General features: G+C 43.7%; 6 protein-coding genes across 12 annotated transcripts in view; 4 read left to right on the top strand and 2 right to left on the bottom strand.

Moving 5' to 3' along the window:
• LOC117349772 (semaphorin-7A-like) overlaps positions 1 to 132 on the top strand; it is a 16,361-nt gene extending 16,229 nt beyond the window's left edge. Inside the window, exon 14 of the mRNA XM_033923366.1 lies at positions 1 to 132. This exon is cut by the window's left edge and continues 363 nt beyond it. The gene's annotated coding sequence lies outside the window, so the exon portion shown is untranslated.
• Positions 133 to 4,720: 4,588 nt separating this feature from the next.
• On the top strand, positions 4,721 to 32,025 carry TDRKH (tudor and KH domain containing). Of its 4 annotated transcripts, none has more exons than XM_033924733.1 (14): positions 4,721 to 4,918; positions 6,287 to 6,413; positions 13,655 to 13,761; positions 14,698 to 14,890; positions 16,604 to 16,743; positions 17,479 to 17,797; positions 18,326 to 18,492; positions 18,580 to 18,752; positions 20,634 to 20,698; positions 22,086 to 22,237; positions 26,261 to 26,395; positions 30,467 to 30,536; positions 31,371 to 31,439; positions 31,674 to 32,025. In XM_033924733.1, exons 2-13 carry the CDS (start codon positions 6,290 to 6,292, stop codon positions 31,424 to 31,426), a joined length of 1,701 nt encoding a protein of 566 aa, XP_033780624.1. In that variant the 5' UTR covers positions 4,721 to 4,918; positions 6,287 to 6,289; the 3' UTR covers positions 31,427 to 31,439; positions 31,674 to 32,025. The 4 variants fall into 4 exon arrangements, with proteins under 4 accessions (XP_033780624.1, XP_033780625.1, XP_033780627.1 ...); XM_033924734.1 differs by having other exon boundaries at positions 4,913 to 5,030; XM_033924736.1 differs by lacking the exon at positions 4,721 to 4,918 and adding an exon at positions 5,240 to 5,260.
• Positions 32,026 to 32,263: 238 nt separating this feature from the next.
• Positions 32,264 to 46,734, bottom strand: OAZ3 (ornithine decarboxylase antizyme 3). The gene is made up of 5 exons (XM_033923364.1): positions 46,566 to 46,734; positions 42,393 to 42,481; positions 40,559 to 40,731; positions 37,959 to 38,044; positions 32,264 to 32,548 (listed from the first exon to the last, which is right to left on the bottom strand). The coding sequence occupies exons 1-5, from the start codon at positions 46,732 to 46,734 to the stop codon at positions 32,358 to 32,360; spliced, it is 708 nt and encodes a 235-aa protein (XP_033779255.1). The 3' UTR covers positions 32,264 to 32,357.
• MRPL9 (mitochondrial ribosomal protein L9) lies at positions 46,723 to 50,431 on the top strand. Its single transcript, XM_033924738.1, has 7 exons — positions 46,723 to 46,874; positions 46,972 to 47,131; positions 47,557 to 47,681; positions 48,549 to 48,599; positions 48,947 to 49,048; positions 49,635 to 49,718; positions 50,066 to 50,431. The coding sequence occupies exons 1-7, from the start codon at positions 46,815 to 46,817 to the stop codon at positions 50,165 to 50,167; spliced, it is 684 nt and encodes a 227-aa protein (XP_033780629.1). The 5' UTR covers positions 46,723 to 46,814; the 3' UTR covers positions 50,168 to 50,431.
• A 1,085-nt stretch (positions 50,432 to 51,516) lies between these two features.
• Positions 51,517 to 53,032, bottom strand: RIIAD1 (regulatory subunit of type II PKA R-subunit domain containing 1). Its single transcript, XM_033924739.1, has 4 exons — positions 52,827 to 53,032; positions 52,219 to 52,295; positions 52,054 to 52,100; positions 51,517 to 51,689 (listed from the first exon to the last, which is right to left on the bottom strand). Exons 1-4 carry the CDS (start codon positions 52,887 to 52,889, stop codon positions 51,595 to 51,597), a joined length of 282 nt encoding a protein of 93 aa, XP_033780630.1. The 5' UTR covers positions 52,890 to 53,032; the 3' UTR covers positions 51,517 to 51,594.
• Positions 53,033 to 60,837: 7,805 nt separating this feature from the next.
• CELF3 (CUGBP Elav-like family member 3) lies at positions 60,838 to 138,163 on the top strand. Of its 4 annotated transcripts, none has more exons than XM_033925189.1 (13): positions 60,838 to 60,935; positions 74,586 to 74,668; positions 117,933 to 117,981; positions 118,291 to 118,419; positions 118,592 to 118,671; positions 123,747 to 123,890; positions 125,406 to 125,547; positions 126,462 to 126,608; positions 127,075 to 127,140; positions 127,903 to 128,004; positions 128,164 to 128,307; positions 129,087 to 129,222; positions 137,527 to 138,163. In XM_033925189.1, exons 3-12 carry the CDS (start codon positions 117,933 to 117,935, stop codon positions 129,212 to 129,214), a joined length of 1,131 nt encoding a protein of 376 aa, XP_033781080.1. In that variant the 5' UTR covers positions 60,838 to 60,935; positions 74,586 to 74,668; the 3' UTR covers positions 129,215 to 129,222; positions 137,527 to 138,163. The 4 variants fall into 4 exon arrangements, with proteins under 4 accessions (XP_033781080.1, XP_033781082.1, XP_033781079.1 ...); XM_033925188.1 differs by lacking the exon at positions 60,838 to 60,935 and adding an exon at positions 64,535 to 64,679; XM_033925190.1 differs by lacking the exon at positions 60,838 to 60,935 and adding an exon at positions 71,364 to 71,380.
• Positions 138,164 to 142,359: the final 4,196 nt, after the last annotated feature.

Genomic DNA, 142,359 nt, shown 5'->3' with positions numbered 1-142,359 from the left:
AGGGTTCCAGAAAACTGCCACTGCACTCGCCTTCAGCATCCATCCTTCCAGCACTGTTCCCGAGAACCCTTCCCCAAGATAACTCTGTACTATAGCACTCGCATAGGGTGATTATGTAACTATCCCACATAAGTATAAAGGTGTTTTTTGTGGGGTTTTTTTTTTTTTTTGTTAAATCACCTGCTGCTCATTAGAGCTTCTCTCAGCTTCTTCCTTGTGGTACCTTTAGGTCCCTCCAGCCCCTCTCAGGAGAAAGCTTCCTTATAAATTCCCAAGTAGCAATGGGGCTACAAATGCTTTTGCCAATCCCCCCTCCTCTCTTTCTAGCCATGAAATTAATGTGTATGGCAGGAGAGTTTCACTGGGGCACAGTTTTGGGTGAATAGCTTTCCTTTCAGCACCCTGGACAGGTATCACGAGCTCCAGCAGTCTTGAAATCAGAGGGGCGAAGGGTGTGTCCTGCAGGGTTCCAGCCTGCTCAGCAAAGTTTTCTGTAGAGCATGTGGTCTGTCTATCCCCTCATCCTGCCGCTGTATTTGCTGCCCTCCCCCAGTGATCCTGCTTTTGTGTAGAAAATGCAAAGAACGTTTACATACATACCATGCGCTTTGTACAGACAGGATCACGTTATCTTCTCAGTCCAGGAGATTAAAACTGACAAAACACCAAAAATTGTCTCTGCTTCTTTGCTGAGGGAGCAAGGGGAACTTCTTTGCTGAGGGAGCAAGGGGACATTAGCGCTTGTATCGCAGCAGGAAAAGATCCCTCCGGCACCAATGTAATCAGGGAATCAAGTGTGAAGATAGAGAGGCTACTAAGGCACCATCAGGTCTAGGGCCTCCCAGAGTTCAGGTAGAAGTATAGTAGTAATAATCTCTCATTTCTGTCTGCTGCCTGCCAACTCGTGAAAATATTTTGAATTTTCAGTCATCCAGATTTTAAGTGACAAACTCATTTTCGTACATTTTGTGCATGAATGGGGTTGGAGAAAGGGAGTGTTGGGGGGGAGGGGGAGGGCTACTGCCTCAGGATGTCAAGCTTTATTACACATAGCCTGGCTGACAATCTGCATAAACTTATATGAATAAATTATCCATTTGCTAAGCAACCAGCTGAGTATTTAACAGATGATCTCTAATTAAGTTTGCTTGGTTTTTTAACAAGATTGTTCTGAGATGAGTGATGCTGTGGTCACTGAAATTAACATTAGAACATGCAATATACCAGACTAGGTCAGATCAAAGGTTCATCAGCCCATGAATATCTAGTGGGATCTTAAAAATCTGATGTAGGAAAATATCGGGGGGGGGGGGGGGGGGGGGGAGAAAGAGAGGCACAGGTATAATAAGCCTGACTGATAGCAAGGGAGACACGAGGTTCAAGATTTATTGTGTTGTATTATTACAAAATGAAGCACAGATTAATACACATAATAAATTTTGAATGTATAAAATATGCAAATAACATTAATCAAACAGTAAAACACAAAGCATAAAAATGTTGTCATATACAGCAAGACCCAAGAACAGGCGCACTGCGCCAATCCATCACTGCACCTTCAACCATACTTCATTATGCAGAAAAAGATGACGCTTTAGCAATTTTTTGAATTTCGGGAGATCCCCTTGTATATACTGCAGAAGCTTGTTCCATGCCTCAGGACCAACACAGGAAAACACTCCTGCTCTCATCGTTTGCAATCTGATCTCTTTTCTTGGGGAATGCTCCCCAAACTTGATCTGGGGATTCTCCAGCCACCTATGTTTTCAGGATATCGGCAATGGATATGCATTGGAGAAAGCTGCACATTCCACGACCTTTCACACTGTGCTGGCACAAGCCTGTAGATCAGGGGTGTCAAAGTTCCTCCTCGAGGGCCGCAATCCAGTCGGGTTTTCAGGATTTTCCCAATGAATTTGCATGACATCTATTAGCATACAATGAAAGCAGTGCATGTAAATAGATTTCATGCATATTCATTGGGGAAATCCTGAAAACCTGACTGGATTGTGGCGAGGAGGGACTTTGAACCCCTACTATAGATACTGGAAGAAATGCCTCAAATCACATTTGTTTAGGTCCACGTAGCGATGTGCCTACAGAAGTTTTTAGGGAAAGGACTGCAGGAGGAGATGAAAAAGGGAGCTGTGCAGAGGGGAGGGAAAGGAAGATATGGTAGTGGAACTGCTACCAAAGAAGGGTGTACTGTGCTGAAGCCTTGGGATCTAACGCTGTGGGTACCAATGTGAGCTGAACACCCCCAGTACTGAGGAAGCTCCTTCACTGTGTCTGGGCAGGAGGTAATATGAATTGGCTTTGGTACTCCCAATCATTCTGAAATGGTGCCTATGGCTGAAGCAGTTGCAGGTCAGTCAAGGGGGAGAGGGGCATAATGAGTGGTTAGGCCTCCTTCCGGGTGTCCTTAAGACACTGGAATGGTCAGTTGGCCTGTTTCAACATAGGGGGGTCCCTCTTCACAATTCCATATTGTGGTGGGCTCAGACATGTCACTTCAGTGTTGAATAAACTACAATGTTATGTCAGCTGGATAACCTAGTGGCTTTAGCACTAGGTTTGACATCCAAGGGTGCCTGATCAAATCCTGCTACTGCTCCTTGTGACCTTGGTCAAGTCACTTAACCCTCTGTTGCCTCAGGTACAGAATTAGATTTTAAGCCTGACAGGGAGATACTCACCTTCAGCTACTACTGAAGAAAGTACAAACAAATCCAAAGTAAGGATGGGATTTACATGATTGCTAACTCTCCAAAATGGCTAGGGGATTTATTAAATGTCTTTATGAAAAGATTCTCCTAAAGGCAGGTATAGTTTATTAAATCACACACATAGGAGCCAATTTTTCAAAATGATTGGGGGTGCTAAGCCCATTGGATATTACCCCTCCCTAGACACACTGAAGCACCCACACAGCTGGCTCCTAAGCACTGCATTCTCAGTACAATTTTTATTCAGTATCGGGGAACACTTCTGATTGTGGGGTGGGTAGTTTCTAGACCAGTGTCTCATACTTTTTGAGCATGGGGAGCAGTGCGGAGCATTCAGTGCAGCTCTCTGTACTAATAATCACTATTGCAGTTTAGTAAGGGGTGGTTTAAAGTGGATAATATAGAATTGCTAATCAATGTGATGGATATGCTTGTTTTTGAGTGCAAATTAACTTAAAACATAGCTCAACAGTGACATGCAAACACACATTTCATCATCCACCAACTGCAGTCATTCTCTTTGTTTTATTTAATTTGTCAGAGATGAAAATCCAAGTTCGTAAAGATAAGAAGATTGGAATGGTAACAAAGCTTTAATTGCTTTGTTGCTCAAGTTAGAATAACTACTGCATAAAAAAAAATAAAATTACTTGCGGTTAGTTTTCAAGGACCAGTCACATCAAGGAATGATACTTGTCTGGGCGGTTGTATCCTTACACAGACGCTCATAATGACAGACTTTTTTTTTTCAAATTCTTTATTCATTTTATCATCTTACAACACAATATTACATCATAAAAAATAAACACATCACTTGAATTTCTTACTAATATCATCCTAAATATATAAATTAATCCCTCCCCACCCTTCCCTTAAATATTTCAATCAAAAATATCATATAAATATTATAAACTTATTTAATAATTAACACTGACAGACTTGCATATGTGACGTACATGTCATCTATTCTAGTGTATACTTATGAAGGGAATGAAAAAAAAAAAAAAAAGTAAGTCTGGAATCTCTCTCATAGCACACCCAGAATGTCTTTGGCTGTGCCATGGCCCACAGTTTAAGAGACATTGCCCTAGACCAGGGCTGACCAAGTCCGGTCCTCGAGATCTACTGGCAGGCCAGGTTTTCAGGATATCCATAATGAGCATGCATGAGAGAGATTTGCATACCAAGAAGGCAGTGCAGGCAAATCTCTCTCATGCATATTCATTGTGGATATCCTGAAAACCTGGCCTGCCAGTAGATCTCGAGGACCGGACTTGGGCAGCCCTGCCCTTAGACAGTCGACTACTCTGAGAAATCCACCCCAGGGCATAATTCTGAATATCTACTCCAGGGTGCAGAGAAATCTGGTCCTGGCAGAGTAATTAAAAATACATAATCATTATTACTAATGTTCAAGGAGTGCTAAACCTATGGCTGATAATATGGGGCGCCCCCTACCCTGATTCAAGTTCAGAAACATCATACTTTTTTATTATTATATATATATAGAGAGAGAGAGTAACAAAGATCTGCGTGGTTCATCCAGTCTGCCCCCAGCAGTCACATTCATTATCAAGACAATGTGAATTCAAAACAGGATAAATGGAGGAGAGCAGAGAAATGAAGCAGAAACAGTTGCAGTTGCAATCCATGAAACCAAGATGGCTAAGCGGACCCGGCAATGAGTGTTAGGCTCCATTGATCTGCTTCCTTTGCTATTTTAGTCTTTATTATTTCAAATGGCACAACGCCTGAGCATAATTAATGTCCCAGGCGTTTTGCAGTAGGCACGAAATAATCAACCGCAGACTTTCTAGCATCATAAATACGTGTGACCAGCATCAAATGAGCATTCACCCACGTGGCATGATGCCTTCCAGGAGTCACGTGACCTCCATCCCCTCCCCACCCACCCCCGAGGTGCGCTTCCGGTCTCCCACGCAGCACCAATCACCGCGCGTAGCCGTTTGCCATCACTTCCTCTGCGCGGCGATTGGCTTGCTCGCTCACGTGCCACTTCAGTCTCTTCGAACTGCTTCAGCCATTAGTCGGGGCCTGCAGCCCGCGAGCGTCGATTTTTTTTTCCTGCCGCTTAAATTAGCGATTGAATCAGAGGGCAATCCTGTCTTGGGATTGGCCGAATGATGACCCGCCCTGTGCAGTGATTGGATAGCGTTGTGCGGAGTTTGTTGGCAAGTGATTGGTCAAGGGAAGTTTCCGGTGTTTTGTTGGGTTGTTTTTTTTTTTTTTTTTCTGAACTGGTGCCGCGGGGGCGTCGGTTATCCGTTGGTGGCGAGAGACCGAGTGAGTGAAGAAGAGATGGGCAGAGAAGAGAGGCTGGGGGAGCGGGAAGGAGGTTGGGAGGAGGCTGTAGAGGAAGCAGGGAGTGTGGGGATGACAGACTGGGGGAGGGGAGGGGAGGGGAGGAGCCTGGTGATGAGCTGGGGGAAGGGGAGAAGAGGCGGAGCCTGTGCATATGAAGCTGGGGGAAGCGGGGAGTCTGTAGAGGGGAGTTTGGGGGTGAATTGGAAAGGGTGAGTATGAGACTCTGGGGTGAGGGGAAGGTAGTCACAGCTCTGATTCCCCTGCAATAATAATGTCCCTGTGAGAGAGATTGGTATGCATTGCCCCTGTTGTATGTAGATGTAGCTCTTGCATATTCATTAGAGAGATCCCGACAGCCAGCCTGCTTTATAGCCCTGTGGTTTGGTACTCCCTCTTTTGAGGTTGTTGTACCTTCTTTTACACGACAGAAAGCTGCACTCTTTAGACCAGTGTTTCTCAACTCGGTTCTGGAGGACCCCCTCCTTGCCAGTCAGGTTTCTGGGATCTCCACAATGAATATGCATAAACCTTTATTTGCATATACTGCCTCCATTACATGCAAATTTATTTGTGGGTCTCCTGAAAACCTAACTGGCAAGCCAGGGGTACTCCAGGACCTAGTTGAGACTAGAGAGTTGCGCGGGGACAAAAATCCCACCCATCCCCGCCAGGATCCTCTCTGTCCCCACCTGTCCCCGCCAGGATCCTCTCTGTCCCCGCCAGGATCCTCTCCGTCCTCACCCATCCCCGCAAGGAATTATTTCCATCCCCGCCTGTCCCCATAAAAAGCAGCAATTACTTCTAACAGGATCATCAATTCCACAGTTTCTTTTGTGTTTGTGCTGCTGTTTTCCTTGTGGAATCTCTTTGGTGGAACCCTTTTTTTGTTTTCTTTTCAGGTAATTAACCTATAAACCCCCTCTTTTACTAAGGCTGACGTGTCCATTATATGGACGAACCCTTCTTCCAAAGCCGTGGGAGTCCCGTGGGCCAGAGGGGGGTCCCTGTGGGAGTCCCGTGGGTTAGGGGGGATTCCCGCGATCCCCGTTCCCGTGCAGACCTCTAGTTGAGACACACTGCTTAGGTGGCTTCAGGCTAGTCCCAGCACACAAGAATATCTTAAAACCCTGACTGGGTTGAAAAGCACATGTCCAATGACCTGAGACTCTATAATGCTAGCTCTCTCTTCAGGATGCTGCTATCAGGCCTGCAACCAATGTTTCTGTTTCCTGCAGGACATGTCTGGCATAGAGAGTTACTGGACTAACTTGAGCACACTACAAAAAGTGGCTCTGAGCCTCGGCATTCCTGCTGCTATCACCATCACCTATATCATATACCGTCGATACCGGGAGAGTAAAGGTAGGCAGAGTGGGATACAACTTTTAAAATTGCATGGCTGAATACATGGCCTTCAAGTTTGTGTAAAATCACACATGCTCTTTGTACAGTCTACTCATCGGGATCCTCGAGGGTGGCATTTGGACAGAGAAGGGTTGTTGCAGATATACATGATGGAGTGTGTATGCGTTACTGAGGATAGTTGTGGGAACTTACTTTATAATACGTAAACGCATCCTTTTATGTATAGAATAGATCTGTTTGGAGATTTTTCTAGGTGCCTTCTTATAGAATAAATTTTATTGTACTTAGTGGTAATATTAATGTGTGTACCCCAGGAAACATGCACTGGACTCTTTATGAAGAGATTCCCTAAGGCAGTGTACAGCTTGACATAGAACTTAGTTTCGTTAACGACAAAATAAGCGTAATTCTAGTGCAAAAGGAATACGAGTCTTGAATCTGGGTTATTCACCTCCATTTGTGAGTTTGTATAGAAGTCCTCATCTACATTCTTCGGCTCCACTTCCCTTATATCTGCACTGTGCTCTGCTCCTCCATTTCTCCTTCTACATTGCAAGTTGAAGATGTCTTTCTGATCTGCTCTCAGTTTCTTTTCAGGCTGTTGGGTTTCATTTTTAGAGATTTCTCAGTGCTACAAAGGTTCCTGGGTTTCCTGGAGCAGCTCTGCCTAGGTGAATACACAGACTCTCACTGTCAGAGAGGTCTGTACTGTAGCTAGGAGGGCAACCCTTTTTTTTTTCAGGGCACCTACTTAGCCAGTCTGCACTAACACTTTTTTGGTGGTGCAGGGACTGTTCCCCTAGTAGCGAAACTTGTTCCTGGTTGTTACCAGAGCTTGAGCGCATGCTGTGTGGTATCCATGACTGTCCTGAGGACTTTACTGGTTGCTGGCTTTTCAACATTTTTTGAACATTTATCTGTCTCTCCCGGGCTGTTTTTTGTCACCAAAATGCTGCTGCTGCTGCAGTCATATTGGATTTTATCATCGTAATTTTAAAAACCTCTGTTTACCTCAAAAACACCTCAATTTTGATTAAAATCATTAGAGATTGACTCTTCAGGCTGTTTTACTCTTTGATTCATGCCAGATTTACGCAGGATGGCAGCTGAGGCACATCCTTGTTCCACATGTCACAGAGCACATGGGGGGGAGTCTTGAGCTTAACCTCCTCTGGTCCCTCTAGGGCGATGGAGTCGCAAGTGACTCATTTTTTGAGGAAAAAAATCCCCACTGGAGCCCTTGGACATCGATTTTGCATCTTTGGCGAAGCACATATGCCTCTGAGCCCACAAGGGGTGTCCTTGTAGGTATAGGGCATCCTGTAAAGGGATTTATCCTTATTTTGTCAGGATTATGTTTGAAGCCTATATGGCTGTTGGGGCTCTTCTGTGCCTGCCATCTGGGGTCAATGCTGGTTGTTGCGCAAGGTTGTTCCACTCAAAGCGTGGTTCCACGACCACCACCACCAGCCTCCCTATGAGGTGAGGGACATCCAGCAAAGGCCTGAGCCATCTAAGTTTAAACAAATGCAGGAGATACAGATACCTGGCTATGCTAGTCAGGCATTCTATAAAGAAATACCCAAGAACAATTGCAGTAAGATCTGAGCTATAACTGGGACAGAGAGACAAAGCTGACCTCTCCACATCCCTCCTTGGGTGATTCTGATGACATGCCAATCTTTATGGCTAGCGGTATAAGTCATTGTGAGGGTCATCCAGTTCAGGGCTTATGGTCACCCTCTCAGAAGAAATGGTCCATCAAGAGATGGGAGCTGTGAGCCAACACTGCAGTAATTTGAGATCACCCTAGAAGGCAAGGTGATCATGGTCTTCTCGGACAATGCCACAGCTATGGCGTGTATCAAAAGACAGGGGTACTAGGAGTGTCCCGCGGAGAATTGAGGCCCAGTTATTTTGATGGGCAGAAGTTCACCTTAAAGCACTATCAGCAGAACATATAGCAGTAGTGGACAATGTGCAGGCCGACTATCTCATCTGGCAGACCCTAGATTCAGGGAGTGGTCTCTTTCCTGGAAGGCCTTCTACAGCATTGTGCGTCGCTGGTGAGGTCCAACATTTGATCTGATGGCATCAACAGCCAACAAAAAAGTCTCTCACTTCAGCCAAAGCTTCGAGTCCATGGACGCTGTAGTACAGCCTTGGCCAGAGAAGGGCTATTGTATATGTTTCCCCCGTGGCCCAAGATAGGCCAGGTCATTCAAAGAATAATAATAATAATTTTTATTCTTATATACTGCCAAAGCCATGGAAGTTCGAGGCAGTTTACAGCAAGAAGCGCTGGACAATCAGCGAAGAGGTTACAATCAAAGTCAACAATACAATCTTACATAATGAAAGAATTGGAAACCTATATAGTTCTTAGGGTTACTGGTTGAATAAGCAGAGCTGTATAGATTCTTAGTTTACAAATCGATTGAACAAACTCGTTTTTACCAGTTTTCTAAAATTGAAGTAGGATGAGGAGAGCCTGATAACGTTACTAAGCCAATCGTTCCATTTGCCTGCCTGGAAGGTAAGAGTTCTGTCCAAGAATCTTTTGTAGTGGCAGGCTTTTATTGTCGGATAGGTGAACAGATATATTCTTCGTGTGGGCCTAAAAGAACTTGCCAGATTAAAATGGAAAACTAGGTAAGTGGGGGCCAGACCAAATATTGATTTATAACACAGACAAGAAAACTTAAACAGGATTTGCGCCTCTAGGGGCAGCCAATGGAGTTTTTGATAGTAGGGGCTTATGTGTTCCCATTTCTTTAGTCCAAAAATCAGTCGAACTGCCGAATTTTGAATGACTGAGTTTTAGAATGGATTTTTTTTAAGGATCCCAAGTAAATGATGTTGCAATAATCGAGCAAGCTTAGGATGGAAGATTGAACCAGTAAGCGGAAGGATGCTGCATCAAAGTATTTTCTGATGGTTCTGAGTTTTCATAATACCGAAAAGCATTTTTTAACCAATAAATCTGTGTGAGCATTTAGAGTGAGGTGGCGGTCCAGGGTGACTCCCAGGATTTTAATGGAGTGGTCAATAGGGAAGTCCTGATCATTCAAGGAGATCGATGAGTCTTTGTTGTTAGGGTTTGCAAGGAAAAATTTAGTTTTGTCAGTGTTGAGCTTCAGTTTGAATTTGGTCATCCATAGTTCAATTTGCTTTAGAATGGATGATAGATGAATCTTAGTCTTGGAGGTCAGAGTAGTAAGGGGAATAACAATGGGTGATATCATCAGCATAGATATAAAATTTAACTTTTAAGCTTTGTAGTAAGTTCCCCAATGAGGCAAGGTAGATGTTGAACAATGTAGGGGAAAGAGGAGAGTCTTGCGGGACTCCGCATGAGTTTACCCAATTAAAGGATTTTTAGACTTGATATGACCGTTTGCTCAAAAAATCCCAAAACCATTTTAACACGTTACCTGAAAGACCAATTGACTCCAGACAATCAATCAGAATAGCATGGTCAACCAGATCGAAGGCACTACTTAGGTCTAGTTGCAGAATAAGAGCACTGGTACCCTGACTGAATAAGGTATGGAGGAAGTCCAGTAGTGATGCCATGACAGTTTCAGTGCTGAATCCAGAACGAAAACCAGACTGATTGTCTTGCAGTATGCTAAATTTGTCAAGAACAGCAACTCACTCAGGGATGGTAATCCTGGTTGTCCCAAATTTGTTGCATCTAAGAAACCAGTGACTGTTGCAGCCTATGTTAAGGATGGAATACTTTTCAGCACTGGTGTGCTAAGCAGAATGTGGAGTCTTGTTAGGCTTCACTGTCAATGGTCCTGGCATTTCTTTAGCACGGAATAGAGATGGGCCTGGCGGTTGGTTCCCTCTCTTGCTTTAGGGCTCGAGCGGAAAAAGCTTTTGGTTTCACAACCTGTTGTAGCAAGATTTTTGAAGGGTTCCCAATTTGGAACTTTAATATTGTTTTGCATTCTCTCAACAAGGCAGCATATGAGCTCTTGCAAGAGGCTTTGCTGATGGACTTTACTGTTAAGACAATTTTTTTCCGGTAGCTATCACCTCAGCGAAAAGGGTCTCGAAGTTGCTGGCTTTGTCATGCAAAGAGCCTTTCCTCAGGTTTATGGAGACAGGGATCTCGTTACGCACGTTACCTTCCTGTCTGCCAAAAGCAGTCTCAGCCCACATAAATCAGGAAGTCCAGTGTTCCATGCCACAGGTTCTTAGAAAAAGAACAAAGTCTTGGCATTTCTAGATGTTAGGAGTGTTCTTCATTACCTCAATGTGATGAAGAATTTTTATTTCTCAGATAATCTTTTTGTACTAACAAGTCCTAGCTGCCTGGGGAATCTGCTTCTAAGGCTTCCATTTCAAGATGGATTCATATGGCTATTTTCTTCAGCATGTATCAGATGTGGTAAGCAACCACAGATTTCTTTAAGAGCACAGTCTACAACAGTGGTCTCAAACTCAAACCCTTTGCAGGGCCACATTTTGGATTTGTAGGTACTTGGAGGGCCTCTGAAAAAATAGTTAATGTCTTATTAAAGAAATGACAATTTTGCACGAGGTAAAACTCTTTATAGTTTATAAATCTTTCCTTTTGGCTAAGTCTTAATAATAATATTGTCATTTATAGCTAAAGAGACATATGATCAAGAAACTGTTTTATTTTACTTTTGTGATTATGATAGACATACTGAGAGCCTCAAAATAGTACCCAGCGGGCCGCGTGTTTGAGACCACTGGTCTACAAGGAGTGTGGCTTCTTCATGGATGGAATCCCAGGCAGTTCCGCCCAAGGAGATTTGTAGGGTGGCTACATGGTCCACTATGTTCATTTGCAGAGGAGAAACATGCCAAACAGATATTTTGTCCATCGAACTTAGTATTTTTTTCTACACTGAGGCCCTGAAGCAGTGACCTTTTGTCATGAAACGATCGTCGGCCGGTGGACTTTATTGTTGGAACTAAATATCCTTTTGGAATGATATCTGTCTTTGTTTGAATAATTCGTTTTTCACTAGTTTTTTTTCACCTTGCTATCTACACATTAACAAAAGTTTTTTCTGCATGTGATTCATGGGGGTAAAGTGTGGGTTCACTTCTCCAGTTATATGAGGCTTTTTCTTTTGTTTGTGAAACTGATTAGGTGCACAGCTGTTTGGTTGTACTATTAATGGAGTGAATCTTTTTGTTTTTTTTATTATTGTCTCTCATTCCCTCATTTTCATTTTTTTTGTTTACAAGGGCCATGTTTTCATAAATTTTACAGGGTGGAAGTGGTGGCAAGACTGGTGGATCCTTTAGTGCTAGCAGCGGGCTCATCTGCCCTGCCCTAGACTTAGGGAACTGTTTTGGTATGTCTCACTGATTTAAGACTTGAATGCTTTTTGCATTCTGCCAGATTTTAATTTAGCTTGCTTACTGTGTTAGACAAGTTTGTATTTTCTAAATGCTTGACCTTCCCCTGTCAAACTGGTCTAAGGAGTAATGAAGATCCAAAAGGTCTCCACAGTGTCCAGAGATATCTTACTCGAGAGGGGAGATTTGGGGTTTGTTTTTTTGTTTTTAATTCTTTATTCATTTTATAATTCACAACAAGTGTACAGTAAATATCAAACAATTAGAATACAATATCACTTGAAAATCTACCATATCATACATAGCTCTCTTTCATGTATTAAAAAAATGTTTTTTTATTTATAAATCTTTATTCATTTTCTTATGTTACAACAAGTGTTTCAATAAACTCATTAGAAACTTGAATATACACACTTGATTAACTCATATATTAACATCAAATTTAACATTTCATTAAAAATTAATATTGTATAAAGTTATAATATTATGTAAGAAATCTAAATTTATATAATTCTTATTGGATATAATAATCCCCTTTCCCTCCCTCCCTCCCAATCAATAATACATAAAATCAATTTTATTGTAAATTCATTCAAATATTAAATTAGTATGTAATAATCAGAATTAAAAACCCACCCCATTCTCTTCTATTCAAATATCTTATCTTGGGAAAAGTTAATCATTCATTAGAGAAATCTGTTAACGGTCCTCAGATTTTTCAAATTCTATTCATGGGAAAATTTATTATTCTTTACAAAAATCTTTTAATGGTCCCCATATTTTTTGAAATTTATTCATATATCCTTTATGTGTTGCAATAGCGAGTTCCATTTTGTATAAATGTTTTGACAAATGGGAGACTATGGGAACTGCATGTATAAGTGCTGGATGTTGGGTTCCACCTTGTGGGTTGGGTTGTTTTTTTTTTTTTGTTTTTTTTTTTTGGGGGGGGGGTGGTTTTATTTTTTATGTTCCTATTTGTATTGGTAGTTGATTAAGAACAGAACAGGCTTGGCTTTGTCAGGGAGTTCTTTGTGGCCCTCCTCTTTCTTTTTCCTGTTGTAGTGTCTGTCAAGTGTTTTGGTACAAACTGAGGAGCAGAGCACAGTGCAGAGGGAAGTGGAGCTGAAAATTGAGGATGATGCCTTCTACACAAACTCACGAATAGAGGTAAATAACCCACTGGTTTAAGACTCATATGCCTTTCTACTAGAAAAGATTGGGGTAAGAATCTAATCTTCCCGTACAATCAGTGAATCCTAGTAATAGGATGAACACAATAGAGTATTAGAAATATAAATATTGAACCATATAAGATCCCAAAACTTGGGGGCAGGCAGAATGTTTTGAAACATATAACAGTTCTTCAGAGCTTTCTGTCCTTAGGGCTCACTGGGTCTTGCTTTCTGAGGCAACAGAATCAGTTTGATTAATGCCCATTAGATACTGGGAAGGAGGAAGCTCCTGGCCACTGCAGTGTAAGAATGGCAGGGGCTACCAGCACAATGGGAGAGGTTGCTGTGTCAGAGAACTCAAGCCATTTGTTTTTCACACATACGCCCCCCCCCCAACCCCATTCCTGTCTGGAGCCTTCTGGTAGCAGAAATTCTAGATATGAAAACTGACAGAATTCAAGCATGTATAGCACACGGAGCAGAAGGAGCCCAGAGATTAAGGTCTGTGACAGATTGGATAGACTGGAGTTACATTTGCATTTCAATAAATATTTAGAACAGTAAATGCATCTGAAAACATGCACAGGCTGTGTGCTTGCATTTCTCTTTCCAGCCGTTGCTCAGATTGGTTCATGTGAACTGTTGCTGTGGCTTGATCTCACCTTGATTTATCATTTGGGGAGTTTGGTGCTTTAACTTCTTCTGGTCTGTGTTCAGATGAGAATATGGCATTTATTGGAGAGGAGGATATCGAAGTAGAGATGAAGGTCCCTCAGGAGGCTGTGAAATTGATAATTGGACGGCAGGGTGCAATTATAAAACAGGCAAGTATAAGGGTAGTCGCAAAAGCCATGCCAGCTGTTGTAGCATAGCTAGGTGTGGAGATGTTGTGTGCCGGCGACTCTTCCTACAGGATGAAGACCCTTCAGCATAGTCTGAAGGCCTTGCATAGAGAATAGATGACGTGAGATGACCTCCAGATCTTTTGGCGATTGCTTTCATGCTGTTCTCCACTGCTATGTGTAGGGTGCAGTCTGGCTGGTTCCCTCCCACGGCTCTCCGAGCTGCTGTTCTGCCTGGTCCCCACTGCCTCCTAAGTTGCTTTCATTTGCCTTCATGCTTCTCCTTTCCTGCTTTCACTTCACTTTTGCAGGATCCATGGTCGATTTGCTCATAACGTGAGCTGCATGTGCTTGAGTGAAGTAGTGGAGGGGCAAAAGCCCCTGGTTCATAGACAACCCCGCGAAAGACAAAGGCGCGCGCCGACACCTGAGCGCAAGACGGAGGCACGCGCCGAAGAAAATTACAGTTTTTAGGGGCTCCGACGGGGGGTTTTGTTGGGGAGCCCCCCCAGTTTACTTAATAGAGATCGCGCCGGCGTTGTGGGGGGTTTGGGGGGTTGTAACCCTCCACATTTTACTGTAAACTTAATTTTTTCCCTAAAAACAGGGAAAAAGTGAAGTTTTCAGTAAAATGTGGGGGGTTACAACCCCCCACAACGCCCCCACAACGCGGCGCGATCTCTATTAAGTAAAGTGGGGGGATTCCCCCCCACGCCCCCCCCCTGTCAGAGCCGTAAAAACTGTAATTTTCTGCGGCGCGCGCCTTTGTCCCGGCGCGCTTTTGACCTGACACCAAAGCCCCTTGTTAAGAATTGATGGCAAATGACTGGTAGTGTTCTAAATAAAGCCAGTGTGAAATGTCAGACAGTGTTAGTGTCTTATCTGGCCAGCAATGACTGTCCGTTCTTCTTCTTTCAGCTAAGAAAAGAGACGGGAGTTCGTATTGATGTTGAAGATTCAGACAACGCACAGGGTGACTGCATGCTGCTAATCGGCGGGATGCCAGTGCAGGTTTGCAGAGCTAAGGAAACCATCCATCGTATCCTGAGTGAAAACATGCCTGTGTCTGAGGAGATCCTTGTTCCCCACCGGGCTGTGGGACGCATTATCGGTAAACATACCAGAGTCTGAGGAAATCCTCATCTCCCAGTGGGCTGTGGGAAGTATTATAGGTTACTCCTGAGGGAAGTCTGTGCAGAATTCTTTGTTTTTTGTTTTATGCAGAATTCCCCCATCATAAAGCTTGGCTCCTTCCCCAAGCATGAAATCCCTCTCCTCCCCCATCTTTTTGCCTTATCAGGTTCCACTTTCCCCCGCTGTCTCTTAGCTTGAACCCCTGCCCTACTCCCTCCTACTTCACCTGCTCTCTGTCTTCTAGTAGCTCTCAATCTTCCACAGTTCTTTCCCTAATTCCAAGAAAGGCTTCCAATTCTGTTTATCCCTAAGGATTCTCACCCAGGGGAAATGCCTCTCCTTTTTCACCCCTCCCACACCACCAAATCTCCTTACTCTTACCCAATTTCCATGCCATACATCGAGCATGCTTTTGGTTCCCCAACCCCCTCTGGTGTCTGCACACACACAAACACACCCCCTTAAGCCCCCATTTCTTCCTCCTCATCCTTCCATTCCTGCTTCGGAACTATCTTTAAATGTTTAGCAAACAATATATCCACTTAAGCCTTCTTCCTTTCCCTCTTATTAGAAGCCTACACTCTAATCGGGTAATCCCAGTATTGTATCAATTTCTCTCCAGATTTAAAAAAGTGTCTCTTGCACAAAACTGATAACAGTTCGTAATCTCTTCAGCTCCTTCAATAATAACTGACATTTACGTGGCATATTAAGGCCTTTAACATTGAAACTTCCCAATCTGTTTATCCCCCCCTATGGCTCCCTAGAACAAACCCATTACAATTGTCCCTCTCCTACCTACCCCATAACCTCCCATGTATATCCTTACTGTTACCTGCCCCACACCCCTGCTCCCCTCCCCCACAACAAAAGCCCAACCCCCCTCCCCTCCAAACCCTCTCCTCCAATCTCCCTACTCCCTCCATGATTTTGTGTGATCCCACCAATTCCCATTTCCCCATCCACCATCCCCCTCCCCTAGACCTTCAGTTGCATCTGTACACAGTATTCGTTCCCCCCCTACACAGAGTCCCCCTCTCAGCCATCCACAATCATATACATAAAGTCCCATATTACTGCAGTCTCCAGTTAGGACCCAGAGCAAAGAGATGTAGAAACTACTCTCCACTCCTCAAGTATCAGGACAGTCCCCACTGCCAACAGTAGTCTCCTTGGCTCCATGAATCTCATTCCCCTGGTAATCTCCAATCTTCTTGTAATACTCCTGGAAATGTCCAGCTGTTTCTTTTGTAATCCGCCCAAAACTGCAAAGTACGGGCGGAATAGAAGTCATTAATGTAATGTAAATGTGATTTCCCGATTATTGTATTAATTGGTTTACTAATGAATATGTACGAGACATATTTGCATACAAGTGTAACAGGTGGCAGGCATGCAAATCCGTCCCCTACATATTTAGGGGGTTGCCCAGAGTGGGGTTTAGAGAGACTGGTAAAATGTTACCTGAAGTACCTATTTCTGGGTCCTTCAACTCTTTCTCCAAACCTCCATCCTGAGTGCCGACTTGAGCTGTCATACAGGATGTGCTGTCATGGTGAAGCAGACTGATGGGAGTCCGCTGGGGCTGCTGGAAAAAAAAAGTGTGTACATACCTCAAGTTAGAGGCAACTCTTGTGTCATTCAGTTTGACTTCTGCTTGAGCGCTGTCCTTTTTTTTTCCCTGGCGAAGGCAGGAGAGGAGAGACGATCAGGGTGATTTCCAAGTGCTCTGGAGCCAAAGTGTTCTGTGCACGGGAGCCAGACGACGACCTGGTGCTGACGAGGACCATCACTGTGACCGGCACCCAGAAGGAGGTGGAAGTGGCAAAGGTAGGAGGGACAAATGGGAAGGAAAACATTTCCTTAGTGCTGGCTGGCCGCTGCTGCTGTAGCAGGGCACTGGACGCTGTAAAATTGGTTGCATCCTTAAAGCTGCCATGGAGATGGGAAGGATGAGAGGCTGCTCTCTGCTTGGGGTGTGCTTGATACTGGCAGTACCAAGTTTATTAGTGGCGAACAGTTGAGAGAGAGAGAACGCTGAACAGATAGCTAATTCCAGTAGGTGGCGCTTTTGCCACAAAATGATCGTCGGCCCTTATCACTGCTATCTTTGTTTAAACATTGTGTGTCTACTTGGTACTTTTCTTTTGCTTACCTCAAGGCTTATTTAACTTCTATGCAAAAGTTTCTTAGTCGATGATGTAAGGGAGGGTGAGTGTGGGTTCACACCTCCAACGCTCTGAAGCTTTTTCTTTCGCTGGTTAATCATTGTTTTGACGCACTAATAGTGTTTATGGAGTGTACTTGATTTTAGTTTTGGATTATTTTCCCTCCATCCCCTGTCATTTCGATTATTTGTACTTTCCAAGTTTATTAGACCAATGTATGTAGAGTTCCATTTGTGCCTCGCATGCTGCTCTGGGTGGGGTGTGGGGGGGAGCTTTCCAGGTGCAGGGAGTGGGGAGAGGCTGCAGTCTGACCTCCGTTCTGTTTGTTGGGATTTTACACTCCTTGAGAAATGCAGGTATAACCTCCACCCCCCACATTCCTGATCCTTTCTCCTAGCAACTCATCCAGGAGAAGGTGCTGGAGGAGGAAGCTTTGAAAAAGAAGGTGCTGCAGTCTGTTTCCTCCCGCTGCCAGCGTAAGCAGCCCATTGGTGTGCGGAGGGTGGATGTGGGCACTGGAGCCAAGGATGGGCAAGCTTTATCCCATCAGAGTGGCGATTTCAGCAAGAGCCTGCAAGATGTTCCAGACCACTGTAAAAGAGCAGAGGAACCCATCTCTCCCTCGGGACTGCATAAGAGGACAGCATCGGACCTGGAAGATGACCTTCAGGCATCTGTGACCAGAGAGTCTGCAGAAGATGTGTCTAAATTTGAAAGTAAGTGTATGAACCAATTAGCAAATATCATATATCCCAATCCCACCCTACCTATATCTTATATAATAACAAGGTGTTTAAGGTGTCTGATCATTAGATATGTAATCAATGGCCCCCAAATCTTTTTAAAATTATGATAATTTCCTTGCTGTATATTATTAATGGATGGGGTGGGTGGTGAGGTATTCTTTTATACTTTAATGATTATAAGTAAGAATGTCAAGTGATTTGTAAAAAATTTTTTGATTGAATATTATACACTTGTTGTAAGATATGAAAATGAATAAAGATTTTTTAAAAAAAAGAAAGTAAGTGTATGAAACGGACCGAGTGCATATGAATATACTGGGTGCACGCTGCATGGCTATTCTTATGTTCTTAAGGGTACCCTTGGAAGGAGCTTGGACAAAAGTTGGCTGCTGTCCTTTTCAGTGCCAAAGGTCACAGTCGACTTGGTCTCTGGGTTTTTTGTTTGTTTTTTTTAGCACGAGTCTTCTCTTTCACACTGTGGATGTTCTTGCCTTCTAGTCCCCAGTCCAGATTTCAGTTTTAAGGCTGATGAACATCTGGATGTTTACGTGAGCGCCAGCGAGAACCCCAATCACTTCTGGATCCAAATCCTAGGATCACGCTCATTACATCTGGATAAACTGACCATGGAGATGTCTCAGTTCTACGAGTCCTACAGCCAGTCCGTGAGTATGGGGGGCAAGGGGAAAGGCAGTTATCAGCTGGAAATGGAGAAGCGGCTGTTGACGCCTTTCTTTTCTCTCTTTCTCTAGTCGGAGCTGCTGTCCGTTGGTGTGGGCGATATAGTGGCTGCCCCATACATCCATGATCGACTTTGGTACCGTGCGAAAGTTCTGGGCATCTTGGACAATGGGAATTTGGACCTTTATTATGTGGATTTTGGGGACAATGGGGAAGCTTCACTGGAAGAACTGCGTGTGCTCAGGTAAAGCTCTTGTCTATGACCTGCTGTAGTCTCTTCATTCTAGTAACATGTGTGAAACTTGGGACGACTGAAATCTGAGATGCCCTCCACACCCTTTCCTTTTCTGCCACTGGGAGACCAGAGTGCTTGTAAATCTTTATTTTTTTTTCTTACCCATTTTTCAGGACTCTTTTGGAGAGAGATTTCTAATCTAATCTATTTGTGCACTGCGCATACCTTTGCAGGCTCAAGGCGACTTACAGAAAGAAGAGGGCAGGGATAGGAAGGAGGGGAAAGGGTAGGAGTATGGGAAAATGACTAACTAGCCATAAGGATATAGATCAATGGTCTCAAACTCGTGACCCGGGGACCACATGTGGCCCGCCAGGTACTATTTTGAGGCCCTCGGTATGTTTATCATAATCACAAAAATAAAATAAGAGTTTCTGGATCATATGTCTTTTTAGCTATAAATTGCAATATTATTATTAAGACTTAGCCAAAAGGAAAGATTTAAAATCTATAAAGAATTTTACCTCCTGCAAAATTGTCATTTCTTTAATAAGAAGAAGTTACCTATTTTTTTCTGAGGCCCTCCAAGTACCTACAAATCCAAAATGTGGCCCTGCAAAGGGTTGGAGTTTGAGGCCACTGATATAGTTGGAGATTCATTCATTTCCTCTTCTACCAGCAGATGGGCGGAGATTGAGAACTACTGGATGTGTGAAGTCAACCCTTTAAGGCTCCTGTGCAGCTCTGTATCTAGACAGTAGGTTGAGATGTACCAGATTTGGCCCCTGTTTAAAAAAAAAAGTACAAAATAAAAGCATTAATCCAAAGGGGAGATGATTATTTTAAAAAAAGTAAACTAAAAAGCTTTCTTTTCAATGACGCATTTAATAATTAGATAGCCTGACAAGTCTGTCTTCTCTCTGAGGTTCATCGCTATTTCCCTTCCTATTGTTCTTTGCCATAAATGTCTTCCTTTCTATCATTCAAATTGTATTTCTTTTCCCATCCTTTCCTCGTCTTTTATTAGTTTTGTTAAGTCAGTCTCCAATATGTTTGGAGGGTTCATTTCTTTGTCTGTTTTGTTATCCCCTCAATTTTTGTAATTTTACTGATATGTCCATTGCTTAGAACTTGGAATAAGCGATTAATCAAAAATTATAATAAATTTGAATCAGAAGCAAAGCCCTTATTCTACAGATTTGGCTTAAATATCTCTGTGCCCTTTTCTCTGGATTACATATGATTTACTATGTTCCATTGTTTATGGATGTTGTGTTACATTTCTTTACTGTATAAAAAAAGATTTAAAGATAATTTGCAATGAGCTTTGGTGTTTTATTTTAATTTCCCTGGATTTGGGGGGATTTGTTTCAAGTTCTACTGTACTGGCTGGATCAGGACTGCACAGGAGCTTTAAAGAGGTGATATCATATATCCAGAAGATCAGTCTCTACCCATCTTGGTGGAGAGCATATACCCATGCTACTCGGTTCCAGTCCTCAAGGTTCTCAAGCAGATCAGACTTTCAGGATATCCATAATGAATGTGCATGAGAGAGATTTGAATGCGCCGTCTCCTTGATATGGAAATCTCTTACGCATATTTTTATAGCGGCTATCCTGAAAACCTCACCTGCTTGGGGACCTCAAGAACCGGAATTGAGTAACCCTGGCATATACCAACTTGGAGAGTGTCTAGACTCAAAGAAAATTAGCAGGTGAGACTTAATTTCTCCTTCTCTGTTTATTGACCTAAGGGCCGCCGCGTGAGCGGACTGCTGGGCACGATGAACCACTGGTCTGACCCAGCAGCAGCAATTCTTATGTTCACTGGCAAACTTTGCATGCAGTTTTTAAAGGCTGCTGACTTGGGACTTTCTCTTTCTTGTAGGAGTGACTTCTTGAGCCTGCCATTCCAGGCCATCGAATGCAGCCTTTCAGGGATCGGCCCAGCTGGTGAGTCTCTTCTGAAGATGGAACTTACTGATGTTGTGACAAAGCTGAACATGAGCTGGAAGTTGAACCAAAGTATTCCTATTTATATGTACCTTTTGCTTTAACAGTGATAAGATCACCCCATGAATGTTGAGGGTAGCCATGAAGGGGTGAATTATAAAGTCCGACCAAATGAAGGTGCAGTTGGTATGGCTGCTTCAGCTCAGACCTCGCTGCTAAGTCAGATGCCAGATTTTCCCATAATGGTGATGGACACTAGAGAAGTGCTTCTCAGTCCTTGCCTGTCAGGGTTTCAGGATTATCACCATGAATGCATGAGTGTGTGTTGCATACAGTGGGTCTCCAATTTATGCAAATGATTTCACATATTCATAGTGATAATCCTGAAATCATGACTGGTTAGAGTTCAAGTTCAAGTTTATTTAAATTTGATAAATCGCTTATTACATACTAAGCGAGTAACATTGAAAGTATATGGTATACAACATTAAAATATATGGTATACAACATTAAAAGGGGGGTAAACAACAGACTGACAATATGGACGAACTAGAATACTTTAGGGGAAGGACAAAGGAGGGCAAAAGTTACAAAATACTGTTTTCTTAAAGAAAAGAGAGAGAGAGTGTCTAGTAAGGGGAAAAACATTAGGATAGGGATAAGAAGGGTAAAAAGAGTTATTTTAGAGATTAAAAGAAGCTTTAAAAAGAAAAGTTTTTAAATTGGTTTTATTTTATTTTATTTATTTTTATTTATAAATTTTTGCATACTTACAATATTTGAATTATACATATTATATTCAATTAATACATGAAAATTGGGATTGCAAATAATTCATCTTATCATATAAAATATAACCCTTCCCTTTTTTTTAAAATTGGTTTTAAATAAATTAAGATCTTTAACTTCTCTGATGTATAAGGGAAGAGTATTCCAGGGAAGGGGGGCCATAACTGAAAAAATGTCATGGCGTCTGGTTCCTATCATTTTTAAAGAAGGAACCATAAGCAGCCCTTGTGTAGCAGACCGCAGGGAACGGGTCGAGTTATGTGGTACTAGTAACCGGTCTATGAATTGTGGTTCATTAGTGGATAATGTTTTAAATGCTAATAGTGCTATTTTGTAAGTTATTCGTTGGTTAATGGGAAGCCAGTGTGAATCTACTAAAAAAGTATTTTTTTCCATTGTGGATAATTTTAATTGCAGTGTTTTGGATTATTTGTAAGCTTTTTTTTCCTTTTGGGTGATATTTAACAGAAGTGAATTACAGTAATCTAATTTAGATATGACAAGGAAGGCAGGACGATGAGAGGGAGCTTAGAGGGAAGACTTTCACGATCTGAAGGATCTGTCGCAGAATTTAATCCTTTTCCCTTACCTGTGGCAGGTGAGCAGTGGTCAGAAGAAGCCCTGAATGAATTTGATCAGCTGACGTACTGTGCAGAGTGGAAACCTTTACTGGCAAAGCTTTCAAGCTACTCGCAGACCGGGGTGTGTACCTGGCCGCAGGTCCAGCTGTATGACTTCTCTGATGGAAAGGTACCCACTGCTTTTCAAACTATGGCTAAAACAGAAGCAGCAACACCAGATAAGGATCTAAAAGTGTAATATAGAAAGAATACTTTAAAGGTTGGAAGCTTGGAATTGGATATTGGATTTATGCTACATGGTGATAATTCCAGAAATAAGACTTTAAATAGTGCCTTATAAGGTTGTTTCTCATACTAATGAGACATATGGATAATATTTTAACAGAGCTGATAAGTGCGTCCTCTTCCTTACAATCCTTTCCTAGAGACAACCGAGGAAGAATGGTCTTCATCTGATCCAAAAACACATTTTGAGGCAAGCTTTAGTCCCAGTACTGTTTTGGTTGTAAATAGGTTGGGTTTTCAGGATATCCTTTAATATGTGAGAGATTTTAGAGCATGACACAGGGATGGGTACCTTTTTAATATGATGCCAACAGAATAACTAGTTCTGGTCATAAATGGATGATATTCATGGCAGTCTCTAACAACAAAAGGTCTGGCCTGCAGAGATTTGCAACTATATTTCCACAGTGCACAGAGATGGAATATCGGGAAAAGAAAAAATCCCCCCCCCCCCTTCTAAAAATACTAGTGCATAGTTTAGTTAGTTCTGCTCTGCCCAGGTGGGGAATGATCTGGCCAGGATGACCAATCGGATTCGTACACATGAGCAGAGTCTGGACAGGTAACTGGCACATCTACAGAAAAAAAGCAATGTTTCCTACATTTCTAACTGATAAGGAAGAGTGGAGATCTCTAGCTGTGGCAAGAGGATGAGCATGTTGAATAAGAAAAACAGATGCAAGGCCAAAAGGTAAGGCCTTGGATGCCTAGGGAGACCTTTAGAAAGCCCGATTCATAGCTAGGTGGGCCCAATTTCCACTGCCAGAAGCTTATACTGTACCATTCTGCATCATACATATTTATAAGTGTATCCTGGCCCTCAAACTGAATACTGTTGGTCCATAAGGTGCTACCAGGACCATCGCTTTTGGAGCAACATAGTTTAAAATCACTCATCATAATACCTCATCTGTCCCTGGCAATGTTTGCATTCTTGCAGATGTTTGCACTGTGGTTTTTTCAAAATATTCATGCTACTACATTTTAAAATACCGTACACTGCTTTCAAAGCGGTGCACATGTGAATTCCATAGCGTCCTTCCCACTATTCCAGACCAGTGGGATAACTATGTCCATTGACCAGCAGATGGAGACAGAAAATACTGAGAAACTGAGAGGAGGGTTAGGATCTATATCTCACAGCTCTTTCATACGTGTTCTATCTCCAAGCAGGTGGATGGACATAGCTTTCAGTTCTTTGACTGGATAGGCTGCTCCTATTCCAGTTGGTGACTGGCTCCCAGTTAGCTCCCTAAGGTGGCCCTGTGAGTGCTTGGTGGTGCCAGCCTCTGCCTCCTTCCCAGTACCTCCTTACCTTCGATTCCTTTCCTGAGTTTCTCAACCTCTTCAGCCTGCTTCTGAAAAAAAAAAAAAAAAATCAAATGCAAAGGAGAGCAGTGTATTATTTGTGCTGCATTTTCACTTCCCCCCCTCCCCATTCGCGGTTTCTGCACTCGCGATTTCACATAATCGCAATTTTTTTTCTGGGGAGGGGGAAAATAAAAAAAACCATATTTTTTTTACCTCCCTGCCGCCTTCCCGGCCTTACCGGGTGGTCTAGAGGGCTTTCGGGGCAGGAGCGATCTTCCTACGCTCCTGCCCCGTGCAGATCGCCATGAGGAAACGGCTGCTCGAGACTACGAGGGGAACTCCCAGCAGCCGTTTCCTCATGGCGATCTGCACGAGGCAGGAGCGTAGGAAGATCGCTCCTGCCCCGAAAGCCCTCTAGACCACCCGGTAAGGCCGGGAAGGCGGCAGGGAGTTGGGGGTGGGTCAAAGCCGGATAATTGCGGTTTTTCGCCATTCGCGGTCCGGCTCTGCCCGTATCCCCCGCGAATAACGAAGGAGAAGTGTACAAAAGAGGAAAGGAAGACAGGGGAAACAGTCTGGCTTTAGTTTACAGCTAGGCAGAGGTGGGAATCGGCAGTGGAGTGCCCTTTTAACCCAGACCACAAGGGCCAGCAGGGATTTTCTGAGCCGGTGATGCAGGCCTTGAGCGCCCTTTTAGCGGTGGGTAACGGTTGTTTTCCCGACTCTGGTAATCCCTTTCCAGCAGTCAGGGGGACTTCCTAAGTTTGAGGGCGGAAGGATTCCTCGATTTAGCTGCTCCTCTTCGGCAGCATCGTTCCTGCCTGATCTTGGGAATTCCCTTGCCAGCGGTTAAGAAAGTCCCCGATACAACAGAAGGATTGTTCAGTTGGCTTGCCAGCTGGTTTAGCCCTCGGTATGTCTGCTCCTGCTGCAGAGCTCGTCAGGATGCCTCAGGGAGGCTTATTTGTTTTTTATGAAAATCATTTTAATCTTGCCACAGTTAGTTATACTCGGGTGTCTGTTACACTAACCAGGGAGTTTTGGATTCTTCAGAACTCTGTAGCCACATTGATATTTAAGTCAGAGGTTCGACAGGGCCGCCACTCTTTTAATGAAATGCCATTGGCTCCCAGTTAAGAACTGCATTTATATTACCGTGTTTTGTCTTTAAAATTACCGTTGTTTCATCTGACTGGATTGATTATGGTAGCTGGTGGTAGGTTACATTCCCATATGATTTAGTTTTCCTGATTCTAATAGTGTATGCTTTAAAAAAGGTTTAGAGGGTTTCTTCCTTTTTGAAAGTGTTTCAGTATAGAATAATTTTCTGTTAATTATAAAGCAGCAGCCATCTTATTTGCTGTTCTGTGAAACTTTTAACAACTCATGGCTGGGAGGGTGTAGATGGGCTGGGGTAGGTTTTAACTGAGATTTTGGCAGTTGGAACCCAAGCACAGTACCGGGTAGAGCTTTGGATTCTTGCCCAGAAATAGCTAAGAAGAAAAAAATTTAAACTGAATCAGGTTGGGCAGACTGGATGGACCATTCGGGTCTTTATCTGCCGTCATCTACTATGTTACTATAATCATTTGTTTCACCAGACGTTTGGTGTACCAGTGACTTAAAGGCACTTGTAATTAATATTGGGTTTATAATTGCACTATTACAACAGAAACCCAGTGAAATCCAATAAAATCAGACCAATACTCTTTCACTCAATTCACCCACATTATAAAAAAAAAATGAAGCTAAGTATTAGAACGTAGAGTAATTGAATACAGCATAAAATAATTCTACTTTAGGGGGGAAAAGCCTCAGGGCACAGCTCGAAACAGCTGTCCTCACAAGCCTCAAATGTGCCATCTCTCTTCAGCATTAAAAAAAACGTATTATATGTAAAAAGCTGTGGAATAAGTGAATATAAATATTAAATATCATTCAATGCACTTCATTTTACTTAGAATTGTTCCAGCATAGAATCAAATTGATGTTTAAGATTACAGAAACTACAGTGTGTATTTGAATCATCTGGGGTGACGGGATAATCGTGCGCCAGACGCCAGCGCGCCGACAATCTAGCGCAGACAATTCGGCGGAAGACAGAAGCGCGCGGGAGAAAAAATAATTTTTAAAGAGCTCCGACTGGGGGTTTGGGATGGCAACCCCCCTACTTTATTGGTTAGTGTTCGCGCTGCCGTTGTGGGGGAGTGTGGAGGGTGAAACCCCCCCCCCTCCCATTATAGAGAAAACAGAACTTTTCCAGAAAAAAATCAGAAAAAGTTCAGTTTTCGCTATAATGGAGGTTTCCAACCCCCCGAATCCCCCTCCAACAGCAGCGCAAACACTAACCAATAAAGTGGGGGGGTTGACACCCCAAACCCCCCGTCGGAGCTCTTTAAAAATTACTTTTTCCCCCACGCGCTTCTGTCTTGCACCGAATTGTCGGCGCTGGATTGTCAGCACGCTGACGTCTTGCGCTCCACCGTCTATGAACCATTATCTGGTCTAGCATCAGAGCCCTGACTTAGGTCTACCCGTCATGCCCTCCAGCTTCTTGTATGAAGTGGCTCACGGTTGCCCTTTTCTTTCACATCAGAGCCTTGAGGTTGGGCAGGAGCTTGTTCGCCTCGGTCATGCTGTGCAGCGTCCACAGGTCAAGAAGGTGGGGCTAGGGGATCGAGGTGACCACAGTGTAACAAAGGACAGCACGGATCCGTTACAGCAGCTACTGGTAAGGGTGAAGCTCTGGCTGGGAATCTGCTTAACAGTGCTGGCAGATTGCTGTGTTCTCCATATTTCTCCAGGGACAAGCAGGATAAACGACAGCCGCACACACAGTTATTTAGGATGACGTCACAGCTGATGGCGCCAAGCGGCCCTTGTCAAACAGCTCAGATTGACCTTTAGAAGGGTTTCTGAGCATGTGCAGTAGGTTCCCACCTGAATGTAACCATTTGAGTGAGCCATTCTCTTCAGTTATTTTTCAACCGCCACATCAGTCGGAAGCCTAAAGTTCTTGTCGCGTCGTTTTTTTTCACACAACTTCTTGTCAAATGGAGAAAAAAAACAGTTTCTCTTTTTTTTTTTTTTTTAATTCTTTATTCATTTTTCCATCTTACAACAAGTGCACAATACTACATCATATTAACTTTTACATATCACTTGATAGTCATACAATTATGATTTTTTTTTTTTTTAATCTTTATTCATTTTAACATATACATCAAGTGTACATTAAAATATGAACACAACATATTACATTATCACTTGATAATTCCATAACAATATATAACTAAAAGATTTATATCCCACCCCCATCTCATATCTATACATGAATAATATAATTCCTATGTATATTAATCAATTAAATTATGCACATATATATGATTCCAAATTTGCTCGAATTGATTGAAAAATTTGGAAAATTTTCAGGATATAAGACTCATTTTCTTTTATTTGGAAAGAAGAAGGATTAAAATACTTAGGAATTTGGATTACAAAAACTGTGGATGAGACTATGAAAATTAATGAAAAAAATTTATTACAAAAAGTGTCAGAAATGTGTGAGCAATGGAATCCTTTGTGCATATCTTGGTGGGGGAGAGTGCAAACTGTAAAAATGATGATCTTACCAGTAGTTTGTTACCAAATGGGAATGATACCAATTTTTTTTCAGGGGTCTTTTTATAAAAAATTGGATAATATGTTAACAAAATTTATTTGGCTTGGAAAAACCCCCAGAATTGCTCTAGTATCTTTACAAAGACCAATTGCGGAGGGAGGGGTAAATTTTCCAAATTTTTATAGGTACCATCAAGCCTATATTATGCGTCAGGGTATGTATTGGATCCTCCCAGAGCCCATTGAACATATACCAGATTGGTTCTGGTTAGAATGGAGATTAATGTTTCCTTTACGTCTGAATCATGTTATTAGTATTCAAATGCCAAGGTTAAATAAGGATCACAAAATATTTGTTGATACTTGGAAAACTATAAGATATATAAGTAATCTAACTCCTATTCCAATAACTAAATCAACGACTCAAACAATATGGCTCAATCCAAAGATCAAAGTTGGCGGTTTTAAAATTATCTGGAAACATTGGATGATCGCTGGAATTCGTATTTTAGAAGATGTAATGAATAAAGGTAAACTGCTTGAATTTGCACAATTGCAAAATAAATTTGGTTTGAATAAATCACAATATTTCAGATGGATGCAATTGAAGCAGGCCATTCAGACAGGGTTCTCTGAATGGAAAAACCTTAATAACTATCATAGTATGGAATTCTTATGTTTTCAGATAGATTCCATTGGTCACCAGGCCGCAATGTGGTATAAATTAATATCTGGATTTGTACATAAAAAGAAAAAAAGTGGTCTTAGAGACATTTGGAGCATTGAGATTAAGCATCAGATTAATGCATCTCAGTGGCCACGACTTTGGTCTTGGAGGTTAAGATGTACATTGTCAGCCTCTATGAGACAAACTTGGTTTTTTATTTTACATAGAGCTTTATGGACCCCCACACGTTTACATAGAATAGATAGCTCTAAGTCTAATAGATGCTGGCATTGTCATCTTGAAGCAGGGACATTAGATCATCTTTTATTCTATTGTCCATTCATATTAATATTTTGGAAATCAATTTGGCCTCAAATTAATAGGATGTTAGAAAATCCGGTAGCCTTGACGTATGATACGATTTTGTTTGGTACTGCAATGAGAGCTCGAAGTCAAATTTCATCAAATAACAATAAACTTTTATTTATACTGACTGGAGTAGCAGTACAGCAAATTACACATAATTGGAAAAATTATGACAGATTGAACTATAATTTTTGATGGAACTCAGTTTGCCATATATATAAGATGGAGCGTACATTTGCAACACAAAAAGGATATATGGATAAGTTCAAGAGGATTTGGGGACCATTAGCAGATTTTTGCAATGACTGATTTTAATTTTTTCCCATAATAAGATAATGGTTAAAGGGAGGGAGGGAAGGGGTAAGGAATTTATTTTCTTTATTATACATTATAAAAAAATATATCATAATGAATGATAGTATTATGTGAAATTAACGTGATAAAGGGAGGGAAAAGGGTTCATAATTAAATAATATTTGACTAAATCATTACAATATATGTTATATAAATTCATAAGAAAAATAATATAAAATATGGTTTATATAAAGTACATTATAGAGATATCAAGTGTATTGTTAAGATAATTGTATGGATAATTTATAACACTTGTTGATATATGAAAAAATCAATAAAAAACTTAAAACAAAAAAAAAAAGGTCTATTGCATTTAAAGCCGCCCTTCTTTAAGTCACCTCCACAATGGGACCTTAATCTGGTTTTGGACGCTTTATCAAGTCCTCCTTTTGACGATGTTGAAAACTCAGACTTGAAATTCCTCACCTGGAAAACTATATTTTTAGTAGCAATCACTTTGGCTCATCAGATCAGTGAATTGCAAGCATTAGTACATTATCATCTCTACCTCCAGTTTCACCCAGGAAGAGTACTTTTGCAGACACACCCTAAATTCCTTTCTAAGGTTGTATTCACCTTTCATATAAATCGGCCAATTATCCTACCTATTCTACCATGAAAACCTGTTCGGATTCCTCAGACTGTGGAAGGGCTCTCTAGGCTTATCTCTACAAAATAAATAGACCTAATTGCTCATCTCAGCTGTTCCTCTCATTTAATCCAGCTACCCTGGGACACCCAGTATCCAACAGACAGACAGGAAAACAGTTCGCCTTCAAGTATAGACAGGCAAACAGAATAGGCAATAGTCTTTATTAAAAAAAAGTGGTGGTCCCAACAAGGATCCCTGTTTGGTTTTAAGTAGTTTCTACCTCACGACATCAGTCGATTGATTTGGTTATATGTCTATGTTTTATGTTAATATAGTTTTATTTAGATTGCTATATGTTTTAAATGCTGTCTTTTATCAATGTATATGTTTCATGATATATGCCTCATGATTTTAAATGTTTTTCTGTGTGTTCATATCTCTCTCAATAGTGTACCCTGAGGAAGGCGTTTCCTATATGCCGAAACAGGGATCCTTGTTGGAACCACCACTTTTTTAATAAAGACTTTTATCATTGGTTGAAAAGACACCTCCCTTGTCTTTTCTGTATGACACCAATATCCAAACAGACAATTTCTAACTGGTTGGTTGATTGCATTGCTTAGTGTTATTCTGTTTGTTCTCCTCAGATTGCTCCTAGAGGAATACCTCATAAGCTTAGAGCTCAATCTGTTTCTTTTGCATAATGTGCCAGTTAGGAGAACTCCAGGTAGCTGCTCAACAGAGATCTAACTCGTTTATTCAAAATTACTCTATTGATCAGTCATTTGATGTTTATTATTTGCCTACTGTGTGCTTCTGGTTAAAATTCAACCAGCTTCTTCCTCCTTTTGTATCTGGTTGTACTCTAATCTTCACCTTTTAACAGCTGTTCTCTGTGGACAGCAGGATACAACAGCTGCACAAACACACCCTTCTCATCCCTTGCTAGAATTTTCATGAGTGTATATCTTTCAGCTTTGTTATATTAACTGAAGAAGATGGCTCACTCGAATGGTTACATTCAGGCGGGAACCTACTACGCATGCTCAGAAGCCTTTCTAAAGGTCAATCTGAGCTATTTGACAAGGGCTGCTTGGCGCCGTCAGCTGTGATGTCATCCATATGTCTGGCTATTGTTATCCTGCTGTCCATGGAGAACATCTGTTACAGGTGTGCAACATTCCTTTGCCCTTCTCTTGCAGGATGATGCAGATGCCTCCCAACACAGAAGTTCAGAAGAGCTGTGCACCCTGTCCTGCCTTAGCCTCTCTGGTAAGTGTGGGAGAAGACTCACGGAGGATGTGTGGATTAAGCAGTCAAAGAGCAGTATGCATGTTATGGTAAAGGGATGCAGAAAACAGGGGAGGGGTGGAGAATGTATTGTGTGTAACTCCTGGCTTGGCCTTGGTAGATCAATCCATTGAAGTACTGCAAGCTGACCAAAAAACACAAGCCAGTCCCCTGCGATTAGTACCCCCCACTCCTACCACATTCCTTGTCTTCTCCACTCCCTTTTGTGGTGCTGGGAATCCTGGCTCTTTCACCACAAGCCTGCACTGCAAGAAAACAGAGCATGTGCAGGAACACAAGGAAGTCAAACAAACTACATTGGAGACCTGTCAGCATAGCATGGAAAGCAGTGCTGAAGTTGCAGCTCTGCTAAATAAGGACCCTGCGGAAGACACGAGTTCGTGCTCCATAAATGCTGGCATATCCCAGGTAACTCTTCCACTACCCTGGCAGAGTTCTGGTGACTCGCTAGACCTGGGCAGTACCTCCTATTCTCTCCGAGGCTGTAACTATTTGCCCGTCATCTGACGAACCCTGCAGGTTTGACAGTTGCTCAGGAGCTGAGCAGGAGTTTGATCCAAGTATCGGTTCCTGCACGGGGGATGGTAGTAAAGGAATGATGGGCACTGAGGAGTGATACTGGTGTGGTGGAGGAGGGAGGCTGTGTCAAATGGATTAATCCTTTCCTGACTAGGGCAATGGGAAGGCAGCAAACAGCTCTTTGGGCAAGGGACTTTCTAGAAGGGAAAAATGTTTCTCTTTGCTCGGCTGAAAACTGAACTAGTATGGAAAAGCATTGTTCTCTCTTTTACACAGAGACCGCCTCCATGTCTGCAAGCAGAGAGGATCTCCTGGAGGAAGAGCTGCTCTGAGTGCAGGCAGTAGGTATGAAAAAGGAGACTTCCCTCACAGTCCCTACCCTCATTTACCTCCTGGGCTGACTTGCATGCAGCTGTATTATAAGATTCCTAGTTTGACCCTCAGACAACCAGCCCTAGCTGTTTCAGTGTGGCCAGGAAGAAGGGTAAAACTGTTGTGATAAACTCTGCAGGCTGGGCCCACCTGCTCCCCTTTCACTTGTCCTGTTAACAGCTTTGTATCACCTTGTCTTCTCCATAGGGCTGGGCAGTGCAGTGCAGTTGCCTCGGATGTGCCCCTCCTCGAGTGGCTTCTGTGCTAACAAAACTGTAGAAGACTGGAGTCCTGCACAACTTTAGCTTGGCTTCTAGTAAAGGGCCAAAGTGACAAGACCTAAAAGTGGGCTTTTGCCACCAGTAGAACATCTCATGCTCATTCAACCAGCAACCTAAGGGCGTTACTTCAGACTCTCCCTCCTTTCTACAGATTCAACGAGGCCCCTTTGCCGACAGGATCATGTAGCACTTTCCCAACCCTGGAATGTACATTAAAGGACTAGACAAAGCAACTTGTGTATAATTCTGCTTTTCTTAATAAAGTTGGTTGCACAATTCTGGCTTTTATTCCCTGTTTGTTTTGATTCTAAAGGACAGTACGTGGCCTTTAGGGTGTCAGTTAGCTCTGCTGCTGCATGTGGCTCACATGCCTTATGGGGGCCAGTTTTCCCTGTGGGCTGTGTGTAGTTTGACTGCTTTTTCTCTACTAGTATAAGGAACTAGTTCTGGTCATTGGGTTTTAGTGAGGCTCTTGGCCCTGGAAGCAGCTTTAACATAAGCCAGACAAAGTCTTGATTCAGTGGGTAGCAAAGGTTTAATCTGAGCACTAAGTCGTCAGCTCAAAATTACTATAACCAGCAGAATGTGGCCAGCTGTAGCTCACTGGTGCTCAGGGAAGTGACTGCTGCCCATTTGCTTGCCCGCTCTCTGCTTGGCTGACGTTTTCTGCTGCCTTGGAGGATGGCGAGTCTCTCTCCAGTGTATAAGCCATGAAGATGGTGTCGGCCCAGGATGGCACGGAGGGGTGGCCAGCTCGAACTACCTCAAACCCCATATAAGCAAATGCTCTCAGCAGCTCTCCTGTGAAATATAACATAGCCACACAGGTTAAAGTGTAACGTGCTCATATGATAATACTTGTATCTCTCAGCCAGTGGGAGCCCTGCCAGAGTTCATGGAGCATTCAGCCAAAGCTGGGAGCGAAGCTAGCTCAAGTGGGAGAAAACGAGTTACGTGCAATGCTTTTTACTCAAAGCTTAAGTAAATGCCGTGGAGATTGAGTGCCAGCCTCAAGTGGGCTGCACTCTCTCTTGTCTGGCTCATTCTTGTGAATTTCTATTATTTATTTGTTTTTTTTTGTTTTGTTTTTTTATTCTTTATTCATTTTTAAACTTTTATCAAGTGTACAAAATTCATAATAAACACTATTAATTAGACCACTTGAACATCTTATCATTATATCTTATAAATATAAATGCAACCCTCCCCCACCCTCCTTCTAATCACATTATTCATTATAAGATCTTAAACCCTCCCATTGAACCCTTCCCCTCTTTGCTTTAATAACAGCGATTTTATTTTTTTAATCTTCATTCATTTTACAACTTACAAGTGTAACACAAAGTAACATTTGAACTTAACATCACTTAATTTTCTATCATAATGCACATAAAGTAATTAAATTTAACCCCACCCTCCCCCACCTTATCATATCCAATCATAATATATCACATAAAATATTATTTTCGATTAATTTAACCATTACTAAAAAACAAATCAGAATTCCCCCACCCCCACATTCTCCTTTAAAATATCAGATAATCACATATATCAAACAACAAAATCTTCCATTCTTTTCATAATCAAATAGTGAAAAGACAAAAACTATCCCCCCTCCCCCTATTTTCATTTGTACTATTTAGGGAAAATGATTCCTATTCATTAAGTTGTCAATGGCCCCCACACATCTTGAAATTTATTAAAATTTCCTTTCTGAATCGATATTGCTCTTTCCATTTTATAAATATGACACACTGAATTCCACCAAAAGCTGTAATTCAGTCTATTCCAATGTTTCCAGTTACATGTAATTTGTTGTATGGCAACTCCTGTCAGGATAAGTAAAAGCTTATTATTATTGGAAGAAATTTGGCTCTTCGCCCTCAGACATGCCAAATACAACTGTATCATACGATAAAGCCATGTGATTTTCTAACAGACAATTTATTTGGCTCCATATTAATTTCCAAAAAGCCAAAATATAAGGGCAATAGAACAACACGTGATCTAAAGTTCCAGCATCAAGTTTACAATGCCAACATCTATTAGACCTAGAGCAATCCAATTTTTGTAAACGAACAGGGGTCCAGAGTGCTCTATGCAACAGGAAAAACCATGTTGGTCTCATAGATGCAGACATTGTACACCTCATCCTCCAAGACCAAATTCGTGGCCATTGAGACGCAGTAATTTGATGCTTAATCTCAATGCTCCAAATGTCTCTAAGCCCAGTCTTGGTTCACCCAGTGTCGCTTGCTATAAATCCTATTGTCTCTGGCTTCAAGAGGGGCCTTGTAAACATAAATCCAACATGGGATCTCTAACTTGGCTCTTGTGTCACAACAGTTTGAACCTCGTACTGTCACTTCCATTCAACACTTAACTTGGAAGATAATTTTTCTAAGAGTTGGTGAACTCAAGCTCTTGTTCCCTGTCTTTCCTATACTCAATTCTGCAACAGCATACTCAACCCATCCATTGTTTTGCCTATATTTTTTCCACCACTCATCCTACAGAAGCTGAGTTGCGTCTTCATGCTCTGGCCTGTAGAAGAGCGCTGCTTTACGACCCGCATCAAATGAAAGACTTAAGGAAATCATCCCAGCTATTTGCTGCATTTACTCTTTAAAAATCTAGTTTTTGGTGGAATTCTTTGCCGTCTATATAAAATGGAAAGAACATTAGCCACACAGAAAGGATATTTTAGTAAATTTTGAGATGTTTGGGAACCATAACATTTTTCCTTAATAATACAATTGAAATGATGGGATAGGGATGGGGGGTTTCTGATTCTTTATTAAATGTTTGGATTAATAGGAAAGATTATATGTGAATGCATATGATATGGGAGGGATAGGAGGGAGGGGGTTATAATTTCATTAATTTAAGTTGATTGTAATAGAATATCAAGTGATGTTTTTAAGTTCAAATGTTGTTTATTTATTTATTTTTTAATTCTTTATTCATTTTTGCATGTTACAACAAGTGTAGCAGTTAAACTCATATGAACTTAAAGATACACACTTGATTAACTCATATATGCATTAAGTATAAATGTTATTTCTTGATACACTTGTAAGATGAAAAAAATGAATAAAAATTTTTTTTATTATAATTCTTTATTCATTTTTGACTCTTGCAGCAAGTGTACAATATTCAATCAGATAATTTGTACAAATCACTTGACATTCTTAACAATTATTATCCATTACATAATAAAAATTTAAAAAAACCTAGGATCTCCAGCTTTCAAGTGCTTGCTGGCAAACTGGATAGCAGATTGCATTTTCCTGTGCTACAGTGTAGCCGGTTTTCCTTCCGCAGGATCTATAGGCTTACGTGAACCTCTGGGTAAAGGTAGCATCTAACACAGACATTTGCAAGGCATCAATACACACCTTCACAAAGCATTTATTGGCTGGACCTGTCCTCGGCCCAGATTACAGCTTTTGGTCAATTGGTTCGCCAACATCTTTGCTTCCTGACAGCTGTTACTCTGCTCCACCAATTCTAACTCCTCAGGCAATCAGTATAATTATAATTAATTGGCCCTCAGAGACTTACCTTTGAGTGAGCCTGCATTCCCTTGCACAATCTCCAGAGAAAGCAAAGTTGCTTACTGGTAACGGGTTCACTGCAGACAGCAGGGAAATGTAGCCACACTCAACTCATCCACCCACCATCCCTACAAATATAAATACCTTTGTCATTCTAGTTAGCCACAGCTCATTAGCTTTGGCATAGAGGAGAATGAGGCAGCGCAGGAACGCCCGTGCAAGCTCGGAGACATCAAAGTTTCAAATGTCTGAACTAGGAGAGCTTTTCTGTACATTGGGCTCTGTCTGCTGCTGTCACCTTTTGAGTGTGGCTGCATTCCCCTGCTGTCTACGGAAACCCCTGTTGCAAATCAAGAACTTTGCTTTATGTGCTACATCAGTGTCTCTCAAACTGTGTACCCCAATGAGATTCCAGAATTTTACTTTATTTTTGTTTTTAAATTCTTTATTCATTTTTGCATATTACAAGTGTATTAGATAAAATCATATGAACTTATAAATACACTTGATTAACTCTCACATAACACATTAAATATAACATTTCATTACATATTTATATTCTAATATCTTGAGGGAGTCCAGAGACGAGCAACTAAGCTGATAAAGGGTATGGAAAATCTCTTATATACTGACAGACTAAAAAAGTTGGGGCTGTTCTCCCTGGAGAAGCGGAGACTTAGAGGAGACATGATAGAAACCTTCAAGATCCTGAAGGGTATAGAAAAGGTAGACAGGGACAGATTTTTCAGATTATGGGGAACCACAAGTACAAGGGGGCACTCGGCGAAATTGAAAGGGGACAGGTTTAGAACAAACGCTAGGAAGTTCTTTTTCACCCAGAGGGTGGTGGGTACATGGAATGCGCTTACGGAGGCTGTGATAGGCCAGAGCACGTTACAGGGCTTCAAAGAAGGTTTGGATAGGTTCCTAGAGGACAAAGGGATTGAGGGGTACAGATAGGAGTAGAGGTAGGTTATAGAAATAGTCAGGGACCACTGCTCAGGCAATAGGTCTGATGGGCCGCCGCGGGAGCGGACCGCTGGGCGAGATGGACCTCTAGTCTGCCTCAGCGGAGGCAACTTCTTATGTTCTTATGAATATTATGTATTACACCTGATATCTGAACAATTATTATTAAATAGAAACCCTCCCATCCCATCCCCTCCCGTAACAGTATTTCATACAATACAGTGAGACTTAACATATTCATATGCGTTATGACATAAATAAAAATAATACCCACCCTTTTCCCTTCTATCAAATATCTTACCATGGGAAAATGTTATCATTCATTACAAAAGTCTCTTAATGGTCTCCATATTTTCTGAAATTTACCAAAATATCCTTTTTGGGTTGCTATTGTACGTTCCATTTTATATATATATGGCATACAGAATTCCACCAAAAGTTATAATTTAATCTGTCGTAATTTTTCCAATTGTATGTTATTTGTTGAATTGCTACTCCAGTCAAAATAAATAAAAGTTTGTTGTTATTTGATGAAATTTGACTCTTTGCTCTCATTGCTGTGCCAAATAAAATAGTATCATATGTCAAAATTCCCTTTATAAGTATACACTAGAATAGATGACATATACATCACGTACACAAGAGTCCTTCAGTGTTATGAGCATCGGTGTGTGAGGATATAACTGCTCAGACAAGTGCATTCAAAACCAAGCACATCTATTGCATTGATTAGCAATTCTATCTACTTCTGTTACAATTACCCAAACATGGTTTAAAGAACTTTAAATAAATAACTCTCAAATTTAATTCTTTGTTGGTTTTGTAATTTTATAATTTCAATTATAATGTGCCTCGAAAAACATTTGCTCTGTTTAGTGTGCCAAAGCTAAAAAAGTTTGAGAGACACTGTGCTAAAGTATAGTATACAGTGTTACCTTGGATTACGAGCATAATCCGTTCCAGGAGCATGCTCGTAATCCAAAACGCTCGTTTATCAAAGCGAGTTTCCCCATAGGAAATAATGGAAACTCGCTTTGATGCGTTCCCCCCCCCCGAGAACCGGCATTGCTCCCCTCGAAGGCCCCCCCCTGCGATCAGGCACCCCCCCCCGCCACGATTGGGCACCCCCCCGCCACTTCTTACCCTCATCTGGGCACTCTAGAAGATCGGACTCCTCGTTTGCTGGGCCTTGAGCATCTGAGCATGCTCAAGGCCTGCGAGTTCACGTTCACGTTCAGAACCTGAACTCGCAGGCCTTGAGCATGCTCAGATGCTCAAGGCCCAGCAGACGAGGGCCGATCTTCAAGAGTGCCCAGATGAGGGTAAGAAGCGGCGGGGGGGTGCCCAATTGTGTCGGGGGGGGGGGGGTCGGATCGTGGCGGGGGGGGGTCAGATCGTGGCGGGGGGGGGTGCCGGTTCGAGGCAGGGGGGAGTGCCGGATTGCGGGGGGGGGGGGGTGCTCATAAATCGAGCCATGCTCAGTTTCCGAGGCACTGATTTTGCAAATGTTTTGCTCGTCTTGCAAAACACTCGCAAACCGGTGCACTCGTAAACCGAGGTACCACTGTATTACAAAAGTCAGTTGGCAATCTCGCCGTATCATGCCACCAAGAGCTGCTGCTGCCACTCAGCAAGATGCGACTTCACCCCATACTGGACTGAGAGAAAAAAAATCAAATCTTTACCTCTGTCAGTGCGTGTCTTCTCAAAATTCAGAAACACATACTTCACATCTGTCTGCTGTTCTACAAACTCCAGTACTGCAGTCAAGCTAGAGAACAGAAAAAGCCCCCATCCCCCAAAATGTTAGTCCCTGAAGTTCAGATGCCTGCCTTCCTCCAGGCAGCTTGCAGAAAAGTGACTTGACATCTCTCTGTCCCCTTAGAGCAGGGGTCTCAAAGTCCCTCCTTGAGGGCCGCAATCCAGTCGGGTTTTCGGGATTTCCTTAATGAATATGCATGAGATCTGTGTGCCTGCACTGCTTTCAGTGCATATTCATTGTGGAAATCCTGAAAACCCAACTGGATTGCGGCCTTCAAGGAGGGACTTTGAGACCCCTGCCTTAGAGCGCCTGGCCTGATCCCAAGGAAGATGAAAACTTTTAAAGTGTGCGGAGCAGGGCTTCTCGACCTAGGCCTCAGGAACCCCAGAATGTATACAACAGAGCAGGGTTTCTTGACAGGGCTAGGGGGCCTGTATATAATAGAGCAGGGGTTGTCAACTCAAGCCTTGGGATCCTCAGAATGTACACTTCCCCCCTCCCCATTCGCGGTTCCTGCACTTGCGGTTTCATATAATCGCAATTTTTTTCTGGGGAGGGGGAAAATAAAAAATATAACAGAAATCATCTTTTTTTCCTCCCTGCTGCCTTCCCAGCCTTACTTGATGGTCTAGAGGGCTTTCGGGACAGAAACGATCTTCCTACGCTCCTGCCCCGTGCAGATCGCCATGAGAAAATGGCTGCTGGGAGTTCCCATATCCCCCGCGAATGACAAGGGAGAAGTGTATATAACAAATTATATTGCAATGATAAAATAGATCAAATTGGAGGGGTTGAGAGGGAATTGAATCAAACAAAAACATTCTGCCTGTTTTCAGGCTGGCCCTAATGAATATGCATGGAGCTGATTTGCATGCCTGTCACTTCCATTATATGCAAATCTCTCTCATGCATATTCTTTAGGGCTAGCCTGAAAACCCGATTGGCCTGGTGGTCCTTCAGGACAGGGTTCGGAACCACTGCTCTAGAGCAGGGGTAGGGAACTCCGGTCCTCGAGAGCCGTATTCCAGTCGGGTTTTCAGGATTTCCCCAATGAATATGCATGAGATCTGTTTTCATGCACTGCTTTCAATGCATATTCATTGGGGAAATCCTGAAAATCCAACTGGAGTACGGCTCTCGAGGACCGGAGTTCCCTACCCCTGCTCTAGAGGCTAACTGACTGTGTGTGGCTTGTTCTAAGAAAGGGTTTCCTCTTGGTCCTTACTCCCAATCCTCCAAGGCTGCCCACAGGTCAGCTTTTCAGGATATCCCTAATGAACATTTTGTAGTGGCCCTCCTGCCTTCTCCCTTACCTTTTCCCTAGCCGTAGCTAATGCAGACACCTAGTCTGTTTCAAAACCAAGGTTTAGAAAGGTGTTTTAATTCACAAAGCATTAGAGATTGGTTTTATAGCTTGACACAAGCTGAAAAGCCCTAACCTCTTTTGTCTTTCCCTATACAAGAAGAGTTTTATCCCCTTTATCATTTTAGTTGTTCTTTGAACCTTTTCTGGTTCTGCTATATCCTTTTTGAGACACAGCGACCAGAAATGAACGCAATACTCAAGGTGAGGTTGCTCCATGGAGCAATACATAGGCATTACAATAATCTTGCATCCTGTTTGCTTTGTTAGCAGCCAGTGCACCTTGGGTGGAAGGTTTAAGTGTATTGTCTATGATGACACCTAGATCTTTTCCTTGGGTACTAACCCCTAAGGTGGACCCTAGCAACTGGTAACTGATTTGGATTATTCTTTGCATCTGTCCACATTAAATTTCATCTGCCATTTGGATGCCCAGTCTTTCTGCAATTTTTAAACTGCTTGTGTGTTTTGATGACTTTATAAAGTTTTGTGTCATCTGCAAATTTAATCGGCTTACTTGTCTTTCCAGTTTCCTGATCACTTATAAATATGTTACATTACACTGGTCCCAGTACCAATCCCTATGGCGCTCTACTATTCACCCTCCTTCATTGAGAAAAATGGCCATTTCACCATACCCTAGTCCTTGGGCAAAGCCAGTCAGGTTTTTAGGGTATTCATAATGCATATGTGTGAGAAATTTGCATTTAAAAAAGGCAATGCATGCAAATCTCTCTCCTGTCTTTTTACTGGAGATATCAAAAAAAACAAACTGGAAAGCTGTATCCTGAGAATTAGATTGAGAATCCCTCGTCTGTAAGTTAGTTCATAAATAAATAGGAACAATGAATATATATGAGACAAATTTGTGTAAACTGACTCTCCAATGTATGCAAATCCTCTCATCCATATTCATTTAGTCATGAAACGGGGATCTCCTGCATCCCTAATTGGCTGTGGCATGTCCAGGCTTAGTTTGGGAAAGTCTGAAGTAAGAACACTGAATCTTCAGCTTCCTTCAAGAACTTTCCAAAATGCAGCCAAGCGGCTCCCTTCCCCCACTGCCCTCTGGCACACAAGTCTTGTGCCCACAAATGTGCAAATGCACCAGTTGGTGTGCTGAGCTTTCCCAGTGAACTTCCTACCACAGAGGCTCTCACCTTTCTTTGGTACCTTGATTAAGGACCCAGTTAGGGGTGTCCAAGAAGAGTTTCTGACTGCTGAGTGTCCCGTGCCAATGAACTAGTTTGCGTTTTCCTAATCTGAAATGAAAGTCCAGCTGTATAGGATGACTGGAGAGGAGGGTGTGTCCCAGAACAGTCAAATTTCCATCCTACAATCCAACATTCAAAGCAGAAGTAGTTACGTGGCTTAGCAAATATTAAATGTTAACCCCCCCCCCTCCTCACATTATTTGCCCCTGGCGATGTGCTGGAACTAAGCAAGAATACCATTCTAACACACACTTCAATGTGGACCTCATTACCAAGATTTACACATCCAGATTTGTTCTTCAGTAAGAAAGGAACTTATGAACCCTGTATTGGAGGGACATAGGGAAATTCTAGCAGCTATGATAGCTCACCATTTCAATGCTGCCCTAGGACTCTTAATGGGGACTGGTTAAGAAACCCTGGTTTACATAATAAATGATGGGTAACAGAAATTAGAACAAAGCAGAGGTTTCACAATTACCACAATGACAACGCAGAAAATTTCCGTGCAATTGATCTGTGATATTTGCACAGAAATAAATTTATTTCCTACATGGTCATTGTGCATTGTAGGATCCAAGGCCTAGAAGAAACTCATTAACTTATTTGATCAAAGAGGAAAACACTGGTTGTGTGTGCTTAGATTTCTGCAAAGCCTTTGGCCCGGCTTTCCATAGGTAAATATACTGAGCACGCTCTGTAGAGGCCCTAAAGTGACTGATTGGATTGGAAATGACAAAGGGCAGTGGTAAATGTTCATTCTGAGAATAAGAGATACTGCCAGCGATGAGGCACAGGAATCAGTTCTTGGTCTAGTTCTTTTTAATGTCTTTGTAAATCTGGAGAGATTTGCCTCTTTATGGATGATACCCTAGAACAGGGGTAGGTAACCTCGGTCCCCCATTATATGCAAATAAATCTCATGCATTTTCATGGGAGATAGCCCTTGAGCACTGAGCTTGCCCACCCCTGCCCTATAAGGTGTGCAGAATATAAGGAATGACCTAGAGTTTGACAGCTTGGATTTAATACAAAACGATACAGGGTCATTCATTTGTGCTGAAAAAAAAAACAAAAAACAAAGAAGAGAGTGAAATTCTCCTGTCTGCAAAAGAAGAGTGGGATTTGGATAAAGCAATGAGAAAAACAGGAAAAGGAGATGAAAGAGAGTCCACACCCGATGGACTTGGTCCAGAGGGCGGTTAATGAAAATGTCAGTGGTCTTCATTATAAAGTGTATGGTCACAGATTTAAAGACCTCAATATGTCTACCCTGGAGGAAAGACGCGGGGAGAGGGGGATATAATAATGACATTTAAATTCCTCAGAGAGACTTTGGAACACAGGTTGAGGGTGACACATAGACGCCTATAGTATTAGAAGCAAGGTGTGTGTGCTCTGAAAAGTATGAAAGCTTGGTGCTTATACTCCTATACTCACTACTTAACAGAAGGTTTATCTTCTTATTTAACCAGATGACTTTGGAAGTTAGCATGTTAAATCTAAGCAATTCAGTCCACCCTCCTAAAATCACAAGATCTCAAATGAGTTGACCAGTGTTAAGTCTAAGTGGCCTGACTCTAGTTACACACTATGCAATAATTTCATCCACTCAGCAGAATGCAATGCCCTTGAGCAAACCACAACCTCCCTGTGCTTAAACTTGGTCCCTAAGTGTTCTACAGAAGGCCGCTGTTGCTGCCTTGTTTTTCCTACAGGAAGCTATATAAAGTAAAATCCTGCATCTGCATGAATGCTATTCTTTAAGTAGACCACTTACTGAATGAAGTTCTTTTACTGCTGACTGCTCTTCCTGGCCACTCCCGGCAGCCCACGGCCTCCACTCAGGAACAGCAGTGAGGCCAACGCCTCAAGTGGTCACAAGTGTGATCCATGCTGTAAAGCCAACAAAGTAAAAAATTAGACAGTTTTCCCCCCTCCTCCCCCTAACAGACAAGAGCAGCTATTCATGATCGGGGAAGTCCACAGGTAACAGTGAGAATGTTTTCAATATGTCAGAATACCAATGTTTTGTTTCTATTTATTGCCATTTAATCATTATTCACAAGAAACTTACCAAAATACCAGATAAGATCCTCTCCCCATCCATCTCCTACAAACAATGAGAACTGCTTTAAGAAGCGACTCCCCCTGACTAAAGATACCCAAAACCGTAGGCGACAATTCTTGCTCCTCAAACAAGGGGTAACAATGATGGGAGGTGTTTTTCTATTGCGATATCCCTGTAAATATATTGTCAAATATAGATCTAATACATATGTATTCTTCGATCATTCTCAGTTAACAGGGTTCCTCTCTACGAAACGCCTTGAAGAGGTAAATGAAACAACAACAACAATAATTCAAAGGAATTAGAAAGATTCCTACTACCGTAGTTATATGATTGCTTCTCTTTCTAAATTGATGCGACTTATTTTTATTTTCACTCACTAGAATTCTTGGGACTAATAGTATTGATTAAGAATTGTATTTCCTATTTTATATTAGTATTTTGTTTAAAATTATTATTCCTGTTTCTTTTTCAATATTCTGTACAAGAGGTCTTCTTGGAAAAATTTTAAAAGCAATAAATAAATTTAAAAAAGAAGTGACTCCCCCTCTGTTTTTCCCTCCCCCTTTCCACCCTTTCATTTTTATTTTTTATGTAATTTCAAATATTCCCCTCCCCCAGCACCTCTCATATCTACCTTGTCTATGTCTCCTTCCTTGTACGGAGTACACTTTGCCCTATCTAATATTTTATTTTATAATTTAAATTTTAGTATTGTAAACCGATCAGATACTTGTCGATGGTCGGTATATCAAATTATAAATAAACTTGGAAGCATACTTGTTAAAGAAATACAGAAGGAAATCATTATATTAAAGAATAAAAATGAGGAAATTATCTAAATCTTCCTTAGGCCCCCATTACTGAGGATGGCCCAGGTAACAATTAAAGAAGAGATTACTATTACAAGAATCAGTTAAATAGGCATGACTTAATAGCTATCCCAAAATTATATATTAACTGCTCACTAATACTAAAACATTACCAGTTACCAATTTCTTCATATCTATAAATGCTTTTAGCTATTCCGGGGGTGGGGACATATTTTAACCCCAAATATTTAATCATACATTTACACGGGTAAGACAAAATGAACGAGGCTCCCAGAGAAACTACTTTGCAGAGTAACAAAGTTTATTTTTGCAACCAAGAGATTGCATTCATTTCTAGAGTAACTGCTCCTAGGATCTGAATGGAAAGTGTTTATTGAAAGCTTCTATACTGCTGCTAATGACTGGGGGAGTCAATTCAGAGTAGTTTAGATGAGCTTCTGTAAAGGCATTACAATACAGAGCGTGAAGCTCTGCTGAGGCTGGAAAACCACAGTAAGCCATGAGACACATTGCAGAGATTTTACATCTAAGAAGACTTCAGTTTTCACCCCTAAATCAATCTCTCGAAACAAGACAGCACAAATAAAGCTAGAAAAGAAATAATCAACACTGCATGGACATGGACTGCACTGAAACCATATCAAAAGTACCAGATCCTTGCAGTTGGCACTCTGGGACTGTCAAGGGTTAGGCAGCCCTCTGGGAGTGTCAGTGGCTAGAGCAGTGATTCTTAACCTGGGTTCGACTGAACCCCAGGGGTTCGGTGAGTCAGTCTCGCGGTTTCGGCGGAGGTCAAAACACACCTACGACTCATATAGCGCTTCGGTCACGTTCAATCATCTATCAGTTATTCAGTGATTTTGATCAAGACTAATCGTGTACTCAGTTTCTTGATCTATCAATCTATAACTAACACCTTATATACATCCATCAATTCCTGATCAAAATTTGTGATTTAACTGATAGATGATTGAACGTGACCGAAGCGCTTATGATTCGTGATGATACGCCCCGCTTGTCCATAATTGGCTGCAGGTGATCACGCAACATCGCTTGGCCTATCTGTGCTGCAGGGGATTTGATGCGCACAGTAGTCGAATTGTAACTGTTGTGATGGTACGTCGTGTGATACCTTATCTTAATATTTGAATCCTTTACTAACTATGTCGAGCAAAATACGAAAGTGGTCGGACGAATATGTACAATATGGATTCACTTGTATAACGGCACGTGATGGGAGTCAGCGTCCTAATTGCATGATTTGCAGTGCCAAGTTGAGTAATTCTAGTCTAGCTCCGGCAAAACTAAGGGAATAAAGAAGGGTTCGGTGAACACGCATATGAAACTGGTGGGGTTCAGTACCTCCAACAAGGTTAAGAACCACTGGGCTAGAGGGAAGGAAAATGGGACTTGTGATTCTGCTTTTTTGTGCCTACACGTTTAAAGCAGTTTACATATGTACAGATAGTTAGTTATGTTGTACCTGGGGCAACAGAGGATTCAGTGACTTGCCCGGGATCTGATCCCACGACCTCAGGGTGCTGAGGCAGAAGCTCTGCCACCGTTTGCATGATGCACAGTGGGGGATAGGGAATGGGCCTGCGATGCCGCTTTTTTTTGGGTGGTCACACATTCATAGCGGTTTACTTTATATACAGATAGTTATTTTGTACCTGGGGCAACAGAGGATTCAGTGACTTGCCCGGGATCCGATCCCACGACCTCAGGGTGCTGAGGCAGCAGCTCTGCCACCGTTTGCATGATGCACAGTGGGGGATAGGGAATGGGCCTGCGATGCCGCTTTTTTTTGGGTGGTCACACATTCATAGCGGTTTACTTTATATACAGATAGTTATTTTGTACCTGGGGCAACAGAGGATTCAGTGACTTGCCCGGGATCCGATCCCACGACCTCAGGGTGCTGAGGCAGCAGCTCTGCCACCGTTTGCATGATGCACAGTGGGGGATAGGGAATGGGCCTGCGATGCCGCTTTTTTTTGGGTGGTCACACATTCATAGCGGTTTACTTTATATACAGATAGTTATTTTGCACCTGGGGCAACAGAGGATTCAGTGACTTGCCCGGGATCCGATCCCACGACCTCAGGGTGCTGCCACCGTTTGCATGATGCACAGTGGGGGATAGGGAATGGGCCTGCGATGCCGCTTTTTTTTGGGTGGTCACACATTCATAGCGGTTTACTTTATATACAGATAGTTATTTTGCACCTGGGGCAACAGAGGATTCAGTGACTTGCCCGGGATCCGATCCCACGACCTCAGGGTGCTGAGGCAGCAGCTCTGCCACCGTTTGCATGATGCACAGTGGGGGATAGGGAATGGGCCTGCGATGCCGCTTTTTTTTTGGGTGGTCACACATTCATAGCGGTTTACTTTATATACAGATAGTTATTTTGCACCTGGGGCAACAGAGGATTCAGTGACTTGCCCGGGATCCGATCCCACGACCTCAGGGTGCTGCCACCGTTTGCATGATGCACAGTGGGGGATAGGGAATGGGCCTGCGATGCCGCTTTTTTTTGGGTGGTCACACATTCATAGCGGTTTACTTTATATACAGATAGTTATTTTGCACCTGGGGCAACAGAGGATTCAGTGACTTGCCCGGGATCCGATCCCACGACCTCAGGGTGCTGAGGCAGCAGCTCTGCCACCGTTTGCATGATGCACAGTGGGGGATAGGGAATGGGCCTGCGATGCCGCTTTTTTTTTGGGTGGTCACACATTCATAGCGGTTTACTTTATATACAGATAGTTATTTTGCACCTGGGGCAACAGAGGATTCAGTGACTTGCCCGGGATCCGATCCCACGACCTCAGGGTGCTGAGGCAGCAGCTCTGCCACCGTTTGCATGATGCACAGTGGGGGATAGGGAATGGGCCTGCGATGCCGCTTTTTTTTTGGGTGGTCACACATTCATAGCGGTTTACTTTATATACAGATAGTTATTTTGCACCTGGGGCAACAGAGGATTCAGTGACTTGCCCGGGATCCGATCCCACGACCTCAGGGTGCTGCACCACTTACCTTGGCAGCCTGGCATACAGCAGTCTCGGAGGGTAAGGCCGGGGAGTCGCTGGGACCGGGCACCATGTAAAACGAGGAAGCGCCCGTCTCCCGGGCAGGGGCCAGAGGGCGGCGAGAGGAAGAAGCGCCTGGAGCCGCCCGGGGCTGTCAGCTGGCTGCCGGGGCGCATTGTGACAGGTGCGTGGGCGGGGCTAGGCGGCGTGGCGTGGCGTGAGCGCGTCATCGGCCGGCGCCGGAAGTGGAGGCGCCATGCTGGGCTGCGGAGGCGTCCTGCGGGCTCTGCGGAGCGTCAACCTGACCCAGACCAGGGTGGGTGGGGTGGGGAGGGGATCGATCGATCCTGGGCCCTCCCGTCACCATACTAATAGTTCTTCTCTCGCTTTTCTTTCCTTCCCCCCCCCCCCAGGGCACGGTGGTGGTCGAACGCTGGTGGCAGGTCTCGTTGGCTGCGGAAGGGAAGAAGCCCTATCTGCACCCCAGGAGACACCGCATCTACCGCCTGCTGGAGGACACCAAGCACAGGCCCAAGGAAAAGATGGAGCTCATCCTCACACAGACCGTCGAAAGTCGGTGCCTGCTGCTCTCTCTTCCGCCTGAGCAACTCAGGCTCCCGGTTGACTGCTTTATAGGAAATAATGTCCCCCCTCCTCAGTTCAAGAGTTTGGGGGTGGGGTGGGGTTGAGGAGGGACTCAATCCTGCAAACTATAGGGATTCTGAAGAAATTGTGTGTGGGGGAGGTGGGATACACGGTGCCCTAACTCCCCAGCTCGTACTCGGGTGGTGTTGGTAGGTAAGGGAAGGGGGACTCCATCCTGATATGTGCAAGTAGCAGGGCCCATCCCTAAAGACCAAAAAGAATGAGCTTCCTTTGATTCAGCAGTGGTCTTTCACTGCTCTGGATATCATTCTAAGCTTAGAAATGTGCCACTGTTAACATGACCCAGCCTTATCAATGTGGAGCTTATAGTTGGGTTCTCCTCTCCGTTACAGGGCTTGGTGTCCGAGGTGACACTGTATTTGTGAAGAAGGCACGGGGGCGCAATAAACTGCTGCCGCAGGGACTTGCGGTGTATGCATCTCCAGAGAACAAGAAATTATTTGAAGAAGAAAAACAAGTGAGTGACCCCCCCCCCCCCCCCCAGAGGGACATAGCATTTGGATCTTTCTTTAATCCTTGGTATGGCTACCACAGAGTGCAGGAATGTTAACATCCGGGGAATTCTCAGAACTTTAAGCCTCAATCTTCCAGTCCTCTTCCCTAATCTAATCCAATCTCTCCTCTGACATTGCTGGTCAGAGCAGTGTATGGGCACTAGTTAATTTATTTCATTTTTTATTCCATCTTCCCCAAAGAGCTCAGGATGGGTTACAGGTAAGCAGGGCAGGATTAACCAATAGGCCAAGTAGGCACATGCCTAGGGTCTGAAATGGTCAGGGGGGGCCCGATGAAGGAGGGCATCAACATTGTTGTTTTTCAAACGGCGATGGGCCCCTCCAGCATCGATTGGCAACCCCCCCCCATCGATGGAAAGTAAGACAAGCAAACAACGCGGGTAAGAAAAGCAACGGGAACTGTAATTGTGCAAGCGGTGCTACTTGCCCAAAGCTTCCCTCTGACGCAGCTTCCTGTTTCCACCTGGGCACATGGTGGGGTGGGGCGAGGCAGGGGGCCCAGTGTACTTGTGTGCCTAGGGGCCCTCAACAAATTAATCCTGCCCTGGGTAACAGGTTAATATATCTGCTTTTCATGCTGTGGTATTTTTATATTTCACCCATATACTGACTTTCCCGTGGGTCTGTGGGGTAGATTCTTTACTTGAATAAAGTGTGTTTTTGCTGCAGTGGATTATCAGAAGTGCAAAGATTAAGACAGTTTAATTATCAATGATGTTCTGCAGCTCACTCTGCCTTTTGTATCATGTAGAAAAGAGAAAGACATCTAGCAGAGTTGGGCAACTCATTGTCGTCTTTTCTTCTACCAGCTGTATAGTGGAAAATTGGAGGAACGGATTCAGACCAGAACTGGGGAACTGGTAAGTGGAGGCATTCTGGGCAGGAGAATTTCTTCTAATGTAGTGCAAATGGTTATCAGAGAAACATTCCCTTTTTTTGTTAGTCAGTCCAGTTGTGAGGGAGGGATCTGGGCTTCATTCTCTTTGGGGTAGGGGGGTCCTGCTGAAGTGGTGTCTACAAACCTCAGGGCAGGCACACCTGACCAGTCAACTTTACAGGATACCACAATGTAAACACATAAGATAAATCTGCATTCCAAGAAAACCACTGCCCTAGGGAGAGCAGCACGTAGAAAATACTGATTGCTGCTTGTATGCATGGAACTGTTCATGTGTGGCTGACTTGGTGTCATTTCTTCCTATTTCAGACTCTAAAATATCTGCAGAACTGCCATCTGGAAGTGGGAATAAGTAGTACTGAGCCATGGGAGCTGACCAAGGAGATTGTGTGCCGACATTTCCTTAAAAATGTTGGTATTTTGAGTAAAAAGATCTTTGTGGATGGTGGGGGGGGGGGGGGTAGTATAAAGATTACTGCCTATGGAGGTGCCAGAAACAGATTTATCCTGAAGAAATGTGATTGGAGGTACTGGGAAGTCGAGGAGAATTTGTGCAACTTAGCAGAGGCAAAAATTGAAGAACCCTGTGCACAGGGCTGGGAAAACCTTTGGCTCGTATACCAAGCTTAGGGATTACTGGTATTAGGGCCAAAGGCACTAGTGATAAGAGCAGAAGCTTGGTGTGAGTGTAAATACCGCTGCTGACAGAAATAAAATGGAGGTGGTGGGGAGAGGAGGAGAAAGAGAATAGCAAAATAAGACATCCAACTAAATTTAATTTTCTTTGCATTAAAGCATTTGTAAGTATTCTCCTTCCCTCTTAGTACATTTCCACCTCTGCTGATTTGAGACATTTTCTCTGGGCGGTCTGTGGCCCCTTTCCCGCAACTGGATACGGTGTAGTGCTTTCTCCAGGAGAGCTCACTGTGGAGGTTGAATATGTGCCTTGGCTATAGAAAGTTACTCATCATTTCTCATTTCACATCCTTATTTCCAGTTGGGTGTGTTTGTGCCACCTCATGCCCTGACACTACCGGATGAGCGGATTATACAGTTGGGGGAGTACTGGTGTGAAGTGACAGTAAGTACTCTTTGTTTTGGGGGGAGGTTTGTATCTTGTTCTGCTGTACCTAGCTGCTTCTTCAGAGAGCAGGACTTCTGATCGCAATAGGTCAATGAGTAGCTTTAGGCCCTCCTGACATGCAGAGCTGTTTCTCTGCTATAAAAAAAGCACTTTGGCCTTTTTGCGTATGCTGTGTGGTCCTGTAACATGGCTGACACTGTCTACTTCCCTGTTAAGTCATTCTTAGGGCTAAATGTTTTGCTTTTAGCCAGTTTGTTTGGAAAGCTCTAGTCTACAGCAAGTTCTTTGTATTGTGCTCTAGATTTTACGGAACTTTCTCTGAAGTCTCTGTATTTTTTTTTCAGGTGAACGGTATTGATTCTGTTAAAATCCCAATGTCTGTTGTGACGTCAGCCAAGCCACAGATAAAAACACTTAAACAAATGGTAACAGCAACACAAACTTAACAAATTCTTGAGGATTTCTGTTCAGAAAACTGCCAGAATTTAATTTGGCATTCACTCCTCTGCACCTGTGGACTGGAAGGTCAGTTGGGCCAGAAGAGGTCAAACTTGGCCATTGCTGTGATTTTGCATATACTCATTGTGGCTTAGCATACAATTCTGTTCTGCACTGGGATGAATCTCTTTTTTTATTATTATTATTCAGTGTGTTGGATAGCCCTGAAGGGCACATGATTTATAAACATAATAAAAGTCATTTGTCTGGAATCTCTCTGTTATTTTAAGGAAAGTCACTATGAAGCCGGCAAACCTAGGGACATTTTGGCTACTTAAGAATTGTCCAGGTTTTCTGATAAATATATCTTGAAAAGAGTGGATCTGGGTTGTGCTTGTCAAAATATGATGTTGACAGACATGATGCAGAGCCCTGGAAGCCACTAGCAGTATTTTCACCCCTGCTGTTCATGCACAAGCTGGACTGTTATATAATAGGTTGGTAACATAACTGCTTTTTCAGATGTAGTGTGGATTGCTCTGCTCTTTAGCCAAGTCTCATTTGGTAATGTGTAACAGAGTTGTGGGAGAGGATGCCTTTCCCTAAAACAGGGGTGGGTGGGATCTTTTGGGGTACAGAGATGCCATTTCAACCAGTCTGCTGATTCTAACGAGAGATTATATGGGTGGGGATATTTAGATAACTAGTGTGATGCCAACTGTCTTCTAAACAGGAAAAGTTTGTTCAGAAATGTAGGAATAATTCTAGGCTTGACTACTCAGAAGTAATAAAATTGCCTGCAGGTTTATGATACCAGTATTTAATCATGAAGAAGTGGAACCTATGCAAAGTGTCAGATCTATACAACTCTAGCCAGCTTGTTAAGACCACCATGCAGGGAAGATACAATGAAGGACTTTAAAATACTGAGGGATTGGAACGGATAAATATAAATTGTTTGTTTACTCTTTCCAAAAACACTAGCCCCCCAGTCAGTTTGGATCCATTTCCCGGTTGATTCTTTTATCACCAATGGATTTCCAAGGCACACCTCAACTTGAAACTCAACGACTGCAGTTATTTTAGAGTTCTTGGAATATGGTGTTCCCTTGTCAGCATATTTAGGGTAAGGAAGAGAAGGGGTTCTTCCTTTGTTTCCTGTGAAAGACTTTAGGGATAAAGGAGGCAAAACTGAAGATCTTCCTTAGGAAACAATGGAAACAGCACAACAGTATCCCTGAAAAGAAAGCCACTGCAACTGCTCCCTGTCCTATTCACAACTGAAGATAACTTTGCCCTGGATCTTACTCTGCCTGCTAAGAGACAGCAATACAAAAAAAACCCCAAAACAGGCAGCTTTAGAGTAATTTGATCATTTTTCAGGTAAGGGGAATGCAGACACAATCAGCATAATATTCTCAGCAATCTCGCCGCATTATCTCAGTCCACCCCACTGCTTCCTGCTTTGCTGCTCTTTGTCTATCAACTTCTCTTGAATCTTCTCTGAGAGGTCGGGGTCTGTGAAATGGTCTGAAACAAACAAAACCAGCAGTTTCTTAGTAAAGACCAGTTTTCCTCTGTCACTTTTGGAACATGCTGTCGGCTGCCCAAAGTGGATTCTAAAACCCATACTAGAACCATTCACTCTCTGGTGAGAGACAGATTTTGTTACAAAACATTTTATTCAATTTCAATGTAGTCTACAACTTCATGATGGTTCACTAAAACTCTGTAGACTGACCACTGAAACTTAACAAGAGGAGAGAAAGGGATAGGATAAGCTAGTCCCACTCCCTCCATGCAGAGAAGAGCAGACTGGCTGAGCTTCTACAAGGGAATTGGAGCATGCACTAAGAGGACAGGGACAGAATGAAGCGGGGGATGAACATCTCACCTGCAGCAAACTCACAAATGTTATGTGGTCTGTTCAGCAGTACTTCTCTAGGAATGAGAGAAACAAAGGTAACAGCAGTAAGTGAACAACAGTTGCTGGGCTTTGCTTTGGTACAAGGGATGAGGGGGGAGGGGGTTCAGGGGCAAAAGCACATGGTAGGGCTACCTGATGAAGCCGGTCAGCAGAAGCTCCACCTCTGGATGAGACCTGAGATATTTTTCATTCTCTATACGACCCTTAATCTGGAAGAAAAAAAACTTGGTGAGAAAAAGAGGTGCTAGCGCCAGCGGTGATGTGACCCCTCCTTCCCCCCCAACCTTAATCTGGAAGAAGGAAGACAGATTTGGTGAGAAAAAGAGGTGCTAGGGCCAGCAGTGATGTGACCCCCCTTCCCCCTCCCCAACCTTAATCTGGAAGAAGGAAGACAGACTTGGTGAGAAAAAGAGGTGCTAGCGCCAGCAGTGATGTGACCCCCCCTTCCCCTTCCCCTCACCCCAACCTTAATATGGAAGGAAGACCGACTTGGTGAGAAAAAGAGGTGCTAGCGCCAGCAGTGATGTGACCCCCCTTCCCTCCTTCCCTCACCCCAACCTTAATCTGGAAGAAGGAAGACAGACTTGGTGAGAAAAAGAGGTGCTAGAGCCAGTGGTGATGTGACCCCCCCAAAGACCTGCACCCCAAACCATTTCTGTTCTCCATTCAGCCACATACTGTATGAATAACTCCAATACCCGCTCCTTGCCCCCAGCCCCTGCCCTGCTCGCCTCTCCCACCTGCTGCTCCCTCAGTTTCTCCCCCTGATCCTGGTTCAGCGCTTCTCGGTCCGGTTTCTCCATGCTAGGGCCGCTGTCTGTTGCCAGGGCCACCGAGACCCCGCCCCTCGCTGGAGAACGTGCGCTCGGAGAGGACGCGAGGTTGGTGCGCGTGACACCTAGCGTGCGTCGGGGGCGGGGTCTCTGAGGGAGCTCCGGCGCACTCGCGGCCACTGTGTCTGCGCTCAGCGCCGAGCCTTTCGCTCGGCTCGCGCGCCGCGCCGCGCGGTCGGCGCCACCTTTCCTCCCCCGTCGAGCCTCCAGCTCGCGCACGTCGCTCCTGCACAGGCGCCCTCGGGCAGGCCTTGCACAGGGAGCCTGGAGACTGTTGGTGCTGCTCGCGCTGCGCAGGTCACTGCGACTGCGTCACAAAGGCCCCCGGCTTCCTCCCTGAAAACCCTACAAAGGCTGGCACGAGCTAGCTTGCTTTGGCTGCAGCTAGTGCTGCCCTAGGCGACTGCCTAGTGTTTAGGCTTTATTGCTCCCATCAACAAAACATACACAGGCCCAGTCTAAACATTTGGGCAGGACTAGGCAATCGCTTAGGGTGCTCCAAAAGGCAGTTGCAGTCAAAGCAGAACCATAGATCCTGACAGCCATAATTCACACTTCATTTTATTTACTGCTACTAATCATTTCTATAGCTGTACACTAAAACATTCAAGAGACAGTCCCTGCTCACTAGAGCTTACCATTTGATCAGACAGACAAATGGGACAAGTAGAGAATTAGGGAGTTTCTTAAGAATGTAAGAATTGCCGCTGCTGGATCAGACCAGTGGTCCATCGTGCCCAGGAGTCCACTCGCCTGGCGGCCCTTAGGTCAAAGACCAGTGCCCTGACTGAGTCTTTCTTGCCTTACCTCCATAGATTCTGGTTCAGCAGGAACTTGTCTAACTTTGTCTTGAATGCCTGGATGGTGTTTTCCTCTAAAACAGCCTCCAGAAGAGCGTTCCAGTTTTCTACCACTCTGGGTGAAGAAGAACTTCCTTACGTTTGTATGGAATCTATCCCCTTTTAACTTTATAGATTGCCCTCTCGTTCTCTCTGCCTTGGAGAGGGTGAATAACCTATCTTTATCTACTGTCTATTCCCTTCATTATCTTGAATGTTTCGATCATGTCCCCTCTCAGTCTCCTCTTTTCAAGGGAGAAGAGGCCCAGTTTCTTTAATCTCTCACTGTACGGCAACTCCTCCAGCCCCTTAACCATTTTAGTCGCTCTTCTCTGGACCCTTTCGAGCAGTATTGTGTCACTTCTTCGTGTACAGCGATCAGTGCTGGATGAAGTATTCCAGGTGAGGGCGTACCATGGCCTGGTACAAGGGCATGATAACCTCCGATCTGTTCGTGATTCCCTTCTTAATCATTCCTAGCATTCTTTTCGCCGCTGCCACGCATTGCACAGATGGCTTCATTGACTTGTCGACCAGTACTCACAAGTCTCTTTCCTGGGGGGGGGTCTCCAAGTACTGCACCGGACATCCTGTATTCGTTTATAAGATTTTTGTTACCTTACACTTATTCATGTTAAACCTCATTTGCCATGTCGCGACCCATTTCTCGAGTGTGGTTATGTCTGGTTGCAGATCTTCTCAATCCTCCTGTGTCTTCACTACTCTGAATAACTTCGTATCGTCTGAAAATTTAATCACCTCACTCGTCATACCAATTTCTAGGTCGTTTATAAATATGTTGAAGAGCACGGGTCCAAGCACTGAATCCTGTGGCACTCCACTTGTGACGCTTTTCCAAGCAAATGGGGGTTAGGAGTTAAAAGCAACAACCTTAGTTGAAAAAGCACAAGCAGTTTGCATTAATTTTAAGCTCACATCTTTTTTTTTTTTTTATTGTTTTTATCAGTAAGTTACAGTTGGGTACAGTAGGTATGTCCCTGTCCCCCAAAGAGCTCACAATCTAAGTTTCTACTTGAAGCTACAGAGGGTTAACTGACTTGTCCAAGATCACAAGACGCCACAATGTGATGGGAACTGGGTTTCTCTGGTACTGTACTTATCCCCCTACTCTAATCATTAAATCCTTCACCAAATTTAATAACCTCCCCTTATCCACTGTACCCTATAAATAATGGGAAGACTGTGCTGAAGAGACGCCAGCACCCCCCTCCCCACAGGCTCAAAAGGAGGTGGTAGCGGCTAGTACACGTGGCAATTTAGCGTGGCTTTGTAAAAGGAGCTCCAAGTATAACAATTACACAGGCCACCAAAAATAAATATTCTCAGTGCTTTGGGTTTCTGACCTGTTCCTGGGGTTATTTGGGGCGCTGATTCAGAAAATTGCATTGGATACACTGCATCAGCTCTAGTTTCTTAGATATGATTATGGGATAGTAAGTATGCTTTTGGGATAGTAGAGCCAAACATGAACATTGGGAAAAAAAGATTGGCCTCCGAGGGAATATATGGTGGTTGGAGGACAAAATGTAATCAATGAACCTTTGGCAGCACGAGATAGAATCATACTGCCACCACTACATATAAAGCTAGGCCTGATGAAACAATTCGTAAAGGTTTTGAATAAAGACGGTTCATGCATTGAATTATAGCGCATATGTTACCTGGACTTACCATGGAAAAACTGAAGGCAGGAATTTTCGATGGTCCACAGATCAGACAACTTATAAATGACCCACATTTCATAGCATCAATGAATGAAATCGAATCATGTGCCTGGTCTTCATTTGTTCTTGTGAAAAACTTTCATGGCAACAAGATGGCAAACAAGTAGAGGATATGCTCTTTCATTTCAACAGGCTTGGCTATAACATGTGTTAAAGTCCATTATCTGCACAGTCACTTAGATAATTTTCCAGAGAACCTTGGTGAATTAAGCAAAGAGCAAGGTGAAAGATTTCACCAAGACATTTAAAAAAATGGAATCCAGACACCAAGGAAGAGGGGATGCACACATGATGGCAGACTATTGTTAGACTCTTATGCGGGATTGTCCTGGCAGATCCCACTCTCGGAAGTCTTAAAAGGAGCTTCTTGTGTGTCGAATGACTGGAAAGTTTGTACCATAAACTTGTGCTGTTGGTATGAAATGAATAGATTTTCATGTTGTACACTTTTATTTGAATTTTTAATATGTTTTCTTCATGCTTAAAATATATTAATTTAAACACTACATTAAAATATCCTGATTTTTTTTAAATGGGCGAGCAGAGTGAAGAGTGGTATATGGCACACGTCCTATATCTCAAAAACTAGAGCTGATAGGAGAAAACTGGTTCTCTATTTGGAATCAGCAGGTCAGATATACCCAGAAACGGGTCTAACATTGGAGGTACCAACATGAGTGTTGGCTAGTGTTATAAAAGGAAAATAAATCCCCAAAGTCCACCAGTGGGAGAAGCAGACTGACAACAGCTAGAAATGACATCTGGATGAAAAAAGACCTGATTTTTCTTTTCTTACCCAAATACAGCCTGGAGGTGAGAGTAGCTGATATATGAAATTTCTTCCCCTATAGTCCCCAGGAATCCTTACAACTGATGGACCGATGCTGTGGCTAGAGCTGATTAGCACTGGACTAGCACTGGTGTTAATCCGCACAGAATGTTCAGAGGGCTGCAGCCGTGCCAAATAGCGCAAAATGTCATCCAAGTGGATGTAAATGAGGTCATCTGCTATCAAGTTTTATTTAGAATTTGATTGATCGCCTATCCTGGATTTCAAGGTGATATACAATAATAAAAAGGGAGAGTACAAAAGTTAAAACAAAGACATATACCATGTTTCACCAAAAATAAGAACTACTCCGAAAATAAGCCCTAGCATGATTTTCGGGGTAGGTCTTAATATAAGCCCTACCCCCCTGACCCTTCCATCTCTCCCTCCCAACCGTGAGACTGAAATATCTTGTAACAAACGCAGTGTCGGCAGCAATCTAGACAGGCTGCTTCGCGGCCTTCTCTCGCCCGGGCGTTCCTCTGCCGCATCACGACGCACGAATACCCGGACAAAAGAAGGCCACAAAGCAGCCTGTCCAGCTTGCTGCCGACGTTGCATTTGTTACAAGGTATTTCGGTCTCACGGAGGGGAGATGGAAGGGTCAGCAGGGGGGGGTTGCATGGCGGTGGGGGATGGGAGGGAGGAATAGAAGCTGCAAGGGTTAGATTGTGAGCCTTCGGGACAGTAAGGGAATTTTTCAAGTACCTTTCTTATTTCTAATCTTAATGTATATTTTCTGTAAACCGCTTAGAACCTAACGGATGTAGCGGTATATAAGAAATAAATTACATTACATTACATTACATTACAAGAGATGGGAGGGAGGGATAGAAGCTGCAAGGATTCTTCTGCACAAGTGATGGGAGGGAAGGGAGGAAAGATGCTGCACATGTGGGGGAGAGAAAGGAAAGAAGAAGAATTGAGGTGGAGGAAAGGAAGGGAGAGATGATCATTGTACATGGAAAAAATAAGACCTACCCCGAAAATAAGACCTAGTGCAAGTTCATGCTGTTGCTCTCGCCTGGAAAATTAAAAAGGATTGGGGGAAGGGAAGGGGGCACGTGTGACAGGGGAGGTCGGGAAGGAGCTGGGGTGGAGAAGAAATCGGGGGAGGGGCAAGACCGCCTACCCCAAAACTCTTCTGTGCACGTGTGCCAGGCATGTTCCTCCCACGTGCTATTTGAATACCATTAAAGGATCAAAAACTGCCGAAATACTGTGGAGTGCGGTTGCAATCCCGCGAAAGAAAGAAATGTGAAGCAGACAAAACCAAATGCTGGGGGAGCCTCGAGCCTGAAGAAGCACAAATGAAACATGATCATGTCGGGAGAGGCGCTTCATGGGACGATATAAAAAAGAGAAGTGATTGGCCAAATTATAAGAATAAAAAATAGAAAATGAATACAGTGAGAAGTAGACACGGAGAAGGATCCAATGGCGAAGGCGGCTCATGTGGTGAACGCATGAAAATAGAGCCAACTGAGGATCTATTAAATATATAGAAATCATTAGGAGAGAGGTGATATTGTTTGAATGCAATTTGAATACCATTAGCACTGACCATCGGAGAGCTAAGTTTTGGCGTTATACCTGTGATGGGGAGCTGTTCCGGATGTCACGGGAGATCTGAGCAGGTACAAATAAGACTAATGTAAGAGCTACACTGATCTGTAATTATACACTTTTAAGGGGATTTCAAGAAAAACTCCACATTATGGGTTAATACCTTTGATAGGGAAAAATCCAGCTGCTGATGACAGAGGGGGTTGTGGATTCAAACCCTGGGCAAGTCACTCAATCCTCTATTGCCTCAGGTATGTTAGACAGATTGTGAGCCCACCGGGACAGATAAGAAAACTGCTTGAAGTACCTGGAAGTATACCACTTTGAGTGTGGTTGGAAAACTGCAAAAGTCCCAATCCCTTTCCCTGATGTCATAATGCCTCATTCCACCAATGCTTAAGAACCAACCTCATCAGTGATGTCACAATGGCTTCACTGTTCTATACTTGGCTCACTTCTGATATTGTATTGGAGGAGGGTGTGGCGCAGTGGTTAGAGCTACAGCCTCAACACCCCGAGGTTGTGGGTTCAGATCCCGTGTTGCTCCTTGTGACCTTGGGCAAATCACTCAGTCCTTCATTGCACGAAAGATAGATTGTGAGCCCACCGGGACAGATAGGGAGAATGCTCGAGTATCTGATTGCAAACCACTTAGATAATCTTGATAGGCAGTATATAAATACCTAATAAATAAAAATAAATTCCCTTCATTCCATTGACCAGTTACTTTCAGATAATCATTCAGGAGGGACAGATTAGGGAGAGCAGTGTAGAATGTTAGTTGCACATCATTCAGAGAGTCTAATTCATTAGCCCCGCACAATCATACTCTCTCTCCCTCCTCCCTACAAAGACAGCAGAAATAGCTCAGAATGACTCCCTCCCAAGTTGTATAAAAGTCTCTCGTTCAGACCCCATAAAGGCCCTATGCTATGTTTAAAGCAAATGGGACTATATAATGAAACATGGAACACCTTGAGCCACATTACATGGCAAGTCTGGGACTCAAGATGTTTCACATGTGTCTTGTTTCAGGGTTGTCCTGCAGAGAGGTGGTGGAGAGGAAAACGGTGACTGAGTTCAAAGAAGCGTGGGATGAACACAGAGGATCTATAATCAGAAAATAATACTAAATATTGAACTAAGGCCAGTACTGGGCAGACTTGCACGGTCTGTATATGGCCGTTTGGGGGAGGATGGGCTGGAGAGGGCTTCAATGGCTGGGAGGGTGTAGATGGGCTGGAGTGAGTTTTGATGGAGATTTCATCAGTTGGAACCCAAGCACAGTACTGGGTAGCGCTTTGGATTTTTGCCCAGAAATAGCTAAGAAGAAAAAATTTAAAAAATTTAAATTGAATGAGGTTGGGCAGACTGGATGGACCATTCGGGTCTTTATCTGCCGTCATCTACTATGTTATGTTACCTGCCCTCTCCCCTTCTGTACCCAGCAAATCTGATTTACATGCATGGCAGCCGCATTCCTCAGTTGCCTGGTTAAAAGAAAAAAAAATCCTCATTCCGAACACTGAAATGAATCTCCTCCACCTTATGAACATTTGCATTAGGACAGGCCTTCAAAGGCCCATGAGAAATGCAAGAAAACATCCCCACATTCAACTAACTGTATAATTAGAATTGGTCAATGAAACAAAAAATTAATTTTTTTTACATTTGACAGAAAGTGGAGCTAAGAGCGTCCTTGAGCTCAATCTCTGAGCTATGATTAATTTTAGAATGAAAGTGACCTGTGTGAATCTCACTCTGTATCACTGTAGACAACCCTCTCTTCATGGGACCCATATCAGATAGTCTCAGGCGTCACTGTCCTCGTGAGTTCAGCCCTCCTTAGTATTATAGCCTCATGGGTCCAAGACTCACTCTCTTAGATTAGCCCTCCCCAGTATTACAGCCTCATACCCCCCCCCCCAAAAAAAAAAAAAGCAGAACTTCTTGGTAATGTCACTCTAAACCTTTGAACGCTTGACTAAGAATTCTCTGATAATTTATTTTTTATTTATTTTTATTTTATTTCTTATATACCGCTATACCGTGAGGTTCAAAGCGGTTTACAATGAAGATAGATTAAAGATACAATAAAATAAATAAAAATGGTACTTTGGATTTCCCTAGCTGTCTAGTTAAAGTACCTGAGAAAACAATAAATAAAAATAAATGAAATGAAATAAAATAAATTCCAATCAGACAATAGGATCTGATGTTAGAAGTTCATAAAAAGACGATATGCCAAGGAGAGAAAGCTGGTATGCTCCTTAAGCCCTGACGTATGCAGCCAAGCCAACACACAATATTTCAGCCATGAGGTTTCCCAGGAAGTAGTAATGAGTGCCAAAATAATCTCAACTCCGCCACTAAGGTGAGCAGGTTCCCCCTTTCTTTTGACCTTGTACACGATGCAGGCAGGCTTTATTATGACAAGTAAATTTTAGGTTAAAAACCTTTTACCAGGTGAGGTGTCATAATAAAGCCTGCCTGCATCGTGTACAAGGTCTGCAGTTTTTTGCTTTGTTTGTTCTGGATTGTTTTTCACTGCAGACAGTTGAACCTTGTTTTCCTCCTTGGATTTGGTTTTTTGCTCCCCCTTTCTTTTACCATCTGAGTGGAAACATTTCACTATTACTTCACTTTAATAACACAAAGTCCCAAATACAAATCAATTTACATGGTTTACAAGCATTTTCCCTATCTGTCCCAGTGGGCTCACAATCTATCGAACATGGAGGTGAAACCTGGACGTCTCAATCCATCCTCCTTTTTCTGGAGCCATGTGGTAACCCTACTACAAACACACAGTTACCAAGTCACCCGGCTCCAGGAGGGACATTTCTGGCCAGACCTGGAATTCTGACAACCCCATGCTGAGGGGGGGGGGCCTGCAGTGTTGGTTTCCATGGGTATCGTCAGGCACTACAAATCCCACACTGCCTTGAGAAGTCCAGCATCAGAAGTGGCCCAAATGTCTCCTTCCTGGAACTGAGTAACTTGGTGGCTCGGCAGATGTAGCTTTGCTGGCGGGCGTGTAAGTAAGCGCCTGGTGGCCACAGGGTTAATTCTAAGTGCATTTCTCTGTGTTTTCTGTCGGGAGTTGAAAGGAGAGTTTGTCACTGTGATTTAGGGAAGAATCTTATGTCTCTTCATTTCCAGCAGGCATGTCAGGGCCTGGACTGCCCCGGTTACCACGGGCCTCTTCCTGGGGTTTGCACAAGGCAGTTATTATTGTTTTGGGGGGGGGGGGTGCTAGGGGCTAAAACAGATAAGATCCTGTTCTCCGAAAGGCTGTTATGGGGACTTCATTGGAGCTGCCTTTTACAAGTAACTGGTTGGAATGAATTACAGCTGATTTTACATAGCAGTTTTCTAAATAGCATTTTAAGAGATCTCTCACTGCATTAAAAAGGTCAGTGCAAAGCCAGGACTGGCTGAATGGTCTCCCTCCTAGAACTGGATATCTTGTTTGTGTTTATTGGAAGCTTCTATACCGCTACTAATAACTGGGGGAGTCAACTCAGAGCTTCAGTAATGGTGTTACAATACATGAGATTCCCATTTCTGAAATAATGGGGCTTACTGGGTTAAGAGAGGGTTATTTTTTGTCTTTGCTCTTCTCATTTCCTCCCCCTCCCCATTCACTCACTGGTTTTCTCCTTTATCCCCCCCTTTCCCTCCCCTCCTTTTCTCCCTTTTTCCACTGTATTTGGCTAGTTTCTTTTTCCCTTCCTGCTTTTTCTTTGTCTCCTTTGCATCCCCAGTCGGCTAGCTTCTTATTCTTTTTCTTGTCCTCTTCTTTCCTCCCTTTGCTTTCTTTTTCTAAGTCCCTTCCTTTTTCCTCCTCGTCTTGCCTTGGTCATAAGAGCTGTTTGATAATAGGACATGAGCCCCCTCTTTGCAGAATACTGAGCTTCCCAGTTCCAGGCTGGAGAATTGTAAACAGGCTTGGTTTTGAATTTATAATCCCAGAGCACTGTGGGATTTGTAATGCCTGATCTTGCCCATTGGAATTCACTACTGCGAGTCCCATAATGCACCAGATTTGGGTGGTCAGAAATCCAGAACCATCCCAACATCTCCAGCTTGGAATTGGGTAACTTGACATCTCTGAGAATAGTAAAGCAAGCTGGATTTAGGGGGTTTATTTATAGACTGGTTTAGGGATGCCTATGGAAGCAATTCTCTAATGCTTCTCTATATCTAGATAGTAGTGGGCTGGCAAGTTTGTAATGAGGATAACAGGAAAAATTGTATAATCAGAGAAGTATTAGTATTTAAGGTCTCATCCCAACAGCATACCTCTCCCAAATGAAAAAAATCAAGATCCTTTTATTTGGGGGGGAGGAGGGGGGGAGAGGAAGGGGTGTATCTGGTAAGGGCAATTGTTCAGGCCAGAACTCTGGATGTAGGGGTGGTGGTGATCTCGTGCTCCTGGGACACTCAGACTCTGTGTTGTTGGTCCCTGTCCTTATGTATGGATGGTGGTGGGGTGTCAGAGTTCTGGATCTCTGCTTTTAGGATCCAGAATCATGAGCCAGACTCTGATTTCCTGCCTTTAGGGGTTGGGGGTCAATAGTTTTTGTTTTCAGGATCTGGAACCATGGATGTCCTGCTAATGGGCTCAGATCTTCTAAATAAGGCTCTGATTGTCTATGTTAGGGGTCTCCAGTTTTGGACATAGGGAGAGGGATCAGGGTTCCAGATATTTATTTTTAGGATCCAGAACTGTGGATCTGCATTTCTGGGTCTCTGGTTGCCTGTGTTAGGGATCAGGGTTTTGAATTTCTGTTTTGGGGATCTGGAACCACAGATCTGTTTCTGGGGCCTGGATTGTCCATGTTAGGGGTCCCTGGCTCTAGGTGGGTAGGGGTCAGGGATCCAGATTTCTACTTTTAGGATCCAGAACTGTGGATCTCCTGCTTCTGGGGTTCTGATTGATATGTTAGGGGGAAGAGGGGGAAGTTGGGGTTCTGAATTTCTTTTGGTATCTGGAGCTGCCCTGGGGCTTTGATTGGCCATGTTAGGGACCACCAGTTATGGGAGGTAGGGGTCGGGGTTCCAGATTTCTATATTTAGGATCCAGAACTGTGGATCTCCTGCTTCTGGGACTCTGTTAGGGAACATCGTGTGGGGATCAGGGTTCTGAATTTCTGTTTATGGGATCTCCTGCTTCTGGGGCCCTGATTGTCTGTGTTAGGTATCCCTGGTTCTGAGAGGATGGGGGTCGGGGTTCTTGATTTCTACATTTAGTATCCAACATTGTGGATCTCCTACTTCTAGGAGTCTAATTGCCTGTGTTAGGGAATGGGGTGTGGAGGATAGGGTTCTGAATTTCTGTTTTTGGGATCCAGAACCACAGATCTGTATCTGGTGCCCTGATTGTCCATATAAGGGATCCTTGGCTCTGGGAGGGTGGGGTGGGTCAGGGTACAGATTTCTACTTTAGGATCCAGAACTGTGCATTTCCTGCTTCTGGGACTCTGATTGTCTGTGTTTGGGGGGGGGGGGGGTCAGGGTTCTGAATTTCTTCTTTTGAAATCTGGAACTGCAGATCTCCTGCTTCTGGGACTCTGTCTGTGTTGGGGGGGGGGGGTCAGGGTACAGATTTATACTTTAAGATCCAGAACTGTGCATCTCCTGCTTCTAGGACTCTGATTGTCTGTGTTGGGGGGGGGGGGGGTTCAGGGTACAGGTTTCTACTTTAGGATCCAGAACTGTGCATCTCCTGCTTCTGGGACTCTGATTGTCTGTGTTGGGGGGGGGGTGTCAGGGTACAGATTTATACTTTAAGATCCAGAACTGTGCATCTCCTGCTTCTGGGACTCTGATTGTCTGTGTTGGGGGGGGGGGTCAGGGTACAGGTTTCTACTTTAGGATCCAGAACTGTGCATCTCCTGCTTCTGGGACTCTGATTACCTGTGTTAGGGACCCCCCCCCCCCACCGGTTCTGGGAGGGTGGGGGTCAGGGTTCCGGATTCCCAAGGATCTCTCGCTCCGTTTCAGCACCTCAGTTTTGCTTCAGCACCAGGGACAGTTCCGATAAGCGAACAATGGGGCGTCCAGGGAGCGTCTGCAAACTCCTCGCCTGCAAGAAGGCTCATCGCTGCCTGGCAGTGGGCGCCTTTCAAGGGCTGTCTGCCGGGAGGGGCTTGATCCTGCCAGGATCCCCCACCCTCCCATCACCCTCTTCTCAGCAAGCTGGGGGGGGGGGGAGAATCCCAGGGGCGGGTCCCAGACCGGCCCGCTGTGCTCTTTCCTCCGGGGGGGGACGGGGCCCGGAGTTTGTCTCCGACCCCTAGCGCTGACATCACGGGCTGGCAGGACGGGGCGGGCGCTCGGTAGCTTTGTGCAGCCGAAGAAAAGCTTGCGAGCATAGGTGCAGCTCCAGAAAGGGCGAAAGTCCCGTCCTCCCCCCTCCTACCCGCTCAAGGACTGGGTCCCGGGGGCACAGGAAGGATCGGGGGCGGGGGCCGCACTGAAGACCCCCCCAGAGCAGTGCCCGGCGGCAGCCTTTGTCTCCCCGGCCGCTTCTTATTGTGGGGGGGGCTGCGAAATCCCTCTCGGGTTTGGCAGACGGGTGAGCCTGTGCCTGCTCTACCCGCCCCTCCCCCCCGTGCCCACCTCGCCCCAATGAAGGAGCCGGATGCCATTAAACTTTTCATTGGGCAAATCCCCCGCAATCTGGAAGAGAAGGACCTGAAACCCATCTTCGAGCAGTTCGGGAAGATCTACGAGCTGACGGTCATCAAGGATAAATACACGGGCATGCACAAAGGTAGGGGAGAGAGGGTGAGGAAGGGGGTGGAGACAGAGGAGGAAGTGGCATGGGGGGGGAAGAGGGGTGCCCTGTGGATCGGTGGCCTCGAATCTCTCAACCGCGGCTACAGAAATAAAGCAAAGGAGGAGAGAGAGAGAGGAAAAAAGAAAAGAGAGAAAGATGGAGGGGGGAGGGGTGCAGGAATGGGCAAGGAGGGATTTCTCCCAGGTGGGCAGGTGAGGAAGGCAGTGGCTGCCGCTGACAGATGTGGGGGGGGGGGGCGAGGATTATGCCAACAGATTAAGCAACCAGGATGTGTTTTAACTGCTGAGGGGGTGACTTCTGGACTCTCTAGACCCAGCCACTGGGAGGCGGGGGTGGGGTGGGACGGAAACAAACCCTTTCTGCACTTGTGTAGGAAGAGCTGGGTAGGTCTCTTTGTAGGGACCCCGAAAGTACAGATGGGGGGGGGGGAGGCAGGCAAGGTTTTAAACATGATTATGCATACAAATAAATGTAGCATCTGATCCAGTGCATCTGTTCTCTCCTAATTGCACTGAATTCTACAATAAAAAGTCTGGAAAGGATTAAAAAAAAAAAAAAAAAGACTGTGAAGGGAGGGGGGAGAACATCAGATGTTTTCATGTGCCAGTTAAAATCTCAGGTGAAAAGTTGAAGCCTTGATCATTCTTTGAAAGAAAGTTTTCAAACCAGGGTCTTTATGACCATTTTAATATTAAACTATTCTGGCTTCATTCAAGCAGCTGTTGGCAGAAGAGCCGGCCTGGCCTGGGAGCAGCTGGGAGACACCTGCTCTCCTGGGTCCATTGCTCAATATTTCCTCTTTTTTTTTTAACCTTGGAGTCTGTCTCACCTCAGCCCTTTTTCATCCCTGGCTTATTGCAGTGCTTCTAGGATGGCCCTGGGGCCTTCCCTAGATATCTATGTGTTAAATTGGCCCATGCCCTTGGATTATCAAATGGAACATAAGCTGTGGCAGATGAGGATCCAGAGTGTTGCATCTTTACACTGGGCACCTTTTTTTTAATCTGTTCAATTTTTAGACCTTCCACAGAGCCTGCTCTTGTGGAAATATGAATAGATTGGAGAAATGAAGGCAGAGGGAGGCAAGGAGTTTCTGGTGAATTCAGCAGTGGGCAAGCTGAGGGTTTCCCCTTCCACTCCAAACATTTTCACCGGCTTCTAACTTGAGCCCTTTCAGCAGATACAGAAAAGATGGTATTCTCACTTCTTTATCCTTTGCTCTTTAGGTGTCTCCAGTATTTTGAGTTAGTCCTTTGGAAAAAAAATAAATGTTCTGTCTTGTATACACTTCTGTCTGACTCTGAAATCTTGAGTCACCTTGTCTAAAACAGGAAACCACTCTCCATTCAATTTAAGAACATAAGAATAGCCTTATTGGGTCAGACCAATGGTCCATCAATCCCTGTAGCCCATTCTCACGGTGGCCAATCCAGGTCACTAGTACCTGGCCAAAACCCAAGGTGTAACAATATTCCATGCTACCGATGCAGGGCAAGCAGTGGCTTCCCCCATGTTTTTTTCAATAACAGACTATGGACTTTTTCCTCCAGGAACTTGTCCAAACCTTTCTTAAAACCAGCTACGCTATCTGCTCTTACCACATCCTCTGGCAATGCATTCCAAATCCAAAGCTTAACTATTCTCTGAGTGAAAAAAAATTTCCTCCTATTGGTTTTAAAAGCGTTTCTGTGTAACTTCATCGAGTGTCCCCTAGTCTTTGTAATTTTTGACGGAGTGAAAAATCGATCCACTTGTACCCGTTCTACTCCACTCAGGATTTTGTAGACTTCAATCATATCTCCCCTCAGCCGTTTCTTTTCCAAGCTGACAAGCCCTAACCGTTTTAGTCTTTTCTCATACGAGAGGAGTTCCATCCCCTTTACCTTCTTGGTCGCTCTTCTTTGAACCTTTTCTAGCGCCACTATATCTTTCTTGAGATAAGGAGACCAGAATTGAACGTAATGCTCTAAATGAGGTCGCACTATGGAGCAATAAAAGGGCATTATAACATTCTTAGTCTTGTTAACCATCCGTTTTTTAATAATTCCCAGCATCCTGTTTGCTTTTTTGGCCGCTGCCGCACAGGTTTCATCGTATTGTCTACGAAGATACCCAGATCCTTTTCTTGGGCACTAACCCCCAAGGTGGACCCCTAGCATCTGGTAACTGTGATTCAGGTTATTCTTCCCAATGTGCATCACTTTGCATTTGTCCACATTAAATTTCATCTGCCACTTGGACGCCCAGTCTTCCAATTTCCTAAGGTCCCCCTGCAATTTTTCACAATCCGCATGCGTTTGAACAACTTTGAACAGTTTAGTGTCATCTGCAAATTTAATCACCTCACTCATTGTTCCAATTTCCAGATCATTTATAAATAAGTTAAATAGCACCGGTCCCGGTACAGACCCCTGTGGCACTCCACTGTTTACTCTCCTCCATTAAAATGACCATTTAACCCTACCTTCTGTTTTCTATCCGATAACCAATTCCTTATCCACAACTGAACTTTAATTTCAGAGAGGTAGCTAAATGCCCTGTTAATTACATAACTACACTGGAATAAACTTCCAGGGCATACATGAGGCAGTGCAATAGAAAATGAAAAAAAATATATATAAAGGGGGTACAATAGGAAAAAAAAATGAACAGTGAGTTGGTCTGGCACCAGAGATGTAATTTAAACTAACTGAACTACGGAATAATATCCCTTTGTACCTGAGAGAATTAGGCTCTCTTCAAATTTTCCGTAAACATTTAAAAAACTTGGTGATTCACCAAACTGTAAATTTCTCCTCTTTACCGTCTCTTCCCTAACATTTCGTACTGTAAAACGAGTCGAGCTTTATTCTTATAAAGAGGACACGGATTATAAATTCAAGCTTTAGTTTAGTTTAATACCAGTGTCATCTTTTCGACGGCAGCAGAAATGCATGGGGGGTGGCGGGTCGGGGCTAGGGGGAGAGAATTTGGCTGCCTTTAACTATCTTAGTGTCCTTGGAAGTAAGGTTTCTCAGGACTGATTATATGGATCTTTGTATATCACAGCAAAGCAATGTTACTTGGGATCCACAGTGCTGAGACCCTTTTGGAGCATCTGCATGAAATGCCCTTCAAGAGGCGGATATGTGCAAAATGGGGGGAAATCTGGCCCAGTCATCTTAGTTACGGAATAAGAGATATTTAAAGATACTCGGAAGGGTCCACAGAAACTATCTGTCTCTTTCCTTCAGCACATAAGAACAGCCATAATGAGTAAAATCAATGGTCCATCTAGCTCAGTCTCCTGTTTCCACAGTGGCCAATCCAGGTCCCAGGTACCTGGCAGAAACCCAAATAGTAGCATCATTCCATTGCTACCATCCCCAATGCCTTCCCCCTTGTCTGTCTCAAAAGCAGCCTATGGACTTTTCCTCCAGGAACTTGTCCAAACCTTTCTTAAACCCAGCTACGCTAACCACTGAAACCGTATCCTCTGGCAATGAGTTCCAGAACTTAACTATTCATTGAGTAAAATAATATTTCCTTCTATTTTATTTTAAATGCATTCCCATGTAATTTCATATCCCCCTCTCAATCATCTCTTACCAATCTAATCTAATCTAATCTAAACCTTAAGTTTATATACCGCATCATCTCCATGAGAATGGAGCTCGACACGGTTTACAAGAACTTAAAATAGTGGGTAGAGAAGAAGAAAAAGGATTACATGAACTTATGTGTAGAAGGGGGGAGAGAAAGGGGGGAAGGATAGAGCTACAATTTGCTGAAAAGCCAGGTTTTCAGTTGTTTGCGGAATAACTGAAGGGAGCTCAGGTTCCACAGCGGGGTGGTGAGGTCGTTCCAAAGACCTGTGATTTTGAAGAGAAGGGATTTTCCCAGTTTGCCTGAATAGTGGATGCCGCGTGGAGAGGGGAAGGCTAGTTTAAGCCTTTGGGCAGTTCTGGAGGAGTCGGGACTGGAGGAGTTGAAAGACAGTGGGATAAGAGGAGGCAGGATTCCGTGAATGATCTTGAAAGCCAGGCAGGAACATTTGAAATGGATTCTGGAGATTATTGGGAGCCAATGAAGTTTGGCAAGGAGTGGGGAGGCATGGTCAGACTTGCGTTTTGAGAAGATCAGTTTGGCTGCAGTATTCTGGATTAGCTGGAGTCTTAGAATACTTTTTTTTGATAGATTTAAGTAGATGGCGTTGCAGTAATCTAGTTTGGAAAGGATGATGGATTGGACAAGGATGGCAAAGTGTTGTTGGCTGAAGTAGGATCTAGCTTTCCTCAGCATGTGAAGGCTGAAAAAGCATGATTTTGTCAAGGAGTTGAGGTGGTCATTGAGGGAGAGAGAGGAATCAATAGTGATACCAAGGACCTTGCATGAGAACTCGAGCTGTAGTGTATCGCCTGTGGGTAGTGTGAAAAGTGTGGGCAGGTGTTCGAATTTTGGGCCGAGCCAGAGTAGTTTTGTTTTAGATTCGTTTAGTTTCATCTGTACCGAGAGGGACCAGGCACGGAGTCTCATTATGCAAGCTGTAATGTTTTCGTGGAGGTTGGTGAGGTTCTGGTCAGTCTCAAGGAGGACAAGGATGTCATCTGCATAAGTGTAGATTGTTTCCAGGGGGGATAGTTGAAAGAGTTTCAGGGAGGACATGTAGATGTTAAAGAGAATAGGGGAAAGGGGTGAGCATCCTAACCTCTTCAGTCTTTCCTCATACGAGAGACAATCTATCTCCTTTATCATTTTGGTTACTCTTCTTTGAACCTTTTCTAATTCCGCTATATCTTTTTTGAGATACGGCAATCAGAACTGTGTGCAATACAGAAACATTATAATATTCTCATTCTCATCCCTTTCCTAATAATTCCTAGTATCCTGTTTGCTTTTTTTTTTGCCACAGTCACACACTGGGTAGAAGATTTCAGCGTAGTGTCTACAATGACACCCAGATCTTTTTCTGTGGTGCTGACTCCTAAGGTGGACCCCTAGCATCAGGTAACTAGGATTATGATTATTCTTCCCAATGTGCATCACTTTGCTTTTGTCCATATTAAATTTCATCTGCCATTTGGATGCCCAGTCTTAGAATTTCCTTGCAAGTTTTCACAGTCTGCATGCGTTTTAACAGCTTTGAACAGATTTAGTGCCATCTGCAAATTTAATCGCCTCACGTGTTGTTCCAATATCCAGATCATTTATAAATACGTTCAATTTTGTAGCACCGGTCCCAGTACATATTCCTGTGGCACTCTACTATTTACCCTCCTGCATTGAGAAAAATGGCCATTTAACCCTACCCTCTGTTTTCTGTACGATAACCAATCCTAATCCACAACTGAACATTGTCTCCTATCTCATGACTCTAATTTTCTTAGGACCCTTTCAAGAGGAACTTTGTCAAAAGCTTTCTTAAAATCTAGATACACTGCATCAGCTGACTTACCTGTATCCACGTTTATTCACACCTTCAAAGAAGTCAAGCAGATTGGTGAGGCAAGACCTCCCTTGGCTGAACCCGTACTGTCTCTGTTCCATTAAACCATGTTTGTCTACGTGTTCCATAATTTTCTTTTTTTTATAATAGTTTCCACTATTTTGCCCAGCACTGAAGTCAGGCTTACTCGTCTGTAATTTTCTCGGATCTCCCCTAAACCCTTTTAAAAAAATTAGCATAACATTGGCCACGCTCCAATCTTCACGTAGTAACGTCGATTTTAGTGACAAGTTATAGATCACTAACAGCAGATCGGCAATTTCATGTTTGAGTTCTTTCACTACCCTTGGATGTATCCCATCCAGTCCAAATGTTTTATCATTCTCTAACTCGTCGACGGAAAGATATTGCACGCTGGCCTCTCCCATTATTTGGCAGCTTTCTTTATTTTGTAATCATTCCTTCTTTGCCCATATCTGAAATTTCACACCCTTCTTAAAACTTATCTTTTTGCGTTTAGCATTCGGCCTGTGGGGCTGAGCATGATGGCTGGGTTATTTGTTATTTTCTTCCCTCCCTCCCCTTCTTCCCTCCCTTCCTTCTGTTTCCCCCTATTCTTTATCCCTTTTTCTATCCTATAAGGATTTGGACTTCTTTTCCTACTAATTGATTACTGTAAACCACTTCAATATTTTTATGAGCAGTGGTATATAAAAATGTATTAAACATTTTGTGAATTCAGGACTGGACTATGCTATTAACCCAAGAAACAGGTGGCTCTAGAGTTGTGTTCTTTTGAGGAGACAGGGCTTTATGCCTGCTCTTTGTTAAGATAAGAGCTTGCATCTTCTGCTCACAAATTCAGCTCAGTCTAAAGAGAAAGCTTCATGTAATTTCCATCGCTCTGTTCCCCCCCTCCTTCCTGTTTGTGCACATAACAGACAGGTGGTCACACAATGCAAACACTCGACACACAGAGGCTTTAATAACACAATACAGCATGATAACCGTTTTAGGAAGAGAGGTGTCAGCACACAAGATGGTTTACACTGCTGTTACTAAGCAAACGTTAAACAGACATCTGGGTACATTAACAGATTTTACTCCTTCTCGAGGGCTTACTCCAGGCTCATAAGAGGGCCTGTCGCCACCAGAGATGCAAATATGAAAACTACAGATTCGAGCTGGAGCATTTTCTAGGAAGGTCTTACATGGAGGAGTGACCAGTGGCAGGCCTTCAGCAAAGAAGGTGAGGGCAAGCTTAAATGTTCATTTATTCTATCCTCAGTTACATAGAGGGCCTTTATAATCTTGTCTTAAATACACTGCTGATAGATCAGACAAAGCAGGCAAGGAGTCCTTGACTCTGCAAATGCATCGCCAGCGTTAAACGAAAACCTTACAACTGAGTTTCCCCAGCGTCTAGGGTTAGAGGGGAGGGGGTTAAGCAGTCCAAACTTTGCAAATGAAGTCTCTTTCAGATTAAGAGAACTGCTGAGACTGTACATCATATGCGCAGCTCTTTTGCATATTCTACTAGGTCCATGTCCTATGTCATCCGGATGATCTAGGGAGGTCTGCAGCACCACAGTGACTTCCTTCTGACCCATGAAAGGATCAGTTGCTTGTGCTTGTTTGCAGCTTGCAAGTCCACAGCTCCGCGAGAAGCCCCAGATCATTTCGGAAAGGTTTTCCACATACCGCACATATCAAATTATGGAGCTGCAACAATGTTCTGCTGTGCAGATGCTTTTCAGTGGCTGTTTCTGGTGGCAGAGTTCAGGAATTAAGAAGTAGATGTTACAAAATACAAAGGTGGAATTCTTTAACTGGGTATCTTATTTAGGCACAGCAAGGCCACATGGTAGGTGCCGATTGTAGAATGACAGCGTTCAGCCGGGCACTAGCATAATCTGACATTTATATGTACAAAGTTATGTCCACCATAGACCTGGCATAACTATTCTTTTGGGATCTTGCTATGAACTTGTGGCCTGGGCTTGATGGACCTCCAGTCTGTCCCAGTATGCCAACTCTTCTGTTCTTATGTGAGCCAAGACTAGGACAATCAAGCCATTGTGACATCACTGATGAGGTTGGCTCTTAGGCATTGGTGGAATGAGGCATTATGACATCACAATCTCAGCTCTGGAATGTTGCTACTCTCTGGGTTTCTGCCAGGTACTTATGATCTGGAAACAGGGTTTGATGGACCTTCAGTCTGTCAATGCTTATGGTCTTATGTTCTAACCACCCCACGTCACTCTTTAATGTCTATCTCAACCTCAACCTCATTCTTTAATGCAAGGCTTGAGGGTCGGTGGCTGAACCCATTCATATTCTGACTCTTATTTGAGCCATGTATAGGATAATGGAGCCATGGTGACATCACTGATGAGGTTGGCTCTTAGGCATTGGCGGAATGAGGCATTATGACATCACAATCTCAGCTCTGGAATGTTGCTACTCTTTGGGTTTCTGTCACATACTTGTAACCTGGACTGGCCAATGTTAGAAACAGAATACTGGTCTTGATGGACCTCAGTCTGTCCCAGTATGGAAACTCTTATGTTCTAGCTGTGGTACCTAAGTGAGGCAAGAGCACACATTTCTTAGAGTATTCTGCAAGTTTTATGTGCATAACTGGGAGCCCCACCAATGTTCCGCCCCTACCCCCCACCCCTTTGCATCTATGCGCATTTTAGGTTAAGCAGTATTCAGGAATAGACTTTGGAGCCTTGCTGGCAATTTCTAGGGTAGAGACAAGTATTCTATACATTGAGGGGTTTGGCTTTCCTCCCTCCTAGAGAATGACATGGGGGAAAAATTTTCCCTGTTCTCACGGGATCTCTCTGTCCCTGCCCCCTCCGTGCAAGTTCTGTCCTCATCTGAACAAGTCTCGAACACTTTAAAACCATAAGTGTTTGAGGCTTGTGTAGTTATGGCAGGGCAGGGAGAAAGACAGAACTTGTGGGGATGGGATGGGGATATTGAGATCCTGCGGGGACGGGGGCAAATTTGTCCCCGTGACATGGTCCATTTCTACCTCTTTCTGTTCTCTTTCTTCCACTTCATACCACTGGTGCATTTCTCACCCCCCCCTTTCCCACAGGTGCATTTCTCTCCCTCCTCACCTCCACTGATATATTTCTCTTTCTCTGTCTTCTTCCTCATTCAGGAAACCTCACTAACATGACAGTATTTGAATGTGTTTGGTTTTTTTTTGCCAAATACGAGATTGATATTGTAAAGTGCTTATGTGGTTGGCAGCTTCACTGGCCCTATAAGAGCTGTTTTAACTCCTGGTCATTGAATGTATAACTTTTGGCTGGTTTATTTACAAAATGGCCAAAGTTAGATGGTTAAAAATGGGAGACCTTTAGTGGGGGGGGGGAGCAAGGCTGGGCGAAAAGGTTATACAGTCAAAGGCAATGTTTAGCCACTAAACATAAATTATGGGGCTGATATTTTAGCCAGTGGTGATCAGTTTAATCCCCAGAAATTCAGTGCCAGGCTATGTCTGGGCTCCAGCATCGAATTTCCAGGCTTAAGGAGCTAGAGAAAACCTAACTGGTTAAATGCAAAATTCAGCTCTGGAGCACCACAGAAAGATAGGACTTACTCTGCAATTACTATGGACGGCCAAGTACTGACTTTGCCCCCAGAATGACCCTCAAATAGCCAGTTTCAAATTTGTTGCAGAGCCAGTTAAATTGCTTTGACGGTCCAAGTGACAATGCTTAAGTGGTTCCCAACCCTGTCCTGGAGGACCCTCAGGCCAGGTTTTTAGGATAACCCTAATAAATATGCATGAAAGAGATCTGCATATAATGGAGATACCAGGCATGCAAATATGCTCCATGCATATTCATTAGTGCTATCCTGAAACCCGACCGGCCTGGGGGGTCCTCCAGGACAGGGTTGGAAACCACTGCTTTAGACCAAACAGTTAAATATGGATTTCCAAAACTGAAGATACATATAACACATGATGTATAAACTAGACATTCAATTTAATTAGCAGTCCCTTGATGTGATTAAACAAACAAAAAAAAAACCTGTCACATGGAACCTGATCAGTTTTGTCTTTGATCTCCATATAAAGGGCTGAAGATTGTTGCTAGTGCTTCTGCTTCCTGCTCTGTCAGGCCCCTCCCTTCTTCTCTCCTCCTCTCCCCTTCTAGGCAACAGCCTATAGAGAAAGAGAGGAGAGCAGGGGGTGAGACAAGCGGATCAGAACAAGAGAAGAAATTCTTCTACTCTCCAGTCCAGCCCCCTCCCTCTAATCTGAGAAGAAAAGATGCCATCAAATACTCCTAAAAAGATCCTCTCTGGGCTCAGCGGACTGCGGTGCTGACCCAGTGCAGCACATTGTGTATGTATGTACCGGATGCTGGGCTCCATGCACCAGTGGTGTGACTCAGCCTGGCATGTTGTGTGTTTCTGCTTTGTAGGATGTGCCTTCCTGACTTACTGCGCCCGCGAGTCTGCCCTCAAGGCTCAGAGTGCACTACATGAGCAGAAGACCCTTCCCGGGGTAAGTCTCTCTCCTCCTCTTGCTTTTGCCTGCAAGTAGATCTGTGTTGATTTAATATTTCTGATAGCAAGATGACCTTTTGAAGAGTCTACAGCCATGAAATTCCCTTTCTGAGCTCCCCTTAAGTTTGAGAGAAGCATTGGATTTGAGTTTTGTTAGCTTAAAGGTACAGAGCAGGTGGCTGTGTGAATTTGGGACCTGGGGGGCAGGATGGGATATCGGCTCTGAGCAGAACCTTTCACCCCTCTTGGGCCTATGAAGATGAGAGCCTGCACATCTGCCCAAAAAGCTTCTTCGTCTACTTTTTTGGCTAGTGGGAGATCAGGATCTGGAAAAGGACTTCCTGGCAGTGACTATCACCAGAGCAGAATGGCATTTCCCCCATTCCACTAATCCTACTATCCCTTTCTTTCTACAGTCTATCCACTTCCTAACCGTTTCCCATTCTCCCTCTCGCCCTCCACCTTTCCTCCCAGCTTTAGAGGTGAGGTTGAACCTTCCTATAGACCAGACTTAATTGTCTGGCGGAAATGCTTCACATTGTGAAGGTGGCCAGGGAGTCAATATTCAAAGAGGTTTAACTGGGCAGGAGAGGTTCCTGTCTGCTTAAACCCTGCTGAGCCAGCTAGCCTTTGATGGTATTTAACCAGCCATTGGGAAAGCAGCAGTTAGGAGTGATCTGGGGCTGCTCAGCCAGTTAATGGTAATATTCAGTCCACTAACCGACTAAGGAAGTGGATAAAGTTAGGGGCACACAAAAGGTTATCCACTGAGTTAACTGAGCCTCAGTCTGATATTGGCCATGAATATTGCTCTGGGTTGCTGTAATAATAATAATAGGACCGTGAAGTTCTATGCGGTTTACAATGATTAAAAGGTATTACAGATCGAGTGGAATAAACAAAGTTCAGAGTTGGTGAATAACAGTTCTAAAGATCATTTGTTGAGGACTAAGATTGTATAGGTCAGTTACCTAAGTACTTCAGGAACAGATGTGTTTTTAGGCGTTTCCTGAATTCCCTATAAGTAGTAGGCACGAGCAGTTGTTCCAGGTCTTTACCCCATAGTGCTGCTTGATGTGAGAAAAGATGTTGGTGATGACTTTTAAATTTACAACCTCTAACCCGTGGAGAAACAAAGATCGGATGTGAGGTTCTCCTGAATCTGTTGGTTGTGAAGGAGAAAAGGTCTGTTATATATTTAGGGGCTAAGCCGTAAAGTGCCTTGAAACAAAAACAACCAAACTTGAATTTCACACGTGCCTCCATCGGCAGCCAGTTCAGAAGTCAATAGGAAGGTGTCACGCGATCAAACTTCTTCAGTCCACAAAGTAACCTAACCGCTGCGTTTTGTACCAGTTGCAATCGCCGCATGTTCTTCTGGGAGAGTGCTATGTAGGCGATGTTACAATAATCGAGTTGACTTAGTATGAGGGATTGTACCAGAATTCTAAATGATGAGACATCGAAGTAAGCTCTGATGGAGCGAAGCTTCCAGAGGGTGAGAAAGATCTTTCTAATCAGGGAGTCTACCTGGTCTTTCATGGTCAGGCTCTGGTCCAGTGTTACTCCCAATATCTTCATGGTTGGTTGAATGGGATAACTAAGGTTATTGATGCACAATGATGCTTTAGTGTCAAGTGGGCGTGGCGATGCAATAAAGAATTTTGTTTTCTCTGAATTTAGCTTTAGTCTGAATTCAGTCATCCATTGCTCTATCTGATTTAGTACTTCTGTTGCTTTGGGGGTGACTTCTGTGACGGAGGTAGTAAATGGGAAAATTATCGTGAAGTCATCAGCGTAGCTAACTAGTTGTATCCCCAGCTGGGACAATTGCGCACCCAATGAGGTCATGTAAATATTGAAGAGCAGTGGGGATAATGGTGATCCCTGTGGCACGCCAGATGGATTGCTCCATGTATCAGAGAGATCGTAATTAAAACGGACTTGGTAGGTGCGTGATATAAGGAAACCTCAAAACCAGTTTAATACCTCTCCTCTGATTCCAATTGCGTCTAAGCATTGTAATAGTTTCTCATGGTCCACCAAGTCGAAGGCAGAGCTCATGTCAAATTGCATGATCAGGGTGTTGAGGCCCTTACTAAACAAGTAGCGCAAATTGTCCAGGATAGCCGCAATTACTGTCTCAGTGCTAAACGGACGCCTAAAACCAGATTGACTTTCGTGCAAGAGAGAGAACTGGTCGAAATATTCCATCAGTTGGGTGCGTACCACTCCTTCCATGATTTATACAATGAATGGAATGGATGATACTGGTCTATAGTTGGTTACTGATGTTGATGATTTTTTGGTATTGGGGTTATTATAATATAATTATTAGTGAGGAATTTTCCATTGTTTAGGTTATTGGTTAGGTAATTCAGTAGGGATAGTTTAAAGTCTAATGGAGCTGCGTTCATAATTTCTGGGGGACATGAGTCCAGGGCACAGTATGATTTAGAGTATTTGTTATATAACTTGATGTAGTTATTCCATTCTAAATTGTGGAAGGAACTCCAAATCATGTCCGCTGGTATTTCATTTCTTTGTATATCAGTTGATAGATGTTCATATTTGGTAATTATCGAGTAGTTATTTCTTAGGTTTTTAATTTTTGAATTGAAATGTTGTGCTAGATCATTTGCTGAGGGTAATTTGATGTTATGCATGGGTTGGGTGTAGCGTGTGGTATCAAATAAATTCGTAACTATGTTGAACAGTTCTTTAGTATTAGTTCCTTTTGAGCTCGTGTTGGCTGAGTTGATTTTGGATAGTAAAATGTTTTACGTTTTTCTTTTATCTGTTTGTAGAGTTTTATGTTGGATCTCCAGTTGTCCCAGTCTGACAGCTTTCCTGTTTTATTCCAGATTCTTTCTAATCGTCTTACTGATTGTTTCATTGTTAGGAGTTCGATGTCGAACCATTTGTTGTATTTATTTGAGCAGCTTTTACTATTTCGTTTAGGGGCAATTTTATCTAAAATGGATGTGCTAGTTTTCATCCAGTGATCATAGAAATCAACTCCATCTTCTATCTTCGCTTGTAGATCATGTTGTGACCAATAATTCTCTGGGTTGATATGGCCTCATGTGAAGTGTTCTCTTTTTGTCCATGGGTGTGTCTTAGGTTTTAGTCGAGTCCAGATTAGATTGAAATAGTAAGTGAAATGGTCAGACCAGATAATGTGACACCAAGTACCGTTCGAAAGAGAGATGGAAGGGTCTCTTTTGTGGACATCTCTACCACATCTAAATGATGGCCTTTTTCATGTGTTTGAGTGGGTAAAGGGCGATTGTAGTTGAGTAATGATAGAAAGTTTTTAAAGTCTTTTGCTTCTGGATTGTCCACTTCATCTAGATGTAAGTTTATGTCTCCTGCAATTAAATTATGTGATGAAGTGATTGAGTTATGTAGGACGAATTCGCAGAAATCCTCTCTAGCTTTAGGCCAGCTTTTCGGCAGAACATAGAATAATATACAAGAAAGGGAATCTTCTAGTTCCTTATTGCTAATTTTACAGGCTAATATTTCTAATTGATTGGTCATTTTGGAATCCAATAGTTCAACTACAAATCCTTCCTTAGCAACAATTGCTAAGCCTCCGCCTCTTCTTCCATCACAATTGAGCATGTGAATTTTAAAATTATCTGGTAAAAGATCATGTATCATTGGGTCATCTTTAGACAGTAGCCACTTGGATATTCAATGCTGGAGGCTTACAAACCACTTACTTCCACCCCTCCTCCCCCACAGAGACAGTGAATCCTCTATATCTAAGAGGCAGAATCACAGTATGTGCAAATTATTACTCCCTCCCACCCTCCTTAGGGACCTACATACTGTCACTGGACCAGGCATCTGGGGGAGAGTGGTCAAGAATCCCCTCCCTCTCCCGTCATGTTAATTGTACTTTACATACTTGTTCACCATCTCTCTAGTACTTATCTCATCGTAATGTCATTGTTTAATTGGTTTGTCTTTTGTAGGCCATCTTGGGCGGTTACTAAATTCTAATAAATAATATTTGTATGATATAAACTGCTCAGACAACCTGACTTAATGAACAGTGTGCAAATAAACTTGCTACTTGATCACAGTGTGCAGAATGGATTCTGATTGGGTCCATGCTGTGTGACCTCATTGGTGACATCAGGCTGATGGGCAGCATTCGACACAAGGACCGTCACTAGCACATCTGTGGGTGGCTCCTCTGCTAGCCCGGATTGCCTCTAGCGATAAGGACCAACGCCTTCAGGGGCTGTGCAGGTAGACACATCACATGATATCGTATGCTACTGAAGTTTCCTTATAGCAGAGCACACTGTGGCTGTGAGTGTTCATCTGTCTCAGAACTGGTGGAGCAGACAGATGAGATTTCACAGTCCCCACCCCTCCCCCGTAGCCTTTTGTTTGGCATCTACTTAATAAGCCTGACCTCTGAATGTAATGAGGAGGGGGACACACACACACACACACCTTCTTGCACAGAGATCACTTGCTCTTCCCCATTATCTCCTTTTCATTCCTCACCCAAAAAATTCAGACATCTCCTCCTTCAAGGAGTAGCCTAATTTATTTATATATTTCTTTTAAAAATGTATACAGTGCTTAAACCTAGGTGGTTTCCAAGCAGCCATGCACAAGACCAGATTACAGGACAAAACCTAAAACAACACAGAAGTATCTCTCCAATGCCATAAAAAGTATACAGTGTTCCAACTCCCTGCTTGACACAGAAACATGGGGGCAGATAAAGGCCAAATGGCCCATCTAGTCTTCCCATCATCAGTAACCATTATCTCTTCCTCTCTCTATTGGCTAAGGCTCTTCACATTTGCATCTCCTCTTCCTATAGGCTAAGGCTCTTTACACCTGCATTGTGATGTCATAGAACTTTATGGTTAAAGAAACATGACGGCAGATAAAGGCCAAATGGCGCATCTAGTCTGCCCATCATCAGTAACCATTATCTCTTCCTCTCTGTAAGAGATCTCACTTGCTATCCCACGCCTTCTTGAATTCAGACACAGTCTCTGTCTCCACCACCTCTTGCGGGAGACTGTTCCACACAGATACCACCCTTTCTGTAAAAAGTATTTCCTTAGATTACTCATGAGCCTATCACCTCTTAACTTCATTCTATGCAAGCTTCCTTTCAAATAAAAGAGACTTGCCTTATGTGCATTTTTACCACTTATGATAGAGATGTTTAAATACATGTCTCCCTCCCCTTTCCTCCAAAATATACATATCAAGATCTTTAAGTCTGTCCCCATATGCCTTATGACGAAGACCATATACCATTTTAGTTGCCTTCCTCTGGACCAACTCCATCCTTTTTATATCTTTTTGAAGGTGCGGTCTCCAGAATTGTGCTCAATTGCAGTCACAAAAAGTTGAGTCTTCAATAGTTTTTTGAAGTCCAGCATGTTGGCACACAACCAGAAAGAGCATTCCACAATTCCACTTGCACAGTAGAAAAAATGGATGCCCTAGTATCAACATAGTGAACTCTCACCAACCTATCCGATGTTAGCAACAAGCATTCTCAGATCTTCGTGATCTACTCGGGCAATATACATTTAAAAAAACTGCTTAAAATACAGAGATGTGGACCTGATGAACTATGGGCAATATCTTATGGTTCACTCTCTATAACACCGGCAACCAATGCAGTTGTCATAAAACTGGGGTTATATGAGCACACCTAAACATGCCTGTAACCAGTCATGCCACAGTATTTTGAACCAACTGCAATGCCCTACATCTCACACTAGATAAGCCAAGGTATTGGGCATTGCAGTAGTCTAGCCTAGATTGCAGTCCAAGAAGAAAGCATGAGCTTCAATCGATGCAAAAGTTGGAGTTGTACAAAGCAAGACTGTATTGTCTTAACCACCTGAAATGCTGAAATTGCATATTAAGATGGGAATCAAATAAACATGCATGGTTAGGGTATTGGCCTAAGATCCATGGGAGCTGGGTTCGATCCCCACTGCAGCTCCTTGTGACTCTGGGCAAGTCCCTTAACTTTCCATTGCCCTAGGTACAAAATAAGTACCTGTATATAATATGTAAACTGCTTTGACTGTAACCACAGCAAGGCAGTTTATCAAATCCCATTCCCTTTCTCCGCTCCAACTATTGTCAGATTGGGGCTTAGGTCATTCTAACTGTCCTGTAGTTCCCAACCACTTCCTTCCACTTTTGTGGAGAGGAACTACATCTGCCCTTCTCCAGTCTCCAATTCTCCAGGACCACTCCTGACTCTAGAGAAGCATTGAAAAGGTCAGATAGCAGAACTTCCCTAAGTTCCTTCAGTACCCCCGGATGTACATCATCTGGCCCCATTGCCTTGTCCACCTTTAGTTTAGCTAGCTCCTCACAAACACAATCCTCTGAAAATGATGCAGGATCTACCACAAGTTTATTGCTCATTGTCTGGGGTTGTTGTGGCTTGTTTTTGACTATACAGTATTTCACTCTGGAATAATTTGGAAATTAAGGTGCAAAACAGGGTTATTAGTTGGTCTGACTGGCAGATTAGAAGAGTGTAGTAGGTTTGTCAGTTGCTTCGGGATGGGGGGAATTGTAGGACTTCTGAAGATTTGAGGACATGAAAGGGGATGAGATTTGATATATTGCAGTTTATATATTATATACAGGCACTTATTGTGGACCTGAGGCAATAGAAGGTTTCATTTGAAATCTAGGCATTACTTCAATGGTTGCAGTTGAAACATCGTTTGGGGGGTTCTAAGTGTATGGAATGGATAAGGGTTGGTGATTCAGGTTTACAAGATTAGTGTCAAGCTTATTAAACAGGTGAAAAATGCTTCCAACGTTTATCGAAAGGTTAAGTTTGAGGGTGTGAATGTGTGTGTGTAGTGTTGGAGAAGGTCTAGGAGCATGATTTGGAATGGGTTGGAGAGGAGGTATGGAGAATCTTTAGGACTAGAGTTTTTGTAGGTCTACCTTGTCTGCTTCTTTCACTCATGTAGCGCATAAGGCGCGGTGGACCCCCATATAAGGTTTCCATTTTCATTTAAAAATCTGTTTCTTGAACATTTTTAAAATAATGGTTATAAAACATACATAGATTATACAGTGTATATAATACTATCAAAGTCATAGGTGCAACCGGGGAACAACATGCACCCATGTATAGTGGAGAGAGGAAAACAATTATATAAAGCCATTAGGAGAGACTTGGGTAATAAGTTCTTTGGGAGACCAGATAATATTGATACAATATATTCATCAAGAGAAAAAGAGCATTTAAGGTTTACATCCAATAATAAATTGAAGAGGTTGGAACATAACGGACCTTAATGAGGAGAGAGGATATTTCTGATAGGGGTGACCAAAATTTTTTTTTAGTTTTAAAACCCTTATTTGTAAGAGAATTAGCTTTACATTCAAAATTGTGTATCATCATTACAGTGGCCTACCAAAAGGTGGTATTTCACAAATGAGCTGGTTTCCAATGTGATAAAATCATTTGTAGGGCGATAGTTATGAGAGCATGAAATAATTTGGATTGCCAGGTATCCAGAGCACCAGACAGGGTAAGTGATCTGAAAAGATTGATATCAAAAGATAGGGGCGCTGAAATAGGTAAAATATTACAAATGATTTTCCAAACTGATTTTCAGTACATTTTAATGATCGGACAGTCATATCTCATGTGTTTAACTGGCTGTTACACTTATTTGATTCAATCAAGCATGCTTTATGGAGTTTACTTGGTGTCCATATAAGGTTTCCAGGTTGTCAGATAATGGGTCCAGTTTGTGTTGGTCCTGCAGGTCAGGTGTGAGCACCTTTCATCGTATGATGTTTGAATGCACAAATTTGAAGCATGTCTGAGGTTTGGTTTAGAAAAAGGTTCTGAATGTTTTCAATATTCAGGCTGAGCTTATGTATAAGCTTGTTATACTCATGTCAGCAGCTTTGTCTCATTTTTTTACAAACAGATGGGACCTAGTTGTTTGATGTGCTTATGGGTCCAGTGATTTACCACACTTTGTCCAAATGGAGAGTTCTGAATTGTCTCTGAATGCTTGGTGGTCTGAGGTTTGCCTTGTGCGGAAGTATGAACAAGTTGCTGCTGTGTATAAAGCATTATGTATACAAGTTTTTACAAAGTTTGGGCCCCATTGGATGGGTTGTGTTTTTTTTGTCAATCTTTGTGTAATCTTTTTTCCTTTTTTTTCTATGAAATCTCATTTTGTTGATGTGATGTTATATATTGTGGGTATGGGAGTGTTTTCTGCTTTGGTTAAATGATACATTAAAAAGAGTTTAAACTATAAACAAAAGCCTTGTCCTCCCTCCCCCATTTTACCACACTGACTATTTTTCTTCTATTTGCATCTTTGCTTTCCTGACTACTTTACTAGCATCTCTTTGCTTTTCCAGATATTGTTGTCTTTCTTCCTCTTTCTGCAATCCTAACCTCTTTTTTATTCTTAGCTTTTTGAAAATCATTAGTCTCTTTTATTTTTCAGGAAGGTAAATAAAAGGTTTGCTCCACATAGAATACTTCCATTGAAGCAGGATTAAAAGGATTTGAAATGAGAATTTTGTGCAGAGCCAGGAAATGAGCCAGGGTCTTATGGAGAGAGAGCAGAGGCAGAAAAGGGGGAAAGATAGTAGAGGGCATGGATAGCAGACTGGGTAGGGTCAAACAAACCAGGAGAAAGATCTCCACAATCCAAGTAGACACGAACAAACCACAGTGGAAATACGTAGTAATGTTGGTGTGTAGTTTATTTATGAAATCTAAAAGTCTGTGCAGTAGCTCGACAAGCACGTGTTTCGGCCAATATGACCTGCCTCAGGTGATTTACTTGGGTAAATCACTTCATCCAATTATTCTAAGTTTGAAGATATCATATGGATGAAGTGATTTATCTAAGTAATTGATCCTTTCAAGAAAGGCTCCTGAGGCACTGCACAGACTTTTATATTTCATGAATAAACTGCACACCAACATTACTACGTATCTCCACTGGATAGGCCATATGGTCTTTATTTGCCTTTATATTTTTTTTTTCCTGTTTCTCTGTCTGTGGTGCTCCTGTTCAAATATCGGTATATATTTTTTTTCTTTTAATGACATTCAGAGTGTCCCACCCCCTGAGGATATGCAGAGAGAAGTCACCAGTAAACTGTCCAGGATTAGAATCCCCGCTGTGGTCCTTAGTCTCCATGCTATATCGAATGGGGAACTTTCAATGTGACATCTGCTGCCTTCCTGGCATAAAAATAGCCCTTCCTTGTTGGGAAATGTGGCACAGGGTGGCATGTTGCTCAGCAAGCCTGTGTGTGCTGACGGCTGCTGCAGCTCTCTGGGGCAGGTGTCGCAGGAGAGAGCTAAGAATGGAAATGGGAGGAAAAAGCTGTGGGGGAGGGGGGAGGAGAGAGCATTGCCTGGACCCCAGAGACATTCTCTCGTCATTGTGTTTGTGATCAATTCCCCCCTCAGCTTCTCCATTCTAACCTGTCTCAGAGCTTTCTTTTATTTCTCTCAGACATTTCTGGATTAGTTTCCTGGCCGTCAGAGGGGTGCACTGGGCAGAGATGAAATACACATACAGATTTGGTTTACGTGCTAAAAGTGCCCAGACCACAGAGACATTGTACGTGCGGTGTGAAAAAGTAGACTTTGCCCCATGTCAGGGAAACGTCTGGCTCCGGAATTGATCACCCGTGCTAGATTCAGTCCACCATGCTATCATTGAGATTCAGAGAGCTGTTATGGCAGTTCAGTATCATCACAGTGCCATACAGTCCTATCCCCTATCTTCATAACATTTTCACTTCATCATTGAAGTTAGGGATTAATCCAGGAGCTTGGAAACAGCATATATGTGCTCTAGAATAAAGGTCCCCAATAAGCGCTCTCCAGAGGTATCAAACTACCATCCCATTGCTAATCTGACATTTCTGTCAAAACTGATAAAAAAAAAAAAAAAAATAATAATAATCTCCAATTAGATTCCAGACTTCTTGGAAGCCACAAATGTTTTAAACTCTCTCCAGGCAGGATTTTTTTTTTTTAAATTAAAGATTTGTCATATACATAATATAAGAAAATTATGAGCATCCAGAAGAAACAAAAAATCTTAATTTAAATATCGTGGCAACCTTTTTGTTTTCTGCAGCAAAATTTTAAAACTTGTGTGTTAACTGTATGTTAAAAAAACTTAATAAAGATAAGGTTTGGGGGGGGGGTTTGTTTTGGTTTTTTTGCTTTATCAGACAAGGTAATATAAATCAGAATCGAGAATAAGAGAAGAGATCGGCTTCATTGAGGAAAAGTAAAACTAAGTAGAAATGTTGCAGGACCAAGAATTTCATTCCTAAACCTCATTTAAACCCAATAGATTAACAACTAAGAGACGTCAGCGGCCCTAGACAAAGGAACAGATTCTAGTTGCACAGAATCTAAAAAAAAAATAATAATAAAAATAATTGCTTTTCACTTGTGACCAGGGAAATTTTTTAACTGCCTCCCAGTGCCAAAACAGGAGATTTCAGCTGCAGGAAAGCTCTGGTCACATCTGGAAACATCAAGACATTCTGCCCACAGGAAGGAATACTTTTCTTCTGAAAACAATGCTTTCATAATAACCATTTTTTTCCTCTCCATCAAGCACAATACGACCAACAAAGTAGCTTTCTAGGTCAGTGTCTCTCAAACTTTCCTGCCGGCAGCACACTAGGGACCTGTAGCATGATAACGGCCCCGAAGCCCATAGAGATTTAAAGGGCTTCGGGGCTGTTGCCGCGCGGCAGGCTTTGTAAAACAGGCCCTAAATCCAGTGCCCTGGCCGGAAGGCACCCGGAGGTGTGCGGACATCGATGCGATGACATCACCCAACTGCTATATGCCTTTGTGCTTTCTTGCCCGGACTACTGTAATAACTTGTACGTTGGCCATCCTATGAAGCAGTGGTCTCAAACCCGCGGCCAGGCACTATTTGGAGGCCCTCGGTATGTTTATCATAATCACAAAAGTAAAATAAAAGTTTCTTGATCATATGTCTCTTTAGCTATAAATTACAATATCTTTAATTGTATTAATTTTAATTTTCTACATTACTGAGAAAGCTTACTGAGTTAAAACTTAACCAAATGGAAAGATTTATAAACTGTAAAGAGTTTTACCTCAAGCAAAATTGTCATTTCTTTAATAAGACATTAACTGTTTTTTTCTGAGGCCCTCCAAGTACCTACAAATCCCAAATGTGGCCCTGCAAAGGGTTTGAGTTTGAAACCACTGGCTTAACTGTAACCATGACAACCTGTTTGCCTTTGGGAAGCAGAGCTGAGACTGTGATGTCATAATGCCTCAGTCCACCAATAAGAGCCAGCCTCATCAATGATGTCACAATGGCTTGATTGTCCTGTTCTCCCCTCTGCCCTCCAACCCAGCCAGCAGATTAACTGTTCCCTTTAACTTAGTGGTCTCAAACTCACGGCCCGCCAGATACTATTTTGAGGCCCTCAGTATGTTTATCATAATCACAAAAGTAAAATAAAACAGTTTCTTGATCATATGTCTCTTTAGCTATAAATTACAATATCTTTAATTGTATTAATTTTAATTTTCTACATTACCTAGAAAGCTTACTGAGTTAAGACTTAACCAAATGGAAAGATTTATAAACTATAAAGAGTTTTACCTCATGCAAAATTGTCATTTCTTTAATAAGACATTAACTATTTTTTTCTGAGGCCCTCCAAGTACCTACAAATCCCAAATGTGGCCCTGCAAAGGGTTTGAGTTTGAGACCACTGCTATGAAGAAACGACACTGATTGCAAAGAGACCAGAACGTCACAGACAGCTGGGTGAAGTCTGTGTCGGAAAAGTATCGCCAGAGATTTGGGATTAGATGGAGCTGAACTACACTGTGAGACAGACTGCAGGAATAAGGATGAGCTCGTTTACGTCCCACTACCCTAGAAAGACGAAAGAAGGGGAGAGGACAGAGGAAATGTAGTAAATAATAATATTCTGAAGAGGTGATAGGAAGAAAGGAGATGAGGCACAGAACAGGCCCCACCTAGCCTCTGTTTCACACATTGATTGAAAACCCACCCACCCACCACACCTTTAACCACTGTCTGTCTGTCTTTTCCTAGGTGTACTGTAAATATACCACCAAATTTGGATTTGGTACTGGAATATTAGGGGTGCTGTAGGGCAGGAGTGAGACACGGTGGAGCTGCTTGTGGGGATCTCGGAACAGGAACAACAGGGAGCAGTGCTGAGGCATTGGCTGAGCTGTGGTTAATGAAGGGAAGTAGCTGGCGTTGTCTTGGCTTCTCCTTTTAGGGATTTTATTTTACCTCATAATTACTTCTGAAGTATTGCTCTTTGGTCTTTCCTTCCCTGAGGTCTATTCTTGTGCATCTGCTCAGTTCACTCATCCTTTGAACCTGTTATTAATCCTTCCCACCTCCTCTCCCAGTGCCCGGCAGTAAACTGTGAGCATTGTGCTGGTGGACTCCAGATCCTCAGGAGTTAAGGCAGGGATGTAAAACGCTTAGGAGTTGATTGGTAATCCCAGGCAGGAATTATCCTCCATAAGTCTAAGGGAGGCGGCTGCTTTCTGATCTCTGCCGGAATCAAATCAGAAATGCCACACTCGGCATGACCAGAAGCTCCATTCCTTCACCTTTTGGAGGATCTGCTTCCTCTTCCTCGGTTTATCCTCTCTTATCCTTAATCCCCAACCCCTAGACTAGCTATCCCCTGCCATTCTATACCCACTGTCCCATTCCCCAGATCCCTGCCATGATACCCTACCCTTTATGGTGTGCAGCCTCTCTTGGGAAGAGATCTGACTACCTATAATACATTTGGGTTTCTTTTTTTTTTTAGTCAATGCTCGCACCATTTTTTCCTTTGTAGCTCAAAGCAAGTTACATTTGGGTACTGTAGGTATTTTGTTTTCCCTGGAGGGTACAGGGCATGAGCTGAAAGAAGTGCATCGTTATCGAGTGATCTATGCGCATGTCACCAGCTGCACGATGCAGTAAGGGGTTCAGTGCCGAGGTTAAGTTGTGTGGTGGTCGTTAATTAATCTACCAAAATGCACAGAAGCTTTTCAGGGAGCATAGGAAATTAACTGGTAAATTTGAGGTGGAGTAAAAGGGTTAGTTGAGAAGATTCAATGCTCCTCCATCCCAACTCTCCTTTCCTCAACCTAAAAAATAAATCCCTGGTAGGCCAGGAGCCCCTCCCTCCTCAAACTGATCCCCTCAAGTTACAAATTTATTTAATCCTTGATATACTGCCAACTCAGTAACCTTTTTAGGTAATGTAGAAAATTAAAATTAATACAATTAAAGATTTAGAATTTGAAAAGAACTCCATTCACAAACAGAAAAGAAATAGAAGAAATAATATAGATCTTTGATGATGACCCACCCTGGGCCTACCCAGCAAGTCATAGTAACATAGTAACATACATAGTAACCTAGTAGATGACGACAGATAAAGACCCGAATGGTCCATCCAGTCTGCCCAACCTGATTCGATTTAAATTTTTTTTTCTTAGCTATTTCTGGGCAAGAATCCAAAGCTCTACCCGGTACTGTGCTTGGGTTCCTACTGCCGAAATCTCCGTTAAAACCTACTCCTCCATCCTCCACCAAACAGCCATATACAGACCGTGCAAGTCTGTCCAGTACTGGCCTTAGTTCAATATGTACTATTATTTTCTGATTCTGGAACCTCTGTGTTCATCCCACGCTTCTTTGAACTCAGTCACAGTTTTACTCTCCACCACCTCTCTCGGGAGCGCATTCCAGGCATCCACCACCCTCTCTGTAAAATAGAATTTCCTAACATTGCCTTTGAATCTACCACCCCTCAACCTCAAATTTTGTCCTCTGGTTTTACCATTTTCCTTTCTCTGGAAAAGATTTTGTTCTACGTTAATACCCTTCAAGTATTTGAACGTTTGAATCATATCTCCCCTGTCTCTCCTTTCCTCTAGGAGGGTATACATATTCAGGGCTTCCAGTCTCTCCTCATACGTTTTCTGGAGCAAGCCTCCTATCATTTTCGTCGCCAAACAATCAGGGATTGAGTTATGTGTAATAAGAACATAAGAATTGCCACTGCTGGGTCAGACCAGTGGTCCATCATGCCCAGCTTTCCACTCCCGCGGCAGCCCTTAGGTCAAAGACCAGTGCCCTAACTGAGACTAGCCTTACCTGCGTACGTTCTGGTTCAGCAGGAACTTGTCTACTTTGTCTTGAATCCCTAGAGGGATTCAACAGACTCTGGAACAACAACAGACTCTGGAAGAGCGTTCCAGTTTTTTACCACTCTCTGGGTGAAGAAGAACTTCCTTACGTTTGTACAGAATCTATCCCCTTTTAACTTTAGAGAGTGCCCTCTTGTTCTCTCTACCTTGGAGAGGGTGAACAACCTGTATTTATCTACTAAGTCTATTCCCTTCATTATCTTAGATGTTTCGATCATGACCCCTCTCAGTCTCCTCTTTTCAAGGGAGAAGAGGCCCAGTTTTTCTAATCTCTCACTGTACGGCAACACCTCCAGAGTGTCCAAAGCTATTTAAATGTTTATTGGCAAATGTTAAGTCTTGACTCCTGAAGATGCATTAGCGAAACACGGTCTTGTGTAGAGTTGAGAGATTCAAGAAACAATTGATTGAAATTACTCATCGACATTGCTCTTGAGAATGTGGAACAGAGAGAGTTTGGTCTGGGCAATGGATTATTGATTCATTGAAGGAACTTTGTCTAGTGATTGATCTGCATATAATAACATAGTTATTGAGGGCCTATTTTGACATGTAGTTCTCCCCAGCTATCTCCCTGCATCAGTAAGTCCGTATGTCCTAATCTATGTAACCCTGTTTTTATACTTTTTATTGTATACCACTTAGAAGTTTGATGAGCGGAAAATTTTAAATAAAACGTGAAATTTGACAGTCCAGCCAATCTGCCCATTAGTTATTAGTTATTTCTGGGCCTTAGACTAAAGTCCATCTGGTTCCAACTGCTGAAGTTGCCATCTAAGCTCACTCCATCCTCTCCAAACATCCTGTTGTTTGTAGGATATCTACTGTAAAGTCTGGTCAGTAATGTCCTCATGTTACAAGTTAGTGGAGTTTCCATTGATGCCCGCCCCAGCCCATCCTACACCAAATCACCATATATGGGACACAAACAGTACAAGCCTGTCCAATACTGGCCTTAGTTCTTTCATTTATGCCATTTGTTTTCTAATTAGAGATCTTTTGTTTATTCCCATGTTTTTTGAATACCATCACCATTTTCCTCTCCACCACTTCCCTCGGGAGGGCATTCCAGGCATCCACCACCCTCTCCGTGAAAAAGAATTACCTAACGTTACTCCTAAGTCTTCCTCCCTGCAATCTCCAGTTATGCCCTCTGGTTTTACCATTTTCCCTTCTCTGGAAAAGATTTGGGTCTATACTAATACCGTTCAAGTATTTAAATGTCTGTATCATATCTCCCGTGTCCCTCCTCTTCTCTAGAGTATACAGGTTTAGGTCTTCCAGTCTCTTCTTGTACTTCGTTTGGTTCAAACCCTTACCATTTTCATTGCCTTCCTCTGGACTGCTTCAAATCTATTTATATCCTTCACCAGATATGGCCTCCAGAACTGATCACAATACTCCAAGTAAGGCCTCACCAATAACCTATGTAGGAGTATCAACGCCTCCCTTCTTCTGCAGGTTATTCCTCTTTCTATACAGCCTAGCATCCTTCTGGCTACAGCCACCGCCTTATCACACTGTTTAGATGTCTTTAGATCCTCAGACACAATCACCCCAAGGAGAGGTTTATCTAAGCACTTTAGAAATAGATATGATAGCTTTTTTTGATATTGATGTTATATATTATAAATAATACTGCCCTGTTGAACTTTTGGTTATTTTTAGATATACTGTATGTGAATTTTAATTTTAATAATTGTAGATTTGTGATTGGTACATTACGAAGCTATTCTATAAAGTATAATATAGAGTATATTATTACTTTTTAAATGAATTGAGAAAAAAACATACAGTTCATTAACCCATATTATATTTATTGAAGTAATCATTAAAAGTGTCATTAAATTAAAAAAAAAGTTTTCAACTTCTTTGAGAAACATCTAGTGAATGTTTATCACAGATAGGTTGTGGCAAATTATTCTACAACACGAAGCCTGTGACAGTTGCATAGTAAGGATGAATGACCCCTAGAGCCGTGGCGTCCCCCACCTGCCCCCCCTGCCGCACACGCGCTCCATTCCCTTTCCCCGTACCTTTTTAACTTCTCCGACGTGATCAGCATGCCCACGTCAGTGTTGGCTCGCCCTTTGACATCACTTCCTACTGTGTTTCCCCGAAAATAAGACAGTGCCGTATATTAATTTTTGGTCCAAAAAAACACACTAGGGCTTATTTTGGGGGATGTCTTATTTTTTTTCATGTACAACAATCATCTATCTCTCTCTTCCTCTCCTCTACCCCAATTCTTCCTCTATTTTTTCTCCCCCCTCCCCACCATGTACAGCATCATTCCTCCCCTCTCACCCATCCCCTTGTGCAGCAGAACCCCACTGACCCTCCCACCGTGAGACTGAAGGTCTCCTAAAGCAGCAGGGGTGGGAGTTGCTGAATCGACAAGCCGGATTTTTCCAGCATATCAGGCAGCACTAGTGTCAGGGATAGAGTCAGGGAGTGTCGGGGACATTCGGGGGGAGGGGGGCTTCGGGGGTCGATCTTAACTAGTGCTTATTTTTGGGAAAACAGGGTAGGTGCGAGTCCCGGAAGTGACATCAGAGAGAGTGCCGATGCCAACGCAGGCAGTCACCTCGTGCCAGGGAAGTAAAAAAAGGTACGGGGGGGAGGCAAGGGGCGTGCACACACAGCACGGAGAGGAGCGGGGAGGGGCGGAGGGGTGTGGAAAGGAGGAGGGTTACCACGCCCTTAGGAAGACTGTGCCCGGGGCTAACTGCCGCCCTCCTCGCACCCCCCTTGTTATGCTACTGGCCTGTGACATGAGGCGGGGCATTTTCAATATAAGAACATAAGAACGTAAGAATTGACGCTGCTGGGTCAGACCAGTGGTCTATTGTACCCAGCAGTCCGCTCACGCGGCGGCCCTCTGATCAAAGACCAGCACCCTAACTGAGACTAGCCCTACCTGCGTACGTTCCGGTTCAGCAGAAACTTGTCTAACTTTGTCTTGAGTCCCTGGAGGGTGTTTTCCCCTATAACAGCCTCCGGAAGAGCGTTCCAGTTTTCTACCACTCTCTGGGTGAAGAAGAACTTCCTTACGTTCGTACGGAATCGATCCCCTTTCAACTTTAGAGAATGCCCTCTCGTTCTCTCTACCTTGGAGAGGGTGAACAACCTGTCTTTATCTACTAAGTCCATTCCCTTCAGTATCTTGAATGTTTTGATCATGTTCCCTCTCAGTCTCCTCTTTTCAAGGGAGAAGAGGCCCAGCTTCCCTAATCTCTCACTTTACGGCAACTCCTCCAGCCCCTTAACCATCTTAGTTGCTCTTCTCTGGACCCTTTCGAGTAGTATTGTGTCCTTCTTCCTTCAGGCGAGGACGCACCATTGCCCGGTACAGCGGCATGATAACCTTGGATAGGTACTTGGAGGACAAAGGGATTGAGGGGTACAGATAAGAGTAGAGGTAGATTATAGGGATGGGATTAGAGGTAAGTTATAAAATTAATCAGGGACCACTGTTCAGGCACTAGGCCTGATGGGCCGCCGCGGGAGCGGACTGCTGAGCAAGATGGACCTCTGGTCTGACTCAGCGGGGGCAACTTCTTATGTTCTTAAAAGTCCACGTAGGGCTACTTCATTTGCAACTATAGCCCCTACAATGTGGAATTCATTACCAATATATTTAAGGTCTGAGAAAAATTTAGATAAATTTAAGGGCAACCTTAAAAGCTTCTTATTTAAAGATGCTGATGATTGCTAAATGATCTCTGGATTCTTCCTTGCCAAATTCTGTCTTACTCATATTCAGCACTGATATGATTCCGCCCTTTCCCTCTTGTTTTTAACCTTATATGTACTTTTTTCTTTTAAAATTGTATTTCTCCCCACCATCCTGTTGTTTTCATGTAAGTAATGTCATGCCATTAATAAGTTTGTTAATTGTACCCCATTTTAATTTTTTTTAATTGTCCAACGCTTAGAATGTACGATTAGCGTTTTATCAAATTTTAATAAAACTTGAAACTTGTAGTGGTTTTAGGCACGATTCATGGCAAAGTTAAGGTGCCAGAAATGTAGGCCTGGAAAACCCTTGAGCAACAAAAGAAATCAAGGCTTTGTTACCGTTTGGATCTTATCTTTGCGAACATGGATTTTCAGCTCTGACGGAAATTAAATTGAAAAAAAGAGAGAATGACTGCAGATGGTGAATGATGACGTGCATGTTTGCTTGTCGACTATCGAGCCGCGTTTTTGAGTTAATTTGCACTCAAAACCAAATTGATTAGCAATTCCATTACCTATACATAGCTTAAAGAACTTTAAAATAAAGAACTCTCAGATTTAATTTTTTTGTTGGTTTTGCAATTTTATAATTTAAATTTTAATGTGCCGTGAAAAATATTTGCTCCGTTCAGTGTGCCAGAGCAAAAAAAAATATTTGAGAGTCACTGTCTTAAGGTGCCCACGCTCTGTGCACTTCCAAATGCACAGGGGTCAAACCCGTGAGCACCTAGTTAGAAGACTGCCCTTCTCATCCTTATTGTATGAGGGCTGTGCTTTGAAAACGGGCTATTTAGGTGTATCTATAAATAGCTCGACATACGGTATAGACACATGGTCTCGTGTGTATGCAGCGCGCTGTTTAAATGATCTCCTCACACACTATAGGCACTTATTAATTAACTTCTGAGGTTTTCCCTCATTTTGGGCCCTGCAATTGCTCCCCGTCAGCCCCTCCTCAAGCTGCATCTCAAGGGGAAGGGGAGAGGTGGGGGAAGGGGAGGGAAGGAGGGCAGAGAGTGGTCCTCTCCTGCTGGTGGTCATGGCTGGGCTCTCCCTGAAACTCGGCCCTGCATACTCTCTGTAGACACAGATGGCTTGGGTTAATTAAACCCTTGAGGTCCTGTTGCTAATCAGTCTTTAATCCCCCCAGAGAGAGCCTGGCTTCCATGCTAGAGAAGGAACTGTACTCTATTGTGGAAATTTAATGATGCACGCTTCATTTTCCCTTTCGCTTTTGACGTGATATTTAGAGAGAGAGAGAGTGTCCTGGCATTGTCTCTATCAAATCCTTTCAAAATTAAACTGAATTGGGGTGTGGGAATGGAGGCCCCTCCCCCCCCCCCCTTTCTAGGCCAATATATTCTCTTCTTGTTCCATGGCAAGTAGGTGGGTGTCTGATGTAGCTCCAGATGGGTCTTATCAGGGAGCTGTCAGCTGCTCTGCTCTTTGTTCTCAGAGAGGCTTCTGGAAGACCCCTGGAGGAAGCTGGGAGAGCGGGGAAGTGAGGAAATGCAGGCAGATGGGTCTACCTGCTGTGAGGGATCACCATCTTCACTCAGCAGTTAGGTAGAACTGGCTCAGTCCAGCAGGACTCAGGAAGGCTTGGTGGAATGCACGTTTCCAAGTCAGAGACAGGAACAGAGTTTGCATCCCTCCTTCTGCAGAATACCGAGCATATCCCCTGTAGTATACAAAGCGTATGAGGTTCCATCCCCAACTGTATATAGAGGCCATCTAGTCTCTCCTCCCCATGCCTCACTGTGTAATACAAAGTGCTACCAGAGTATGACAGCCCCCTCCCCCCATGGTACACGGTGTGATAGCCCCTCGGTCCCGCGGTACACAGTGTGACAGCCATTTCCCCCTCCCCTCGTGGTACAAGTGTCACTGCCCCTCACCCCATGGCACAGTGTGACAGCCCCTCCCCCTCAGCCCCATGCTACACAGTGTGACAGCCATTGCCCCCTCCCCCTGTGGTACACAGTGTGACAGCCCCTTACCCCATGGCTAAGGTGACCATACGTCCCGTTTTGAACAAGACCGTCCCGTTTTGAGATCCCCCCTGTCCCATTGTCCCCGCACACATGCCAAAATGTCCCATTTTCAGAGACAGTGTCCCGAAGCTGTCGGGCCAACGGGACAGGTGATCGCATCCTCCCTGCCGCGCCAAGCCAGCCTCCCTCCTTCCCTCCCTCCAGCGCCCGATTCAACCCCCCCCCCCCAGGTCTGCAGCCGCTGCTGCTTGCCAGCCTCTCTTACCTCTCTCCAGCCAGATTCAACCCCTTCCCCCGGTCTGCCGCCATTGCTTGCCACCCAGAAGCCTTCTTCCTGACGTCAATTTTAACATCAGAGAGGAAGTTCCGGGCCAGCCAGGTAGCGATTGGCTGGTCCGAAACTTCCTCTCCGACATCTGAATTGACGTTGGGAAGAAGGCTTCTGGGCGGCAAGCAGCGGCGGTGGCGGACCGGGGGTGAGGGGTTGAATTGGCGCTGGAGGGAGGTAAGGAGAGAGGCTGGCAAGTAGTGGCGGCAGACCCGAGGGGGTGTTAAATTGGGCGCAGGAGGGAAGGAGGGAGGCTGGCTTTTGCGCGGTAGGGAGAGAGGGAGGTAGGCAGGCAGGCAGGCTTCGGGGGAGGGGGTGAGACAAAGGCTGGAAGGCAGTGCGGGGGACATAGGAAGGAGGCACTGGGAGCACTGAGGACATGAGAAGGAGGCACTGGGGGCACTAAGGACATAGGAAGGGGCACTTAGGACATAGGAAAGAGCACTGGGGGTATTAAGAACATAGGAAGGAAGGAGGGAGGGAATAGAAAGGGACAATTGTTGGGCCTGAATACAGAAAGAAAGACATGAAAGAAAGGATACACAGTCAGAAGGAAATACAACCAGAGACTCATGAAATCACCAGACAGCAAAGGTAGGAAAAATGATTTTATTTTCAATTTAGTGATCAAAATGTGTCAGTTTTGAGAATTTATATCTGCTGTCTATATTTTGCACTATATTTGTCTATTTTTCTATAGTTACTGAGGTGACATTGCATATTTTAAAGTCATCTGCCTTGACATCTTTGAAACCCCCCCCAAATATAAATGATAATTAACATTTTCTCTGTAGTTTTTTTAATTTTATGGTTACCATTATGAATTAATAAGAATGGAAGAAATTGGGGGCGGGATTGGGGCGGAGCTAGGGCGGGATTGGGGGCGGGACTGACAATTAATAGATGTCCCGTTTTGATGAAAAAAATAAATGGTCACGTTACCAATGGCAACAGTGTGACTGCCCCTCCCCCCTCCCCCATGGTACACAGTGTGATAGGCCCTCACCCTGTAGTACATAATGTGACAGCTCCCTTTCCCTGTGGTTTCCCTGCTTTCATCACACCGTGCACATGGTTCATGTCTGCTGGCCGAGGCGTGGGGGGGAGGACACCCTTGTTGCTCAAGAAGGGAAGTGATGTCACTGAAGTTGCTAAGCAACACCAGGGATAAGTCAGGATGAGTCGGCGGTTACCATGCAGCTTCTTTTGTGGTTACCATGGCAATGGAGCGTCTGGGCTCTTGCCAGCCAGCGCCCAGTCATTCTGGAATAATTTCTCCTGGACTCGAACCACCCCCTCCTCACTGCTCTGCACTGCCTCTGGTACCTCATAGGTCTCTCTTTGAAGCACTGCCCTGTGTCCTCCCTCATGCACTATCTTCTAGCATAAGAAACACACACCATTACTTCACTGCGAGATGCCCATGAGTCTTGCATGTCTGGCCCATTAATAGGTTTAGTTTGGACTGCGATGGACTGGTCAGCTGTCCTGCCTGAGAAGAAAGATGTTTGTTTGACTGACTTTGTCCTGGGGACAGAATATTTTGCCCCATAACAAGGGGTGAATTATTATTATTTTTTCTTTTTGCATCCTACGGGGTGCAGGTCCCACAATCTCTTTGTACCCGGTAGCTGAATGTTCAATGGACAGTTTCTCTGTGGGGAAAATTCTGCCCAGGCAGCTCAGGTACAACCGTATCCACAGGGAAAGGGAGCTTGTCTTGAACTGACAAAATCCATCAGCATAGCATGACAAACATAGTATTACAAGCATGGTTAACATTGAATGGCAAACATAGTATTATATATACAAGCATAGTATGGCAAATATAGCATGGCAAACAGTGTTATATATAAGCATAATATGGCAAACATAGTATGGCAAATATAGCATAGTATGGCAAATATAGCATGGCAAACAGTGTTATATATAAGCATAACATGGCAAACATAGTATTATATATACAAGCATAGTATGGCAAATATAGCATGGCAAACAGTGTTATATACAGTGTTCCCCCGTTCATTCGCGGTCGGCAGTTCGCGGTCCCGGTCATTTGCGGTATTTTCCGACCGCGAACCACTAACCAGGAGAGGACAGCTGGAGAGGCAGGAGAGAGCAGCCGGAGCACCGGCGAGTGAAGGAAATCACTCGCGGTATGCTCCGACCGCCTCTTCCTGCACTAGAGTCGGGCCTTACCAATCAGGAGCTCCCCCCACGCCCCCCGCAACGGCAGCGCGAACACTAACCAATAAAGTGGGGGGGGGGTTGCCACCCCAAACCCCCAGTCGGAGCTCTTTAAAAATTATTTTTCCCCCGCGCGCTTCTGTCTTCCGCCGAATTATCGGCGCTGGATTGTCGGCGCGCTGGCATCTGGCGCGCGATTATCCTGTCACCGCTGAACTTATTCCGCTTTCCCTAGGATTATACAGAGGATTTTTTTTTTCTTGCTCACTCTTTGATTTTTCTCTCTCGGTTTTGGGAAATGTGCATCTCTGATCTCTCCGTAGTTTGCACAGTAAGGAGGAAATTAATTTCTGTTTCTATTTCTCCAGAATTATACAGAGCTTTTCATGCTCATTCTTTCCTAGTATTCCTACTTATCGTTCCTATAGTGCTACTAGACGTACACAGCACTGTACATTAAACATGTAAGAGACAGTCCCTGCTCGACAAAGCTTACAATCTAATCAAAACAGACAAACTGGACAAACAAGGGAGGAGGGAATTGCTTATGGTGAACATGATTAAAACAGACATGGGTTCTCTTTGATTTATGTCTCTCGTCTTTGGGAAATGGGCCTCTCTAATCTCTTTATATTTTGCACAGTACAGGACGAAATGCATTTCTGTTTCTATATCCCTAGGATTATACAGAGCTTTTCCTTCTCACTCTTTGATTTTTCTCTCTCAGTTTTGGGAAATGTGCATTTCTGATCTCTCTGTATTTTGCACAGGAGGAAATGCATTTCTATTTCTCCCATATTTCATGGCAGGCAGAGTCTGGCATTTGGGGTTTCCAGCTTAAACATGTGCAAACAAAATACAATTTAAATTCTACTCTATACTATTTAAAACTATAAATGGAGACAGCCCAACCTACCTAAACGACCGCCTCATCCAAACCACCTCTACCAGGCATAGAAAAACACCCCCCCATTCACTTACCCCCCCCCAATCAAAGAAGTAAAACGGAAAAACTATACAACGGACTACTGGCCACTCAGGCAGCGAAGATAGACAACCAAGTCTCCAACCTATTGACAACAACCCAGCCCAGACTACAAGATGTTCAGAAAGGAAATAAAAACTATACTCTTCAAGAAATTCCTTAATAAAGCTTAATACCATGATAAAGCTTAACCCCTCTCTTACCATCCCCTCCCTAACCCCAGATCCTACTTTTCCCTCTCTTGGAAACCTTCTCTGATCTAACGTTGTAACCCTTCTTCCATAACTCTTTTTGTAATCCGCTTTGAACCGAAAGGTAATGGCGGAATAGAAATCTGTAATGTAATATTTCTAATTCTTGGTTGGTTAGGGGAAGATTTTCCAAAGTGACTTTGCCAGACCATATGTAAGCTGGTAAAAATGTGGTTGAAATAGCCTTAAAGGTTAAACCAGTTCACCTAGAATTTACTTTCCTGACTTTGGCAACCAACACTAAAAATCAGTGATTAGTCAATGAGGTACAAATGAAAGAGGACGCATGGTAGGTGGTTTTATTGTTTTCTTCAAGTTACCTTTCGGTAGCCAAGAACTTGTCAAACACATGCCCTTTGTTCTTATCTCATACTGTCCACCAGAGTTAATGGGTTTTGCCATTCCACTCCTAACACTCCCAAGAAGACATGGCTCATAAAGGCCTTAGACTAGAGAGAGGGAAAAATGCAAAGAGGGAATTATGATTCTCCCTGTTTACCACTTTCAGATATTTGAAGAGGAAATAACTGTAACCCGTTCTGAGCTCTGTGGAGAACGGGATAGAAAACAAATCCCAATAAATAAATAGCTCCACTTCCTCTACCGAGTGGTATAGTAAAGGTAGGTGGCGCCCCCTCCTCTCCGCGTCCTCACTCCTTCCGCACCCCCCTGCTCCTTCCTGCCCCTCATTCCACACTTGCACTCTCCCTCCCCCCCCCCCAATAGCTCTTAATCTTCGCCAGTGCGAGTAGCTTCTGTAGTATGCTCCTCACGCCAGTGTTGGATATCCCTCTGACATCACTTCCTGGCCCTGTGACCCAGAAGTGATTCAGAGGGGTCAACCAGGCTGGTGCGAGCAACAGGCAGAAGTTGCTCGCGCTAGTGAAGATAATATGGAGATAATCCATATTATATTTAACTTAAATACTTTATAAATACTAGCTAAAATAAGTTTACTTAGCTTTAAATCAGACCAGAAATTGAGCTGATTTAAAGCTAAGTAAACTTATTTTAGCTAGTATTTATAAAGTATTTAAGTTAAAAAGTATAAAACCATAAAAGAACAAAAGTATATAAAAAAAGCATAAGAAAATATAAGGATCTGATGACGAGAGGAGGTGTAAAGCCACCTACTATGAAGATTTATTGAGTGGGGAGGTGGCCTCGCTGAGGATCATATGGCTTGAAAGATTTTGCAAATGAAAAAGGGTTATGTATATAAGGTTTGACACTCCTTATATATTGAGGTTATGAGGAAACTAAGAACACACATGCTATAGTGAATCTACATGCTACAGGATCAATAACGAGCTACAGGAATGGTAACACACGTGTTACAGAAAACTGAGACGATGCTATGGGGGTGGTTGAGAATAGAGATTTGGACGGGAACGGGGATCCAGCGGGAATCCCCCCTAACCCACGGGACTTCCACGGGGACCCCCTCTGGCCCATGGGACTCCCACGGGGACCCCCCTCTAGCCAACGGGACTCCCACGGGGATGGAAGGCTTTGGAAGCAGGGTTCGTCCATATAATATAATGGACACGTCAGCCTTAGTAAAAGAGGGGGTTTATAAGTTAATTACCTGAACAGAAAAAAAAAAAGGGTTCCACCAAAGAGATTCCACAAGGAAAACAGCAAAAGAAACTGTGGAATTGATGATCCTGTCAGTAGTAATTGCTGCTTTTTATGGGGACGGGCGGGGATGGAGGCAATTCCTTGCGGGATGGGTGGGGACGGAGAGGATCCTGACAGGGACGGGTGGGGATGGAGAGGATCCTGGCAGGGACGGGTGGGGATGGAAAGGATCCTGGCGGGGACGGGTGGGGACAGAGAGGATCCTGGCAGGGACGGGTCAGGATGGAGAGGATCCTGATGGGGACGGGTGGGGACGGAGAGGATCCTGGTGGGGATGGGTGGGATTTCTGTCCCCGTGCAACTCTCTAGTTGAGAACACCTATGCTTTAGTTAAACTACGAGATTACAAACGATATGGAGACTCAGAATGGTATCTTCATGGCTGTAGTAGATAAGTCTCAGAAAGTTCCCGGAAGGTTTTCTATAGGAAATGTATATAAAGTGAGTTGAAATTATAAGAAAGGAGACAAGTCTCTTCTGTTACGTTGATCTTTTTTTTCCTCTTTCCCTTTTCTGTGCCTATTTTCCTCTTTATCTTCTTGGAAAGCTTCACGTTCCTTTGCTACCTGTAAACTTCAGGTCGTGGTTCCTAGCTATGTGTCGGGCACAGTTGTTCTCTGGGGTTGAGATGCCATAAGTCTTCTCCATAAACCACACGTGGAGGGTACGTGAGCTCAGACTGATCTCCAGAGCTCTGTAAGTTCCACAGATTGCCTCCTCTTTGGGGGTTTGGCAGCAGGTCAACAGAAAGGAAATCTTGGGAGTCTGCCAGCTGTGGAATGGGAGCCATGGTGCCTTATCTAGCTTAGCAAATGACACAGAGAAAGAGCAGCTGGGCTAGGCCTGCTCTCTGAGAGCTGCCGTATAAAGATAAAGCAGATGTCATCCAGGGAGCGTGTGTGTCTAGGAAGGAGGGAGAGGCTAGAGAAGGTAAACAGAGAAACATGAAGGCAGATTTAAAAAAAAGACCAAATGGCCCATCCAGTCTGCCCATCCACAGCATCCACTATCTCCCTCCTCTCCCTAAGAGAACCCACCCGCCTGTAGCTGGAATAAGCCAGGGGGTAATGAGAGGCAGGAGTGAGAGGCGTTGGCAAAGCTAAGTGCGTGGGTGGAGGTCAGGAGTGAGGATCATGGACAGAGCTGTGAAGAGGGGTCTCAGTCCTGGAATAGCAGGAAATGCTGCAGGATGGGAATGAGGGGCATTGATAAATCTGCTAGTGTCAAAACTAAACATTGCAGTCACAGAGCATCAATCCAGGGTGCTGGTTTTGGTGGTGGAGATTCATGCCCTCTCCCCCCTCCCCCCCCCCACAGCCTCTGCTGTGGGCCCTGAGCAGCATGCATGCTAACAATTGCTGTTAAAAGCTGTTTCATGTCTTCAGGGCTGTCATGATTCTGCAGGCACTGCCTGGTCCCTGTGCTGTGCGGGTTGCCATGGTAACTTGCCATAACCTGGCAACGGAGGGGAAGGATACAGGGCAGGTTACCATGGTAACACTGCACCCTCCAGCTGTGGCCTTTAAGACCAGCTTCCCAAGTGGGAGGGAGCCTGACCGTCAGCCAGCTTTAGACTTGCTTCATCCATCCAAACAGATGTTTTTCTTGCCATTTGAAGAAACTGGCCCTGGGAAGGGAGGAAAGTCCAGGTGTGCAGAGATAGTGGAAAGATAAGAGTCCCAGCACAGTAGATTAGCAGTAATCAATCTGTCAGTCAATTAGCACAAAATTAATTTCACTGATTGCCTGGGGAGATTTCAACCTGCTCTAAGTTACAGGCTAATGGCATAAGCCCTGATGCAGAGTGGCTGACTTGACAGCTCAGAGCCTCGGCCAGCCATTGAGAGCGGGAGCACCGATGAATGAACTCATGTTATCCCCCCCATATCTGAAAGCAATATCAGGCAAATCTCAGAGGAGAGTTTTATATCACAACAGGGGTGTAGGGAAGAGGGGGATTAGCACAGAGAGCTCTTAGCTGTGGGAGGGGGGCAGTGAGATGTAAATCCTAGGATAAGCACAGAGGATTCTTAGCTGGGGGGGGAGTGAGTGGTAAAACCTGGGAGAAGCACAGAGGATCCTTAGCTGTGGGGGAATGAGGGGGTAAAGCCTGGGATAAGCACTGGAGATCCTTAGCTGTAGGGAGGGGTGAGGTATGAACCTTGGGATATGCACAGAGGATCCTTAGCTGGGGGGGGGGGGGAGTGAGTGGTAAAACCTGGGAGAAGCACAGAGGATCCTTAGCTGTGGGGGAATGAAGGGGTAAAGCCTGGGATAAGCACTGGAGATCCTTAGCTGTAGGGAGGGGTGAGGTATGAACCTTGGGATATGCACAGAGGATCCTTAGCTGGGGGGGGGGGGGAGTGAGCGTTATGCCTGGGATAAACACAGAGGATCCCTAGCTGTGGGGGAGTTATGCCTAGGGAAAGCGTCAAAGGGGTATATTGGGAGGAGATAAACTCAGACTATTCTCATGTGTGGGGTGCAGGGCTTTACCCCACATTGCCCCATGTCATTAAATTCTTTCTGGGGCAGGGGGGTGCTGAATTCTGCACCTTCCTACAAGAGAGCTTAAAGATTACTCTCACAGGAGCTGTCCAGCTCATGGTGCTGAAGAAACCATTATCCTTTTTAAGTTCCAGAGTTTCTTGGTGTGTGTTGCGTTGTCCCCTCACCCCACAGGAGCACTCATTAATGGAAGATTTGGGTTATGCAAAATGTGTTGGGACACACCAAACCATTCTGCCTTCTCACATCTGTCTGTCCACTGATTAGTAACAGTCTCAAAGTGTAATAGAGACAGATATCTAGAAGGTCTTTCTCATGCCTCCTACCTTTTGACAACATTCAACTTTCCTGGCCTGATAAGTAATACAATGTTCTAAAGGGAAAAAATTGCAAGAGAGTGCAGACAATTCCCAGGTTCTGATTCTGGCCCATATGACTTGTGCTTGTAGGAAGAATCATTCTGAAAATCACATTTTCAGTAAAACAGTTCCAATTTTCATAATGCCACCCTACATAAAGGTAGAAATATAGAGCTACTTTTATGAAGGTGCACTAGTGTTTTTAATTCACGCTACAATGCTAACCCACGGAAAATACTAACGCCAGCTCTATGGAGGCGTTAGCATCTAGCGGGCGTGCTAAAACCGCTAGCGCACCTTCGTAAAAGGAGCCCATAGGGTTTGTACTGTTTTGTGCATCCTGTTCCCCTCTGTATGAGGAGAGGTTCTAGAGCAGGAGTAGGAGCTCCGGTCCTCGAGAGCCGTGTTCCAGTCGGGTTTTCAGGATTTCCCCAATGAATATGCATGATATCTATTTGCATGCACTGCTTTCAATGCATATTCATTGTGGAAATCCTGAAAACCTGTATGGAATACGGCTCTCGAGGACCGAAGTTCCCTACTCCTGTTCTAGAGGCAGGGTTGAGGAAGAATCTGGAACTATGATGTGTGTTGTGTTTCAACATGGAAAAAGTATTTGCTCAGCTTAACAGGATGTGAACAGGTGCTGACGTGTTGTTGTTTTTTCCTGGAGTAGATTATTGAAGTGAAATTATACACATACTTTGATTTTGAAAAGGTGTGACAAATGTATCACCCCCCCCCCCCCCACATGGATGATTCTCAGTGCAAGGAACAAACACACATCAGTCAGCTTCGACCTTGGAATTAGATTTTTTTGTGTGAATACTGTGTATTTTCACTGTAAGTATAATTTAGTATATAAATCATATAAGAACTGGAACATAATCAGTATTTTCCAAAGAACAGCCAGTGGTGAAGAAAGGTGGTCTCCACCAATGTACCATTACTTCCATTTCCCCTGTACCAAATAAGTACTTTTAACAAGAAATGCAGATGTGGGTGGTTACTTCTCTTTAGCAACACAAACAGATGATAAAATCTGACCATCCCCCTATCCTATCCTACTATCCATCCTAACCCCCTCTCCATGGTACTGATCAACAATCAAATTTTCACATCAAAAACTGAGCAAGATGCTACGTGCTCTCCCTGGGTTCCATATAGGTCATTCAAATTTGATGAAGATCTGCATGTAAAACCAAAAAAACTCTGTGGAGTGACGATGTTCCTAAATGGACTTTATTTGAAAGTGTCAAAGTTCCAAAGGTACACTGAAATCATCCCCATAAAATAAATTCATCCACATAAAAGCAGTGTCTCACTTCTGGCTCACCACACAATTGTTTCCCACGTACTGTTTATAGGACCCCCAGGGACCCCTGAAGAAGATTTTTTGTTGAAACGCGGACCGTGTTGGGTCCTGTATCCCTAGTGGACTAGGTCCTTTAAGGCTTTTATGTGGATGAATTTATTTTTATGTGGATGATTTCAGTGTACTTTTGGAACTTTGACACTTTCAAATAAACTCCATTTAGGAACATTGTTACTCCACAGAGTTTTTTTTTTTTGTTTTCTCTAGATTTTCTTCTTTGTGGATATTTCGGGGTCAATTCCTTTTGTTTTTTGCGATCTGCATGTAAAGAAATTGTTAATGGTTCATTAACTAATCAATCATTGGCGTTAATTTATACTTATGCATGCAACTGCCTATGCATTATTTGATAACGCTGTGTACCCAAAGGCCCAGATTCTGGAAACGGCGCCTACATTGGCTGGCGCCTCCCAAAAACTGCGCTGACCCCACGTTGATCATACATAGGTGCCGTTACCAGAATTGCAGCTTCCGTCAAACTTATTCGCCGTCAGTGTAGGCCAGGGTTTTAAAGGCCTAAGTATGATGGAGAATCATGCCAAGGTAATTTCCGGCCATAACCACACCTACCACCGCTAGGCACCATGACATAGCTATGATTCTGATGCCTATCAGGGTACCTACTCTCTTTTTAATGGATTTGTAATTGTTTTCTAAATTACACAATTACTGCACGCCTTAAACCAATTAGAGCAATTAGGCTCGACAGCAGTAGGATGCCTACCACCTTCTAACTTAGCACTGTTCAATGCAAAGAAATGCAGAGTAATGCATTTGGGGATTAATAATCGGAAGGAACCGTATATGCTGGGAGGTGAGAGGCTGATATGCACGAACGGGGAGAGGGACCTTGGGATGATAGTGTCCAAAGATCTAAAGGTGAAAAAACAGTGTGACAAGGCAGTGGCTGCTGCCAGAAGGATGCTGGGCTGTATAAAGAGAGGCGTAGCCAGTAGAAGGAAGAAGGTGTTGATGCCCCTGTACAGGTCATTGGTGAGGCCCCACTTGGAGTATTGTGTTCAGTTTTGGAGACCGTATCTGGCAAAGGACATAAGAAGACTTGAAGTGGTCCAGAGGAGGGCGACGAAAATGATAGGAGGTTTGCGCCAGAAGACGTACGAGGAGAGACTGGAAGCCCTGAATATATATACCCTAGAGCAGGGGTGTCAAACTCAATCACATTAAGGGGCCGAAATCTAAAACACAGGCTACGTTGCGGGCCAGACCCCGCCCAATCTCCGCCCCAGACCCCGCCCCCATAATAGTACTAACTGTAACACCATTTTTTCCATTCATTTTTCATATACACACACAATATAATCTTATTAACAACACAAAATGGTTAACCACAAAATTAAACTACACAGGCACAGACTTGCCATAATCTTTTCTGTATTCTAAATTGCTTAGCGCGCCTTGGTACAAGGACCCCTTATTGTGGAAGGGTCCAAGGACTTCCGATCTGTGCAAAAATACGACCTTGGAACTAACCGTTGGAGAGGTTTCTACACAAATCGGTGCTAATCTTTGGTATTCCCACATGTACCTGCTGTTTTCGGGTGGGGAGGGGGGTTAAAAACACCACCGTCCCATTTTAAAAGAGAAATATTGATGTGCAGTTTGCTCCTCATACCTAAAGGTTCCCCTGGGAATATCTTTCATTCTGCAAAAACCCATTCATATATTTAGCTGCTCTGATAGGAGGGGGGGAGGGGGAAGGGGGGAGTTTGATTCCAGGGCAGTGTGCCCAAATAAATCTACCTTTTGGAAAATGTTCCTCAATGTTTCTGGGCCTGGTGACAGAATAAAAGATCTCAGATCAGATTCTAAGCTTTTTATCCCTCCCCTTGCTGAACCATACTCAAATCTTTCTCCTCTTTCTGCTCTTTTCCCCTGGATTAGACAGTTTTACCTGTTCTTTGATTCTGTTTATGGCACTTGTGATAACTTTTTGTGTATTTTGCACAGAATAAAACAAATGTGTTTCTGGTTTGTTTGGGTTTTTTTTTAAGTGTTAACCTGCATATGATCTTGGATTTCTTTGGGGTTTTCCAAGCCAGTTGTTGTCTATATATTTGTTTTTACTTTGTTTATTTATTTTCATTTTTCTATATCATTCTCCCAGGAGAGCTCAAAATGGTTGACATGAATTTATTCAGGTACTCAAACATTTTTCCCTTTCTGTCCTGGTGGACTCACAATCTATCTAATGTACCTGGGGCAATGGGGGGGAGGGGATTAAGTGACTTGGCCAGGGTCACAAGGAGCAGCGGGGGGTTGAACCCACAACCTCAGGGTGCTGAGGCTGTAGCTTTAACCACTGCGCCACTCTAGAAATCAAAATGTAGTAGAATTGAGCCAAGTACAGGTCAATGAAGCCATTGTGACATCACTGCTGAGGTTGGCTCTCAGGCATTGGTGGAATGAGGCATTATGATGTCACAATACCAGCTCTGGTTATCAGAGGCTGAAACTTGTCACACTATTTATTTGTTCAATTTTTTATGCTGTTCTCCCAGGGGAGCTCAGAATGGTTGACATGAATTTATCCAGGTACTCAAGCATTTTCCCCTGTCTGTCCTGGTGGGCTCACAATCTATCTAATGTACCTGGGGCAATGGGGGGAGGGGATTAAGTGACTTGGCCAGGGTCACAAGGAGCAGCGGGAGGTTGAACCCACAACCCCAGGGTGCTGAGGCTGTAGCTTAACCACTGCACCACTCTAGAAATCAAAATGTAGTAGAATTCAGCCAAGTACAGGTCAATGAAGCCATTGTGACATCACTGCTGAGGTTGGCTCTCAGGCATTGGTGGAATGAGGCATTATGATGTCACAATACCAGCTCTGGTTATCAGAGGCTGAAACTTGTCACACTATTTATTTGTTCAATTTTTTATGCTGTTCTCCCAGGGGAGCTCAGAATGGTTGACATGAATTTATCCAGGTACTCAAGCATTTTCCCCTGTCTGTCCTGGTGGGCTCACAATCTATCTAATGTACCTGGGGCAATGTGGGGATTAGGTGACTTGCCCACCGTCACAAGGAGCAGCGGGGGTTTGAACCCACAACCCCAGGGTGCTGAGGCTATAGCTTTAACCACTGAGCCACTCTAGAAATCAAAATGTAGTATAAGTGAGCCAAGTACAGGACAATGAAGCCATTGTGACATCACTGATGAGGTTGGCTCTTAGGCATTGGTGGAATGAGACATTATGATGTCACAATGCCAGCTCTGGTTATCAGAGGCTGAAACTTGTCAGACTATTTATTTGTTCAATTTTTTATGCTGTTCTCCCCTGTAAAAGTGAGCCAAGTAAAGAACAATCAAGCCACTGTGACATCACTAATGAGGCCTTATGACATCACAATGCCAGCTCTGGTTATCAGAGGCTGAAATTTTTCACACTATTTATTTATTCAGTTTTCTATACCATTCTCTCAGGGGAGCTCAGAATGGTTGACATGAATTTATTCAGGTACTCAAGCATTTTTCCCTGTCTGTCTTGGTGGACTCACAATCTATCTAATGTACCTGGGGCAATGTGGGGATTAGGTGACTTGCCCACCGTCACAAGGAGCAGCGGGGGTTTGAACCCACAAACCCAGGGTAGCTTTAACCACTGCACCACACTCATTTATTCTATATTTGAGAGTCTGTGTTGTGCGTGTCTCGCTGAGATTAGGTCTTTTTGCTTGTATACGGATCGGTAGCTACCCAGCTGGTTTTATTTTCTCACAGAAAAAATATTGGGGTTTTAGAGCCTGGTGTAGTATTTACAGTGCGGACTTTTCAAAGGTAATGTTGTTGCTATGTGAATCCTGACCTTTGTGATGTCTTTGTAGGGCATGTTTTGGTTTTTACCTAGATGCTGTGTGTGTGTATTTTTTTTGAGGTTTGGTGGTGGTGGTGGTATCACAGATTGAATAGAATTTGTCTTGCTGTTACTGAAGAGACACAGTTTTGAAAGGTGGTTGGTAAGCTCCTTGCCCAGAGTGTCTGTTGGTGCTGGATTTCTGTTGGGGGGGGGGGTTTAATGATGGAGCAGACATTACTCATTCTCTCTCATCTCAAGCCCCCCCCTCAGCACTAATATAATTTCTGTGAGAGCAGATGCTCTAGAGTTAATCTTCCTCTATTTGATCCTGGAAATGGTTTTAACCATTGCAGTGCTGGCTTCATGACCTTTGTGTGCACGGCAGGACAGGAAGAAGAGAGTCAGGGAGGATTTGATGTCTTAATAAAATTTCTTCTGCAAGTAATGAAACGCCTCCCCCCCCCACCCCCACCTAACGGGTTGGGAGCTCAGTAGCTCTTCTTCAGGCTTTAAATGCCATTGATTCAACACACACTGTAAAGCCCAGCTTCAGACTTTCTCTCTCTCTCTCTCTCTTTCGCTTTCTCTTATAGGCCGCCTAAACTTAAGCAGGTTCCAAAAACACGTAGAAAATTAAAAGCACATAAAAATACTAGACAGTATAATAACTACTCATCCCACATCCACTTCATCCCTTTTAAGTCACTGCTAGAGGTCTGCACGGGAACGGGGATCGCGGGAATCCCGCGGGTCTCGCGGGGGTCCCACGGGAATCCCCCCTAACCCACGGGACTCCCACAGGGACTCCCCTCTGGCCCACGGGACTCCCACAGGGACACCCCTCTAGCCAACGGGACTCCCACGGGGATGGAAGGCTTTGGAAGCAGGGTTCATCCATATAATATAATGGACACGTCAGCCTTAGTAAAAGAGGGGGTTTATAAGTTAATTACCTGAACAGAAAACAAAAAAAGGGTTCCACCAAAGAGATTCCACAAGGAAAATAGCAGCGCAAACACAAAAGAAACTGTGGAATTGATGATCCTGTCAGAAGTAATTGCTGCTTTTTATGGGGACGGGCGGGGATGGAGGCAATTCCTTGCGGGGACGGGTGGGGACGGAGAGGATCCTGGCGGGGACGGGTGGGGATGGAGAGGATCCTGGCGGGGAAGGGTGGGGATGGAGAGGATCCTGGCGGGGACGGGTGGGGATGGGTGGGATTTCTGTCCCCGCGCAACTCTCTAGTCACTGCTTCTCACCCACCTTATTTATTTATTTAAAAAGGAGATGTTATTGGCTTAAAGATATTTCCTCAAGGATTGATTTTAATGGTACATTTATGTAAAAAAACAACAAGTCATTGCTCTCATGATTCAGAGCAGTGGTCAGGGTTCCAACAAATCAAGCAAGGGTAAATTAAAGGGTGGGGGAGTTTGTTTATTTATTTTTTATATAATTATTTATGTGTTTTTTGTATGCTCCTAGGTTGTAGGTGGATATAGGTTTCTTTTTTAATAAATAAGTTGTACATGACAAAATAATATAGCCGGGCAATAGTCAACGTTATGATAGTGACCATTACCTTGGCCAAGATGTTTCTAGAATCAGACTGTTGTTATGTTTGCACTGCTCAACTCCAGCCATGGGCAAATTGTGTGAGGGTGGGTGGAAGGTATTGCATTGCCAATTGTAGATCATGAAACAGAGCAGAAGGAGAGAGGTCAATCCAGATGATAGCGGCTGATAGGAGATATGAACGGCCCCATGCCTTTAGTATGCAAGGGGGGGGAGGGGTAAGAATGCTCCATGGATTCACAAGTTCAATCCTGTCCACCTTTCTGGCCAGACTGGATGAGCCATCCTGATCTTTCTCTGCTATCATTTACTGTGTTACTACTTGGGATCTGCTGGCTACTTGCGATTCAGACTGGCCACTGTTGGAGACCAGATTCAGGGCTTGATGAACCTTGCTCTGACTCAGCATGGATCATTTTGCATTATCATATTTCTCTTAGAATCATCTTGATCCTGGGGGGGGAGGGGCATGAGATAGTCGCACATTGACTCTGACAAAGGCTGAAGAGCTCTGTAAGTATTTGTAAGGCCTGCTACCCCAATAGGTAAATACATATCGTAGCCTACCTCCTAGAGAATGACACGGTGACAAAATTCATCACCGTTCCCATCCCCACGGATAACCGCGGGAAATAATCCCATGTCATTTTCTAGTGTCTGTTTCGACCTCGGTCCTTCTACACCAGCATTCTTCAAAGCAAAGCTCGAGGGTCAGTGGCTGTGGCCATTCATACTCTGATTCTTATGTGAGCCAAGGATAATGAAGCCATTGTGACATCACTGATGTGATTGGCTCTTAGGCACTGGTGGAATGAGGCATTATGACATCACAATATCTGCTCTGGAGACCAGAGACTGTAGTGTCTGTTTCAACCTCAGTCCTTCTACACCAGCATTCTTCAAAGCAAAGCATTCTTCAAAGCAATTATACTCTGATTCTTCCCTCTCTCCTTAAAGAATGACATGAAGAAGGTTTCCCGCGGGGATGGGAACGGTGATGAATTTTGTCACCGTGTCATTCTCTACTACCTCCTTCCAATTTTTCTGCGAATCGCCTGAGGATGCTAGGAAGTTTTCATTTGCAAGGACAATCTGTGATGTGGGGAGAATGTGGCGCAGTGGTTAAAGCTACAGCCTCAGCACCCTGAGGTTGTGGGTTCAAATCCATGCTTCTCCTTGGGCCCCTCCCCACCCCCCCCCCCCCCATTGCCCCAGGTACATTAGCCAGGGAAAATGCTTGAGTACCTGAATAAATGAATATAAACCATTCTATGCTCCCCTGGGAGAACGGTAGAGAAAATTGAATAAATAAATAAATTTTTCTAATGATTGAGGGTCTCACACCACAATACCCTACATTCATTGTGGATGTTTTGGCATCTATAATAATAATAACTTTATTCTTCTATACCGCCATAGTCATGAGACTTCTAGGCGGTTCACATTGAAGAGAGCTGGACAGTCAGCGAGTTACAATGTGAAGTTCAATGTGGAGAAATGCAAGGTAATGCATTTAGGCAATAAGAATAAGGAATACGAGTATACAATGTCAGGTGCAACTCTGGGGAAGAGTGAACAAGAAAAGGACCTGGGTGTACTGATAGATAGGACCCTGAAGCCGTCGGCACAATGCGCGGCAGCGGCAAAGAAGGCAAATAGAATGTTGGGCATGATAAAGAAAGGAATCTCGAGTAGATCGGAGAAAGTAATAATGCCGCTTTATAGGGCAATGGTCAGACCGCACTTGGAATACTGCGTTCAACATTGGTCTCCCTACCTAAAGAAGGATATAAAACTGCTGGAGAGGGTGCAGAGACGAGCAACAAAACTGGTGAAGGGTATGGAGAAACTGGAATACGAGGACAGACTTATAACACTAGGATTGTTCTCCCTTGAGAAAAGGAGACTGCGTGGGGATATGATCGAGACCTTCAAAATACTGAAAGGAATCGACAAAATAGAGCAGAGAAGATTATTTACATTGTCCAATTTGACACGGACTAGAGGACATGTAATGAAGCTAAGGGGGGACAGGTTCAGGACTAATGTCAGGAAGTTCTGCTTCACTCAGAGAGTGGTTGACACCTGGAATGCCCTCCCAGAGGAGATTATTGCGGAATCGACCGTCCTAGGCTTCAAGAGCAAACTAGATGCATATCTCCTTAAGAGAGGCATATAAAGATATGGTGGACTATAAATTACGCCAGGTGTACACCTGGCAGGGCCTCCGAGTGTGCGGATCGCCGGACTTGATGGACCGAAGGTCTGATCCGGAGATGGCAGTTCTTATGTTCTTATGTTCTTATGTTACAATATGCAGAAGTCTGAGAATTACAGCAGACAGAATCTTAAAAAGGCAGTTGAAATACAATATATAGATTGATAGCAAATGTTAGAAGTTTCAGATTTATATGCAGGAGTGGACATATTTAGTGTTTGGTGTAGGTACTTTTTGGGTGATATTTCTGTCGAATAAGGCAGTTTTTATGGCTTTTCTAAAGGTGTCATAGGTCAGTCTTGCTCCATTAATGTAGTTGTCTAACCAGTGTTGTTGTTTGTTTTGCTTGGTACATAAAAGTTCTATCCAGAAAGGTTTTGTATTTGCAGCCAGTAATGCTTGGGTGTACAGCCTAGGCAGACACCAAGTCTGCCTAGTAATCAGGCCAGCCCTAAGATTCTGGCTTTTTAGCCCTGCTCAGAGTTTTCCTTCTTTTTATAAGACCATATATCCTCATTTTTTGTGCTTGGATACCCTCAGGAAATGTCTCCTTGGGAATTATGTTGCAAGAAAGACTGGTGCTGTCCCATACCATCATGGTGGTCCTTTGCAACCTTGAACTTACCATTTGATGACACTTGGGCCTGTTGGTGTGAGAGCTGCTATCAGTAGAGAATTTGATTTTTGCTTTTCTGTATACTGAGTTACATTTTTCCTGTGATGTCTGCACTGTTTAGTTATAAGATGAGGGAGGGAGAGGGGGGGAGGGTATTGGGCTGTCAGGCTGTAAGCTTCTGTAGGGTACTGGAGCATAGGTTTAGTAAGGATTTTATCCATAGTGAGTGCGTGGGGATGAGTATGTATGTTTTCCTAGAGTGGTTGCGAGGGGAGTAGATGTCAATAGAGGGGATGCTTGGGAAGGGGAGGAGCGGAAGAGGTGGGAGCAGGAGTCTGTAAGTGTGGGAGAAGATGTAAGAAGGGTGGGGATGGATGTTTTCTGTGAGCACAATTTCTGAGGCTGCCAGATGTAGCAGAATTTAGCTATTTCTTGAAGAGGTGCTGCTGTGGTACAGCTGGGAGGCTGCTTGCAATACATTCTTTGGGTTGAGAATTTGGGTATCGTTTATTGTAAGCTTCTATACCATTCCTAATAACTGGGAAGTCAATTCAGAGCGGTTTGCATGAGCTTCTGTGGAGGTGTTATAATACAGTTACAAAGAGCTTCTGCAAGGTGTTACAATGCATGGGCTCTCTATAGAGTTACAGGGGCTTCTGTAGTGGTGATACAATACGGATTATTAATACCAGCACATCAATCGTCCAACTTATATGTATATGTTCATACCAAATCAATCGTTCTACCTATCTTCACATCTAATATTAGGTTTACTATTACAGCTAAGAACACAATATTTAAACACCTCCTAAGGAGTTTGGCCTATTCAATTAAATATGGTCTATATACATGTATCTGTATTGTGTTTTATTTTATCTTTGATGTACTGTATTATCTTCCTCAGTCTAGTTTTCTGGGCTTCAGCCCTTGGTCTATTTATATTCTGTTATGTTCTTCCTATTGAGTTCCTGATTTGGAAGGGGGAGGGGGCTAGTCAATGGTCTCCTCTATGTTGTTCTATTGGCTAAAGTAGTCTACGAAGAGGATGGTCTTTATCCCTTTCTCAAACTTTCCGGTATCTTTTTCTAGTTCTAGTTCCTTTGGGAGAGCATTCCACCAGCCGAGAACCTTCTTTTCCTGACGCTTTTATATTTGATGTCTCTGAAGGAGGGAATTTCCAGCAGGTGATTTTGGCTCGGGCGTAGTGCGCGTGGTGTTGTGTGCTGGTGTAGTCTGGCCGCTAGATATTACGTATCGCTTTCACTGTTGAGACTGGGTAGTGTTTGTTGCCACCCTAAATATCGATGGGCTCCATTCCTCTGTGAAATGCACTAAGATACTGAACTCTTGTAAACACCTGCCAATTGATGTATTGCTTATACGAGAATCACAACTTTCTTCATCGGAACATCTCAAATTAAAGAGAGATTGGGTGGGAGATTTGACGTTTGCCTCCTATAATGGGAGACAAAGAGGAGTGGTGATTCTTATTCCTAAACAACGCTCCTGCCTAGTTCATACAAAACACGGCAGTCCAATTAATGTTCAATTTGAAAGCTTAAAGGCCGCCCAATCAGATTATGTCGCACCTTATTACCAAAGACTACATTGGTTATCAGTCAAGGCCAGAGTTGAATTTAAGTTTGTATATGCTCTAAAGTCTTACGTGGTTTAGCATCTGTATATCTTGTGGATCGTTTTTCATTCATTAATTCACAATGCCCAAGACGAAATTGTAATTTGTTTGCTTTTCTGTTGGTAAAGGGTCGTTTATACAAGAGCTATTTTGAACGACTCCTATCTTTTCAGACAGCTTCTCGTGATAAAGAGTTGGTAAATCTGTTAGTTAGTTCTATCTCTTACCAACAGTTCACGAAATTATTGAAAACCTACTTAGGAAATTTTGGTAATTTCTAGGTCATTTGTTTTTATTGTCATTGTTTCAGTTTTCTTTTGTAAACTGCATAGAGCTTCTAAGGTACTGCAGTATATAAAAAAATTGTTATGTTATGTTATAAAACCATTCAAGATCCAGAGGACAGATATGTGGTGTGGGTTGGGGGGCTCATGGGCAAAAAAATTTGCTGTGTGCTCAGTGTATGCTCCAAATATTTCTAAACTAAACTAAACTAAACCTTAAGTTTATATACCGCATCATCTCCACGGAAGCAGAGCTCGGCACGGTTTACAAGAACTTAAAAATGAGAAAGGGTAGGAAAAGGTTTACATAAGTTTATAAGTTGAGTGGAAAAGTAAGGGAAAAAAGAAATTACATGTTAGAGAAGAGCCAGGTTTTTAGTTGCTTGCGGAATAAATGGAGGGAGCTCAGGTTCCGCAGCGGGATGGTAAGGTCATTCCAGAGACCTGTGATTTTCAATAGAAGTGATTTTCCCAGTTTCTGCACATAATTTTTTCTTGTCACTGTTGGCAGTCTTGGCTCCCTTACAAGATTATCAATTAGTGATAGTGGGAATTTTAATATAACATCAGACCCTCTGGTAGACTGTAAACTTCCGAAACCTAGGCCAAAGGGTGGGGAGGATAAGGGTGTCAAGTTTTCTCACAAGAACTCTAGGGCTCCTGGATATTTGGCATACCCTACACCCAGATGAGATTGACTTCTCCTACTACTCTCCAGTTCATAAAGCATATGCTAGACTAGATTACATTTTGGTGGCTGCAGTGAAAGGAGCGAGCATCACAGATGGAGTAGTGTCCGATTACCACATGGCATGGACTGATCTAGTATTATCTCAAAGGCCACATTTGACTAGATAGAGAATGAATCCTACTCTCTATCTGGATTCTGACTTCAAAACATTTCTTACACATCAGTAGCAGCTCTACCTTAATGAGAATGACCCAAAAGATGTATCCTCGGCGGTGTATTATGGCGTATGTGTCCCATACAAATTTTCTAGCGGGTCAGGGGAGCCTCCCTTTCCTTAGCTGGAACAAAGAGGGCCTGCAGATATGAAGGCCAGTTTTGGGAAATGGGACATGGGAAATGGGATAACTTCTTTTCCAGACTGCCAACAGAGATGCATGCTTTCAAATGTAGAGCTATTGTCAGTCATTCAGGAAACAAGGGGGGTGGGTATCTCTCTTTCTTGAAATTGGATCTCGCCGTTATGACTTTACTGCCATTTGGTACAGATGGGGCAAGGAGAACAAGCCCACTTCGGTTTTTGTAACCAATTGGCTGCTGATAGGGAGAGGAAGTGTCAGAGGAAAACTTCCCTAGTTTTTTTTCTGGCCACTAGGATCACCCCTAATGTATGAGGTTTGCATGAGATTCACCTAAAGCTGCTCCATATAGGCATAAAGGCAAAGAAATGGGTTTGTGGCCAGATGACTTGTGTCTTCGATGTAAGTTACATGGGGGGACGCTGGTACATCATTTTTAGAATGCCCTTTGTTGCCCAGTTTTTGGCAGGGAATTTTGACCAGATTGGAAAGGATTATAGGTTGCTCCCCAGAATTGTCCGTTAAGATTCTGCTGTTTAAATTAAATTTGGTCTACAAACCTGAAATTTGGATTAGATCAGGCGCTTCAATTGTACCCCGGCTTTTAAACTCTCTGATGCGCACTGCTCTCCTCCTCCCTATTGTTTTTTCCTTGCATGTCTTCTTTACTATTTTTAAATTTGTATTTCCTTCCCATCCCATCCCTTCTGTATCTCGTTTGTCGTGTCAGTCACATGTATATAGTTCGATTACTGTAATTTAATATTTTAATATTTTGTACATCGCTTAGAATTTGGAATAAGGGATTAATCAAATACTTAATAAACTTGGAAACTTGGAAGATTCTGCTGTTTGGGTTTTGAGGGAGGACTTGTGAAACAGAGTCTGGCTGAACTTTAAAGGCGTTTCCTATTCGTGGCTTTCAGTCCGGTTAAAAAGATGATGTCTCTTCAAGGAGCACTAGTTACTGAACTGAATAAAGAAGAGGTAGAAACTATTTCATTGGAGACCTCCAGAGATACTTTGCAAGCGGGACAGAAAATATGCATGACTTTTTGATTTCGCAGTGGCAGTACATAGACACTTAACTGGATGTCAGCATTTACTCTTGCTCTGAAGCAAGCCTATATGTCAGCTAACTTGTTTTTTTGGACATTGGATTTGCACTAGCGATTGAATGAGCAGTTGTGCTTAATTCTGTGATATTTAAAAACAAGTTAAAAATGAAAAAAATTAATACACACGTCTTGGGGAAAAAAAAGTCATATTACAGTATTGGGTAGGAGAGATTCTGCCCTCCGTACAACACTGGTCAAACCTTATGGCGGAGTGGAAAAGCCTGAGATTAGATTCATCCAAGCAGAAGTGGAATAAAACGTTACCTTAGCCTCTGGCAGCATTTCTTGCGTGGATGTTTGGCTGTTTCTTTTAGTCACAGGGAGGGATTTTCCTATTTCAAAAATAGAGGAGTAGAACATTCCAGATTGTGATAAAGTAATTAACGTAGAACAAAATCTTTTCCAGAGAAAGGAAAATGGTAAAACCAGAGGACATAATTTGAGGTTGAGGGGTGGTAGATTCAAAGGCAGTGTTAGGAAATTCTACTTTACGGAGAGGGTGGTGGATGCCTAGAATGCGCTCCCGAGAGAGGTGGTGGAAAGGAAAACGGTGACGGAGTTCAAAAGAGCATGGGATGAACACAGAGCATCTCTAATCAGAAAATAATAGTAAATATTGAACTAAGGCCAGTACTGGGCAGACTTGCATGGTCTGTGTCTATATATAGCCTTTGGTTGAGGATGGACTGGGGAGGGCTTCAATGGCTGGGAGGGTGTAGATGGGCTGGAGTAAGTCTTAACAGAGATTTCGACAGTTGGAACCCAAGCACAGTACAGGGTAAAGCTTTGGATTCTTGCCCAGAAATAGCTAAGAAGAAAAAATTAAAAAATTGAAATTGAATCAGGTTGGGCAGACTGGATGGACCATTCGGGTCTTTATCTGCCGTCATCTACTATGTTACTATGTTAATTATAAATATGAGCTTTTTATAGTTTACTTCTTGAACTGGTTTGTATTATTGTTGTGATTATATCAGCTTTTTCTTCATGCCGTATTACACTGTAGTTCTGCATTCTGCTCACTAATAAAGAAACTGACAAAAAAAAAAAAAAAAAGAATCATCGTAATCCCCATCATCTTTCCACCAGATCCTCAATCCAGCATCTTGGTATCTGTCTTTGTCTGAAAAACTGTCAGCTTTGCATGTTCTCAGTCGCAGACTACAGTGGGGACAGGGGGAGCATTATTTTAGGCATGGAAGCCGAGGGTAATGGGTGATTCTTTTCCTGTCTCTAAGTTTGTAATAATCTGAATGTTTTTGTTTTGCTCTGTTTTTTGTGTTTGATTTTTTTTAGATGAATCGTCCCATCCAGGTGAAGCCAGCAGACAGTGAAAGCCGTGGAGGTATCAAATCTGCAGCCAAGTGGTCGGGGAGAGGGTAGCGTGATGTGGGGGGTGTGTGGGGGTAATAGCAGGCAGTGAGAGTTGTGAGGGTGATAGCACCCCCTTTCTGTGGTGGGTGGGAAGGGAAGGAGGCAATGAGAGCTGAAGGTGCCTTTCTGGGGTGGGGACGGCAAATGTGCACTCAAGTGTTAGCTCAGTGGGTTTTATAAAGAGACGATCTTGAAGAAGTCTTATTTAAGTGTCAGAGGATCTGATGTTTAATGTATGTTCACTTTCACCCCCCCACCCCCCCAATCTCTTGCTCCTCAGGAGACAGGAAGCTCTTTGTGGGAATGTTGGGTAAACAGCAGACCGACGAGGACGTCAGGAAAATGTTTGAAGCCTTTGGGAATATCGATGAATGTACAGTGCTGCGGGGCCCTGATGGGGCCAGCAAAGGTAAGTTTGCCCCAAACACCCCCCTTGGCCCATACTTGGCAGCATTTAATACTGTAGAGTACAGCCGAAAGGCCACAGACTCTCTCTGATTGGTAAAGCCACGCTGCAGAGTTTCAAGGGGGGAAGGAGCATCACTGTTAGGTCTCAGAAGTCTGTATATTCTCTTTTACAGGTTGTGCATTTGTGAAGTTTCAGACCCATGCTGAAGCACAGGCTGCTATTAATAGCTTGCATGGCAGCCGGACACTGCCGGTAAGGACAGACAGCACCAGACGGGGGCGCCATTTGCAGAGATAAGAAAGGGAGCATTGGGAGAGATGGTCACTGGGCTGAGGAGTAAGAACATAAGAATAGCCATACTGGGACAGACTGAAGGTCCATCAAGCCCCGTATCCTGTTTCCAACAGTAGCTAACCCAGGTCGAAAGTACCCAGCTAGTTCCCAAGTAGTAAAACAGATTTTATGCTGCTTATCCTAGGAATAAGAACATAAGAAGTTGCCTCCGCTGAGGCAGACCAGAGGTCCATCTCACCCAGCGGTCCCCTCCCACGGCGGCCCTTCAGGCCTATTGCCTGAGCAGTGGTCCCTGACTATTTCTATAACTTACCTCTTACTCCTATTTGTAATCCCTTTGTCCTCTAGGAACCTATCCAAACCTTCTTTGAAGCCCTGTAACGTGTTTCTGCCTATCACAGCCTCCGGAAGTGCTTTCCGTGTATCCACCACCCTCTGGGTGAAGAAGAACTTCCTGGCGTTTGTCCTAAACCTGTCACAAGCAGTGGGTTTCCCCAAGCCATCTCAATAATGGCCTATGGACTTCTGTTGTAGGAAATTATTCAAGCCTTTTCTAAACCCCACTAAGCTAACTGATTTCACCACATTCTCCGGCAACAAATTTTCTCCTGTCTGTTTTAAATCTCTGTTAACCGGAACTCAAGCAACCAGAAAAAAAAAAATCTAAGAAATACTGTAATACTTTAAGCCTTACCCTTAACAACCCGTGAAATGTAAAAAGATTCACTACTTACCTCTCCAGCCAATCAATAGTTCTCCCATTGTAACCCCTGTTTTATTAATCTTTTGTAAGCCGCCTTGAACCGCAAGGCAATGGCGGAATAGAAATCCCTAATGTAATGTAATAAAATCAATCTCTGGCAGAAATTTAAGTATAAACTTGCCATGCTACACCTGAGTACACCCACATGCACGGTAGTTTGTCTGGAACAGTTTATGGTATGGCATAGTATGGGGTATAGTATTAGTTAGGCCTATTTTTAATAGTAACTCTCAAGCAACCAGAAACTACATTTATCCGGCATCTATCAATCCCTATGGGTGCCGGTTAACTGAGAGTCTACTGTACTACTTAGTAGCTTCATCGCACGCCCCCTAGTCCTAGACAAGCAATTCACATCCTCTCTTTCCACTCCAATCAGTATTTTATAGACCTCTATCATATCACCCCTGAGCCGCCTCTTCTTCAAGCTGAAGAGCCCTAGACGCTTTAGCCTTTCCTCATAGGGAAGTCATCCCATCCCTTTTATCATTTTCATCGCCCTTCTTTGTAAGAACATAAGATTTGCCATACTGGGACAGATTGAAGGACCAACAAGCCCAGTATCCTGCTTCCAACCATGGCCAGTCCAGGTCACATATACCTGGCAGAAACCCAAAGAGTAGCAACATTCCAGAGCTGAGGCTGTGATGTCATAACGCCTCATTCCACCAATACCTAAGAGCCAACCTCATCAGTGATGTCACAAGGGCTCGATTGTCCTAGACTTGGCTCACATAAGAATGTAAGGATAGCCATACTGGGACAGACTGAAGGTCCATCCATCCCAGTATTCTGTTTCCAACAGTGGCCAACCCAGGTCCCAAGTACGTAGCTAGATCCCAGTAGCCTAGTGGTTAGTGCAGCAGCTCGGGGAACAGGGTTCAATTCCCACTACAGCTCCTTGTGACTCTGGGCAACTCACTAAATCCTCCCTTGCTCCAGCTATAAAATAATTATCTGTACATAGGAGCCAACTTTCAAAATGATTGGGGGTGATAAACCCAATAGAAATGATCCCTCCTTGGACACCGTTTGATCAATCTTGGGGTTGCTCAAACACCCACAGAGCTGGCTTCTAAGTATAGGGTTGTGAGGACACCTTGTTTGCCTCATCTTGCCCCTTTCTGCCCCTCACCCTGTCCCCACATGAACCTCCCCAAGATCAGGTCCATGGCTGGAGGGTGTCTGCACAAGCGTGGAAATCGACGTGATGACATCACGCGCATGCATGTGATGTCATTGCATCAACGTATGAGGTTTTGCAAATCCCTCCAGGCACCTGGACAGTCCTCTAATAAGAGGACAGGTCCAGGTTTTCCCGGACATCTGGTAACCCTACCTATATATGATATGGAAACCACCTTGACTGTAACCACAGAAAGGTGATATATTAAATCCCTTCCCCTTTCCTGCATGCCACTGTATCTCCATGTCAACATGAGGTCTTAGTACAGGCATGAGGCAGCATTAAAAGGAACAACAGAAAGTCCAAATATTGATAGTTTGGCCGCACCACGCACATTGCTGCCCTCTTATCATCTGTTGCTCTGCTGCCCCCTCATGGCACATCAGTGTATTGTTACTGATAAGAAGCAGGGATCTGGGGATAGCTGAGACTGGAAAGGACCCCCCACCCTGCCCTCCTCTATCTCTGGCCACAGAAAAATGGCAAGATGCAGATCACTATAAATGGAGTGTAATCAAGTGATGCTATACAGTATAAAGGACTGGGATGGGACGTGATATGCCACCTTTCTGTGTTTACAACCAAAGTATTTTACATATTATATACAGGTGCTTATTGTGTACCTGGGACAATGGAGAGTTAAGTGACTTGCCCAAGGTCACAAGGAGTTGCAATGATAATTGAAGTGACATCAGTTCTTAGGCCACTGCATGAACCATTAAGCTGCTCCTCTCCTCCTGGGTATTCAAAGCAAAGTTTCCTTTGGATACTGCTAAGAAAGCATATTCATTGGCAATATGTGAACATTACTGACTGCTCAGTAGCAAGATTCAGGCTGTGGCAGAGCAGAGAGTTCTCTGGAAAACAGCGATTTATTCAACCCGATATCTATCACTCAGAGAAACTGAAAGGGGACAGGTTTAAAACAAATGCTAGGAAGTTCTTTTTTACCCAGAGGGTGGTGGACACATGGAACGCGCTTCCGGAGAATGTGATAGGCCAGAACTCTGTACAGGGGATCAAGGAGGGTTTGGATAGGTTCCTGGAGGATAAGGAGATAGAGGGGTACAGATATAACTAGAGGTAGTTTATAGAAATAGGCAGAAACCACTTCACAGGTCACGGACCTGATGGGCCGCCGCGGGAGCGGACCGCTGGGCGAGATGGACCTCGGTCTGACCCAGTGGAGGCAACTTCTTATGTTCTTATGTTCTTATCCAACCCTCCAAATGGACAGAAACGTGACCTGATTAACAGCAGCACCAACCACAGTACGTGGATATCCAGCGCTGGCTGCAGGTACTCATTGGTCCATAGCACAGAGTGGGAAGGATTAGAAAGCCCTGTTTATTGCCAACAGACTGGTACAGTGACCTGTCATGGGGGAACTACCAGCCAGTCAGGTTTTACATAGTAAATGAGGGCAGATAAAGACCTGAACGGTCCATCCAGTCTGCCCATAAGTTATACTCATTAAAAAATACATGATTAGATCAACTTGTCTCTTCTTTAATATTTCTGGGCCGTAGACTGTAAAGTCTGGTATTGTTCTAGGATCCAAATGCTGAAGTTGCCGTTCAAGCTCACTCCAACCTCTCCAACCATCCCGCTGTTTGCAGGACATCTACCGTAAAGTCTGGCCAGTAATATCCTCCCTATTCCATATTAGTGGAGATCACATTGATGCCCACCCTACACTGAATCACTATGTATGCAACACAGACTGGGCAGGTCTGTCCAATACCAGCCTTAGTTCTTTAATTTACATCCTTCGTTTTCTAATTAGAGATCCTCCATTTTTATCCTATGCTTTTTTAAAAATTCCATCAGTTTCCCTTTCCACCACTTCCCTCAAGAGGGCATTCCAAGCATCTACCACCCTCTCTGTGAAGAAGAATTTCTTAACATTGCTCCTAAGTCTTCCTCCCTGTAACCTCAAATTATTCCCTCTAGTTTTACCATTCAGTGGAAGAGGCGCATGCAAATATCTCTCATGAATATTCATTGTGCATATCCTCAAAACCTGACCGGCTGGGAGTTCTCCCAGAGCAGGCTTGGGAAACCACTGAACTAGGGACAAGTAACACGGTAAGGAGAAGCGATTGCTATTGTCCCGCCATTCAGAGCAGCAGTTTCTGTTTCATATTGAATATCTGCGTTTTATTTAACCACCACCGCAGGTATTTAAAAAAAACAAAACAAAACTGATTGCAGCAGCTGGATATTGACCTGATAGAAATCAAGGTACTGAAGGGAATAGACTTAGTAGATAAGGACAGGTTGTTCACCCTCTCCAAGGTAGGGAGAACGAAAGGGCACTCTCTAAAGTTGAAAGGGGATAGATTCCATACAAATGTAAGGAAGTTCTTCTTCACCCAGAGAGTGGTAGAAAACTGGAACGCTTTTCCAGAGGCTGTTATAGGGGGGAAACACCCTTCAGGGATTCAAGACAAAGTAGATAAAGACAGGTTGTTCACCCTCTCCAAGGTAGGGAGAACGAAAGGGCACTCTCTAAAGTTGAAAGGGGATAGATTCCATACGAACATAAGGAAGTTCTTCTTCACCCAGAGAGTGGTAGAAAACTGGAACGCTCTTCCGGAGTCTGTCATAGGGGAAAACACCCTCCAGGGATTCAAGACAAAGTTAGACAAGTTCCTGCTGAACCGGAACGTACGCAGGTAGGGCTAATCTCAGTTAGGGCGCTAGTCTTTGACCAGAGGGCCGCCGCGTGAGCGGACTGCTGGGCACGATGGACCACTGGTCTGACCCAGCAGCAGCAATTCTTATGTTCAAAGATTAGCCCAAGAAGAAAAGAACAACTGGGGTTCCAGGAAGGGGTCAGAACACCAGAGGACCAAAGAAAGGGGGATCAGGGTACAAAGAAAATCAGGCTAACCAGTAAAAGGGGTCCAGAGAAGCCCAGTGGAGGGGAGAAAGTGTGAAGAGGTAAAGCAGGCAACAGGCAATAAAGAATCCCCAAGGGACAGGTGATGAATACCGCTCATAGCAGATACTTAAACCCAGGGGCAGGAGAAGAATTAGGTGGGAATGAGCTCTGCTGTGATCTGTCCTTTCTTTCCCCAGGGAGCTTCCTCCAGCCTAGTGGTGAAGTTTGCCGACACGGAGAAGGAACGGGGATTACGCCGGATGCAGCAGGTTGCCAGTCAGCTGGGGATGTTCAGCCCCATAGCTCTGCAATTTGGGGCATACAGTGTCTACACCCAAGCAGTAAGGAGCTTCCCCCCCCTCCCCCCCCCCGCACAAACAGCAACAAGGTCCAGGAATGAGAGCAGCTCTCAGGGGCGGGTTCTGTAGACATCCAACAGTCAAAATCAAAATATGTCAGAGCTAAAGGGACTAAAAATATCTTTTATTCTTCCATAATTTCACTGAGAGATGGATGTCTGTACGTCCAGATTTCCCTGGACATGTCCTCTTTTTGAGGACACGTCCGGGGATCCGAATGGCTTTTCAAAACCCGGCACTTTGTCCGACAAGAGCAGACACCGGGGAGGGGGGGTGGCAGGGCTGAAGCAGGCTTGGGGGCAGGATATGGATTGGGATGGGCGGGGCTGGGGGGGGGGTCTGGATTTTCCGAAAGGAAAATCTGGTAACCCTAGTCCGTACGTCTGACTCTCTGGATGTTTCCAGACGGGTTAGTTTTGTGACAGAAACAAAGCTCCTTCCCTGAACCTTTAGTGAAGAAGCTCTTCAGGGCAGGGCTGGGACTGTCTTTGGGCTGGGGTTCAGGTCGCTCTCAGGGTAATGTCTCAAAAGGACAGAGGTGAGCCTCTCTCTCGGGGTCTGAGCGCAGTCTCTCAGATATAATTCATACCTGTATTACACCACGGAGCAAAAGAGGCCTTCGGGGACTCACTGTTGGAATACAACAGGTTCTAACCTTCAATGAACCGCAATGACAAGAATGATTATTCCTTACAATGCCCCTCGCTCTCTTCGGTCATCTTCTTGAAACTTATTAACGGTCCCCTCTTTGAACATCGTGGGCACGAGAAGAAGTGACATGTTTTCTGTTATGGCTCCTAAACTGTGGAATTCATTGCCACATTAGATCAGAAATGAAAAAGATCTCACCTCTTTTAAAAAACTTTTGAAAACTTTTTTGTTTCAAGACGCTTTTAATACTTAATATGTTTTATTTTGGGCCCTTCATACTTTGTTACAGATATTAACCCTTTTCCCTCCCTCTCGTTTTTCCCTTTTTATGTAATTTTCAATATAAAATGAATTGTAACTTTTCCCCCCCCTTTCCCTCTTTGATCATGTCTGTCTTTAATCTGACTGCAAAATTGTTAGTCGGTTTATTTATTATGTACGTTGTCTTTTATACCCGATTATCTGTGGGACCACTAACTAGTGGCTTTTTAAGTTGTTCATCGCTTAGAAAGTTTGTATAAGCGATTCATCAAATAGTAATAAAACTTGAAACTTGAGGGAAGCGAGCAAGATGCGCTTGGAAATTCTTTTTAATCAGGCCACTGGAAAGCATTTCTGTCTCTTTCTGTCACCTTTTCTTAGTGTATGGCTGCATCGCTTCATGTTTAAGAATCTTCTTTCTCTGCCCACATGTTCTTGTGTTTATTTGAACTTTACCGCAATGACTGTTGAGCTTTAAAGTGGCTTTTGCACCTGAACTCTGGCGCCTCCATTCTCGGATTCAGCATTTTGTCCTGTTTCCTCCTTCCCCCTGAATAACACAGGCTCTCCTCCTTCCCTTCACAGCTAATGCAGCAGCAGGCTGCTCTCGTGGCTGCTCACAGCGCCTACCTGAACCCCATGACTACCATGGCAGCTGTTCAGATGCATCAGATGGCTACCATTAACCCCAGTGGCATCATAACTACACCCATCACTCCATCGTCAGGTGAGTTGGGGGGAGAGGGGGGACTAATGGGGACACATCATGCCCTCCCCAAATCCAGTGTAAGAAAGGAGGGGAAACTGAATGTCCCTTCACCGGGGAGTGACCAGTGACAAGACTCCTTTCCAAACCTAAACTGGAGTGCTCTTTATTTATTAAAATAATTTATATTCTGCATATCCTACAATTCTGTGTGGATTACAAACTATTCAGGTACACGAGCATTTTCCCCTAACTATCCCGGTGGGCTCCCACTCTATCTAATGTACCTGGGGCAATGGGGGGATTAAGTGACTTGCCCAGGGTCACAAGGAGCAGTGCAGGATTTGAACCCACTGAGGTTGTAGCTTTAACCACTGCACCACTCTAGAAATCAAAATGTAGTATAAGGGAGCCAAGCAAAGGTCACTGAAGCCATTGTGACATCACTGATGAAGTTGTCTCTTAGGTATTGGTGGAATGAGGTATTATGATGTCACAATACCAGCTGTGGTTATCAGAGGCTGAAACTTGTCACTGCATTTAATTTTCTATACTGTTTTCCCAGAGGAACTCAGAATGGTTTATATGAATGTATTCAGGTACACAAGCATTTTTCCTTAACTGTCCTGGTGGGCTTCCACTCTAACGTACCTGGGGCAATGGGGATTAAATGACTTGCCCAGGGTCACAAGGAGAAGTGTGGGATTCGAACACACAACCTCAGGGTGCCAAATGTGAGAGAGCACTTCTTCCCTCTCTCCCCCACCTCCCCGTCCATGTCCTACTGTCAGAATGCTGCCTCAGTCAAGGAATAATTGTCAGGTTGTGTTCCTCACCTGCCACATCTGAATGTCCCTTGTGTCAGGTAGTATTTGTTTTAGGGTGCCCCCCTCCCCCAAATCCTTGAAGATAAGGTCTTCTGTTTGCTACTCTAGGGACCAACACCCCTCCCACACTGGCTGCCACAGTGTCTGGAATTCCTGCTGCACTCGGAGTAAATGGATACAGCACAGTCCCAGCACCAGCCAGCGGACAGCCTACCTCTGACACCGTCTTTGCCAATGGTGTTCATCCGTACCCAGGTACAGAGACAGCCTCAGAGGGCACAAGAGCCCTATGGTGTGGCCTCAGACAGCCTCACGGGGAGTTACCCCCTGACCTGAGTGGACCTGGAGAAACTGATCCAGTCCCAGTACTACATGAGTGAAAATGAGGCTCAGATGCAGAGCTTGTATTAGAAAAGCAGGGGCACAGGGAAAATTTTGGGTAGGGCTAGGCCTCCTGTGACATGGGAGCCCAGGGAAATTGCCCTGATAGCAGAGCCAACATTAGGGAGCTGCAAAGAGGACTACATCTCCCAGCATGCAACAGGACTACAAAGACCTGGACCAGCCCCTCCACACTGATCTGGAAAAAATGTGGCACCTTTAGACATACTGCAATTTCCTCTCTATGCCTCGGCTTTTCAGACATACATTGATAAGGGGCTGGTTTCTGATCCCATTAAACTCTAACGCCTAACTTTCCATCTGTTTTGTGATGTCTTAGCTCAGAGTCCAGCTGCACCTGTGGATCCCCTCCAGCAAGCTTACACTGGCATGCAACACTATACAGGTACAGAGGGGAGGGGCAGGGCATGGCAAATCCACTCTGTAACTTCTTATGCAGGGATTCAGAAACCCAGGGCAGCAAGGGGAGGCAGGGGTGCTGGGGTGAGAGAAAGGAGCAGAGCCCAGGAGGTGACAAGGACACAGGCAGTGGCATAGCTAGGACTGAATGGGCCGGGGCAGAAAAATCGAGATGGGTCCCCCCTGTTAACACCATCACCTCTTAGGTAGTGGGGACGGGGGGGGGCGGGGTGCAAGATGCTCTTTGTCCGGCAGGGCCTTTCCACTGCCGCAGCCTGATTCTCTGATGAAATTTCCTGTGGGTAGGTTGCGGCAGATGAAAGGCTCTGGCGGATAGTAGCCTTCAGCGCTTCCCCTGCTGCAACCAGCCCGAAGGGTTTGCTGGAGCAGTGGGGAAGAGGGATCCAGAGGGCAGACTCCAGACTTGAATTGGAATTGAGATGAAATGGAGAAACACTGGACCTAGATAGAGGAAGAAGAAGGGAAGATGGAATTTCTGGTGGCTCTTACTATTGGGCGACCCTCAATGGTAGCTATGCCCCTGAACACAGGGGAATCCTCTAGTGTTAGGGTATAGGGGGGGGGGGGAGAGGGGAGCAAAGCCCCAAGAGGTTATAGGGACACAGGGGAACTCCTCTAATGTTATAGGAATGAAGGGGAAATTTTGCTGCATGGTTACAGAAGACCTCAGATGGTAATGACTGAAGTAAGGTACTGGAAGTTTATCTGTGTGTTTCTGCCTTCACAGCTGCATACCCTGCTGCCTATGGACTTGTCAGTCAGGCATTCCCTCCACAGCCAGCGCTGGTACCCCAGCACGGACCACCCCATCAGCAGCAGCAGAGAGAAGGTAGGCACTGCCAACTCCACTAGCAGCTCAGAACCCTGAGAGAGAAGCAGGAACTGCTGTCAGTTTGGAGAAGTGACAGGAAAGAAGGGTATAGGATGTGTTGGGGGGGGGGGGAATAATTCCTTCTAAGTTTGTCTGTCTGTTGGTTTCCTTTCTTAGGTCCTGAAGGATGTAACATCTTTATTTACCACCTGCCTCAGGAATTCAGTGACTCTGAGATTCTGCAAATGTTTCTACCCTTTGGAAATGTTATCTCTGCCAAAGTGTTTGTGGACCGAGCCACCAATCAAAGCAAGTGTTTCGGTGAGGCCCTGGGGAGAAGAGGGATCTCCCATAGAAAGAATGGCAAGCCCCTTACTCCCTGACATACGATACCCAGAGACCACATCCAAAGGACTCAGGACCGGACCTTGGATATGCCCTGTCACTGAATATGCTCAGGTCTCCAGCCCAGGACTCCAGTTACATGTCTAGATACTCCAAAGTGAAGATCTCTCTGCTTTGGGGGGAGGGGAGGGGGAGAAACTTATGTGTGCAGAACATGGTTCTCATGGTAGCCAATCCAGGTCCCTAGTACCTGGCCAAAACCCAAGGAGTAGCAACATTCCACGCTACCGATGCAGTGCAAGCAGTGGCTTTCCCTATGTCTTTCTCAATAGCAGACAGAGATTGTAGTAAGAGCGGATATCGTAGCTGGTTTTAAGAAAGGTTTGGACAATTTCCTGGAGGAAAAGTCCATAGTCTGGCCACTCCTTGGGTTTTGGCCAGGTACTAGGGACCTGGATTGGCTACCGTGAGAACGGGCTACTGGGCTTGATGGACCATTGGTCTGACCCAGTAGGGCTATTCTTATGTTCATGGGCAGTTTTATATATGGGAGATCATTTTCAGTGGAAATCCAGTTGGGTGGTTAGAGAAGTTCCCAAGGGCTTGCATGGGAGTTACTTAAAACTACCCCCATGTACCCCTGCAGCTGTAGTCTGAGCCTCTTGAGCCACAGCCATGCCATCAATGCTGGCATTCAATACTCATTTCCCATCTTTTACTAAATGAATCCATCACTGTGCTTTCTAAATCCTCAGGGTTCGTAAGTTTTGACAATCCTGCCAGCGCCCAGGCTGCTATTCAGGCCATGAACGGTTTCCAGATTGGCATGAAGCGTCTAAAGGTGCAGCTGAAGAGGCCGAAGGATGCCAACCGGCCATACTGAGAAAAGAGGTGGGTAACATGAAGGGGGACTATGGTTAATGTCCACCATTGGCAGCAAGCCGGCTGTGGGCAACCTGGGCACTGCAGAGAATTTGCAGGATGTAAATACGGGGGTCTGTTTCACCTTCTGATTCATGAGTGTATGAGATTTATTTCTCCTTTTTTAAATAAAGTGGGTGAACAGCAGGAGAGTGGCACACTGGTCCTCTGGTTCTGTCTTCTGCATGTGCTGACTGGGCTTCAGAGAAAAGTCCCCAAACCAGGCTTAACGCCGCTTCCTCCCTGTACATGGGAAAGCTCATGATAGGCACAATAAATAGATATGAGATACATTTGCATGGATTAGAGACCCGATTTTATGCCTTTTCTTGTGAAAGCCAGACTGGTTGTGGGACTACCAGGACAGATCTGGAAATCCCTGGCATCAAGAGTGTGACTGAGAAAAGAAATCTCCCACCCCACTTTTTCAGTGAAAGCAGAGTTCCATAAAATAAGTGAATCCTTTTAGCTGAATCTCTCACAAGAGAAAAGTTTGTCTGTAAGTTCTGCCCAGGGTCTTTGTAGCAGGTGACGGCAGCCCTGATCTTACGCACACCTTGGCATGGTTTGTGTGTGTCTGTGTATTGTAAACTTGTGTATTTTACTTATCTTGTAGTGGGCTGTTCTCCAGAGCTGCCAAGTTATAGCAGGGAGACTTTTTGCCTAGTCCTGATTTTTGACCATGCATCCGAAAGCAGTGTGGGATTTGTTGTCCCCATTGGAAAGTGCTCAGTGCTGCAGCTCCCAGAATGCAATTGATAGGGTTATCAGAAAATGCCAGACTGGCAGCTCTGTGGTTCTTCAATATGTCTCTGTCTCCTGTATTCACTGTATTTTTGCATTAAAGAGACAGAAAGATTTTCCAGAGAAAAGGAAAATCCAGTGGGCTCCAGGAACTCCTTTACTGTCAGCCCCGGACATGGGAGCTGAGCTCCCAAGCACATTTCTCCCAAGTAATTTAATTATAATTTTGAGAATACCATTCTTCCAAATTCCTCCCATTTCCTTTGAGTCAGCCAGATTCCCTTCAACCCTCAAGTTTTAGGCCTGCATTACTAACTAGCTCTATCACAGGCACTAAAATTAGTCAAGCACAGCTTTTCTTGGGGGTAATCCAAACTCCTTCAGAGGGTGAGATCAGGAAGCTGGGTACCTGCTAAGTCCTGGCTTCATCTGAGCTGTAAGCTCAACAGACAGAACCATGCCTGGCTTATTTCACAGAGCATGCTGGGACTTGTTTGTGTCTTGTGTGGATACACGAAGGGTAAAACCAGGCCTGGCTCAGGTAGTCAGCTGGCCCAGCAGGTATGAAGGTATGGGAAGATGCCTGGATAAATCTATTCTGTCTCTTGGAATGTGTCAAAAACAGTGTCTAATCTCACTCTTTCCCATGTGTGTGTGCATATTTAAATATATCTAACTCCCTTCATATTAAAATACAAAACCAAAAAACAAAACACCTTTTCTTTTTTTTTGCTGCTTAAACCCCACCTACTACTGCCAGGGTCCAATCATATCTTGAGATGACTTTGTCGTTATGATGTTTACCTAGCAACCGTGCGCTGTCATGGGAGACATAGCTCCGCCCCTTGTAAGTTGCATCTAATGGAATGAAAGTGTTGTGTTTATTTCTAAAGGGAAACCCCCCCTGAAAAGCATCCCTGTGCCCAGTGCTGTTGTATTGCATGGGTCACGTAGTGTGCTGTGGACGTGGCATAGTGGTGGTGGGGATTATAAATATACACCAGGGAACTCCTCTTCCAGAACTGTGTTAAAAAGAAGCAGCAATGGGGGTGGGGTGGGAGACTGCACTCCCCTTCATGCCCTGGTGCACCTCTTGCTGTCTTGTGAATGTTTGCTCGTCTTTTTTTTTTGCCTGTGATGTGTTTGCTGTATAACAAGTGGTCTAGGAGTATCTGACTTAGTTTGAGCTCAGAATATGTGGGAGAAGGCAAGATTTGCATTTGGATATCCTACAGGTTTCTTCACATCCCTTCTAGTGTTCGTTCCCCTACTCTCACCCCTTTTCCTGCTGATTTCTGCCTTCCCCTGATTCCAGTGGCTGAAATTGCATCCCAGCTCAGTCTGCTGACCTGCACTGTGTCCGTCTGTCCCTTGGATGAGACAGTCTATGTTCTGCCCATTGCATGAGGACAGTTTGGGCTGTGGTTCATGGACCGGAGGTTATTGCATTAGGGCAGGATGATATCCAGGATAGAGAATGACAAGGGACAAATTGGTCCCCAGCCCCGCAGAGACTCATTTTCCCGTCCTTGCGAGTTATTTTCCTGGCCCTGCCCCATTCCTGCAAGCTCCATCCTCATCTGCATAAGCCTCAAACACTTTAAAATCATTTGCATTTGAGGTTTGCGCAGTTAAGGCAGAGCTTACAGGAATTGGGAGGGGACGGGGAAATCGAGTTCTTGTGGGGACAGGGACAAATTTGTCCCCGTGTCATTCTCTAATCCAGGAGTCCTTTTTGAAGCATGTACTGGTGGAAATGATTACAGAAAGTGCTATTTTCACATGCAAATCCACTGGCACTCGGACATGTCACAGGGCATGGCTATGTCTGTTTCCCATTTTAAATTTAAGAACATTTCCCCATCAGCTTTTGCATGTTCGGGGGGGGGGGGGGGGGGGGGGGGAGGGGAGGGGAGAGGAAGCCTGAACTGAGGAGTTAAGAGGTTAATATTCTTTAATCTCTTCTTTCTTCTTTTTGCCTAATTAATTGGCAGCTTTATGTGCACGTCTACAGCTCGTGGTGTAAGAGAGGTAATTCTAGAAAGTCTTACGCACATACATGTTTAGATTCAAGCATAGCGCAAGGCACGCTTGCACATGTAAGTGCCAAAGTCCTCCCCAGTGCCATTCTGCAAACATTCGCATGTCTTACAGTAATGTAATGTAATTTATTTCTTATATACCGCTTCATCCGTTAGGTTCTAAGCAGTTTGAAGAAAATATACATTAAGATTATAAATGAGAAGTAAGAAGGTACTTAAAAAATTCCCTTACTGTCCCGAAGGCTCACAATCTAACTAAAGTACCTGGAAATTAATAAAGAAGAGAAAATAAAGATGGTTGAAAAAAGAAAAATTCTATGTGAATTTATAGGATGGAAATTAAACTGACAGTGAAGAACTGTATGAAAAATACATATGGAATGCAGTTAGAGAGGGTAGGTTACAATCTATTGATGGTATTTGTTTAATTGGAAGGTGTTAAGGTGGGTAATTTGGGGGAAGGTTATCTGAAGGTAGGTGAATATTCTGGAGGTAAAAAAGGAGTGTATTTTACTGATGGGAGGATTATAGGCGGTGCCTGGGTGGGACTCGGTTACACGTGCAATTTATACTGTAAGCTACATGCATGGCTCGAGCAGATAAACTTATCGATTCTATAATGGAAAGTGGGGCACCGACTTTCTATGCAGAACAGGTGCCCGGCTAGGCCCACGGTCCGTGGGAGCTGACAAGCATTCTTTTTTGCTGTTTGCCCCGTACATGCCAATAGCCTTCCACCTATTCCCCATTTGACAGAGCTGTTCATAAAATCCCAGGGATGTTTCAGTCCCTCCCTTGAGGTGGCAGCTTTTTTTATTCAGAGGTGACAAAAGAGGGAGGGGGTGACCTGGGGCAATCAATAGAAGTCCTGAAAGTAAGGAAAAATCCAATCTTGGGGTTTATTTAGTATTTATTAATTTTTGGCACCTAAGTGTCCACAATAGTTTTATCCAGAGCGTGAATCTTCATAATGAAGTTTTTTTTTTTTAGGCAGTGCTAGGGCTCAACCAGCATAGTTAAGGTATTTTCCAGTGTCCGTGCTGCGAGACTGTCATTGAAATGTTTTTATGTTTTGCTTATACAGTATATTCTGATCTTTAACATATCCAAACAAGGACTTAAATATTGGGCTAAATATTTGCTAATTTTCCAACATTTCATGCTCAAGTGAAAATATTTACAACAAAAGTACTTTCGAACATTATGGAGACTCAAGAGAATACATTCGAACTTCACATCCGAAGTATATCGGTTGATAGTACAAACTTTGTTGTTGACTGACCTGGATTACTGCAATATAATGGATGCAGGATGTCATAACCATCTGAAGCAAAGATTGCAAACTCTGTACAATATGGCTGCTTCTTAGGCCTCAAGGTTCAATAGTGCTAGACCACTACTGATTAAATGACAGTAGCTGCCAGTGGAAACCAGGGTGGTCTTTAAAATTTGCACAATGGTATTTTTGATTATTTATGGATAAGCTCCAGCATATATGCGTGTTATGCATAGCTAGAATCTTAACAAAAAACTTACACCGAGACATCTAGGGCTCCTTTTACTAAGGCACGGAATAGCGCCCGCGAGACCTTAACGCCAGCATTGAGCTGGCATTAGTTCTAGAAGTGTAGTGCGCGCTGTAGCACATGGCAATTTCCTGCGTGCACTAAAAACGCTAGCGCACCTTAGTAAAAGGAGCTCCCCTACTCATTTCTTAATTCTTCAATATTCTAACATGACAAAGGTTAAGTAAAATATATTTATGGTTTCATGTAGATTTTTGGCAGCGACATATTGACATGCTTTACCTTTGAACTCAACTGAACATAGTAAGTTAGTGGTTTAGAAAAGTGTTGAAAACTTTTCTATTCTAAAAATATGTGTTCGATAAGATAACTTTTGGATTAGTTAATGCCTCCGTATATACTCGGTTTCTTAATTGTAAGCCACTTGGAATTTGGTGGTAATGGCGGATACCAAATGTAATATTCCATATATTCAAAAAGAAAGAAGGAAGGCCAAACAGCCAGTATTGTTAACAAGTGAGGTGAAGGAAGCTATTAGAGCTTAAAAAAATCCTTCAGAAAATGGAAGAATCCAACTGAAAATAATAGAATACAGCTTAAAGGAATGCCAAGTCAAATGCAAAGCAAGACTTTAAAAAGAAGATTTGGTAGGAGGCAAACACATAGTAAAAACATTTTTAGGTATATTAGAAGCAAGAAACCGATAAAAGAATCAGTTGGACCACTAGAAGGCTAAGGTGTAGAAGAGGCACTCAGGAAAGACAAGGCCATAGTGGAGAGATCAAAATAATTCTTTGCTTCGGTCTTCACCAAGGAAGATGTGGGGGAGATACATAGTGCCAGAAATGGTATGCAGTGCTGATGAATCGGAGAAACAAACAAATCTCTGTAAACCTGGAGGATATAATGAGGAAATTTAACAAATTGAAGAGTAGCAAATCGCCTGCACCAGATGGTATACAGCCCACAGTACTGACAGAATTGAAAAATGAAATTTCAGAATCAATTAGTAATTAATCATTAAAATCCAGCATGGTACTGGAATATTGGGAGGGTGGCCAATGTAATTCCACGTTTTAAAAAGGGTTCCAGAGGTGATCTGGGAAATTATAGACCAGTGAGTCTGACTTCTGTGCCAGGCAAAATGGCAGACACTATTATAAACAACAAAAATACAGAGCATATACATATGCATGGATTAATGAGACAAAACCAACATGGATTTAGTCAAGGGAAATCAATCCACATTTCTTCAAAGGGGTGAATAAACATGTGGATAAAGGTGAGCCAGTCAATATTCTGAACCTGGATTTCCAAAAGGCATTTGACAAAGTACCTTCCTGAGGAAGCTACCCTTGAAAGATTTAAAAATCACCTAAAAACATTTCTTTTTACAGATGCTTTCGGTTAATAGGCTAAAAACTTTGATCATAGCGGTCTGCAGGAGACAGTCTGGGATTAAGCATAAACAACAAAATTTTTAAATTTCTTTTTTTTTTTCCTTATCCTATTACAGATTGTATTTCTGATTTCCATTACATTTTTAAAAACTTTTCTTTTAATATGTAAACTGCATAGATGTTATTAGCAATGCGGTATATCAAATGTAAACAAAACTTGGAAACTTAGAGAAAGTCATGGGATAGGAGGTAATGCTCTATTGTGGATTAAGAACTGGTTAAAAGATAGAACAGAGAATAGATTTAAATAGAAGGGTGGCTAGTAGGGTTCCCAAGAGGTCTATGCTAGGACCATTGCTTTTTAACATATTTATAAATGATCTAGAGATGGGAATAACTAGTGAGGTAATTAAATTTGCCGATGACACAAAGTTGTTCAAAGTTGTTAAATCGCAAGAGGATTGTGAAAAATTGAAAAGCACTGTGTGAGACTGGGCCTTAAAATGGCAGCCGACATGCAATGTGATGCATGAGGAAAAGAGGAACCTGAACTATAACTACGTGATTCGGGGTTCCACGTTAGGAGTTGCCGCTCAGGAAAAGGATCTAGGTGTCATCATTGAGGATAAGTTGAAACCCTCAGCTCAGCGTGCGGCAGCAGGTAAGAAAGCAAACAGAATGTTAGGAATTCTCAGAAAAGGAATGGAAAACAAAGATGAAAATGTTATAATGCCCTTGTATCATGGCCGTACTTTGAATACTGGGTGCAATTCTGGTCGCCGCATCTCTAAAAGGATATAGCAGAATTTGAAAAGGGTACAGAGAAGGGTGATGAAAATTAAAGAGATGGGATGACTGCCCTATGAGGAAAAGCTAAAGCGGCTAGGGCTCTTCAGCCTGGAGAAGAGACAGCTCGAGGGAAATATGATAGAAGTCTATCAGATACTGAATGGAGTGGAACGGGCAGATGTGAATCACTTGTTTATGTTTATTAGGGTCTTGTAGACCACCCTTTGTAAAATATCAAGGTGGCTTACAACAATTGGGTAGCAAGAAAGGAACTACATCATTGGAGAGCAGGAAATGAAGTAATTGCATCAACAAGAGAAAGAAAAAGGACCACACAGGTACCAAGCGGCAGGTCAGCATACTCATTCGTCCAGAATGCATGGGCAAACAGGTGTGTGTCGATAGATGGGTGAAACTTCAGCCGGGACGGCAGAGGTACTGAGAGGCAGTCAGGTCAGCAATATGAAAAACAGAGAAGCAGTATAGAACTTCAGGCAGTAGCAAACAAAGGACTAGTAAGCAAACTTGTTTACTCTTTCCAAAAATACTAGGGCTAGAGGGGGGCACGCGATGAAGCTACTAAGTAGTAGATGTAAAACAAGCCGGAGAAAATATTTCTTCACACAACGTGCAAATAAACTCTGGGAATTCGTTGCTGGAAAATGGGGTGAAATCAGTTAGCTTGGCGGGGTTTAAAAAAAAGGCTTGGATAATTTCCTAAAAGAGAAGTCCATAGACTGTTATTCAGATGGCTTGGGGAATCCGCTGCTTATTCCTAGGATAATTAGCTTAGAATCTGTTTTACTACTTGGGACCTGGTCGGCCACTGTTGGAAACAGGATACTAGACTTGATGGACCTCCAGTCTGTCCCAGTATGGCAACTCTTTCTGTTCTTAATTCAGAGGTTTTTTGTTTTAAGATAATTATTGTAGAATATTGTTGTTATAGACAACTTTAACAATTAGCTGTGTTATTGTATTTCAGTGATGCTCTTAATTTTTGTAAACCATACTGAACTCTCAAGGTGACTGTACAATATAAATGTCCTAAAGTAAAGTATTGGCTGGAGCCACAGGACAGAGACATTCTCTGTAATCTCGTACCTTGCACAAAGCTAGCCAAGAACACTCTCACTCTGTCTTATTATAAAAGGCAACTGCTTTCCCTTTAGTACCCAAACATATCAAACTTTAACTAAAGATCTGTAAAGAGCCTGTATTGCCAGGTGGCATTTTCCTAACCTGGCATGCCGCTTTGCTGCCATCCTCCAGGGTTACCTCCTTGCCAGATACGACATTGGAATTCTGGCCAGTGCTAGCTGAATCCAGTGTGCTGGGCAGGGAACTGGGTCTAGGAATAGACAGAACAGCTCTGTTCCTCTTAGGTCTGGACTAAGGTTGAAGAACTGCTTCTTCCAAATGGGAGGCTACTTGCCTTTTGAGACAAAAGGAGACAAAACAGGTTGCTCGGAAGCCAATCAATCCGTTTGCACTTTTCTCTGACACATCATCCCTCTTTTCCAAGCCCTTCACGCCATTCTTTCCCCATCTCTTCCTCTCTCTGTCTGTGCACATGCCCAACCTGAGCTCTCCTAGGGTTTGATGGTCTTGGCCTGGTTGACATTTCTGCTCCAAGATGTGGCTCTGGATGGAGCATTGCTGGGTGTGCATGAAATGCTTCCGAAATGGTGCAAAAAAATGGCCAATAATGACAAGTTGGTGCTCAGTCCTTCTTCAGCATTTCATTTCTTTTTCTCATGCATTTTGTTTCAGAGTCGAAATCTGCTGCTGGCGGAACCAGCGGAAAGCCCCTCCCAAATGCTTTTCCCAACCCTTCTCTGAGGAAGCATTTTCCATGCACATCAGATCTGGCAGGAAACCCGGGTGACCCAGGCCAGAAGGAGACCCCATCATCTGTGAGCAAGCTGGTAATATTTGTTAGCATTTAATGGTGAAATGTTACATCCGTTCTACAAGCTCCAAAAGACAACCTCCTCTTTCTTCAATCAGAAAACAGAGCAGGAAATAAGTGAAGAAATCTGCAGCCCACTGTGCAACTGGCATAATGTTTCTATCCTAGCTACTTTTTAAAAAAAACTGGTCCTTTGGTGCTGGGTTTCTGGCATTATGAGCAGAGAAGCAACTGGCCCTGACTCAATGTCCCCCACTGCATTCCATCCCATGTCCCTCCTCGAGCGATTTTGGATGGCATGGGATGTCCCTTGTTGTCTTTCACCAGCTGAGGATTAAATGTAGATCGGCATTCGCTCTTTTCAGCCAAACTTAGTCTAAGTTTTGAACTGAAAATTCATCACCTTAAAAGTTGTGCTTACCTGCCACTCATTTGCCTATATTTACGAACCTCCTGGATAATATTCAAGACAATGTAACCAGCTGACCAGTTAAAAGCGTCTGCTCATTTTCAGTAGCATTTAACCAGGTATCGCCGCTGAAAATTAGCGGTTAGTACCTAAAAGGTAAAATGAAAACTGATCTTTTCTTTTTTTTTTTTTTGGGGGGGGGGTGTATTCTGGGAACTTTGCTGATTTTTAGCCCTTAACCAATGCCAAAGCCCAGACACAATCCGACATTGACTATCCCAAGAATTATGCCAGTGGCAGTTGCAAAACACTGACCACTACTGGTTGAATATTGACCCCCCCCCCCCCTAGGGCTGAAAATCAGTTCTAAGCTCCAAATTATTCTCCTGGCTCCGAAGCTCCCTCGTTATATTACTTAATTTAGAAGTTTAGTGAAATTTGGTCTACCAGTTTAGGCACTCACCCCTAATCAATTTTCAAAGAGGCCAACTGAAGTGCTTCAAAGTTTGAAGCATAAACCCTGTACTAAGAGGCCCTCATTTTAGGTGCCTCTCGGTTTCCCCCCTCCTAAAGCCCTTTAAGAGCACCCGCCTATTGTTAAGATGAAAAGGCAAAGTGAAACTAAGGCACTGCTATCATTCCTCACATCCACAGAACACAGAATGTACACACTGATCCATTCTCCCTCTGCAGGAATGTAAACTGAGCGAGAAAACTTGACATTTTTAGCCAGTGAGTTCCATATGCAGGCTAGCTGTGTTGGCATTGTAACTTTTGCATTATAGAAGCACTTAATCAGTGTATAAGATGTGCAATCATTTCTTAGAACTTCACTGGGTTGCAAACTTCCTCATGTATAACTAGAATTGAATGCACAGTAGATTCTGTACAGGAAAAAGTATAATGGACTCCCTCGGTTCCTGCTGGATGGGTCTCCGGCCTTTCATGTAGACACCAGCTCTCTGAAAACCAGAGACCAGGGCAGACTCCTCTGCCTCTCCTTAGCTGTGGGTCTTTTAAAGAGAGAGACTAGAAGTTTGGAGTGAACCCCACTCAGGAACCCCCAACTGTCCTCTCCATGGCTGGCACATCTTGGCAGTGGGTAGCTGTAGACCAAGCTCTTTGCGCAGCCTAGGAGTGGGAAGTTTCTGATTTTACAAGGGTGACACTACGGGAACTTTGACTGCAGCCCTACCCCAGGAGTGAGAAGACATGCCAACGCAAGCCTGAAACTGCTGCTCTAGCACCATTCTACTTCATTTCTGGCCTCAGCCTTCCTTTTGCTGATGATTTGGCTCTTGATCCAGGCTTAGGAGAACTTCATTTGAAAGCTTTGAGTACTCCAGATTTAAGAAGCCTTCTCCCACCCCTCTTTTTTTCCCCCCCAAAATCCTTCATTTTGATATCAAAGACTATCATAAGGTTATTGTACAAAGACAGATGTGACATTTCACGTGTGACCTAAATCGTGCAAATAACCTCCTCACCTGCTCTAAAGCCTAGACTTTCTGCAAATTCAAGCTGCAGCTGTTTACAGTCTCTCCATTACCCTGTAACTGTAAATAATTTTGTTCAGATTAGCTATGATAAAGCAAATCTATTGTCATTTTATCTTTATGAAATTTTAGATTACTCGGGGGTTTTTACTTGGCTTTTTATTTAGAAATGGCGGGGGGCGGGAAACATTGGGGGTGGGGATGAAGCATATTTATTTGCTATTTATTGCATTTCCCTTTGAATACTTTCAAACAGTTTCTCTCTAAATAAACTGCAACTGAAAACTGGACTGCTGGGCTTTTCCTTTGTTAATGTTTAGCGTTTATGAGTTCTGCAGTGGACTGAGAAATAAAATCATGAGCAGAAGAAAACTAGAAGTTCGCAGCAAGGCTGCAGAATCAAACTGAACTTTAAAGGGGAGTGGCCTCACAGGTGACCTAGCAGAGGGGGGCTGGTTTTATTTTTAAGTTCTGCGGCGAAGGCTGGAATGGATGCATTACCTGCTAGTTCAGGCTCCAGAGGGATTGTACAAGAAGTCTCTCTAAAAAAACTCAGTTACTTAAGTAGACAAGAGTTACCAAGATAACCTACTCAGAGAAAACAAGGGAACTGGGGGGGAAGATGATTGGCGCAGCTTAAAATCACCACCAAGAGACATCATGAGACGCGATTGGCCAGCGAAGAAGCTAAATGTTGCTTCTTTGGCCGCCATCCCCGCTAATATCTGCACACATAATGGCGCTCTGACTCAACTGTTATTACATATCAACAATGCATCTTGGCTCACTTCTAGAGGTACAACTGTTCATATTAAGATGTCAAAGCTGCCAAGAAAAGAAAAATCCCATGCCCAGGGTGGTTCCTGTGAGCCTGGCCTGCACCTCAGTGAGTTCTGCCTTAATAAAGGTGGCTGCAGAGGTTACCATACCTTACTGGATAAGCACTTCATGCTATTGGATGAATGACTAGCTCAGGTGCAAAACAAATTAGAGGAGCTTAATCGGCAGTTCAGCAGAGGATGGGAGAGTTAGGGGACCGCATGGTTACACTTGAAGATTCGCACAGCCAACTTAAAGAACTTCTCGCATGCCAGAAGCGCTTGGAAGAACATAAGCATTGCCTCTGCTGGGTCAGACCAGGGGTCCATCGTGCCCGGCAGTCCGCTCCCGCGGCGGCCCCCCAGGTCCATGACCTGGAAGTGTTCCTTACCTAACCTAAAATATCCATACCCCATTCGCTCAATGTCCTGTAAGGTAACTCTATCTGTACCCTGTAATCCCCTTCGCTTCCAGGAAGTCATCCAGTCCCTTTTTGAACCCCAGAATTGTACTCTGTCTTATCACCTCTCCGGGAAGCGCGTTCCAGGTGTCCACCACCCTCTGAGTGAAGAAGAACCTCCTTGCATTCGTTATGAATCTGTCTCCTCTCAGTTTTTCTGAATGACCTCTTGTTTTAGTTGCCCCTGCTAGTCTAAAGAATCTGTCCCTCTCCACCTTCTCTATGCCTTTCATGATTTTATAAGTTTCTATCATGTCCCCTCTCAGTCTCCGCTTCTCCAGGGTAAAGAGCCCCAGCCTGTCCAACCGTTCGGCATATGAAAGGTTCTCCTTGAGAACAATGCCAGGAGTAACTTAAAGATGGTGGGAAGTGAACTGGTTGGATTTCTTGATGTACTGTTTTCACGAGAGTTCCAGCTGCTGAATCATTTAGGGCTGCTGTGGATCAAACGGATGCAATGCCTAGTGATCCCAGTGGAAGACGTAGACAAGGCCAAAGGTGGTAATACTGAAAATACTCAACTATGCTCACATGGGGGCCCTTATGAAAGTGCTACAGCATGTGAACAAATTGCTGTGCTGTCAGGATTACTCAAAGACTTTTGCTCCTATATAATAATAATAACTTTATTCTTATATACCGCCAGCCCTTAGTGGTCCTAGGCGGTTTACAACAAAGATAAGCTGGACATCAGCGAATAAATACAAGTCATAAAAAATACATACATTTATATAGTCATAAAAAGATGCATGATTGTGATTGATAAAAACAAAGGAAGTCTTAGGTTACAAATCTTTGTGTCTTCACTAGTTTTCTGAAAAAATGATAAGATGAGACACCTGGCATAATTTTACTGAACCAGTCATTCATTTTGGCTGCCTGAAAAGAGAGTTCTGTCAAGAAATCTCTTAAAACAACAAGATTTTATGGTAGGATATGCAAATAGATGAACTCTACGTGTAGGCTTATTGGAATAGTTCAAGGAGAAATGGGAAGCCAGGTAACCTGGAGACATACCAAAAATTGATTTAAAAACAGGTACATGCAAATTTAAATAAAACTCTGGCCTCCATCGGCAACCAATGCAGCTTTTGGTAAAAGGGACTGATATGCTCCCATTTTTTCAGGCTGAAAATCAACCGTACTGCAGTGTTTTGTACCACTCTTAATTTTTTAAAGATTTTCTTATAGGCGCCCAAGTAGATTATGTTACAGTAGTCAAGAATACTTAATATAGATGATTGAACTAACAAGTGGAATGATACTTCGTCGAAATATTTCTTAATGGTTCGGAGATTCCATAGAACCGAGAAGCATTTCCTAAGTAACAGATCTGTATGTTGTTCCAGAGTAAGGTACTGATCTGTTTCTCCCAGTATTTTTATAGAGTGATCAATAGGATAATCAAAACCATTCAAATGTATCAATGTTTCTTGAATCTTGTCGTTGGGACTCGCAAGAAAAAAAATGTAGTTTTTTCGGAATTTAATTTTAGTTTAAAATCAATCAT

The sequence above is a fragment of the Geotrypetes seraphini genome, chromosome 16 (genome assembly GCF_902459505.1).
Source record: "Geotrypetes seraphini chromosome 16, aGeoSer1.1, whole genome shotgun sequence".
NCBI classification, from domain to species: domain Eukaryota; kingdom Metazoa; phylum Chordata; class Amphibia; order Gymnophiona; family Dermophiidae; genus Geotrypetes; species Geotrypetes seraphini.
This window is presented reverse-complemented; position numbering and strand designations above follow the sequence as displayed.

What these genes read in the sequence shown, in the direction of transcription:
- RIIAD1 (XM_033924739.1), bottom strand. Translation starts at nt 52,889, where the DNA reads ATGGAGAAACCGGACCGAGAAGCGCTGAACCAGGATCAGGGGGAGAAA. An exon ending in CTGCTGACCGGCTTCATCAG is followed by an intron (nt 52,101 to 52,218) that starts GTAGCCCTACCA and finishes TCTCATTCCTAG; the next exon opens with AGAAGTACTGCTGAACAGAC. An exon ending in CATTTGTGAGTTTGCTGCAG is followed by an intron (nt 51,690 to 52,053) that starts GTGAGATGTTCA and finishes TGTTTGTTTCAG; the next exon opens with ACCATTTCACAGACCCCGAC.
- TDRKH (XM_033924733.1), top strand. Translation starts at nt 6,290, where the DNA reads ATGTCTGGCATAGAGAGTTACTGGACTAACTTGAGCACACTACAAAAA. An exon ending in GAAGAACTGCGTGTGCTCAG is followed by an intron (nt 18,753 to 20,633) that starts GTAAAGCTCTTG and finishes TCTTTCTTGTAG; the next exon opens with GAGTGACTTCTTGAGCCTGC. An exon ending in ATCCGTTACAGCAGCTACTG is followed by an intron (nt 26,396 to 30,466) that starts GTAAGGGTGAAG and finishes CTTCTCTTGCAG; the next exon opens with GATGATGCAGATGCCTCCCA.
- CELF3 (XM_033925188.1), top strand. Translation starts at nt 64,535, where the DNA reads ATGAAGGAGCCGGATGCCATTAAACTTTTCATTGGGCAAATCCCCCGC. An exon ending in ATACACGGGCATGCACAAAG is followed by an intron (nt 64,680 to 74,585) that starts GTAGGGGAGAGA and finishes TCTGCTTTGTAG; the next exon opens with GATGTGCCTTCCTGACTTAC. An exon ending in AGCAGAAGACCCTTCCCGGG is followed by an intron (nt 74,669 to 117,932) that starts GTAAGTCTCTCT and finishes GATTTTTTTTAG; the next exon opens with ATGAATCGTCCCATCCAGGT.
- OAZ3 (XM_033923364.1), bottom strand. Translation starts at nt 46,734, where the DNA reads ATGCGCCCCGGCAGCCAGCTGACAGCCCCGGGCGGCTCCAGGCGCTTC. An exon ending in CTGTATGCCAGGCTGCCAAG is followed by an intron (nt 42,482 to 46,565) that starts GTAAGTGGTGCA and finishes TGACCACTTGAG; the next exon opens with GCGTTGGCCTCACTGCTGTT. An exon ending in CAGTAAAAGAACTTCATTCA is followed by an intron (nt 40,732 to 42,392) that starts GTAAGTGGTCTA and finishes GTTGGATTGTAG; the next exon opens with GATGGAAATTTGACTGTTCT.
- MRPL9 (XM_033924738.1), top strand. Translation starts at nt 46,815, where the DNA reads ATGCTGGGCTGCGGAGGCGTCCTGCGGGCTCTGCGGAGCGTCAACCTG. An exon ending in TCAACCTGACCCAGACCAGG is followed by an intron (nt 46,875 to 46,971) that starts GTGGGTGGGGTG and finishes CCCCCCCCCCAG; the next exon opens with GGCACGGTGGTGGTCGAACG. An exon ending in AGTACTGGTGTGAAGTGACA is followed by an intron (nt 49,719 to 50,065) that starts GTAAGTACTCTT and finishes TTTTTTTTTCAG; the next exon opens with GTGAACGGTATTGATTCTGT.